The sequence below is a fragment of the Prosopis cineraria genome, unplaced genomic scaffold, assembly GCF_029017545.1.
Source record: "Prosopis cineraria cultivar Desert tree isolate PC_DT_omini unplaced genomic scaffold, ASM2901754v1 PC13, whole genome shotgun sequence".
Lineage (NCBI taxonomy): Eukaryota > Viridiplantae > Streptophyta > Magnoliopsida > Fabales > Fabaceae > Prosopis > Prosopis cineraria.
The window spans coordinates 285,561-404,512 of record NW_026555344.1 but is presented as its reverse complement, the minus strand read 5'-3'; the positions used below and the strand labels follow the sequence as shown (position 1 = coordinate 404,512).

At 32.6% G+C, this 118,952-nt stretch overlaps 8 protein-coding genes, 1 long non-coding RNA gene and 1 pseudogene across 18 annotated transcripts; 3 read left to right on the top strand and 7 right to left on the bottom strand.

The window, feature by feature from the left end:
- Positions 1 to 8,590: 8,590 nt before the first annotated feature.
- Positions 8,591 to 20,959, bottom strand: LOC129290791 (lysophospholipid acyltransferase LPEAT2). Its single transcript, XM_054927795.1, has 14 exons — positions 20,353 to 20,959; positions 19,571 to 19,751; positions 19,191 to 19,250; positions 18,231 to 18,394; positions 18,079 to 18,142; positions 17,848 to 17,916; positions 17,304 to 17,399; positions 16,408 to 16,452; positions 14,731 to 14,801; positions 13,877 to 13,943; positions 9,723 to 9,773; positions 9,438 to 9,548; positions 9,301 to 9,348; positions 8,591 to 9,196 (listed from the first exon to the last, which is right to left on the bottom strand). The coding sequence occupies exons 1-14, from the start codon at positions 20,832 to 20,834 to the stop codon at positions 9,029 to 9,031; spliced, it is 1,677 nt and encodes a 558-aa protein (XP_054783770.1). The 5' UTR covers positions 20,835 to 20,959; the 3' UTR covers positions 8,591 to 9,028.
- A 6,428-nt stretch (positions 20,960 to 27,387) lies between these two features.
- Positions 27,388 to 32,103, bottom strand: LOC129291617 (CRS2-associated factor 1, mitochondrial-like). The gene is given in 6 exon segments (XM_054929076.1): positions 27,388 to 28,321; positions 29,940 to 30,067; positions 30,147 to 30,372; positions 30,649 to 30,776; positions 31,375 to 31,635; positions 31,638 to 32,103. Coding segments are annotated over 6 exon segments (1,245 nt in total). The 5' UTR covers positions 31,954 to 32,103; the 3' UTR covers positions 27,388 to 28,135.
- A 744-nt stretch (positions 32,104 to 32,847) lies between these two features.
- On the bottom strand, positions 32,848 to 42,669 carry LOC129290889 (phospholipase D beta 1-like; annotated as a pseudogene).
- Positions 42,670 to 46,923: 4,254 nt separating this feature from the next.
- On the top strand, positions 46,924 to 49,765 carry LOC129291094 (AP-2 complex subunit sigma). 4 transcript variants are annotated; one of them, XM_054928238.1, is made up of 7 exons: positions 46,924 to 47,063; positions 47,295 to 47,356; positions 47,466 to 47,564; positions 47,675 to 47,725; positions 48,155 to 48,328; positions 49,014 to 49,073; positions 49,266 to 49,765. In XM_054928238.1, exons 2-7 carry the CDS (start codon positions 47,354 to 47,356, stop codon positions 49,305 to 49,307), a joined length of 429 nt encoding a protein of 142 aa, XP_054784213.1. In that variant the 5' UTR covers positions 46,924 to 47,063; positions 47,295 to 47,353; the 3' UTR covers positions 49,308 to 49,765. The 4 variants fall into 4 exon arrangements, with proteins under 4 accessions (XP_054784213.1, XP_054784210.1, XP_054784212.1 ...); XM_054928235.1 differs by having other exon boundaries at positions 47,287 to 47,356; XM_054928237.1 differs by having other exon boundaries at positions 46,924 to 47,075.
- A 2,980-nt stretch (positions 49,766 to 52,745) lies between these two features.
- Positions 52,746 to 53,481, top strand: LOC129291891 (uncharacterized). The gene is made up of 2 exons (XR_008588790.1): positions 52,746 to 52,998; positions 53,073 to 53,481. It is a non-coding gene; the product is annotated as an uncharacterized LOC129291891 (long non-coding RNA).
- Positions 53,482 to 56,678: 3,197 nt separating this feature from the next.
- Positions 56,679 to 60,098, bottom strand: LOC129290783 (peroxisome biogenesis protein 16). Its single transcript, XM_054927772.1, has 8 exons — positions 59,643 to 60,098; positions 59,157 to 59,214; positions 58,442 to 58,658; positions 58,031 to 58,335; positions 57,673 to 57,935; positions 57,433 to 57,500; positions 57,292 to 57,353; positions 56,679 to 57,159 (listed from the first exon to the last, which is right to left on the bottom strand). The coding sequence occupies exons 1-8, from the start codon at positions 59,709 to 59,711 to the stop codon at positions 57,098 to 57,100; spliced, it is 1,104 nt and encodes a 367-aa protein (XP_054783747.1). The 5' UTR covers positions 59,712 to 60,098; the 3' UTR covers positions 56,679 to 57,097.
- A 149-nt stretch (positions 60,099 to 60,247) lies between these two features.
- LOC129290784 (ubiquitin-related modifier 1 homolog 2-like) lies at positions 60,248 to 62,618 on the top strand. The gene is made up of 5 exons (XM_054927773.1): positions 60,248 to 60,391; positions 60,785 to 60,866; positions 61,795 to 61,870; positions 61,957 to 62,039; positions 62,279 to 62,618. The coding sequence occupies exons 2-5, from the start codon at positions 60,844 to 60,846 to the stop codon at positions 62,394 to 62,396; spliced, it is 300 nt and encodes a 99-aa protein (XP_054783748.1). The 5' UTR covers positions 60,248 to 60,391; positions 60,785 to 60,843; the 3' UTR covers positions 62,397 to 62,618.
- A 6,151-nt stretch (positions 62,619 to 68,769) lies between these two features.
- LOC129291595 (ATPase GET3A) lies at positions 68,770 to 77,085 on the bottom strand. The gene is made up of 7 exons (XM_054929049.1): positions 76,701 to 77,085; positions 76,057 to 76,181; positions 74,916 to 75,066; positions 74,237 to 74,347; positions 70,565 to 70,703; positions 70,353 to 70,468; positions 68,770 to 69,372 (listed from the first exon to the last, which is right to left on the bottom strand). Exons 1-7 carry the CDS (start codon positions 76,959 to 76,961, stop codon positions 69,208 to 69,210), a joined length of 1,068 nt encoding a protein of 355 aa, XP_054785024.1. The 5' UTR covers positions 76,962 to 77,085; the 3' UTR covers positions 68,770 to 69,207.
- A 5,855-nt stretch (positions 77,086 to 82,940) lies between these two features.
- Positions 82,941 to 90,409, bottom strand: LOC129291539 (SPX domain-containing membrane protein At4g22990-like). Of its 2 annotated transcripts, none has more exons than XM_054928954.1 (12): positions 90,256 to 90,409; positions 89,400 to 89,503; positions 89,224 to 89,291; positions 88,456 to 88,576; positions 87,430 to 87,741; positions 87,155 to 87,268; positions 86,599 to 87,059; positions 85,718 to 86,019; positions 85,083 to 85,240; positions 84,272 to 84,462; positions 84,020 to 84,153; positions 82,941 to 83,362 (listed from the first exon to the last, which is right to left on the bottom strand). In XM_054928954.1, the coding sequence occupies exons 3-12, from the start codon at positions 89,274 to 89,276 to the stop codon at positions 83,124 to 83,126; spliced, it is 2,085 nt and encodes a 694-aa protein (XP_054784929.1). In that variant the 5' UTR covers positions 89,277 to 89,291; positions 89,400 to 89,503; positions 90,256 to 90,409; the 3' UTR covers positions 82,941 to 83,123. The 2 variants fall into 2 exon arrangements, with proteins under 2 accessions (XP_054784929.1, XP_054784928.1); XM_054928953.1 differs by having other exon boundaries at positions 85,083 to 85,247; positions 85,719 to 86,019.
- A 15,405-nt stretch (positions 90,410 to 105,814) lies between these two features.
- Positions 105,815 to 115,514, bottom strand: LOC129290776 (uncharacterized). Of its 6 annotated transcripts, none has more exons than XM_054927760.1 (14): positions 115,070 to 115,329; positions 113,958 to 114,083; positions 113,591 to 113,629; positions 113,361 to 113,453; positions 113,165 to 113,281; positions 112,113 to 112,208; positions 111,694 to 111,807; positions 111,289 to 111,342; positions 111,046 to 111,093; positions 110,112 to 110,262; positions 109,386 to 109,551; positions 108,524 to 108,593; positions 107,849 to 108,124; positions 105,815 to 106,848 (listed from the first exon to the last, which is right to left on the bottom strand). In XM_054927760.1, exons 2-13 carry the CDS (start codon positions 114,021 to 114,023, stop codon positions 107,876 to 107,878), a joined length of 1,263 nt encoding a protein of 420 aa, XP_054783735.1. In that variant the 5' UTR covers positions 114,024 to 114,083; positions 115,070 to 115,329; the 3' UTR covers positions 105,815 to 106,848; positions 107,849 to 107,875. The 6 variants fall into 6 exon arrangements, 5 of the variants coding, with proteins under 5 accessions (XP_054783735.1, XP_054783736.1, XP_054783734.1 ...); XM_054927761.1 differs by having other exon boundaries at positions 105,815 to 106,815; XM_054927759.1 differs by lacking the exon at positions 105,815 to 106,848 and adding an exon at positions 115,367 to 115,514 and having other exon boundaries at positions 107,561 to 108,124; positions 115,070 to 115,189.
- Positions 115,515 to 118,952: the final 3,438 nt, after the last annotated feature.

The following is a 118,952-nucleotide window of genomic DNA, read 5'->3' as shown; positions in this document are numbered from 1 at the left end:
TCTAGGTTGATAGGTCATGGGTAGTAAAGTGATAACTATTCATTTAGGTAAACTAAAAAATAATTGAAAAAGAGGGGGTTTCTATGTTAGGCATGAAACCAAAGGAAAACGCACCAATCATATGTTAACCAAGCTCTAGTAAGCATGTGATTCCAGATTTGTCAAGTCAAAAGCATACTAAAGTCGGATTAGAGCTCAGACCAGTAGCAAAATGACATAGTCCAAATCTTGGATAAGGATTTCATTCCTTATATTGAATGCTTTAGTTTCCTCAAGCTTTAAATATTGCTACAAATGTTTTGCTAAATCATTACAATTTGTAGTGAATGAAAGAGCAACATCTTTCATCATTATCAAAATTCAAATCTATAATTGAAAGAGGCCTTAAAATCCAATGGCAAGCTTTTTGAAGGAAGTATTGCATAAAGTCGAGTGTCTTGTAAGGTGCAATTTTTTCAAACACATGTTATTAAAAACATTGTGAAGGGATACAACATACATCAACAACTAAACATCGAAACAATGTGAGAATGATGAATTATTGATGAAAAAGAAAATCAATGTCAAAGGGAAAAGCAGCTGTTGCACTAGTTAAGACATAGAGAGGCATAGGAATGAAAGGTGAAGCACCACTATTGACTCCAATAAGTGGTGCTGCTAGCTGTAGCTGTAACACCACCATTATTACCCCCAACACATAACTAAAACCTCCATAGTAATATAAGATTAACCCATATTAACTATCATTTCATAATCAAATGCTTTAACTTTAATTATAAAAGGACTAATTATAGTGGAAAGGAAAAGATCAATTCAAACATATACTATGATTAAAATGTTTAAAGCCAAAAAATTATCACACAAATACTCACTCTGTAGTAGAATAGTTCAAAATTAAGTTATTTAAACTCAATACAAACTTAAATGATCAAGTTAATTAAGTTCAATTTAGAGATAATAGTAACAAATGGGGTCCCAACTTTAAATAATTTAAAAACTTTAAATCTAAGTAAAAAAATAGATTAAATTAAAGTTACGAGACCTATGAAAGCATAAGATACCAATTTGACTTGAAAACATTTACAAAGAAGGTCAAAAATAATATTTCCACACAAAATGAGTCATCCATTGTGGCCAAGGGACAACGCATTGTGACCAACAATTGTTTATGCTATGCACTGCAGTGCATTGCATAAAATATGGCAACATTCTACTGTCACACGATAGATCCAAGGCCAAACTTCCACCTGTCCTAAATCTCTGTTCGACATCTAATTGAAGTAATTTAAGTACCTTATTAAATAAACTCGAACTAGTCATATTTTTACATTCATAGTTAGAGTGTCCAAAACTTAAATTAAATGTTAAAAGCTCAACCTAACATCTAGACCACACTTAAGGGACTTAAGACAACATGTGTAACACATCATAACATTTAATTTAAATATCACATATAATACAATTTTAACCCTCAACTGCTTGATTTTTAAAAACAATAAGGGAAGAATTTCAATATTAAATAATATCAATGTAATCAACTATGATCATCTATAAAATTATAACCATACTTGCACTAATATATTGGCTTGATTATATAACTCAATCACATAACACATACCTTGAAGCCTAAAATACAACCTTTCAACTACTAATGCATGTGGTGCAAGTACATAATAAAAGATGAAATTCTAGTTGACAATATCAAATTAAATTACACATATTTTAAGCTCCAAATATTAGATGCCTATAATAAGAAACAAGATTTTTAAGCCTTTAGTGCTTTCCCTTTGTAGCCCAGAGCTCTAATGTTTATAAAATGTTAAATAGAGGAATGAGTACAATTGATCAGTAATCAAGGTAGTCTATCTAGGCACATGCAATCCAATCAATCATAGTAATGCAAAGTGGAAATTTACAACCTATATATTTACATTTCTAAATCACATAACCATATCCATTCATGTGTTTACTTTTCAACTATGTGTAACATTGTCTAATCACATGCTTAACAATCAAGGTGGAGATAAGCTAAGTTTGAGTTTCTTAACAAATAATAGGATAGTCTCGTTATAAAATAGTGAGGCTAGGGCTAGCCATCAAATACAAAATGATGGCTATACTATATAGATTTATAATTAAACTATTGTTCTAAGGTAAACTCTTACTAATCATGATCATGCAATAAACACATGCTTAACATGCATAGCATGCCATTAATCATTACATCATGCTTAAGGTATTTAACATGCCACATACCTCAGTCACATCATCACATAATCTCATTGCAAATTCATTATATTCAAAAATCAATAAAATTCTTGTTTCCACAACACATTGCCCATTATCACTTAATAGACATATCCATTTTCACAAAATCACATTTATTTCTACAATATTCAAAATTCTCATCATATTGATCTTTGTTGCTCTACTGTAAATCACTTGCGTAAGGATCTACAAGATTAGAATAAACAACAAGACAACATATGAAAACTTTAAAGCCTTAAACACTACAATAAAACTATATATACAGGATGCCTCATAGAGGACGATTGTTAATACAATTGTCCTATATAAGGAGGTGAAAGAATGAGTGCTCTTGAGTAATGTTATAACACATATAGCATGATTATACAAGGAATTGTCTTATATGTGGGTTTTTGGAATTTAAAAAATTCATTTTTTAAATATAAGCACACATAGGATAATTGTATAAGAGAACTATCCTCTATATGTTTAGTATATAGGATGGTTCTCTTTTAAAACCTTCATATATACTCTTTAAAAATTAAAATCCCTTTTCCTTTTTAGTTTGCAAACAAAGTGCAAAGCTTCTTTATCCATTGCATTCTCTCATTTTTGCCATTGATTGGAATGTAATACAAATATATTTATCATCAATTACTCAATTACTTTCATTTTCTACTTCAACAACATATATTTGTCATTTTCTTTATGCAACACCCTTGACAAATGGACAACAACCATGATTGTAGGTGTGATAAAGTATGTTAAAGACATTATCACTCATAGGTAGCTTGCAATCCCCACACAGTATATATCATTTAGTATAAATTTTCATGTTTTAATAAATTTTAATTTTGCTATCAACTAACTTCATTGTCATCTATATTGCAGTACTATCCATGTTGTGTCACACCTTATTTCGAGGATCTGCATATTAATGAAGTCCTTGAAAACTAGAGCGAATTTGCATGTGACAAATAGGAGACAATCAATATGGGGATATTAAGTTAGTTTAGGAATAGTCAAGTTGAATTGTGAAAGAGTGAAGATATTCAACATTGGTAACATTCAACATTCAATCTATGAATAGTTTATGAATTTTTTAGGAATTGTAAGTTAATTATTTTTTAGGACTTATGAATAGTGCACATACATTAATGTAGTTTTGATTATTTTGAATGTAGTTTGATGATTTTATATTGTTCTAGGTATATTTATGTTTTGTATTGTAGGGAGGTTGTTGGGAAAGAAGCCCTATATTTTTTCCAAAAAAAAAACTGGCCATATAAGACAATTGCGGCCATAATTGTCTTATATGGTGTTAAAGATTTCAAATTTGGTTGAATCTAGAAGCTCATATAGGAGAATTTGTTTACAAAATTCTTATATTTTGAATCATATAGGATAGTTCTATAACTGTCATAAATTTATTTTTGCAATAGAGGATGATACGATAAATGACGATTGTCAATGATCCTCTATGGAGTAAAACAACTATCCTTTATAGCCTAATCTATTATAGTGAAAGAAGTTGAAGTGAGCATAATGAGAGGATAACGAAGAAAACAAATGAAGAGCATAGGAAATGAAAATGAACTTGGAAAGCAAAACGGTAGAGAATTGAAAAGGCAAAGGGAGTAGAATTGAAAAGTGAGATGAAAGCGGGAAAGAAAAAGTGGTCCAAGTTAGGAGGAGAAAGTCAACGAAAAAAGAGAAACTGAAATTCATATCTTATAATTGCAAGCATTTAAATGGTGTAATTACAAGTGTAATAAGTTCTGTAAGTATGAAAGATTTTTGGAGGGGAGAGATGGTAATGGAGGACGGAGGGCTCTGCACCAGCACCAACAAATCAAATCCTACCTTGTTTAGATGGTTATTAAACTTAGAAATTTGCACAAATATGACCTCGAAGAAGCTACTTTAGCAACCATATCCTATGACAATGAATGATCCTCCTTTTACACAAAAGTTTTATTGAGGAATTTAAATTTTCAAGTTGTCCAATTATAGATAGAGAGCTTATAGAGGCAATTTATATAGATTTAGAAGGGCAAGTGGATCTATCTCTTGTTTCTAAGATCTCTTTATCCAAAAATTAAAGGAAAGAAAGAGAAAGAAAGAAGACTGATGAAAAGAGTAACAATTGAGACAAAGGGAGAGTACATGTGTAAAATTTCTAGTTAACACATAATTTAATGGTCAAATGTTAGTTTGATTAAGGGTGTGACAAAATTGCATTCTTTTTGAAAGTTTTGGGGAGACATTACTTCAAAAAAAAGAGAGATAATGATTATAATTAAAAAACAGACAATTACAAGATAAACATTGCACCTTTTTTGAAAGTTCTAGCATAATAAAAGATCATTCAAAAAGAGAAAGAAGAAATTTGGAAAAATGAAAATAAAATTTATATAAATGATATTTTAATCTCTTGAAATACCATAATTTCATTGAAATCCTTAAAATTTTATTTTGACATTAATAAATTTATATAAATGATTAAATTGTCCTTGTTGTAAATGACCAAATACCATATTAGGAATTTGACATGCGAACTTATGATTTACTGTTGCATTATTGTAAATATAAGAAGAAAAATTATGATTATTTAAACAAAACTTGTAATTAGCACTTGTTATTTTTAACATTTGTAGCAATATTAAAAATTTGACAAACGAACTTGTAATTTGTTATTGACTTGTTACGAATATAAGAAATAAAATTGTGATTATTTAAACAAAATTTGTGATTGACACTTGTTATTTTCAACACTTGTAGCAATATCAAGAATTTGACATGCAAAATTAAGATTTGCTATTGTATTATTGTAAATATAAAAAAAGTTATAATTATTTAAATAAAATTTGTGATAATTACTTATTATTTCCAACACAATATTAATGACAATTTAGTCATTTATATAAATTCATTAATTAAAAAAATTTTAAGAGACTTTTTAAAATTATGACATTTTAAAAGATCAGATTATCATTTATATAATTTAGAAGTATTTTATTATTATTTTTCAAGAAATTTTGCCAAAAATTTTTTATGTAAGAAAAAGAAGACGATTGTTTGGATTTTTGAGCCAGCCTAACAAGCCTAATAATCAGAAAATGTTTGGTGGTTTGGGAGCAAAGCTGCAATATGATTGGACTAGAAGGTTAAGGGCACCATCAATCCAAGTCACTAATTAACAGTTAAGCATTAAGCAGTATAATTAAACAAAATGGTAATGGTGAATAAATACTACAATTAAGAGAGGAGGTGGGGGATGTTGGGGTGGGGCCCAGAATGTGGGAGTCACGTGTCAGGAAAAGGGACAAGTCGGGAGGATGCCATTTATGTCAACGTACTAAGGTTTGGTTTGATTGCCATATCTTGTTGGGTTGCCGACTGCCTCCCGTTATTTTATTTTCATTTTCATTTTCAGGTGCGGGGGGGACCCCCAAGCATGCGGTGCTCCATTCTTCTGCGCCATCTCATCCAACGGCCCTAAACTCATCATGGGGAAGCGTGATACTGTGAGATTATTTGCAGCTTTCCTCACTCGATTTAAATTTGATAATTGTATTTAATACATGTATTGAAATGTCTTTGTTATATGAACCGTTAAAATTTAAATCAATAATTATGAATTTATATTTGGATTAATGAATAAGTGAATTTATCTGAACCGTTGGTTTGAATTTTAATAATTCAGATGGTACAAACACTCAACACATACACTAAGTATAATCATCGAATTCAAATCCTTTCTCACTTCCCTTTTTCCTGAATTTTTGTGCAAATCTTTGAGATTAGGAATTCTGGTTCACTTTTTTTAAAATTTCACTCCTCATTTAAACATACAACACATTTTTAGTTGAATTACATCTTTCAATTAATTATTTTTAAATTAATATTTTTTTTTTTTGGTTAAGTTCTGTTTGGATTAAAAATTGCTATGAGGCATCACCCGAGAGCAAGGAATGGCCGGGCCAACATAGGATTCCTATAATATTAGCCCAACTCAAGCGACCAAGAAGAGGAGTGAGAGGGTCCAAAGGCAAAATTTGAAGCACGAATGGTTGCAGTTATGGTAGGCAGGTGGAATTCGAATTCCTATTAAAATGTCATTTGCTTACTCGTAACTGGAAGTTTCTTTGACCTTCCCAAAACCAGACTGCATCGGTCAGCTTAATTGATGCTGTGTCAAACCCAAATTAGCCCAATGCAACCTCTTATTTCCAATTAACATCCTCCAGATTTCTTACTTTGCTTTCCCTTCCGATCATCCGAGTGCTCTCTTTGTACTCATGGTTACAAAATGTAGTATCATTTCTTCTCGTGTACTTACGTTCTCTAGACTCTAATTCATTTAGGCACTTCAAAAAATTGTGATAGAGAATATTGGAAATTTATAATTGCTAATCGCAGAACTCATTTAAAAACATAGCCCATTTGGCACGCCTGACAAATTCAAAGGAGCACAATGCCCTGAAAGGGGTTAGACAGGTTCCTTCCCAATATATACATGCCTGAGAATTATTTATTTCACCTCTATTTTTTATTCTAAAAATAGAGATATACATTCATTAAATTTTTTTTCCTGACTTGTTTTTATACACACACTATTTGTATTGATATTAAATCCCAAGATTCATTGTTGACCCAAGGAATGCTTGAGATGTCTTTTTAACACCCAATGATCTTGCAGCTCTCATCAGGCCCTGTCTTTCTTATAAGCTTTCTTCGTCCTCTGTTGATTCTGGCCCACGCTTGCTTTCTTTCTTTTATCATTTTAAATGTATTTTAATCTGACAACCACACTTTTAACTATAAACCAAACATACCTTATTCCTAATCAGTTTTCTAAATTAGAAAACGCGGAAACATACTATATATGCATGAGTTGATTGAGTAAATTTTTATGTCAACTTATTAAATTTATCTTAAAATTCAAAAATTTCTAACTTTGTTCCCATTAAATTGAGTGAGAAACAAAACATTCGAAAACAAATATAAAAGCACTAGCTTATAATTATTATTTTTTTAATAATTTGCTAGGAGTAATATTAAAAAATGTTAATTAATACATACTCTGTAACTTTTGTCAACGCCGTGGACACTCCTTACTATCGTTTTGGATGAAAAATACTATGCCTTTGTCAAGTTGAATATCATCCCTGTTTTCTTCTTTCGCTAGTTATAATAAGTCGCTTTTAGTCCAAATGTGGCACAAATATGAGAAATTTTAAGATAATGTGAGAGGAAGGGTGGGGGCGATCAAACCAGCGGAAGAATTTGCATAATTACATTGTGGCTATGCGATTTCTTCCACTGCTTTGCCAACAGAAATGTTACAAAATGCTCTTGGATTTTTCCTGGTTGAATCCTGATAGCTCCTCCCTCTTCTTGGAAAATAACCAAATAAATAAATTATGCTGATAAACTAATTTATTTATTGCACATATATGATTAAAGAGGTACAAGATCCTGGTTAGGATTAGAAGATAATGTTATTACTCCATATATTTGGATGTCTAAGAAAAATTACAAAGGAAAAAAAAATGGAACAAATATTACAACGACCATGATATCCATGTGTCAATGCATATTTTGTTTCTTATAGTTATCTCAATAAAAATAAATTGAAGGCAAGAATAATATTAAAATTAACATCATCAAAATACTTTAAAATTAAATATTTGGTAAGAATATATTTTCATGTGTTTATTTTTTAAAATAAATATTTTGGAAAATTTTTTTATATTTCTTTTTAAATATTAAATATAATAACTTGAACAAAATAAATTATACAAAATAAGAAATTATAAATCAAAATAAATTCATTGCAATCTTTCATTTTTCTCGTAACAAAAAAATGGTGTAACAAATGAGGGAAAAAATCGATGCAATGGTGCGAGGGAGGCTCAGTATGCCCAAGTGAATGAAGAAGTCAAAAGAATTATCAATTAAATCGCAAGAACATGGGGGAAAGGGGAAGAATAAAAAAAGAAGGGAAAGCCACTTACTCCGTGTCTCTCTGGTCTACTCCCATGCTCTTAAATCGCAAGACACGAGTTCGAACTGGCATCCAGGGCAAAAAAAAAAAAAAAAATGAGGAAGACGAGGTGATTTAACATTTCGAACGTGGAGACAGAAGAACGCACAAAGATGAGAGGATGTAGAAGACATGGAAGAGAGCAGGAATGGACAATTTTATTTCCAAAGTTTCTCCATATGGAGAAAGAATTTTTATCCTCCACTAAATCATGAAACCCCGAGAACCGCATCATATCAAGCCAAAAAATGGACGCATAATCTAAGAAAAAAAGTTAAACAAAAGTTAAAATCATTAATTCAATAGGATTCTCTATCCATGTATTCTATCATCAATTTTTCATAATTTTCATCATGTCGGCATCTTCATTATGTTACAAACATAGAATTTACAAGTCATTTCAGAATACAACAAAATAACCTTACATGAATCATGAAAATCCTAATCCAAGATGCTTAGATCAGATCAGTATGATCAAAAAGCCTAGACAAAACAGAAACTCAGTTAAACTGACCCACCAAAGAAAATCATAGGAACAAAATAATGGGGACTTTTAGTACTTCATCAGGGCAAGGTTATAAAAAAAGAAGCCCTTGAACCCCCGTTTTAGACAATTACCAGAAACTCCCTACCCTAGTCCCTTTTGAAGACACCTAAAACAAAAGAAAGAAAGAAAGAAAAAGCCAGAAGTATTTGGGTGCCTTGGTACCACCTAATGATACCCGTTGCCCATCATATTATCTCCTCTTGTTCGTCAGTACAGCTTAATAAGTTTTTATGTTGCAGATGAGGTATAAAAAGAGCTATGAGCAGAGGATTTATTTTGAGGCACGAATGAAAATCGCTTTTGCTTACTCTCCCATCGTTGTCAGTATCAAATACGACAAACAGATTATGAACCTGCAAATAACCATAACCAGTTATCATAAATCAAACCAAATGAATAGCTAGACGAATGTGAACTATTTCGTCCTGGGAAAAAAGATAACACAAGTGTAAGTTACCTCGTCCTCCTCCAAGTTAGGGATAGCAGGTCGGATGATATCTAGTAACTGGTTTTAAAAAGGAAAAGGGAAAGCAAGCAAGTATTATTTTAACATTTACTTCAAAGCGAACTGAATAAAAGGAAGAAGTAGGATACTTGTTGTTCTGTGATGTAGTCGCTATTGCCGCCCCCACATTGAGCAAAAGCTGATTGACATGCTTGGTGAAATAATGCCTGCTTCATGACATGGGCGGATTTAAACAAGAACTGGCAGAAAATTAGAAACAAGTTAATGTCACTATGAGCTGAATATTACAAGCAACAATGTTAAATCAAACCTAAAGTTACGGTTAGAAACCTTCTGTCAGTGCCAATGTCACCCAGTGTGATACCATCTCTGTCATATTCTAACTAGCAAAATAAGGTAGATTAGTGAATTACCTGTTTAAACGTAATTGTGCCATTCTTCTCCACATCAATGAATGAAAAAATCTGCAATCCAATATGATCATCTTCAGAAAAGAAAAGCAGGAAAAAGAAATATTAAATCATGCAAGAAGAAGAGTTTAAAGCAGCTGAGGAAAGAAACTTGGCAACCCAAACTGCAACGGATGAATTGGCTAGCATATAAAAGGGGAGAGGAAAGAAAGAGAGAAGTGAATATAAGATATGCAACTATCCTTTCTTTTAAGTTTATATATACCACTGCAGCTTTCTAATACTCCTTCTATCATGAATTTTGCATCAATCTTGTTGAGAAACCCAATTAAAGTGGACCTCTCAAAAGATTATCTGTGTCATGTTCTTATAGATTATTATTGTTTAGAATCTTGGCTATCATTTATCATTATCTATAAGGAGGCATTTGATACAATGATTTTTTTTTTTCAATACTCTACGCAATTCAAGGACTAGAATAATAAATTCTCATGTTTGCTACGCAAGTAAAAATAAATCCAGGAATCCCCACAAATTCAAACATTTTTGTTCCCAACTAGGGGGCAGGGGCGAGAATACTATTCCAGTAACCAGAAACTATTATCGTCTATAGATAAAAAGACTAATTTACACACTCATCATTACTTTCAACTTCTAAATTGCTGCGGCTACTGCTACCACCTTTGTGAAAAAAATCAATGAAACTGATGATTTCATTCAATGACTCTGTAGCTGAGAGCATAGTTGTATTTATGTATGTAAAAATGCACACATTGAGGATCAGATATAACTTAACTCACCTAACCATATCATAACAACTAACATAACTTAATCGTTACTTACTCTCTCTGCACCTCTGTAAGAAACAAATAATCAATGCACACGGACCAAAGTATACAGTGAAGATCAATAAACATGTTTGAGATTTTTTTTTCCCAGAAAAAATCCATATTTGATTGTTTGAAATGATGGCTGTGTATTTAATGATGCTAGCATAACACAGGTAAAAAGAATAAATTTTTAATAAATGCACAAGACAATGGGTAGCTGTTCCTTATATTTGTACCCCCAAAAGGCTCTTATTGTCTCTAAGGAGGTACAGAGGGAGTATATAACAACCCTTACACTTTGGTAACTCATTATTGCCAACACCGCTGCCCTTATTGCCTCCATCTTTGCCATTGCTATTGCTACCTTCGACTCCATTAGCTTTGTCATCATCTTCCCCTTCATCACTTCCATATCCACCCTCACCTCAACCTCTACCCCCCAAACCAAAAAACCACCGCCAGCACTATTAACGTTATTAACTTTCTTATGAAAATAATGTTGATTCATAAGTAATTATAATTTCTTTGAATTAAAGATCATCATTGATATCTAAGAATAGTTTTCTATGGTTTTAAGGAATACTATGACTGACACAGAGACATGAATTTAACATGCTATCGAATGCATGGTTAGACCTAGTAATTATTATTATAAATATTAAATGTAAATATTCCTTATTGATATTCAGTTTTTCTAAGGGATTGGGTAGAATCTGATTGAATGAGATTTTATCTCATAGGATTGTTGACTGATTCTGGTCCTTGATTTACGAAGAGAATATTGCTCTCACTCTTGTATATATGCATACAATACCTGAATGATCAATAAGTAGACTGCTTATTCACTACATGGTATTAGAGCTGGTCACTTCTCAAGTGAATTCTGACGCCGAGCAGTCCAATTCAGAGAGCATCGTAGACAAATCTTCTCCAATTACAAAGAGTGATGGGTCCTCGCTGTATGATCTACACAAGGTTGGTGGTCCCTTTAGGTTGACTACTAACCACGATGGATCCTTGAGATCGTGACTATGAAATTGACTGGCGCAAACTATCGAACATGGGCACAAGCCGTGAAACTTGCTGCTGGAGGCAAGAGTAAGATGGGCTTCCTTGATGGCTCATCAAAAATCCCAAATGAATTCAAAGTTGAAGAAAGGCAACGATGGTGCCTCAACAATTCTCTAGTTTCATCATGGCTCATTAACACAGTGATAAAGGAGGTTTAGCAAAGTTTTATGTTCTTACCTTCCACGCACGAGATTTGGGTGGCTATGCGAGATTTTTATTCGGATGGAAAGGACTTAACACACCTTTATGAACTCAAAACAAAGGCATGGGCCATTCAACAAGGTGAACGAGACATTGCTGCCTTTTGTTTAGAGCTCCGTACGTTGTGGCAAGTGCTTGATCTCATGACTAAGGTGGAATGGTCAAGTGCTAGTCCTGCTAGTATTCCTAATCATACTCATACAAAATGATTTGTTACTTTTATTGACGATCACACTAGGTTGTGTTGGGTTTACTTGCTACAAAATAAATCTACAATTCCATTTGTTTTTTCTGAATTACACACCATGATCAAAACTTAGTTTGACACCACCATCTAGGTACTCCACACTGATAATGAAACTTAATATTGTAATAAGTCAATGGAAGCGTTTTTGAAAACCCATGGCATTATTCATAAGAGTACATGTCCAAACACCCTGCAACAAAATGGTATTGCTAAAAGGAAAAAAAAAAACCAATTGGAAGTGGCTCGTGCTCTAAACTTTTCTAGGGCGATGCAATCTTTATCGCCACTTACTTAATATATCGGATGCCCAGCCGTGTTCTGTCTCATGTTACGCCACTTGATAAATTGAAAGAATCTCATTCTATCACTCATCTTGATACCAATCTTCCACTTAAAATCTTCAGTTGTACAGCTTTTGTTAATTCTCAATAGAAGTTCACGCTAATGCTGAATGGGGAGGAACCTACAAGGATAAAAGATCAACTTCAGGTTACTGTTCATTTGTGTGGGGAAACCTTGACACCAAGAAAAGTCAGAAGCACAAGGTTGTTTCTAACATGAGTCCAGAAGATCAATTGGTGGTTACTTCACCTTTGTATGGAGTAACCTAGTAACATGGAAAAGTAAGAAGCAAACTGTTGTATCCAAAAGTAGTGTAGAAGCTAAACTTAAGAGCTGTGGCTAATGGAGTATGTGAAAGGATGTGGATAATATGTGTTCTGAAGGCTTGAGAATTGAGGTTGGATCACCCTTAAAAATGTGGTGTGATACTATGGCAGCACGTCAAATGATTCAGAATCCAGTTCATCATGACATAACTAAATATGTGGATATTGACCGGCATTTCATAAAAGAAAAGATGGAATCAAGGGTGATTGACTTGTCCCAAATACGTTCTAGCTGTCAAGTTGCTGATGTTCTTACCAAACCATTAGACAGAGGCAAATTCGAATACTTTAGAAGCAGGCTAGGCATGGAAGATATCTACTTGCCAGCTTGAGGGGGAGTGTTAGTGTGGCACACCTATTGGGCCTTGGGCCTAAAACCCTGAATCAATAACTAGGTTAATTAACCTAGGAATTAGCGCCATCTATGAGTCTATAGGGATCAGATTTGATTTTTAATTTTCTGTTTCATCTAATCCCTAGAATCTCAGCCAAATCCTCTCTATTGATTGAGGGTTTCTTGAATCTATTTATTTAAATGTTTCTATAATAAAGTAATACATTACGGCATCACAAAATCATTCAGAAGTAGACTGCTAATTCACTACAGAATGTCAAAATATTTTTGAGAATATTGAGGTTTGAGCAAACACAAGATTATTTCTATCTTCAGAGTGTCGTAAAGAAAAAGAGGACATGCCACAAGTGAATTCCATTAGTGCAAGCCCTGTTCACCATACTTCTTATCTTGGATTTTATGAAGCTCTTGTGGACTTGAAACATATTGATCAGAACTTAACATAAGCAATGTGACAAATAGTTCCATGGAACAGTGAATGGATTGTGGGATAAAAATGAGGAAAAGAAGAGAAGTAACAAGGGAGAAGGGGCTGAGGGATTAAAAGTAATAATTGCTTAGGATGGGTTTCTACTTTGGAATTAAAAAGGAGATTGCACTTAATCAAGTAATAGCTTTGATAACATAATAGCAAAATGCCTAACCACATAAAGCAAAGAGCTGCTATGTTGCTGGTTTAAAACATTCTATCCCTACTTTACAAGGCATAACAACACACAACAAAACTATAATGGATCCAAACAACTAGTATTGTTGAGAAAGAAAGCAGTCATTTGTTAACTAACCTCATCGGCTAGAAGGCAAGCTTTAAGTCCTAAAACCCTCAAGAAGTCAGGATACTGAACACGACCACTGCAAGTAGAATAAAAATTTTATCATTAAACCCATAAATGCATGGAACAGTTCCACCAACATATGACTTCATGTAGATCACTGATAAGTACCTAAAAGAGGGGACAGAGCACGAAGGAACACTAACAGGGATGCTATGATCATATGGAGTGCGTGCGTAATGTGAAAACAAGTGAACTAGAGTAGCACAGAAATTATATAAAATCATATATACTGTATTATCACCCACAATACGTATATGGACAGGGGTTCAATTCACTCTACCACGTCTCATATCAGATCAATGGAAGAATTTCATGCCAGTATAAAAGTTCCATTGATGCTATGCTTAAAGCTTAGATCCTCAATCCTCGAAGCTTCAGGTTAAGGGAAAAAATTCCAAAAGGAAATAATTATATTCCAGAACTAGTTAGGCTTAAAAACTTCAGGTCAAGGGGCAGAAATATTAATATGTTGACCACCCAAGAGAAATCTTTCATACAATTATGAAATACTTCAATCTTTCACACACCCCCCCCCCCAACCAAAACCCCAAAAAGAAAACACAAAAAAGAACCCAAATTTATTAACAGATTCAACTGAGAAAAAGATACCAACTATTACCAATAAACAGAGCTTTACTGCAGAATTTATTTTTCCCTAAAAAGAAAATAATGAGTGTCTATAATGACTGAATAGTCAATTGCTTACCATCAAAATACAGAATCAATTATTAACAAATATTGTTTCCCTCGTACACGTACAAGAAAAGTTTTACGTGTTGATTACAAGTATGCTCTAATAGTACCTGGGATCAGGATTCATGGAAAGGAATTTATCCAGGAATTCCACAGCTTCCATGCTACTTACACGGATGAACTGTAAAGAAACACAACTTTACTTTATCTTTCAAACAAATGCAGCAAGTAATATGGTCTAATTTAAAAAATACAGACTAGATTATCTTAAATCAAACTGGAGTATGGGAAACAACCAAAGTTTGAGAATCTCAGACTACAAATACGAAGATATAGGTGGGTGGTGATCAAAGACACATAGGTGTCATACAGGCCCATATCACTGACGGAAAAAATGAACAAGAATTTGGCTTGTTGCATATTTTCAGTACTACATATTGAAAGAGTAATCAAACTTGTCATTATGAAGGACCACCTCAACTCAACAGATTAAACTATTAAGTATTAAGTAAAGGATCATTAATAAAATCATAATCTCTGATACATCCTTCCTTATGAAAGCCCTTTGAGTTCAGGTGTGAGCAAAGCACTGCAGTACTCGCGATGAGACTGCAAATATCAGATTTCTAATCAGCAACCACTTGGTCATGGAGATGTTGGTACTAGTTGTTTACAACAATAACAACAAGTCTTATTTCACTAAGTGGGATCGGCTATATGGATTGCAAGATGCTATTATACTCTATCGTTATCAAACTTTTAAAAATATTGTTAATTAAGAGGGCTTGATCCACAACTTCCAAAAGTGTTCTCTTTGACTTTCCTCTACCCTTTTGATAGGACTTAAAGTTATCTGTTCCACTGTCCTCACAAATGCCTCTCGTGGTCTTTTTTGTGCATGTCCAAACTCCAAACCATCTCAAATAATTTTCCGCCCATTTTCCTTCAATAAGTATGATGCTACTTTTTTCTTGTATATGGTTATTTCGGATTTTATCTTTACGTGTATGTCCGCACATCCATCTCAACATTCTCATCTCTACTACTCCAACTTTATACTCTTACTATCTCGTTAAAACAAAACATTCACTACCATATAATATTATTGGTCTTATAGCAATTCAATAAAACTTCCCTTTAAGTTTATTAGGTATGTTAATATTACAAATAACTCCATCAATTTCCCATTAAGTTGAATAATAGCTCTCAAATATCTAAATTTTTTCACTTGAGGTATAATCTAATAACCAAATTTTCCTTTAAGTTTATTGGTACTAATTGTTTAATAATGAAATAATCTATAACATTTTACCTTTTCTTGACAAAAAATAAATTATTGATGAGAAGAGAGAGAATAAGAAAAACCTAAACAGAGGACAAGAAAGCAATATAACACAACAAACAAGAAAAGGAAAAGAAATAATGACAGAAAGAAACAAAAAACAAAGGGAGAGCAATGTTATTTCCAAATTCATCAAGCAACTACAGAGGATTGCTCCTGGGAACAATTAAATTTAAGATGCCCTTCAATTTGTGGGCCCATGAGGGTCAAATGTCAATTGCATGAGTTGCATACAGCCGTAAACTGAGTAATACTGTTGGACATGCAATTTGAAAGGGAAAAGAGAAAGGCAGGATTTTGTTTAGACGCCTATAAATCTGTTACTGGCTGAAAGAAATAATTTACCAGGTAACATGACCACATCATCAAAGAACAGAATATAAGAACAGAAGATGGTTCTATTTTGGCATAAACAATTAAAGTGCATTAATTTTTAAGGACTCACTGATTCCATTCTAGCCAATTCAACCATATAAACTGAAGGGTTCTCCTGAAAAGTCCAACAAGGTGAAATATAAGCAGAAAAGACAGGATTGTAAAGGTGCACAAATAACAAGTGTAGCACTTCACTTGCTAAAAAGAAACTTCATGCTATGATGAGGAAATATTTAACACTACTCTATATCCTAAGATGACCACTTGATCATTGCAACACTATTTCCAGTGCGTTGTTTTCAAGAAAAAAATACTTTATCAATTTCATTCAGAAAAATATTTTAAAAAAAAGGAATATGAAGATAGGAGTAGAATTTGCATTGGGAAAGTGAATAATAAATTAAAATCTTTACCCATGATACAGATTGAGGATTTAGAAGTGGATTTAGGGTTTCAAAGAGTAAGATATGATTAGAATAGCGTTTTGGGATTTTGATGTTAACTTTGGAATATCAAAGGTCATTTTAGGGTAATGGCTCAAGTTTCGGATTCTTTTATTTCCCCCAAAAAATGGACATGTAACTTGAATAGAAAACCCAAAAAAGGCACATTTGCTATATTGTCAACTGCTCCACCTTGGTGGTTTCTCAATGATTCGTGTAGCCCTCCCTATATGCTATACCTTCAACTTTGTAGAAGGTGCACAAATAGAACTTATTGTAATTTTTTTTGGCCTGAAGAAAAAATATATTGATTTTAGATTTGAGTTTATGGGTAATGATAAAAAAAATTATTTGCTAATGGCTAATAACATAAAATGCAACAAGTGATAAGATTAATGCAGATTAACATAATGCACTATCAAAGAGAATAAAGAGTCATTTATAAAAATGTACAAAACAAATTTTAAGATCTCAAGCAACTAGGCTGAAGATAAATTGCTGAAAGAAGTATTAAGAAATGCACCTGTTTCGCCTCCTGTGCTTTCATAAAAAGCATCAAGTCCCCAAAAGAATGTCCTGTTTGCACAGTATTTAATGAATTTGCCATAACACGACTGGTCTGCACATGTCCATGTTTATTAGTTATCAATTACCCACACAAGTTATGAAAGATGGAAAAACAGCATGAGAAATAACCTAAATTCAGACATCAAAGTGAACACAATAATAGTCCAATCCAAACTCAGAAGAGATAACATAATTTTAAAAAAATGTAAAATAAATGAATTTATAAGTTATGCACCATGAAAGGCGTGATGCAATGGATAAAAGTAAATAAAATTCATTCTTAAACGAGAACATGCTTGAATTTAGAGAATAATTGTTTTTCAAAAACAAGCTTTCTCTTCCTCAACTCAATTCTAATTATAAAATAATCAGATTAAGAAAGTTTAAAGCATAGAAGTTCTCATCTCGTGATTGTTTTCTAAATTATGCAGCCAAAGAATAAGTTTCAAAACAAAAAAAGGGGGAAACAAGAATTGAATGGTGCAGGGGGATAAACTCACCCGCTCAGCAAATTGTGAAGCGGTCTCCTTTTTATCATCCAGAGCTGAAATGACTGGAAGGTACTCTACCTGTGTCATTTAAGAATGTTTTAAATTACTTTGGGAACAAGCGTACCAAACTAGGCAGCACACAACCCAAGCTGCAGGCCCAGTTAAAAAACAGAGAGAAAGCGAGGAGGGGGGGGGGGAAGAAAACCACCTCCAAAGAAACAAATCCTCAGGGGAGTATACCTCAAAAAAATTATGGAACTGAGTGAACATCCTGAACATGAGCCTTGCTAAAGAAACATTACCCCTATGAAAAATTGCGTGCCAAAAAAAAAAAGTGATCAGACACCAGTTGAAACAACAAAATGATGGTATAATCATAAAGAATTTCCTACCATGACTGGTCAAAGTGTACATGAGGATAGCGAACTATTGCAGGCTGAATTGGGTAACCAGGAATAAATGCACCAAGTTGAAAGGAAATAAGATTTCGGCCATTAGTTGTGGTTCCCTCTGGAAACAAAAGTACTCGAGGAAATCTATCGCTAGAAGCCCTTCTCTGTTATTCACATCCTTGAAAGCAGATTTCTGTATCAGATAGCTTATAAATTGATAACATGATAACATATATGAAACAAAATCATACACAAAACATAGTAATCAAATTATATGATTCACAATGTGAATCTTACAGCTTTCAATGAGTCACAAAGATAGTTTATAAGTCCACACAGTGCTGTATTGTTGTTCAATGTTGTCTGTGCCTTTAATAAAAAACAAAGACATCAACCGAAATTATTTCAAAAAAAATTAGTTACTTACAAATTTATGATTAATGAGCTTCTCAGTTATCAGCTTAGATTTAAGTACTTTCTTCACTATGGAAACAGATTTGTTATACCTCTACACATACCGTATGGATATCAATATGCAATATTTTATAATTCAAGCTATATTTTACTTGCTGCTAAACCAAGATTCAAAAGGTTTTTACAATTCAGATTCAGAAATAAGCTTCCAAATTCATGATATGCGCAATAACAATTTACTAACTACAACCCAAACTAATCTATTACTTGGTCTTTACAAGTTCTAAGGATTCATTCATCTTTCTGTTGAGTTCCAAACTTTGAAAATCTGAAACTTTTGAAGTTGAACAGCATGCATTATTCTTAATTGAACTTTAATGTGGCACACTATCCTTTAAATTGCAAAATCAGTATCATTTTCTTGCATCAACTGATACCGAGCCTCTGAAAACACAGCAGTGACAATAATAAAAATACAGAGAATTTTTTTCTTTTTAAAGGATTACTGATCAAATGAGGACAAGGAAACTAATAGAAAACTTCTACCTTTATTTCTTGGACAGCCTGCTTCCTTGATGACGGTGAGAACCTATTGACATATACTACCTAAAAACATGAAAGGGAGAGGAAATATCAAATTTCATAAAATTGCACTTGTCATCATACCAAGTGGAAGGTGGGTTTTAAGGTTTCATAGTTCAACAATGCTCAAAACGGGTCTCTCTCTCTCTCTATCTGTGTAGTCTATATACACGTACAGTTTTTCTCTAAATTGATTTTGAAGGACAAACCATGTGACAGGCTAACAGCAAACCCATTCCCAGTTTGAACAGTCAATTCTCAAAAGAATAGAAAAATGCAAACCACTGCATGTTATCTTAAATATGAAACAGAGCACACAAAATGTAGATAGAAAAACAAATTACCTGCATTGCTCTAATAATGGTGCCAACAAAAGGTATAGAGTCATGGGACTCTGATGCCACAATGGTAGGAAATAATTCATAGAAGAAAAAGATGGGCTCAATGTAAGATACATGATTAGATACAATTATTGGAGCAGTTTCCCTTGGTGCAGGTCTTCCCTTCCGTCTTATCCAATGATAACTGCAATGGACAAAAGAATGCAACATCAGAGAAGGTTTAGTTCTAGAACGCAGAACCTAATTAGTGGGCAAGTTGTAGTTAGTGGGCAGTCAGTCAATTAAAAGTTCATATACTCCACACTTCCTCAATTTATTTACGGCGTATATATTTCATACGGAAAAGTGAAGTTGAAAGCCTGTAAATGCGGGAGGCTATTATATGATGATGTGTAACTTGTATGATTAGTTGAACGCCAGTGAAATTGAGGAGGCTACTATATTTCATATTCAAAAATGAGGCTCCATTAAGAATTTACGTATGACTGTATGAGGTCTTTCTTTTCTATAATCGTAATTCCCGTATGATAAGTAAACCAAAAAATTGAAAAGTAAAAATTTTGATGGATCAGTAAATCAGATTTTTAGCATAACATTGCAGTTTGAAATAACAAGAAAGTTACATGCTTCATTTTCGCAAGCAATAAGTCATGTCCTTACGCTTTTCTCTCCACTCAATAACTTCAACGCTTTTCAGCCCAGGCTAGATGAATTAAATAAGTGAATTCGCATCCTCACTAGCTAATTTTGCTTGAGAAAAAAAATATTGGCAAAATCCAACATACCCAAAAGAAAAAAGTATGCAGCGGCTGCACATTCTGGTGACCCACATAAGCCTGCATCTCCATCTCGGCATCGGATTCTGCTTATCCTTCCATCCCTCAAGGGCCAATCTCGTGGCGACATACCCGATCGACAAAGCGAGTCCAAAGAGAACGAGACGGACCAAGGCAATCGGCAAACAAACGACGATCTTCAACCACTCGTAGACGCCCTCAATGTGCGGCGTGTTGTTGCGGAACGGATCCACTGTAGTTGGCAGAGACACGTACAAGTCCTCGCACCCGAGAGATCGAAACGGATTGCAAGAAGCCACTACGGTTTCGCCGTTCGACCGATGGTCGTGACGATGCTGGAAATTGCTGTTGTCACTTCCACTGTGGGATTGAGTCGATGAGCGTTCAGAGTCATCATCGCGCATCGTCAAAACCACCTGATCGGAGGGTTGGGAAGGAAGGAGAGGGGAGGTAATGCCATGGTCCACCATTGTTAGTTTCTATGAGAACGGTAGGAAGAGAGGAAGACGCAGAAGCAGCAAGAAGCTGCTATACAAAGGGGAAAACCAGAGAAGGGAAAGGTAGGTGGAAACTGGAAATCCAATATTACCGCGGAACAAGATAATGACACCAACACATGCATATATAGTATCGTACCACTGCTTAGTTTGGGGAAAAGAAGTCAAAACATTACGAATGCCTTGTCCTTTTTAATTTTTTTTTAATTAAAAGGGATTATGCAAATGACAAATCAAAACAGATTACATCATATAAGAGTTCCTAGTCGCTTTTATCATAAACCTGTTTCAGGAGAAAAGGTGTAATGCCTTGTCTTCTAGGCCGGTAATTGGACCAAGTGAGATGACAGGCATTAATAAGTTCAAAAAAATTTAAACTAATTTATTTTAAATAACAATAGCCATTCTAATTTTTAAATCTATATGCTCTTCTAAGATTAAACTTCTTAAAACACAAACCTCCTATTTATTTTTTAAAACTTTATTTCTATTTATTCAATTTGTAATTGATTGTTAAATCATGTGTATTGAATTCAAGTTTTTTTCTTTAAATATAAATATTGTCTAAAAATCATTCAAGATACCAGAAAAAATTTAATGTATATATATTTTAGATTTTTTTAATTATATTTTAAACTTTTAATTTTGCAAATTTATTTAGTTATTAATTTTTAAAAATATATAAATATATAAGTTGTCTGAAATAAATAAATAATGATTCAAACATGTGTATACAAAGAAAAATGTTAATAAAACTAACTAAAGTTATCATGGGTGATAAAAACTTTTAAAACTTAAACAAGCAAGTAGGAGTTTGAATCTCAACCCTTGTGCATGTAGTGATTTAGTTGGAAGAGATAAGGTATTCAAAATCAAACTGATCATTGAATCAATCAAACCAACGGGTTACGGGTTAGTGGTTCAACCAAGATTGAATCGAGGGTCAACTCAGAGGAAAAATCGATCGTGATTAAAATAATATAAGTTAAATAAAAAGACATCAATCATGAAAACATTCAATCAAATTCAATATTAATCTCTAATACAAGATGCAAATAGAGCAATAATTATAAAATTATAACCACACAAAACTCTAATAATAATAAAAAAAATACAACTTTTTAAATATTCGTTCTTACAATTACAATTTACAACCCTTCAATTATCAAAAAGTCTAAAACTAATAATCACTAACACTAAAATTATCAACAATGATAATCATAATTCATAAATACTGAGCAACAATTAGACAAATGAACAACAACAAATAATGAAAGATTAAAACAACTAAGACACAATTAACTTAGAAGAATACTGAAACTTTTAAGTTCAAACTTACAATTAAGGCTCTCTATTTAAAATTTGAACCAAGATGATAAAATGTAGTTTAATTGTCTTGCCCTCTGTTGCCTTGCTTTTTTAATTTTAAAGCTGAATTTTTTATTTTTTATTTAGTTTTTACAATTAAAAAAACAAAAAAAGTAAACTGGCTAATCTAAGAACCCAATCAAGTTAGCCGGATTATTTGGGTTGACCTTAGGTTACATCGGGTCAGTGGCTGACTAGTTTAGGTAGAAACCTAGGCCAAAAAAGAAATTGAATCACTGGTTGACAAATTGAACTGCCCGATTCAGTCCAGGTTTCTATACAATAAGAGGAGGTCTGGCATTTTTCTTTCAATATCTTTGAGGAAATAATCTCTACTATTAGAGGAGTCTACTCTCTACACTATAAAAAAAATTAATAAAATAGGGATGTAATATATAATAACAAATAATTAGTCAATATAATGTATGTTTATATTTTATTATTAATTTGTGCAAAATATTTTTAAATTATTTATTTAAATATTGATACTTAATTATTTAAATTTCCTTAAATTGAGAGGAGAGGTGGCGGACAATTAAATTTTGAAAACAAATTAATAAATTTAAGTTTTGTAGCACAATTAAAAATGAAAATAAAAATAAAAATATTTTAGAATCCTTAATGGAATGTGATAGTATAAAAAATTGGATTAAAGTGTACTCCCTCTGTTAAGAAATATAAGGCATTTTTAACTGAATCTAGCCCCTAATAAAGTAGTTACTTATTTTTAAACTAACCTTATCTTTTCATATTTACCTCTATTAAATACTATATAATAAATATAAATTATTATCAATTAGAGTACTTTAAAAAAATGATTATACCTCAAAAGACTAAAAATGTCTTATATTTTTTAATATTCAACTCCTCAAAAAATACATTACTTTTTTGAATGGAGGGAGTAAGTTTTAAAAATAGATGAGGGGTATTTTTAATTTAATTAAAATGGAAGGATTTTAATTGTATTTTACTCTTTTTACATTCTCATAAATTTATATGTGTAATATCCTACCATGGGGGAAGGGAAGTACATTTTGTATGAAAAAATTTTATTTTATACATAATGCCATTTAAAGGAATTGGATTGTGAATTTTTGGTTTGAGTCACATAGGGTTGTTTGTTTTCTATTTTTAAAACTTTTTTTATTTTTAAAAACACAAAAATTTAAAAATTCCTTTTTCTAAATATTTTGAATTTAATTGTTTTCAAAAATAATTCCTTTTTTTGTTTTCAAAAGAAAAAAATAGAAATAACTTTAAAATATTTTTTTACTTTTTATTTTTAAAATGTATTACTTTTGATTATTGAAAATTACATTTATCTTGACAAATTTCTATCACAAAGAGCCACTATTACTTGCTTATAACCATCACTATTAATTTATTTTTTAATTTTAATTTTTTAAAATTAACATAACCAAACAAATTTTTATTTTGTTTTTTTTGGAAAATAATTTTAAAAACTATATTACAAAATAGTTTTTAAAAACAAACAAAATGAGAATAGAAGCCAAACAAAACCATAGCTTATTGTTGTTATTTTTATTTTCAAAATTTCAGAATGTTAATAAGACTCTTTATTAACTAAAATATAGAATTTTAAGACATGAATTTTATTTTTTATTTTATTTTTTTATTCTTTAATATACTCCCTCCTGTAAAAAATATAATGCAATTTTTTAAAAAGTTAGATGTTAAAACGTGTAAGACATTTTAGTCTTTTAAGGTATAATTATTATTTTAAAGTATCTTTATTAAATAAATTACTTTATATTTATTTTAAAGGTGAAATACCTTATTGAATAGAGGTAAATATAAAAATATAGGGTTAACTTGAAGATAATTAATTATTTTATTGAGGGTGAGATTTGATTAAAAATATGTTACACTTTTAAACGGAGGGAGTAACTTTTTTACAATATTGCACATGGTAATTTATTTATTGTTTATTATTAAAAATTAGATTCTTTAGTTTAGGAAAGTCTTTAGAATAAAAATAGGAAGAATTTCATTAAAGGATCATTGAAATGAAAATAATATGAAATATCACTGTAAAATTTTTGCCTTAATTGAGATTAAATTATAAATTAAAATGATCAAAATAACCTTCTTCAATTAGAATAAGGCACGTGAATAAAATTAACAAGTAATGTTGTGAGTCTAACTAGTTAATTAGTTACTTAAAAAATAACTTGACAAATAATGATTTATTATATGTTAGATATTTAACATGTAATATAATGGATTTAACAAGCAATGATAGGGAATTAATGAGTACATTATGTGTCTAATAAGTTAAACATTATGGAATAAGTAACTTAAGTAATGTATTTATTATAGGCTAGATGTTAAACAAGTAACATAATGAACTTAACAAATAATATTATTTTGAACATCTAACCAATGATAAATCATTACTTCTTAATTTATTTTTTATTTAATGTAATTGACTTCTCAAACTCATAATATTACTTGTTAATCATTTGTCATTATTTGTTAAATCCATCATTTGTCTTGTTCAATTAAACTCAAGAATGATATTGTAGTCATTTGGCTGTACAATTTAATTTCAATTTAGATCCAAAATCTTGTAGTGATGTTCTAGATTGTTTTTGAATCTCATTTGTAAATAAATCACATTGGTGATCCTTTAAATGAAATTATCAACAAAAAAATGAGATATTATAGTATACTCTTTTTGATTTTATTTATAGGGTACTTTTTAAAAATAAATTTTAGTTCAAGATGTAGAATATATTGTACTCCCTCTATTAAAAAATATAAGATATTTTTTAAAGAGTTGAATGTTAAAAAATACAAGACATTTTTAGTTTTTTAAGGTATAATCATTACTTTTTTTTAAAAGTGTCTCTATTGATAGTGATTTTATATTTATTATTAGATATTTATTAAGAGTAAATATAAAATATAGGGTTAATTTGAAAGTAGACAACTATTTTATTGGAGAGTGAAATTCAGTTAAAAATGTTTTATATTTTTTAATAAAAAAATAATAATTAAATGACTTTTTAATTTTATTATTTCTTAATTAACATAAAAATATTTAATATAATTTTATTATTATTTAAGATTAAAGATAAAAATAAAATATATTTTATTTTTATAATATAAAAATACTAACTATTTTTAAAATATATAAATGATTGAAAATTTTTTATAATAAAAATTGGAGAGAATATACTTCATGTGAAAACTTGATGTGTACATTTTCAAGAAAGAAAAGCAGTTCATTTATTTTCCGCGTATGATCCCTTTTTCCGCCGCTTGTCGCACGATGGGTTATATCATTAATTAAACATCATAAAGTTGCCAGCCACGTGCTCCAGATGGAGCCTGCCCACTTGTTTGGTCACTTTTTTTTTTGCCCCTTGATTTGTATCTTTGATTTATTTGTTTTAAAATGGAACAAGACCCTAATACGATTGGGTCAAGATCTTACAAAATTGTTGACCCTGATTTGATGTTTAATGAAACATATTCAATATTAATATCCCCACACACACAAAATGGCCTTAAAGAATTTAAATGACAAAATTATTTCCTCTCATTTGACATTATTTGAATCACTTTAAATACCTATTTAGTTATTAAAAAAAAATAGAATGGAATGAATTGATAAAAAATAAAGTAAATTAAAATCATTAATTGATAGAGGGATGGAATATACAAAGAGGAGAGCCATTGAATAATAGAAAAATGGGGATAGGAATTGATACAAATGAGGTCATTAATTCCCACTTTCATCCATGGATCATACAATAACTCTTCTCTTATTATAATTTCTATCCCTCTATCAATTCAAGACCCCAATTTAATTTATTTTATTATCTGCAACTCACTCCAATTCTTTCTAAGAACCAAATGCGCCTAGAGTAATACTCACATTCAAATTCAACTCTATAAATTTATGCCCCTAACGTTATTATTTTGATTTGGTCTCACCGGTGAGAGTAACTTTTTTTTTTTGGGAGAAAATGGGAAATTATATTCAATCAAAGGAATCCGGTAGCGTGCTTGTGGTGATGCAAAGGAGGATTGTGATCAAGGACATCACGATATTTAAACAGAAATTGATTGATATGAGATTGTTGTTTAGTGGGTTTTCAGAAGATAAGTTTAATTAGTATGATTTGTAGATCTGGACCTTTCTGCAGAATATACAATTAGAATTTTAGAAGGAATAACAACGCGGATTAGCTTGCAGTAGATATATATACACAAGATGGATAATGCATATTTGGATTGTCAAACGAGTATGAAGACAATACGGAGAAAATTAGCATGCCTCCATCCAGTGATGACATGCATAGCTCAAGAAATGGTTCAGTTTCTGTTTTTTGTTTTGTTTTGTTTTTGGAGGATAACTATGAAATGTTCAAGGATTGAAATTTGAAAGGAAAGCTAGAGAGTTGGAGATAATATGAAATTACTAAGATGAGAGTAGATAATATGAAATTACAGTTTGGGTGGATGAGAAGAGAACCTGATGCCGGGGCATGTGGCTTTGATGGAAGCAACATGAATTTACAAGTCATGAGATAACTAAAACTAATTAGTAACTACCGTGTGCCAGCGTTCATGACCCTGACGTCACATGATGACAACTTTAAATCCGGCTCATTAAAAATTCAGCTAAAATATGTCAAAAAACACACCAAAGGAATGAAAAATTCATTACCCCCAAAAAGGTCACAGGATTCATGACTACAGATAGATAGCACAGCCCGCTAAAGAATAAAAAATATTTGTCCTCAAAATCATAAATAATAGAAAATTACTTTACCTTCGTAACGAACAAATTACATATATAAAACATTCAATTTGGTAAAATATTTTGTCCAAAACAAGTTTTGCAAAATGTTAATTAAATTAAATGATGGGGAAAAAATGTGAAATATCACCTTCTGTCCAAGTCTCACAGATGAAAATTATTTTGACGAGACGATAGAATTCAGATTCCATTTTCCAGCTACTTCGCTGCAATAATCCGAAAATGCTAGTGCAAAACAATAAATTTAGACTAGTTTAGATATGAAAATTTTAGAGTATTTTGAATTTTAATTTTAATATTTCTACTCCAGAAAAAACATGACACAGAAGAAAAATATTTTTTTAAAAAAAATACTTTGGAATAAAATAAAAAATAAAGAGAAAACCATAATTGTTCAAATTTAAATCTGAATACTATAGCAGCATGCCCAGCAGGAGGAATTGACTAGAGTAATAAATCACAAATGGTCCATGGAGATTTGAGGCGCGTGGAATGCCAACATGTTTGGTAAGGACGAGCACTCAGAACCACATCAAGGAATATACCCTTCGAATTTTAAGCTCCCTTTCTTTTGTTCTTGATAACAATACGTACTCTTTCGTCGCTGAGAATCACGGTGTAAGCTAGACCGTTCAACCTCTTAGTTAGGATCCAAATTCCTGCAGGACCACAAACACACTTGATAACAATTTCAGCTCTTTCCGTAGAAAGTGTAGCTCTCCACATCATGCGACTTTGCATATCATAAAATAATACACCAAGACTTGTCAAAATAATACACCACCACCACAAGAAGAAGAGCATATTCCAGAGCATCTGTAGAATAATCCGAATGTCAGCTGTAGCTAATTTACTGCTTTATAGTATCTTCCAGATTGCATGTCAACCACTAGCAGGAAGGACCAAATCGATCAGGAGCAGAAATACAAGTTTGGGCAAATAGAAGCATCAACGCAGCTTTCTTGGAAGTTCCTCTCTCTCTCTCTCTCTCTCTCTCTGACTTTTTTCTTTTCGATAATACTCCAATCCAATCTTAAAGGAACTTCTCATTCACGGCTGCTATTTGCATCAAGAAAATGGAACCTCATCACCAATGCAAACATCAGTATTAATCTCATAAGCTGCTGCTATCATCAAACTTATCATGCGCATCCTCTCCAGAGACTAAGTTATCGTCAGAATCATTAAACAATTCTCGATGCGAAAATGAGTATCCATCCTCAGGGTGTTTGTAATCGGCTCCCCTCCAAACCACAATCTGTTCTTTGTCAAATGTCACCAGAATACAAGGCACCAGGTCCTGCATTTATAACATAAGATACTCGACAATGAACAACTTAACACCCAGAGCTCAAGGGAACGAAACTTGACAGCCGGAAAGTAAATCTTCTATGCAAACAGTTTGAAACGCAGGGGAAAGAAGCTGTTACTGTAATTAAATAATTAAATGACTTCACCCTCTGGAAAATAAAGAAAAAACTAAAAAAAAAAAAACTCCCATTTAAGGAATATATTCATTGAAGAAGTTGACTGAGACTACTTAGTTAACAATATTTCTAAAAGCTTGATAAATGATAAAGTACAATGACATCGTACAATCCATATAGCCAACCCCACTTAGTAAGATAAGACTTGTTGTTGCTGTTGTAAGGAATGTATTCATCAAAACCTTCCTCTCCTGCATTTATTCCCAATAGCAAAGAGCCTGGAATGAAGTTTAACGGGCACAGACCCGTAGTAACTTATGAACGTAAGAAGCAGCAAAGGAATATGGGACAATGGTCCATATTAACAACCCAGTGATTCTCCAGCTAGGACAAATGGAGGCAAATGAGATAATGAGGTCATCAAGCTACCTCAGGTAGTTAGAGGAGATAGAAAAGGAAGTGATTGAGAGGACCATTGGAATATAGAGGGTGGGTCACATGGTAGAAGGCAAGGAAGAACAACCATAGTGAGGAGAATCTAGCCTCTTGAACAACTTATTTCGTTTTTGGCCTAAAAAAACTTATTCCATGCTTTCCGGTGGTTAAAAAATTCCACAAACTGACCAGATATCCATATTAACCAGGTTAAAGCAAGCAACCAGTGCATATATTGTGGAAGGAATTTGTTAATATAAAAGCTTCCCTCCAAGTAGTGTTCCAAAAAAGTATATATATGTTAACAATGATAGTGGTGACATCACCGCCTGGTTTTATACACTTCAAAAGAAGACTGTCGTTGCAAGGTATGGTGATCAAATGTAAATAAGAAAAACTTGGTGTTGTCCACATTTTTAGGCAATTGAATAATTTAGTAATATTAGTATATTAAATCCCAAACTCCTGAAGATTAATCTAAGCTCAAAAAAGTTTTGTATTTCAGTCATGCAGCACAAGACATGGTTGCCAACAAAATCCACCATGGCTCCACTCTGCCATAGCATTGATGCATGGATGAAATTTAAAGAAAACACAAGGTACTTTCATGATGAGCAACTTCACATGGTATTTACTTCAGAATAGTGATCTCCATGGATGAGGTCCAACATGGTGGAATATAGAAATTTAACACAGGACTAATGGTTTCTATCAAGTAACTGTTGGTCTTCCCAAGCCTGAATATAGGTTGCTTATTGGTATGGCTTCTTAGTTCAAGTGATGACATATTTGGTCAAAAAATTTCTTACAATGACTGTTTTCCTCAGATCTTCAATTCTATTTCCACTCATTATTATATAATAATTTTTTTAAAAGGTTGCCGCGTTCATACATGGAGGCAGCCACATCATCCACTATGGTGGCAAGGTGAATTTTGGCTTACTGCTATTTAGTGCCCTATGCCATTGACAAGCTAACACAAGATAAGAAATATCAAAAAGAGAACATCACATATAGCTCACCTAAAATAGAACACTAAAAATAACTTGTCTTTACCCGAAGTTTGCAGCCAATTTTCTTGTAATCACTCTTCTCAAGGCCTTGGCAGTCTATCCGAACCAACTCACATGAGAGAAAAGCATCTCTCACCATGGGTATCAAACTACCATAATAACCATTTTTGGCTGCAATTAACTTCAGAGTCAGCAAACTGTGCGAGCACAAATCAGCAACTGCAAAATAGAAAATACAACTAGAACATACCAAGCTTTGTTAAAGCAGGGACAGCTAATCCTTTCTTCCTCATTTCCTTTGTCTCCTCAATACTTAAGCCTTCAATTGTTGTCTTGATCAGTCTTGGATAGACGGGTTCATGGGGTCTCCACAACATGAGAGGTATTACAGGCCTCTTTTTGGGATTATAATTCCTGCCTCTATATAATACAAGGGTACCCCCATGCCTATGAATAATCTTTCCGAATGTTTTATCCTGTGAAAAGAAAATGAAATTCGCTTCAATTTGCATAATCAGCTGAATTAGAAGATAAGAATTATAACAGTATCTAACATACACTTCTGCCACCAAAATAAAAGCCCGGGAATATAATAATCCCTCAGAAGTCAGAAACAACAAAGCATCATAGAAGCTTCAAGCTGAACAGAAGAGGATATATTCAATTTCAATTACAACCTTCATCAGAATTAAAAAATCCCACATGCAACATTACTAGAACAAGAATACAAATTTCTTTAAAGAGATGTATACCTCCAGCTGGGTGCAAACATTTTTCATGTCCACAGTAGGTACACCCATACATTTAATCCTAACTGCTTCTGCATGCTTCCAATGATTATGAATATCGTTCAACATATTGTGAGTTAAACCATCCCTCCCTGCAACCCAAAAAGAAACAAAAGCACATGCAGAGGTTATTGAACTGACAGAGAAAGAGATAAAAGAGCGCAAAATAGAGTTCAAAGTGTTGTTTAATTTATTTAGCTATTGTCTTTTGGCCAAAATAAAATAAAATAATTTAAATAGTCTCCTGTAACATTCTACTAACATGGAAAAAATGGGCAATTAAACATAGTTCAAATCCCCATTGGACGAGACATCCATATTTATTATTATTCAATATCGTCTCTGTGCTCTCTCTCTCTCTCTCTCTCTCTCTCTTCCCCCTCCCCGTTTATCTTTTTTATTTATAATATGGCTTAGTTTTAATCTACCATTGTTCATTTCTAATCAAGGAACTACAGACCCACAATTTTAAGGGCACATAACTAAAGCTTCATACTCAACCCCACTAGAATTTCTAGTTTATAATACAAAACTGAAATTCAATTTATGATCTGTTGCTCAGCAATGTGAAGAACTCCCGACTTGTCACCAGACAGAAACTATAATCCACGCTATAGCAATTACATTACCTTCAAAAACTATAACAAAACCACGAACGCCAAAAGGAAAAAAACCAAAACCAGCACTTACCCAAGTTGATTTGCCTCTTAGTTTTGCTCCTTTCACACTTCAAAACCAGTACCTTCCTCTCAGCTGCACTAAGTGGCTTACCTTGAATTAACTCTCTCTTTTTCATCCTCTGTTCCATCAAGTTCGGATCCTCCTCTCCCTCCAAGTTCTTCAACATTGGGTCCACCGCCGGAGCACAAACACCTGTCCATAGCCGATCAAGCCTGCCAGGTCCAAACGGCGAGTACTTGGGTTCTCTAAGCCCAATCGGCCTCACTGTGGGCTGCTTTCCGTGTAGCTGTATCGGAAATCAAAGGGCAAATCAGACTGTACTGGCTTTCGCCCAGTTCGATCAAGCGATGAAGGGGGGCGGTATTGGGGTTTTTGTTTTTTCTTCGGTTTGACGATTGTATCAGGGGGGTTTTGGGATGCGGGGAAAAGCGATGCAGGAGGTTCAAATGAGTAGCGATCATGGAGTTTGGAAGGAGTGGGGGAAGGGGTGGTGGACGGGTTGGCCGAGGACAGGTGGCGCGCGAGGAGCGTGAATACAAGCGACAAGGTAGATGAATTTTGGCGGGTGAGTGGGGCTATGAGGGACATTAGGGTTTAAGTTGGTTGTATTAGAGGGAAATATTGAACCAGATTTGGCTCTAACGTCGCAGCCGCCGCGCCCCCGCAGCGCCGCATGCCTTTTCTCGTTCAGAAGTGACACAAACGGCCAAGCCATCGAAGACATGGACCTGGAGGCCGGAAGGGACGAGGGATTTTGGGGTTAGAAGGCATTGGACGGTTGAGATTAGCTAACAACATTGAACGGTTCAGATTTGAGTGCATTAATGAAATGGTGTGTTGCACGGATAAGGAGCAGTGAGGACACGAGCAGACATTGTCAAAAAAAAAAAAAATCAATTCATACGTATATATTTTTTGCCCACTACTCAATTCATATTCCGTCTAAAACAGTACTCAATTTATTTTCACGTGTTACTGGAAAACATTATTAGAAAAGGGTTTGGTTGTGCATTATAGTACTTATCACTGATGAAATCTGAATCATCCAAAACTAATTTTAATAGTTTATATTTAGAATTTTTAACCTATAATTTTTTGGGTCAAAGTGACATTTAAAAAATTATTTTTATTTTAAATTCTGTACTTATTAAAAATATGAATAAAATTTTATCTAATATGAATAATCCAAATTGGAAATGCTCGTTGTTGCTCCCAAATCCCATGATTTATTAGTTCAAAAAATAAAACAACCAAAGAGACTATGACTGCACATTGCATTGTGTTTCTTTTAGTATAGTCCATTTCAAAATTGTAACCCTTCTACAGAATAATGTACGTGCATCTTATCCTAAAGGACGAAACAAAAAGTGCATGCAATGAACAAATATTTCAATATCAATGTGAGTGTAAAAATAAAATTCATTACAAACTGTCTATTTACATGCAGTATGGTTTATTACTCTTTAGATTCTTTGTAATCAGTCAAATGATTAGATTCTCTTGAATGGCAAGGAATGATCCAACTATTCTCCCTCCCACATCAGGGAATTCTTTATGACCCGGAAGGGGTCTAACCTTACCATTTCAATCAACATCAACTGGGTATTTGAGAAGGTGCCCTCTCATCTATGTAATTTCATTTGCTGCGAATTGCATCTAGTTAATTTCACCCATTGTTCTAATCCTTCTTACACATCCAAGGCTCTTTGGCCTTAAGAAGCAGTCTTCAAGTTTTCCTGTATGTTCACCCCAAATGACATCCTATATCCATGGACCTACAGAGCATAGTTTTGCAAACGTAAATATAGGTCAAATAATAAGAAAACTACACCAATATATCCTTAAAATTTGTCTAGTTATTTAGCCCAATTTTACCAAATACCCTAGGAATTATGTTAAAAAATTTGTACATGATGGTCTTGTGATAGGTGTATACTATGCGAATAAGCATTTCTAAGTACAATAACTTAAATTTCTAAGTGGTCCTTGACCTGCGATGACAAGGAAACCTTACCTCGCCACGTGGATAAGAACGTTGCCTTGCCCAGGTATAATGAGGTTAGGAGGCTCCCATTGCAATCTCAGTGTCCCTTGTTCCTTCCATAGAGCGTTGATTGATGTTTGCAGACCCTAATATTACATATTCATCATCGACTATCATGCCTTTTGAATGGGCATAAATCATGAAATGATGGCTATTGTGACTAAATGCCTGTGAATATAATACTAATAGACAAGAAATGTGCATGTTCATGGTGATTGCATGCCATTAAGAACATTATAACATTGTTAAGTGCTAAAACTCTTATTCAAGTCTTTTGGCATAGGTTGAAGGAATTAAAAAACGCAAGATAACTATTAAAATATGACAACAAGGATAGAGTATTATCAGATTATAACAATTTGATATTCGATGAATGCAAAATTTACTTACTAACAAGAGAAACATCAACTAGCAAACATTTCTTTTCTACCATTGATATTATAATTCTGGATTTTGACAATTACCTTTGCATTAGCAGGTTCTTTAAAATTAACAATAATGTTTGGACAAAACACAAATCAAGTACCTTAGATGTTTGCAATCAGGTTGTCCAATAAAAATATACCATAAAGAATTTCCGTAACCCAACCTTACACAGTTGACTCTCTTTAAAATGTTGCTCCGCATTTTTTAGTGTAAACAGTTTATGTTAATTTATTGGAGAATGTGATTGTAAATTGAATTTTGTTTCTAAAATTTATGACAGAATGATGTATCTGAGAGGCAGGAGAGGGAAGAGGAGGAAAGAGAGAATGATACTTGAGGACTATTTACTAGAGGAGGAGTTCCAAGCATACTACTATAATCATACATGTCTATGATTTCGTGATTTCTAAGACAAAAAAGTTTAAATAATCCAGCGAGGAGAATGCTGCTTCTAGCCCAACCTCAACTAAAGCCTTTGAAACTGTCATACATCATTTGCATTATTTTTTGCTGCGCTAATCAAATAAAAAAATCCAGATTAACAAATTCCATAACTAAGTGCAGATAGGTGTACTAACTTTTTTCTTGACATATACTCATATAGAAACTAGGAGTTCTAAACATTTAACCCTTTTGGCAGGCTATTTTGGTCTTAAGTTAGAGAATTCTTACATAGCTGTTACTGTTTTTTTTCCTAGGCCAGAGAATAGTTGCTACTCATTTTGCCACCAAAATTCAATAGTCAAAATAATTAACCAATAAAAAATTTATTTTTTCCTTTCACTTAATCATAATTATCGTAATCCTAGACATTTCTCACATGAAAAGTGCCATAATAGTAGCTTTCTAAGGAAAATTAAAAGTGCAGTAGAATATATTCCAACAGTCAATTTTTTAAACCGAAGTATATAACAGACTTTAAAGTTCTCAAACATGCATGAAAATAAAAAAAGGTGATTGAGCTCTAGCATGTGAGAAGGAAAGGCCAATATCATGGCCTTGGTAATAGTTGCAGAAAAAATTATTGTTAAAGTATATCATTTGAATTGGAAGAATAAAATTTGGTTATATTTTTATTTTCCTATTCTTTTTTGCTTTAATATGTCCTAGAAACTATAAATTATGATCTTGTTAACAAAACAAGTCACTCTTCCTATAGCTGAAAGGTATGTGAGGTAAGCCAATAAATAAGGGTTGTAATATTGGATGCTAGAGCTGAAACATCTATTAAGGAATGAATCCATCTTGAGTTCTTGGAATGGAAGCATTATGCACTTTCACTTGAATATTAAGACAAGTGGGGAATGAGAACCTCATAGGTTGACCTAGAGGAAACAAATGAAATCCTTACCCTTTAAACTCCAGATTAATGCTTGCTAAGAGAATTTTTGAGTAGCAATGATTGAAAATTGCTATAAAATGTCTTTGGTGAGGCAAATAGAGATGCTGATAATTGCCAAGGTTTTGAATGTTGAAAATGAGTTGATGTTAAAAGGTTCACTTAGTGTTATTGTACTTATATCTTGAAAATCAAGTAACTCAAATGAGCAAGAATAGTTGGCCTTTAAAAAAAAGAATGAGCAAGAATCAGTACTTGGTGTTAAGAAGAACAATTCTAAAAAGACTTTGCCTCAATGAATTTATGAAGGTTTATTATTAAAGAGTTAATTAGTGAATTGAGGATGAACCTGAGATTCAATTAACTTAATGGCCAATCCAATTTGCATAACATTGAAGTCAAGTAGAGATGATTAATATATACACCCCAAAATGAAAGGGAGTATTGGTCATTACTCATTAGCTGTTCTAGTTGTTGAAAATTTTCAGGCTATTAGGATTAACCTAGATTCTACTCTTACTATATATGATTATGCAAGTGACCTTTAATCCAAAATCCTATGGACTTGGGTTTATACTTTATAAACTTTTTTCAATGACTTGCTTTATTGCCTTTTATTTTCCCTTTATTTTCTTTCCTTTTAAGGCTTCCTGCATCTCAAGATTCTAGTTGTTTCTTCATGGCTATGGTCCTTATAAATTGTCCTCCTTTGTATATGAATAAAGTTGAAGAATTAATATTCATTTTCTCTAAATATTCATCTTTTGAATTTTATTGGTTATATGGAATTTGATTGAGACATTTGTCTCATTTCCCACTCTTATATGCATAAGCTTTCTCCTCTAATAAATTCTAGTCAGAGCATTGTCGTTGACTCTTAAAGTCCACAAATAATTTTGAAGGTAAATACATCTCACTAGCTGACTTAATTACTTAGCAATACAAATAGCTAACAGAAGTCTAACTTTTAATTTATTTCCAAAGTCTAGTTATCAAGCAGAATTCCCATCAGAAACATTTGAACAAGTAATCATATACTATATGAATACAATATTTGTCCTCTTTGTCTTTAAGTATACCTGCCAAAATAGAATCCTCTAAGTGGTAGCCCCAGAAGGAACACCTTTTGGCCACATTGGTATAATAATATACACTACAAATCTCTCATTTGCCTTTATCTTTGCAGCAATATTAAGGGCAATTTCCATTAGAATTAAGTTATTAACACCTATAGAGTCAAGGAAAGTAAGTTTTAACTTATCTGATAGATCATGGTAGCATTTACTCAATCAAATTAGTTGGACATGGATTCTCCATGTTTTATGCCTACAAAAGCTTTTCTAATACATCTTGTTCATTTATGTTCTTGCAAATCCTAAAAGATGCTATCAAATACTCATATGATGAAATTCTTGAAGATCGCTACGTAAAAAGGAGTTCCCCATAACTAGGTCTTTATATTGAATCTAATTGTACAAAGACCTAATGAAATATTGATTCTCTATATAAATGTAATGCTGTGCAATGCGAATGGCCTTCGCATATGCTATATGTATGCTCATGTCAATCAATACATTCTTTCCACATACCAGGTCTTGTAGAAGTCATAGTAAAATTCAAGCTTTATGTCATAGTAAAATTCAAGCTTTATGTTGTCCCACGAAACATGGTTTTAGTTGATGAATTGAAATGAAGCATAAAAAATTAAAAAAATGACAAAACTAGCATTCACCTTCTTTATTGCATTTTTTGGATCTTTTGGAAATCCCTTAATAGAATTTGAATCAATTGACCAAGATATCTGCACCCCAAAGTAAATAGAATGAATAGTTTCCTTTATGTGGGTTTGATTAAACATAAATATATTAAATATTGACTAGCTGATTGCCTGAACATGCCAAGCATCGGGATCATTATCATATACAATCATATCAGCCAGGCTAACAATGTCTGGAAGTCTTTCCAGCTTAAGCAAAGCATTATCATAAGAAACTTTTAACTTTTTAATCCCTTGAGGTTTTGTAGCTTTTAACCACCGCTCCTCAAAGTTGGTCAGAACATTATAAGCCGCTAGACCATCAATTTCAGAATGCAAGTCATGCCATGGCTCCCGTGGACAACCACCAGTGTTACCCTATCATGTGACAACTCATGTCATAGGAATAAATTGTCTACTACAATCATATGTTACTATTATTCAATTTTAGCTTCCTCTTTCATTGCTAGAAACTTCACCATGATTTTAAATTGCTGACACCAAAAACTTGAATAAAAAACATATCCAACATAAATGCATGGGTTTCACTGAAAAACCTTAAGAATAGAATGGTAATGAAAGGAGGGAAGAGGAAAATGCAAGAAAAAATGATACAAATAGCTAATATTCAACTGGAATTAAATGAGAAATTAATATATATTGCTTTTAAGCTATTTATAGGGAGCCCAATATATAAGAAAAGAAAATAGATAGTACAATAAGAAATACAAATAGTCAAAAAATATATAGAATTAAAATATCACTATGATCTATTATAAAAAAATATCATCATGATATGATAGTCAGATATTTATGTATATTGCTGTGCTAGCTTCATCTTTCATGTCATGATCTTTAGACCTTTTTCTTCAGTAACTTGAAATCTAACTAAATCTTTCAACTTTTTGGCCATTACATGATTTCCTTAAACTGGTGGTCAACATTTTTTCTATCTACTCTACACCCTTCTTTGAGGCTGTTCAGGCTATTATGGATATTTTGAATATTTAACTCCACTACAAGATCCAAAACAATAAGGTTTTCTAGAAAGATTTTTACCATATCAATTTAGTGAACCAATTTGAAGAAATGACCCTAAAATACTCTTGAATGATGATTATCTTAATCAAGTTGAATGCAATGAAAAACAGGATGAAAAATGAACTTTGGTACATATAAAGCTCATATATTAGATTGTCGGGTGCATGAAGATGCCTCTACAGACAATTTTTAGGGAGACGCTAATTCTGATGACATACTTTTAATGGTGATGTCATTTGGTTAATTTTGTGTCTGGATGCATTTCTTGGAATAGATAGGACTAGGACTCATCTGAGCAAAGATAGTTTTTTGCAAAATTCCAATAAACTTTTAGTGACAAAAACATGAACGGAATAGGAGAACCTAAATTTGAAGCGAGAAATCTTAAAAATCAAATTATATTTTTATTATTTTTTCAAGTAATGCCACACGAGTCATTTTATATCCTCAAAATTATAGTTATCTTTAATTATATCTAGCCTAAGACGTTATCATCCTATTCTCCTTCACAAACTGTTTCAGAAATGATAAATTCCACATATTCAAAGGCCAAATAGGAGGAAGCAAGACTAGAACTGATACTCTTGCTAGTTTTCACTACACATCAATATAGGTTTAGCTAATCAGTGTTAATTGCCAAACCTTATTGCAGTTTAGAGGATGTTGCACTAAAAACTCACGCATGTATGCCCAATCTTGAATGTCATATGTTAATCCTGTGACCATTAGGGTGGTAGAGACAAGAGATTATCATAAAAGTGGGGTTTGATAGTCATCCTTATGCAGTGAATAACGAGTCCTAAAGAGGGGATGGTGGGGGGAATCATATTGCTCGTCACACAAATCAAGCCCACTAACGAATGCTATAAGTTTTTCTTGTTATTTCCCACATCAAAATCCACAACAATAGTTTTTTGATGATGTGTGTATATGGTTCTAACTTCCTAATAAATCAGTATAAGAATTTTAATGTGCGAATCAGAAACTAAATTGTAAAAGTAAATTATAATAATGTATTACCAAGAAAAGTAGACAATTATAAGATACTAAAATTGAAACTTTTCAAGAATCCACACTGTTAAGAGAGAAAAAGAAGATAGATGAGAAGAGACTAATTCATTTCACAAAAACTTCCTAAGGAGGTTGGGTAAGGCATATACCATGAAACCATGTGCAATAAGAGGTAAGGTCCTACATTATCAATAACTACCTAGAATTCAACAACATAAAGAAGACAATAACAGCATAACACATAAAGACAATAAAGCCCCTAATAAAGCAGTAACTAACACAGACCAACATGAAATTGAAACTTCATGCAAAGGGACCCTGGGGTTCTTAAGAAGTAGGATAAAATACCAGATTTCACAAGAGGTTACCCAATATAATGGCATTTGAGGATATATTGATGCTAATTTAAAATTGTAGCAAGTCGTTTTCCTTTAAAACTAACATTTTGCTTGTCTTAGCTATGCTGTTTTCTTGTAATACGAGGACAAAGCAACACTTTTATAGAAGAGTTTGTGAAAAATCTATGAGTTTCCTCACCATGCGTTGCCATTATAGCATCCTGAATGTCAAAAAGAATATCCTTAAATAACTAAAACTAAACGAGATAATCAGACATACAAGCACCGATTCAAAAATCTTAATATTTCTTGAAATAAAGTAAAATACATGACAAAAAATAGTTTTGCTAGGTCACATGTGTTGTTTGCTTTGCCATGTAGACCAAAAAAATAGCAAATTAAGCTGACGTGTTTACTTGCCTTGAAAGTTTCTAGCAGAGAATCCTAATTATGAGATGTCACATAGTTAATAAATAAAATGCCCATGTGCTAGTTTTCAACAAAGGCAAATTTGATTTTAGTTGCTAAATATTTAGGCTACTACTGCATAATCAAATTTAAACCTATAGCATGCAACAAGAAATCCAGAAACTATATATGTGAAGAAATTTTGATCTCCTATTTCCTAAGGTCCATCCCTTGTTACACCGCCTACTTTCTCATTGTCCTTGCATGAATGTCATGTGAGTTCTGAATATTTACAACTTATGCAGAAGACGACATCTAATATTTCTCATTTTCATGGTTCAAAAGTAGACAAAATTAATTTAATGAGGTTCCATAATTTTAGGCATAATGATGACAACAACACAGCTACAATGTAAGCATGTAGACAATTGTAAGGGAAGCTTTACTTGCCATGACAAACACTAGTAGCAAAAGTAGTATCACCCACCGTTTTATATCTTAAAATTTTCCTTGACGTAAGGTCATCCCAAATAAGAAGAAGCACTCTCACTCCTTCCTGTGACTTTGACCTCAGAAGATCACCCAGGGTGTAATCTGATTGATAAGCGGCATCCCTTACTAATCTAACTTTATGCCAAACTGATCACCCTGTAATATAAATCAAACGTCAGGCTTACTGTATGGTGTTAAAGATATGAACCCAAATTTTCCATGAACATGATACTTGCCCCGATTAAGCATTATAAAAGGTAGTAAACTATTTGGAACATGGGCATCTTGGTATAAATTAATGCATCCACCTTTCCTAAGAGGGAAATATGTACCAGGAACTCTAGTATAGTCAGACTCTACAACAACTCCTTGATATTGATGGCTTAGTTCCTTAATTGAAATGTACTGAATGGATAGGGTCAAGGTAGTACCCTGCTTGTAAGGCCTTCCATAAGAATTTAGGATAAGGTAAGTACCTTCTACTTTTGCACCTGAGTAAATTTGTTCCACTGGAATTGCCATATCACTTATAATTTGCGAGCCTATAATACAACTATCTTTAATAAGAAAGTGTACTTTAACAGCATAATGTGCAACGAGTACATTAAAATGTTGCATCCAAATAAGATTTTCACAGTTGTTAATCACAAATGTCCTTCCAATTATTGTATTTGATATCGAAATTATCACGTAAGGATCACTAGTAATCTTTCCCTCTACATTCCCAGGGAAGTTAGATAACATCCCTGTAAATGTCTTATAGAAGTAATCCATATTTAGAAGACGCCTCACTTCATAAACCCATATATCCAAATTCCCATATAGCAAGATTTTCAAGGGCCCTAAAGTTGAGGCAAGAACATCATCAAGATTTTGAGTCTGCATAATTTCAAGTGACGACCCAAAATGATCTTAAAATTTAGAAGAATGAGAATCCAACCGATTGCCATGGTTAGATCCCCAGCTTGAGAATGTCAGATTATGGCTAAAAAACTCCCCTTCAAGCTTTTGAATTGAAATTGAGTTTGAATGTCTGAATGGCAGCTGGACAGAGGATTTGATATAAGAAGATTGCCTATTATTAGGAAATCGAGCATTGATCATGATACCATCTATAGATGGTGGGTATACTGACTTAAAAGAATTATTGGAAGAATCATTAGTTTGCAAAGATGATACCCCACGTCCTGGAAAGCTCTTGTATGATAACTCATACGGACCAAAGTAGGAGTGGGCTCGTGAATGACTTTTAATCTCTTCTTCAAGAGGTGAATGTACTTCAACTATAGGAAAATAATAGTAACTAGGTAAATTACTAGGAGGAAAAACAGAACTAGATTGAGATATTATAGGCAATTTGAATAACTTGATAGTGAGGGTAAGGGTGAGGAGGAAGACCATAATAGCTGATTGGAGGTGATAGTCGAATATAGTCTACCAAACTAGAAGGAGGAGACGATGGTTGTGGTGAATAGGGAGCATTAAGGGAATGAGGAGGAGGGCGGTGACGGTAGGCACAACCAAAAGGTTATGAGGGAAGATTGAATGGATATGCATACCAAAGAGGATGTGGATACAGATATGAGCCTAGACGTGGGTGGTATAAAGGGTATGGAGAATGGTTGGAATATCGACAGGAAGTTAAAGAGACATAGTTATCCATATAGAAACTTAGAAGAATTTCCAGCCTTTCACGATTAATCCTTCAAGTCTAGTATGTTAACATGCCTTAAATATTGAAATGAATTTAGTTGAAGAAGAACCATGGCGATCAAGCTTGCATTAAATTCAAAAGAAAAGGATAAGAAGTTGTTTCTTTCTTGTAATTGGAAGGATTATATATGATTGTCATTCAATGTAACAATGAAAAAATAATGGACATTTCTAGAAGATGGATATGAATTTCTGAAAGGTGGTTGAAGTAAGAGAACTGGGGAGAAATGGCCTGAAATAGCATTCATAAACCAGTTGAAGAGGCGGAAGAAGCATGTAACGTGAGTATCAGTATTTGTGGTAATTTCAGCATAAATTTGAGAAAAAATTATTAAAAAGATATGAAAAGGGTAAAAAAAGAGTATATTTATTCTTATAAATATAAGAATAAAATTTAATATTACAATCTGATTCCCCTAAAGACCCCCTTTCCGATTCCCTTCCTCACTCCTTTTAAGACCTTCCCTATCCTTGACCTATGCCCAAAATTCTCTAATCCAGCTTTATCAGACTTGATAACATCAGATTGACTCTCCCTAAACTTGCTTAGAAGCTCACAGGTCTTCATAAAATTCTTATGATGACCTATCCACATAGAACACCTAAACTCATCCCTAGGTGAGGCCTGTCCTTTATCCAACATGAACCTAACATTTAAGTTCTCAAGCTCCTTTAAACCCATAAACTTGGCAGCCCTATCAAACATACCAATCTCCTCGTCCGAAACGTAGGGCATGTGAGTCGTGTAGGTAGGCATATTTGAGATTTTAAATTGCCTCTAAATATTGCATCCTAATGCATTTATCGTCATAAACTTCACATGTATAGATTCTCATGTCGGGCACATGGACAGCATGGAACGACAGGTGGATCCACTTGGACATCTCAATGGAGATGGAGTCAAGGTGGGAACTAAAGAGAAGAGAGGGATCATAGCTAGGCTAAATGAGAAAAAGGGGCTTTCCAGGAGAGAACTCTAGAACTTGATATTAGATACCAATGAGATGTGTTTGAGATGTGAGGAGACAACTAAAGATTAATTGGGTTTTAGGTATATGGTCTTAATTCTAAGGTATCATCAGAATTGAGTGATGGTGCAAGTGTTGAAATTGCAAAGAGGGATAATGACGTCAAGAAAAATAATGTAACAAGGAATAGACTGCATAGTTCAAGTTTCTTTCTTCCATAAAATGGCAAAGCTCTCTTCTACTTCATTCCCCATTTCTCATGTCTTCCCCTTCTCTATTTTTAATGCCATCATGCACTCCCTAACGTTGGGAAAGAAAGGCGAATGACAATGAGAGTTAGTTGAGGCTGTGCCTTCTCTCATATTAGGAGGAGGAAGGGAATGGGTAGAACCAAAAATATGGATTAGATTATATGAGTTAGCTTGAATAATTAGTTATAAGGGTCGGGTCGGGTTGAAAAAAAATTAACCCAAATAAAAACAAGTTTTTTCTGACTCGGATTATATAACTTGTGAATCATGTGAGTTAACCTTAATAAGTTAGAATTGGCCTGTTTAGCCCCAATTATTTGTTAAAAAAGTTTAAAAATTGAAAAAAGGAGAAAATTTTGTAGATATAAACTATATTATGCATGATTTATTTAGTTGTATCAATTTATATATTTTGTACAAATATTATAAATTAATATTTTGGTGTATTTAGAATGAATTATGAAAAATATCAAATTCAAATTATTATTTATGCATACTTTAAAAAATTTATAAAAAATAAAAAATAAAAAATGGGTTGGTGAGTTGGCCCATTTAATCCGCCAACCCTCTAAAATTGGGTTGGGTTGGGTTGAAATTTTTTCAACTCATATAAAAATCAATCGAACCCAACATGACCTATATTTTTCTCAACCCATATAAGTCAGGTTAGCCCATATTCCTACCTCTAAAAATGGAAGAGTGAGTGAGCATGTGCGTTTGGGTAAATTCACAAAAAAAAGTTTATTTACAAGTAAATCCTTAGACAATGGACCTATAGTTATTTATGCTTTTAGTGGGAATTATTGAGTAATGAAAATGCTTACAGGAAACTTTATTGTGATTTTTTCAATTGTTTTCATTCACCTGGACCAAACCTCAAGATTGTAATATTTGGGGGGTTAATTTTTTTTTAGGAGGGGGGTAGTATATAAAGAGGGATGGAAAGGCTTTTCCAACTTAAGGGTTAAATGACATTTCTATTCCTTTACTATTTGTAATGGTTTAAAGAGGAATGAAAAGGATTGAGGTTAGTTTTCTATTTGATTGATATAGAACTTCACTTGTGTACGTATACTTTCCTAAACTAATCAAAACATTGATACCATTTAAAACTGCATGAGAGAAATTTCAAGATTAATTTTTTTATATTTTACAAGTCATTTAAAAAATAGTAATAGTAATTAAAAAAGAAACATACTAATTAAAACATGAAAAACCATTAATTTAAACATAAAGAAAAAACATTATCCCAATAGTCATTTGTGTTTACAGAGTAAATTAAAAATGGTTGTGCTTTAATAAGCATTTGATATTTTGAATTAAGAAAAACTTATATACTTAATCTTATATACTTATAATATTTAGATTAATAAAAACTTGAATTTGAACTAAATTTTTTGTTTGGATATACAAAAACTTATGAATTTAGATTTAGTTAATCCAAATCCACTTAAAAATTAAAATTATAATTTTTTTGTAATTTTAATTTTCATTTATTTAGTAATCATTTGAAATTTTAATAACTTCAAATGAGTCTCATATTTTTTTATCTATTGTTGGCTAAAAAAATACAAATAAAATCATCATTTTCAATTTTATATTTTCATTTTTTTGACCAAATTTTATATTTTCATTTTGAATCTTAGTTTATTTATCTTCTTCATTTGAAATTTTTTAAACTTTCAAAATAAATTTTTTTAAATATATAGATTTTAAATGTGAGATTCCAAATCCAAATCCATCAATCCTATCATTACCTTAAAGTATTTATTTTTAATTAAGTCAAGACATGTGATCTTCTATAAGTTATTCACTTAACAATACACTATTATTATTGATATTATTAACATATTAAAGTTTACTTATTTTAATTTGATTAGATAAATTTTATTAAATATATAAGACTAAGCATATAAGTATTTTAAATTACTCCTTCCGATCTTCATATAGGGCGCATTATAGAAAGATTTTTTAATCATTAATAGAAGACACTTGATGGAATATTAATTTTTTTCTCGATATTATTCCTATTTAAACTCATCAAATATAAAAGAAAATGTAATGTAAATTTAATTTTTTTCATTTAAATAGGGTGAGATTGAAAACTTATTATATTTTTAGATAAATTAATAATTAATTATCTTTTCAATGGTATTAAAGTAAATAAATGTGTCTTGCAATAAAAAGAGGTGGGTGTATATGTTATTTTGTAGAAGTTGATAAGTAATTAGTGCTTTCATTTAAAAATACTCCTCACAATTAAAAAAAATTACTTGAAATATTTTTTGTAGCGAAATTAGACATTAAAAAATCAATAGTATTTAATAAATGATATATTTAAAATAAAAAGGTTTTAAAGATATGAATTTTCTATATCTTCTTGAAGTGGTTAAAAATTATATATGAGATATAAGCAGGCTCTAACTCTTAAGGGTGGAGATAGGAATAAGGTTTAGGCTTGTTGGGCCGCCTGTTTAAACCTATTTTCATAAAAATTGATGTTTGAAAAAAATAACATTTTTTAGAAAAACTAAAATTTGAAACCCAACCCTGATAGATCTAGAAAAAGGGGCTTGGATATGGGTAGCCCTTTTAAACTTTTTTTTATTTTATCTCTTAAAAATAAAATATTTTTAATTTTAAATTAATTAAAACATTAAAATATATGTTCATATTTTAAAATTAAATTTTTTATTATTTATTTTTATTTTTTAACATTGTAATTTTGATTTTAAAAATATGAAATATTATAATTAAATTTTTTAATTTTAAAAAATCCAAATAAAAATAATAATAATAATAATGAGCATATGGGTTTGGCTCTAAACTATTTAAATAAGAGTCAAGTTAGAAATTAGCCATGTTTAAAAAAACTGAACTTAAAGCTTGAATCTATATGGGTCAAGCTTGCCCATTGTCCACCTTTATTTAAGGACTCAGGTTTTTGAACTCAATTTTTTAAAAAATGATTGGTTTTTGAAGTTAGACCTTTATTTAAAAGGTTTAGAATTAGGCCAGTAAGTCTATTTTATTTATTAAAAAAATTTTAAAAATAAATAATAATAAAATAAATAAATACGAATTTAAATATAAAATCTTGATCAAGCTTTAAGTTAAAAATAAAAATTTTCAATACAAATCAATCTTATCAAATTTGATAAATACAAAAACTTTTGTATCATCGAAACAAAAAAATAGACCTTTTAAAATAATTGTGTTTAGGAAATTGGTAAAAAATCTGTCAACATTGTATTAAAATAAATGATAAAAAAATCAACATCAATTATTTTGATAACACAATACTTAAACCCACATCAATCTTTTAAAGAATATGGCTTGGAGAGCCGCATGTCCAACTTCTTTTTAAAGGCCCATTAGGATCGGGTCTCAAAACATAATTTCCTTAAAAATCCAAAATTTTTAATCATAAACCCTTATTTAAATAAAATTTTTAAATTTGTCTCTTATTTCTAACTCTATTGAAAAAAGTTCATAAAATAAAGTTTAAATTTCTTTTAAAAAATGTGTTCATATTTAATATTCAATTATACTTTAAATTAAGTATGTAGAAAAATAATAAGATGTACTTATCTTTTCTTTAACAAATAACTCACATTATAAATTAAAGTGAGTATAATTATAAGAATTATTATGACTTATAATTTATTTTTCTTAATAAAATAACAAAATAAATATTTAATTTTTTAAATTTAAATTAAAAAAAACTTAACATTTTGGCAATATTAAGATTATTCGAATTTGGATTCAATGGTCAGTTGTAGGCAAAATCAAAATATTTGGGAACAAGAGAATTGCAGGAAAAGTGAGGGGGGAGTTTGATTTTTGGGTCCAGCGAAAGAGGTGTATCTTGAATCCTGCCTTGCTGGTACTCCGTTTTGCGTTCAGGAAAGGTGGCTTCGCTGGTCAATTCCTCCTTTCCATTCCCTTTCCCTAACTTGTTGATTTCGGTCCGAATATGTTATGTGTAGTTTCTGATTTTCGTTATGATGAATATGCTCGTCAGCCCTGGTGCTTTTGACCCCTTTCGGTTTCGATGGAATTTTTGAGTTCATTCTGTTCGTTTTTTGTTCAAATGATGGCTCCATATAATTTGACACGTTCTTTTCTTTAAAGTTTTTCAGTGATCGCTGGATTCAAACTACGATTGGTAAATCGATTTGTGGGCTGTATTTCGCTGGAAATGGTGATCAATCCATATTATTTAACACTATATATATTATATATATATATATATATTTTTAGATTCCAAGATTTCGTGTTTTATATGTTTTTTGTAAACTTCGAATTTCCAGATCCGGTTCATACTCTTGCAGAACAGACAGGGGAAGACCCGTCTGGCTAAATACTATGTTCCTCTCGAGGAGTCGGAGAAGCACAAAGTTGAATACGAGGTGGGATCATTTTTAAGTTTCCTCAAAGACTAAAATTGTCGCTAGGCAGACTTTTGTTTTTGGGTCTTCCTCGGATCTTGTTTTATGGTTTGTATATGGTCATTTTGCAGGTTCATCGACTGGTGGTAAACAGAGACCCCAAATTTACGAATTTCGTTGAGGTAAAATCTTCCTAGACGGTTGTCTTGTATCTACTTTTTGAACTTCGTGTTCTGAGTCAATATATGAGGAAAAATCATATTGTGTTTATTCTCCATAAATGTTCTGCGCCACATCTCTAGTCTGAACAATTCATGGTGATGAGATAATTATTTTTTCGTACAAAATAGATTATGGTTTTTTGGCTTTCCATTTCTTTATCTTTTAATGGGATATTATTATGTTAAAACGCATCTGGAAAATTTTCTGAGAATTGAGTTATACTGAAATGAGATTTTGATGGTTTTTCATTTTTAACTTTACTGGCAGGCAGGTGTTTTTCCCCTTCTGACTTTAACTGTCTGCCTGACTATTAATTTGTTCAAGACTAGTTATAACTTCTGGTATATGCTGATTATCTTCTGACTATGTGCTCGTAACATTTCTTTCAGTTTCGTACACACAAAATAATCTACAGGCGATATGCTGGACTCTTTTTCTCACTCTGTGTGGACATCACTGATAATGAGCTGGCATACTTAGAGTGCATTCATTTATTTGTGGAAATACTGGATCATTTTTTCAGCAATGTTTGTGAACTGGATTTGGTTTTTAACTTCCACAAGGTCTGTTTATTTACCATATTTTCTCCAATACAATAAATGTATACCTTCTTTCATGAAGGAGATCTATGTTGGTGGTGATATTTGTTCTTTGTCATCCTCCTCCTCCTCCTCCTCTTCTGTATAACTTTGGTTGGCACCAAGCAACAAGGAAAGCTATGCTTATGTTTATGCAAATCTTTATGACTAAAATGATGGCCTTTGATTGTGGATGTAGATATCTGTATTTGCGAAGTCTCTGTTTATTATAGTTTTCAAAATTTTGGATTTGGATTGTGCAGCATTTGCTTTTGAACTTGTGTGAAAATATCATAATATTGGCTAGACGTGTTGCCCTGAATGATCAAATTGGTATGTCATTTATTTTGCTATAACATCCTGGTGGTATTTAATGCCAATCTCAATGTGATTAATTTGTTAGCTTTGTTTCCGGACTTTCTTTAATAGTATCCGGCCTGCATAGTATACTTAAAACGTCCAGCTGTACTTGTATTCATGTTTATAAGATATGAATTAAACATCCACCCGTGCATGTATTTTTTTTTAATGCCAATTCTCGTTGTGACCGAATCTACTTGGTTAGTTTTGTGGCTGAGATGTTTAGCTATTATTACTCATCAGTGTTGAATGTATCCTTAAGATCAGTTTTTATTACGTTCTTATATATATTTGCTTATCTGTCTTTAAGGTCTATCTTATACTTGACGAATTCATTCTAGCGGGTGAACTGCAAGAAACAAGCAAGAGGGTAAGTTTTCTTTTGGAATTGCTTTTTATGATATCATATCCAAACTTGGTTGCATGCTATCTGTTATGTACTTTAAGCCATGAGCTACCAAATGATTTCAAGCCTTTAGCTGCTCCAGTTCTTCTAGCAACTTGTGGTGCAATAACAATCCTTTACCTCGGTGTAAATTTGTACCTATTTTTGTGCTTGCAGGCAATCATTGAGAGAATGGGGGAGCTGGAAAAACTTGAGTAAAACATAACTGTTAAGAGAGAATGGGGGAGCCGAAGATTCTTTTCGGGTGCTTCTTCCAGCTCTTGTAATTGTGATTTTAGAATTTTGGAATATATTTCTGGGCTTATCATTAGTTGTGTGATGATAAATGAATTTCACAAGGCTCAACCTGTGATGTATCATTTAAGCCTTTTTTTTGTTTGACAGGCTTATGTCTCTATTTCTGATAGGGTTCATGGATTGTCGTTTATGTATTTGTGTCTTTGTTCTCGGCGGTACTTACCGTCCTTCCGTTTCCCAAGGTCAGTCTTAGGAAGAAAGAGAATTAGTCGAATGGCGTGATTTGGGTATCGTTTTTGACCACTGTGGCATATAGGGATTAGGGGGCTTGGTGCCGTGGGCATTTCACGTTCCTTTTTTTTTTTTTACCATCACATTTGACGTTCTAATTGAAATTTTGGTCATTTGACTTTGCCCAACTTCTAAGTGCGTTTTTGGTTTTTTGTTATTCTAAAGTCAATTTATTAAAAATTAATTTGATAAAAGTTAATTTAGTGAAGGTGAGTTATTGTAATTCAACTTTATATTTGGATGTGTGTGTGTGTATCCCCCCCCCCCCCCCCTCAATGAAAAGGCAATCAATAGCTAGGGAAGGAAGATACACGAATGAGCTAAAAACAAAACATAAACTTAATACATGATCGTCCTATCATTCCAAAGGAGTGGGGCATAGGCAGGTGGAATTATCAGGAGCACGCATAGTCCTTGAACGCTTTCGTGAGCTGCACGAGCTAAATAATTAACACATTGAATCTCCTGTCTCGCAGGATATAAAATCTAAATCTCCCAATGATTATACAACACTTCTCTTATCATGGAAATATCCTCTTTCAGTGGGTGATCATCTGGAGTATCCCTCATTAACAGGTTAATAGCATCTAGTGAATCGGTATGTAATTGTGTCTGAGGAAATTCCATGTTTTTACGTACTTCCAGACCTGTTCAAATAGCTAGGAGTTTAGCGGCAGTTGATCCTTGGCATCCCAGATTTTTCATAAAACCCATGAGCCAATCTCCGTGCGTATTCCTAAAAAGTCCTCTGTAAGCTGCTTGTCCTTGTTGCCAAACAGATCCATCCACATCGATTCTGACAGTACCTGGCGAGGAGAGATTGTGTTTCCGCGTGTCATTGCAAGGTCTTTAGAAAGATGATGCAAACAGCAATGGCTAATCTCCTCGGTCGACTTGCTATACCCTTCAAAGAGCTGTCGGCATCTAGCGTCCATATCAGCTGGCAACCATAACTAAAAATCTTTGTCCATGGCCACTTTCTCAAGAAACGTCTTCTCGGGTTACGCTTGGAATTCCATAAAAGCCAATCTTGTAAATTTAAAGAGAAAAACAATCAAAAGCATTAGGTTCCAACATGCTTTTCCACACTTCTCTTGCTATTTTGCACTCAGGAAGGATATGTAAGATACTCTCCTCATACTGGCACTCAAAAGGACAATAACTGTTCATGGACAATCTTCTTTTAGTTCTAAGTGAATTTGTGACTTATCTTTTATGGTTGACTTGTCACATGAACATCTTTACTTTTTCAGGCACTTTTCACTTCTAGATTTGGTTCTAAATACTAATAGAATGATGGTTATCTGGTTAAGTTAGGAACTTATAGGCAACTTTGACCGAAAAGTAACTATTTGATGATGGTCTCCAAATCCAAGTATCATCTCGCCCATTAGTAGATGTCTTGATTTTTTTTTTAACAAGTCAACTACTTGTGATGGGAAAAAACTGTTCCATGCAGCTAAATTCCACCCTCCATTCGCCAAGACAAAATCCTTAACCATATTTTGGTGATTAATCAGATCTATGTTCCTCTCAGCAAGAAGAATAACAGATTGGTCAAAGGAGGTCCATTTGTCCCACCAAAATCTAGTAGTATTTCCATTATTCACCTTTTCCCCGAACCACTGGTAAATTTTTCTTGTGATAGCCCTCTAAACTAAAGAAGAATTCCTCTTTCTCACAATAGAAGGTGTAGCATTTTCTCCACATCAGTATTTCATTTTTAAACATTTGACCCACAAGGCATTTTCTCCACATTGGATATATTTTTTTAAAAGTCATTTTAGTAAATTAAAATTTATTTGAATTATGATAATGAAATATATTTTTAAATGTACATTTACCAAAAAAATATTGATTTTTAATTATTTATAATTTTTATTATACAAATGTAATATATTTAAAATGTTTAAAAAATATGATAAAAATTTTAAATAACATAAATTTTGATATGTTTAATAATAAGAATATAAAATATAAAATTTGATGTATTAAAAAAAATATATAACAAATAGTTCAATATATATTAATATTTAAAATTCACATGATTCAAAAAAATATATATGGTAAATTTTTTATTAAAAAAATTTAATCAACTAGACAAATCTTTTTTATTAATAAAAATTATAAATAAGATAAAATTTGATATATTGGACAAAAATTATATGAGTAGTTGAATATACATCAATGTTAAAAATCAATATGATTAATTATTAAATTTATAATGCTAAAAATTTATTCTCCAATAATTATTAGTACTTAAAGAGAAAAACAAACTTTTAATCCTAATAGTTTCAGTTCTTTGTCAATTTGATCCTTAGGATTTTAGGGTCCGTTGGGTTTTTCAACTTTTAATATTTGAAAAGGACTTTCATAAATATTGGGAAGTCAAAGTTGTTTGGTGTTTTGATTTTTTTTTTTCAAAGCACATTTCAAAAGTCGATTTAAAAAGCTTTTAAAAATCCATTTTCTCAACGTAAATGGGAGTAGCTTTTGTATTTGAAGAAGTCAATTAGAACTTACAGTATTTTAAATAATTTTTTCTATACCATGATGCCCTCCTCTCTCTAGGTACCATAAAAGCCTCTCCATTCAGAATAATTTACTTACCATGTTACTTATACTATTTTTATTATATATATTATTCAACAAAAAAATTATATTATTTATGCATCCTTTTATTTTATAAATTATTTAACCTATCAAATTTTATATTATTTAGAATTTTTATCATGCATTTTTAAATATTTTTATTAATTTGCATCTATATAACAAAAATTATAAATTATTATAAATAAATATTTTTTTATAATTATATATTCAAAAGCATATATCACTATATATAATTTAAATAATTTTTAATTTATCAAATTGACTTTTAAAAATATATATCTAAATATAAATTTTATTATAATAATTAATTTTTATTAAATTAACTTTTGTCAAATTAATTTTTAACAAACTAACTTTTCGGCTGACAAAAAACCATAGACGCACTTGATTTTTTCATTCACTCCTTATAATTACAATAATTAAAAGCATTAGTCCTTAAACCGTCAATTCCCCCCAGATGACATGACACTGCTAAAATTTAGATTACGTGTTTTAACAGAGGCCAGGTCAGTAGACACTTGCATTAAAAATTTGCTGCCTAATCCTTTTTTTTTTTTTTTGAAAAAAAAAGAAAAAAACCAGCATCGGAAAACGTAGTTAGATCTCTTCTACATCCTGGAGCATGCGTTTCTCTTCGTCTCTCTTTAGCCTTCGCTAGCAATCATCTCCTTCTTGAAATATGATTTCCGTATCTCTTTGGCTGCAATCTCCCTTTGTCTCTTCGCCGATCCACGCACAACAACAAAAGGTATTTGTTTATTTTTCTTCTCTCTTTGGCAATCTTTCATCTGCAAAGCATGAAAGATTGGGACCTTGAAGCAGTGGCTATATTGGAGTCAAGGCCGAGAATCAAAAATTGCCATTGCTCAGTGGTCGATAGGGGTTAAAGATGGTAGGTGAATGGTGGATGACGGTGCCGACTATGAATTTGTCCATGGACTTCAGCGACAATACAGAACGAGTGAAATTCCATGGTTCCTCCCATTTTAACTTGATTTCGTGTTGGGCTAATCTCATTAAGACTTTTGATTTTTTTTCTTCATCTATTGTAATTTGATCACTATTTTAATAGGAAGAAGAATCAAAACTTTTCTAATGGCTTGTGATTTCTTGTTGATGGTAGATCCCCATTGCTGGAAATAGTTTTCTAGGAGTATAATTGGACTTGACTTTGCTGGATTTATCATTTAAGTTTAAGATGCTGCAACGATTATTGGATGGCTTAATGTGATATTAGCTTTGTTAATTTGGGTTGTAAAACTTAAATATCATGATTTAAGTTTAAGATGCTACAACAATATTTTTTAAAGTCTCAATTTTGGCCGATATTTTGGACTTTTTAAAGTCTTTGGGAGTTTTAGGCGCGTTAAGGCATGAATTTTGATGGAGATTGAGCTTAGATTTAAAAATTGAAAGAAATTTTAGCTTCATATCTTCATTGTTCTTCTCCATTCCTCTTCCTTTCCTTTGGTTCAATGTTTATGTTGATATATTTGTATTTTTTCATAATTTTTATGAACATTAGTAGTTAAACTCTTGATTTTAGATTATTTTAAATCCTTTGTATGGATTAAATACTCATTTTTTCTTTGTATTTGTGATTAATGATGTGGTTATGTTGATTTTACTTTATACTTAATGCTTCTAGTTAATTGACTATCAATTAAATTGTTCGGTTCATTTGATTGATACTTGAGAGAGTTAAATTGTATGACAACTTGAAATTTACAAGTTGAATGGATGATTTTGTTAATGAAATAGAGATACACTCATCAATCTTACATAGTCACATAAAATTTGAAAGGAAAATTGAAGTTTAATTAGTTAATCAAGATATTAAGAGATTAATTAAACTAAATACCTATTTGGAGATTTGAGAGAGCACTTGTGAGTTATTTAGTATTTTTGATTAGCATAATTCATCATTAAGAATAAATTATATTGGGAGTTGATTGAATATTCTTGAAGCATAAAGGAGGATAAATAATCCTAGGCTTAATTACTTTCAAAAAGTTTTGAATCATTCTCTTTTCTTTTATTTTCTAGTGTTAATTTAGTTTGTAAAATTAACTTTATCTAATTATGTTTTGCTCAACTTAATTAAATTTATAATATCTTTTATTGGACCATGTTTTTAAACAAATTTCTATGTGAATGATGTTCTACTTGCTCTGTATTACTTATTATGACCCATATACTTGTAGAGCACAACAATGATTAGATCATGTGAAATGTGATTTACCCAAAGACACCTTACATCTAAATCACTCTAAGAAGCACTTTTTAGAAGTATATTTTCCCACCCATTTGATACCCAAATAACTTTTTTCATTTTAGAAGTTAAGAATGTAAAATGTTATTTACCCAACTACACCCGAAAATTTAGGAATCCCTTGCATCAGATGTTCTTAGTCCAAGTGTTCTTCGTCTGCGGATTACGTTCAGGTTGAGGAATTAACGGTCAACGCAAAGGTATGATATAACAAGGTAAAAGAAAGCACGATATAAGAAACATAAAATTATTGGCTTGGATTTGACTGAGGACCTACACTATCACTACCATTACCATTATCCAGTAACCAATCGATTTCAACATATATATATATATATATATATATATATATGCTAAAAGTTTTTTTTTTTGCCAGTAGCTAAAAGGTGAAATACACATTGTGAGATGAATTGGTTCTAACAAGGCCTTGGATTGAATGTTTTATAAAGAGTTAGAAGAGCCTGGAAACTGTAAACGCAACTCGTTCTGATCTAGTTATGTTAGGTTATATTTGTTTTAATATGTCTCAGTATTGGAGGTTATTTTTAAAGGAGAATTACAATCAGATCTTACATAAAAAAATTAATTATTATAAATTCTATTGATAACTGAATTAAATTGTATTAACAAATTCAGTTATTAATGAATCTTGTAGTAATTAATTTTCTTGTATGAAATTTTAATATAATTCTTTCAATTTTTTTTTTCTTATACGTTTGCATAACATTTGTTACTTTATAGCCAATTCGAAGACATCCTGTTTGATTGGAGCTATGTTATGATTTATTTGAATTACGACGGGGAGCAAGTTGTAATATTCATTTTTTTTTTATTTGGTCACGCGCTTCGGTTTAAGAATCAAAACAAAGTGTATGTTTTGTAACAAGAAAAATTATATAATTTACTAAATTACATTTATAAATAATCAAATGAAATAATGCCGATTAACTGGACTAGGTTATTAAAAACTCAGTAATTTTGACAAATAATATCCAAATAATGTCAAGGTTTTTTTTTTTAAAAATACTTTTGAAATAAATGTGTCCATACCTAAAATATGGTTTGTTTCCAAACACACAAGGTTATGGAACTTTATATTTGGCCAAAATCTGCCGGAGTTTTTTTTTTCTTTGTTTTTCGTTTTTTTACTGAAAGGCAATATAGCTTTTTCATTATTTAATACAACAATTAAGGGAAACATATTCTCTTTTTCTTGCATAAAAATAGACATCTAAACTATTTATTATAAATTTCTATTGTTATTAAACAAGAAGCAATAGTTGCTCATATCTACTACTTTTCATATCAATATCAAAAGATGGGCCATGCATTACCCTTACCACATAGACATGCACTTTCACGGTGGTGCCTCATAGTCACAGCGCCAGGCCCCAGCATAGACGCATCGTTTATTTAAAAACTATCTAACCACGTACTTTTCGTGCTTTGTTAGGAGGTTGACGGGCAGAAGCTTTTGTAATTCCAGTCATAGTTTGAGATTGTCTTCTTTCTTGAGCCTCTCATGGTCTTCTGTTATATTTGATTTTCATTTTGGTTTTTGCCCAGAAAACATCGAGTGGCATGAACATGATTTCATCATCCTCAATTTAGTGTCTTCGTTTAATTGGAAAAAGATTAGCCAAATAAGAATTAAGATAAAATATATTCCAAATTCATCTAATCGTGTGCTTCAGTTACATTGATTATTCTTCCACTTGAACTCTTTCATAAGCAACTTTGTGTGATTGAACATTAAAGCTTGCTTGTAAGTATTTACGTATTTAATTAACTATCGTATCTCAAGAAACATTTTTTATGATACAAGTAGGGTGAATATAATTGAAAGCACAAGTGAAAACGCAGCAAATAACTCAGCCAACTCGATCGCATCAAGTTTAGTCAAACCAATTCCCCCCCCCCCCCAAATGTCAGGCTAATCATAGCGATTAGATCTTTCTTGATCTGATTTATGGTTAAGAACAAATGATAAAAATTCACATGAAAAGTTTGTTACATTTGAGGACCAAGAAATAATTTTCCCATTGACTTCCGCCAAATTAAACTGAAGCATAACTCTTTGACCCCAAAAGGGGGGAAAGGAAAAAAAAAGCTAAAGCAAAACTGAACCTATGAACACTACCGATTGGAAGCCAAAGTAAAAATGTGAAAGGTGTAGCCACAAATCACTTTTAAAGCATTAAGATTCCTTCCTATTCTATAGCATTCGTATTTTCTGAGATACAGTATTTTGAGCTAAAGAATCACAACATGACACTCAGAAGTCAGAACTACATGTGTAATTCTACCTCCAACCACAGATGTAGTGGCTAGGAACAATAGCTCTCAAGAGACATCCATTGACCCAAAAAAAAAAATCCCACACCTGATTCACGACTTCCATGTCCGGGTCTGCTGAGCTCAAAAAAAGGGGGGGTGGTGGAGGAGCTGAAACTTTCGGTTTATTGATATTCAATATATGAAATCAATACATCTCCTCCGTATAAGTTTGGAACAAGGAGTCTGGAATAGACATCTGAACCTTCGAAGATAGGAACTTTAACTTTTGGCCACAACTTCATGACCCTGATGTGTAAGTGTGTCGTGTTTGAGCTCCAATCATAAGTTCAACGACTTTTTCTGAGAGCATATAAAGAACCAAAGGATCAGATGCTTGCACTTTGCAGGAGTATTAGGAGTTTGATGATGTTAAGACATCTTGAAACAGAAAGAGGGGAATCAAGGAGAAAAACGAAAAACCATCAAGCATACCTGTAAGAAATCCGATAATGGGTATTGGTTCCAGGATTTTCTCAGTGCTCTCCAGTTTTCGCCTGAGATAAGGAAAGTAAGAAAATTGCAAAATATTTTAAACCGAAGACATGAGAAAAGAAAATGTGAAATCAATTCTACCTGGTATACTTGCTGAAGAATGGATCTCTCATCAGGTAAAGAGCAAACAACAGCTTACGTCTTCTAGCCTGAAGTATAGCTATCCCAGCATCAATGATTTTTTATATCTTAACCGATATTACTGGCATGTAAGACACTTATAATGAACTTAAAGACTCATGCAAAGGAGTGAAGACTGAAGAATGATATGCCCAATGCACCGTACATGTCAACTTCACATATCTATAAAGAAACTCTAACCTCATCCTTCTCAGAGGCTGAAAGATGAAACGCATGGTCCTTCCCTCCAACCACGGATGTAGTGACTAGTGAAAGGATAATCGTCCCTATGCAGTCAATAGCTAATGACATGAACCAAGGGGTCCATGATCGAATACCATACTTCCGAACACATAGAACATAAATAAGAGGTCTAGTGATAAATAAAACTTCTCCGACTAGAAACATAACCCCCCGAAGACCCTTCTTGGACATTACAGTTAGAAGGGTAGGTCTCTCTACAACTGAACATGTAAAAGAAACAGTGGCAAGTATGAGCTCATTCAGTAGCGAATGATAATCAATTAAAGTATTGCTAGAAGTAACTAAGACAGATTACCTGGAGGCTTCATAATTTCATGCTGGTGTTTAACATGATGCAGCGATGCTGGATCTGACAACACCCTAGCATTTTCTCCAAATCTACTTAAAGCAGAGAGTGCTTTTCCTTCAATATTCCATGGGCTTTGAATAAGATTGTTATTCATGTAACCAGACCCTACATGCCCTCTAGGTTGCGGCAAACGGCCTACTTGATGTTGAGAAGTCAAATAATCTGAATTCTTCTCATCATTAGGCGTCTCCCCTCCCTGTAGCAGCATCTTATATCCACTCTTCCGAAACAAAGTTAACCGGACCAGCACTCTGAGTTGGATTGATGCAAGGTAAGAACATGGATCAATGGTTAACTAGCTATGCCAGGCTATGGATAATGTGAAAGCACATGTACTATAATACACTATGTGCTTACTTGGTTGCTTCTGTAAAAGCAAGGAAATTCCATTTCTTATCGTCACCATAGTATTGTTGTGCCACAACTTCAACTAGTGTTTCCAAATCCTTTATTGCAGATAAGCATAAAGGATAAGGAAATGAATTAGGCTCAACTGAGCCTGTAATAGTTTGGGTACGTTCTGTATCAATTATGTGTTCGTTTATAGCTGTGATGATTCCCAAAATGGTTGTTACTGCATATAGTTAAAGATTCGACAGTAAGTTACTACAGCATATGCAACAAGAAGAAGAAGATGCCTTATCCCATTAGGTGGGGTAATTTATATGGATTACATGATGTCATTGTCCTCTATCATCGATTAAGTTTTTAGGAATATTATTAACTAAAAGGTCTCGTTACAACTAAACATGATAGAAACAAAGCAGGCAAAATAACAACAACAACAACAACAATAAAGAAAATAAAGAGCAAATCAGAAACCTTTCAAATTCAAAGAAAACGAATGTAGCTACATAAAATTAATGTGACTCCAAGAATTTTCAGAATCCACAAGACATGAATATATATATATATATATGCTATAGGAGATAGAAGCTTCTACTTTTTGCCTAAACTTATTTGTTTCAAATATGCCGTCTGCAGAGCATTTACGTCCTTGAAGTGAGAGAGAAAGAATCACATATAATCAGACACTCAAAAGTAGCCAAATGTTACCAAAATTTCACAAAACCTGCTTCTGGTCCAATCTCTGAATCCGAGAACCGTTCCGGAAGAAGCCACGTCATCCCCTGACCACAATAAAGAAACGATACTCTTTCAACACAATATCCTTGTTTGAATTGTACCCCGTAGCTAAGCCCAAATACTGCTCAAATATATCGAATGGATAACAGCATGTACGTTTTGTACATTTAGAAAGTGAATAGACTTGAAACTTCCAAAAACAAGAGCATCAAAACATAGAGCAGTTTAAAGTAAATTATCAACCATAGAATCCCTTCCTCTCCCTTTCCCAACCCAAAGAATAAATAATGAAGAAGAGCCATAAACCTGTAGTCTAACAACCGCAAGTTATAGCATCAAACCTCATATCATATCAATCTCACCCATTTTGAGCCAATTTCATTGCATGATTACCTCAGAAAGTTACATTAATGGATGAATTTGTAAGGGCGGCATGATGAAAAGACAAATTTGTAACCAAATGATAGCTTACATTGGCCAAAGACTCCAAAGAGTGCACAAACTCTTTGTTTTGCCTGACCCATCTTTTGTAAGCCTCCATAGCTTCAGTGATTCGCCTTCGTCAAGCACCTACTCCTACAAAAACCCTAACTTCATATCCAATGTTTGAGCTGTGCCTATTGCAGACGACCCCAGATGGGAGGAACGCAAATTTGGAGACAAATTGCGTAATTTACAATATGACAGTGGAAACTGGAAAGTGGAAAGCAAGATCAGTGGAGTGATGAGGTGTGGCCATTGTCGTTTCGTAAATGACGGATCTGATCCCGATCGTCGGTTACTTTACCTCAAGCTAGACCAGTTTAACTGTTTAAGCAGCGGATTGACGGGAGTGCCGGGGTGGGACCTCTGGATGTAATTTTAGTTTTACAGCGTGTTTACCGTTTACGATTACATTAGACAATGAAATATGTCTGGTCTGGTTAATGCAGACCCAAGTTTACACAAGGGATGCTCAGGAACCCGAATGATCGCAATAACTGGAGCGGGGAAACGGTAGGAAAACCCGGCCCGTAATCGTCCAGAAAACCCGGATTGGCCCGGTCCTTCAGTTATTATTTTATTTTAGAATAAAGTGCTACCATCGCCTCTGCGTTGCGATTTAACCCCTCCTCGCCCTTTGCATAGCCTCTCTGGCTCTCGAACTGTGAAGCTTGACTCCTCGTGCCCGGTGCAAGCTCCAAACCGACGTCTTGAAGATCGCCGTCGTTCATCGCCGGTGTAAGCATCCGTCGTTTCCTTTCGGCTATTTGATGGAGTGGTTTTGTTTAATATTAAACCCAGCTTTCAGTTTCTTAACTAGTGAAATGTATCGGCTATCAACTCTGGTTCGGATTGGCTTTATTTATTGTAAATTAGGGAAAGAGAGGGATTCTTAACTAGTGACGATATTTATTTATTGTTTATCACGGTGACATATTTTTAAAGGTCAAGAATTTGGTACTTTCTTAGATTACTTATTTTTTAAAGAAAGGGATAGCATATCCCTGTGGTTATTTTTTAAAAAAGAAATAAAGAAAGAAAGATGCATATTATTCGGGTTTCTTTTAAGGGAAAATGAACGCCGATGTAGCGCATAGGAATAAAATTTGAAGCTGTTTTGTTTTTTCCCAGTCTCTCTTCTAGTTAGATTGTCTCTCTCCAGTGTTTTGGGCTTCTGAGAAAGCAATATAATGCAGCTGACATTAGAATTCGGGTATGTTTACGTTATCCTTCTAAATTCTCAATCAATTTCTTTGATCGTCATGGTTTCTCGCTGTAGTTGTTTGTTCGTTTGTAAAAACTGTGAATACTGTTTGGTTGATTTCCTCTTACCGTAGAATCTAAAGTCCTCATGAACCAGTTTGTTCCCCTTATGTTGTCTTCTTCTCTTGCTGCGTTTGAATTGTTATGAACTGTTAAGGCTATTTGGTAAGAAATTATGGGTAATTTGTTGTAGTTAAACATTTTTAGAAGTTCATCCTGAAGTTTTGTGAACAATTACGAACTCACAAGAAACCCTCAAACTGTACAAAACCCTCTTTATAATCCAACCATGAATACAACCAATTATACAGGATGAAGTCTACCGTGTTTGAATTTTCTTTTGGAATCTGAAGAATTCTCTTCTCCTATTTCATACAAACGCTGTGTTGAACAGCATTCTCTTTTGGAAGTTAGTTTCTTGGTTGGTGTATGGTTGGGAGCTTTATTGTAATTGGCATATCCCTTCAAGGTTCGGAGCTTTTTCTTGGGAAGCCAGAAGAATAAATTGCCACCAGTATCGAGTCACATAAACAATTTTGTAGGATGTTTGAGTTCATGAAACACAGAACAAGCTGAATACTGAAAGGAACTCCGGAAATATGCTATTCTAGTTTATCTTGATGTCCAATATTAGCATTTGGAAATTTGTAATGGAAAGCTCTGAACTCTGAAGTGAGGTTCTATCAGGCATCTCTATTGGTCCCTAATTGATGCTCAAGATATTGGCAGTTGTGTTGTTTTCAATTTTCTTGCCGCAAGTTGTTCTGAATTTTCTAATGTTACACTTGTGGCTTCTGGTTAGAACTGAGAACCCTATAATCTTGTATGGCTTTATAAGTGCTTGTTATAACGGCTGGAATGTTGATGGTTCAACGCAGTGGGGGATTGGAGCTTCTTTGTGAGTCCAAGAAAATTCATAATGTCAATCTTGAGCCACAAAATGGATCGGATAAGGTAGTCTATGACTTAAAAATTTATTGAATTTGATCATTCTTTTGTTATGCCTAACAATCTCGCAATATTTTCATCTTGCTTCTCAGTTAATTATGAAAGATTTGCTTTCTTGGGTGCGGACAAACTTGATCAGGGAGAGGCCTGAAATGTTCATGAAGGGGGACACTGTGTAAGTTGTGTTGTTGATCTTTTCAACTTAAGCTTGAATATGAGAGGCAAATACTACTTCTGGATTTTGTAATGGCTATTATAAGTCAGGTTTTTCAACAACTAAAAGTTACTCTGTGGGATGATGGATAACTAGGTAAGGGACATGGGATTGAGGCTTAAGCTGAAAGTAGAATGCAGGAAGAGTCATCTCATCATAATGTGCACTAGTTGTTTGGTTTCTCATGGTTTGTGTTGCAGGAGACCTGGGGTTCTAGTCCTTGTGAATGATTGTGATTGGGAGCTGAGTGGCCAACTGAACACATCATTAGAAGAGAAGGATGTGGTGGTTTTTATTTCAACGTTGCATGGTGGTTAGTTTGTAGTTGGAACAAATATGACTTGTAGATTGATTATGAGTGCTCTATTACATTGAAGAATCAATGTTGACAATGTGCGCTATGGCTGGTATTAAAATTATGTATCATTCATGGCTGTTGTACAAGGCTCGGCTTGGCTTGACAAGTCAGAGGGGATTGGCTTTAGTTTGTTGATCAGATGGATTATGAAAAGCTGATAAATTGTTGTATTTGTTCCAAAACATATTTCCAATTACACTCTTATTAGTCCAAGGGAACTTCAACATGCTCGCCCAGATAGAAGGCGTCATGGAGACTAAAGAAAGGAAATTAAAGGACGATAGACGAAGTATGGCTCTTGAGTCTTGATAAAATTTCCAAGTAACTAACAACAAAGGGCGACTGCCTTATTGGGTAATTATGTGGTGATTACTATGGTTTGATAACCTCAAGTAAGCCCTGTGCACTTGTATGTCTCAAAAAGACATAAATCAAAAATGTGGAAACCGGCACCACTCCATTGCGAAACAGGTCCGTTCCGATCAACGGTTGTGCGAACATAGATACTCGGAAAAGCAATGCATCTCTTGGATTCCGTCACCACGGGATATGCAGATTGCGTCATACTTTGGAGGGACGTTAGTGTCATTTTACTATTTTTTTTATATTTCCTTTTTCTTTGGTGATTACCTTTATCGTTTTTCATCTATAATTCAATACTAAGCATGCATTGGATGAGGAAATTTTCATTATCAAAAAAAGCTTTGTTCTCATTTCCTTCCTCATTCTTGTGTTAGCGTCGCTGATTTTAAAAAAAAAAAAAAGGCGTCTTAAACTAAAAATAATTTCTTCTAGTGGCATTACCGATTCATCTAGATTAAAAAAAAGTTATTTTCTTTCCAAAAAATACTGCCATGCATGTTTTGTTTTGGGGCTGTATGTCAGCAAATGGCAATCACGTCTGACAACGTTAGGAGCCCCAAGCGTGTCGTTGGATTGGGCTTACGAAGCTTGATTTGATGGATGCCATAAAAAAATAAAAACAATATCAAAATTAAAACATCTTGTTGAGATTGGTTTTGAACCCACGCCGTTTCGGACCAGATCCTTAATCTGGCACCTTAGACCAATTCGGCCATCTCAACAATGGTGAGACAGCAGTTTTACGTATATATTATTAGGAATAAGCACCCAACAAATATCCCCAACACATATCTACTACTACTAATAATAACAATAGACATATAAATTTTTTACATACTATTTATTCTATAATAAATTATTATTATTATTAATATTATTAACATATTAAAATTCATTTGTCATGATTTAATTGGATATAAATATATTAAGTATATACTAAGTCTTACCCTTCTAAATAAATAAACTTGTTAACCAATTAATCTAATAATTGAATTGATCTTGTATCAATTTTGATTCACCATCAATATGACCTGTTTTGAATTGACATACTGTATGTTGCTAAGTAGCTCATCTTTTTAAAAAGGAATGAGCCTTCACATTCTAATTTTGTAATATAAAATATGAAGTCTGTAGTTCAGTCCTAGTTGACACATGTAGTTCAGTCCCGATCGAAGCTAGCAACCTTGGTCCTAGTTGGCAATAGCAATTTGATCCTAATCAAAGTCAACGGTTTGGTCTTGATATGAGTCAGCAGTTTGGTTTTAAACAACATACAAGAGGGGTCTCGATCGCTAAATACTGTCGGTGCTGTTAGTGGAGATCCAATCACATTCAACTTTAGTAGTTTGTTCTTGATCAACTATGATAGTTCAATCATGGATGGTAAGCGGCAGATCGACACTGGGTGGTCACGAAGGGTATTTGAAAGTGAGTTGAAATTTAAAATTTTTAGTTTATAGAAAAAATTTGAAATTATAAAGAAATTATATTTAAGTATAGATTTGGATTTGGACCAAACCTAAATCTATAAATTCTCATAGATCCAAATAATGAATTTGGTTCAAATTCAAATTCATTCAAACATAATATTACTTTATTATTGAAAAGTTCTAACCTCACTTAGAAATAGGTCAATAGTTTTATAGTTATAAGTCAATTTTTAAATGAGGTTAGAACTTTTCAATTGAGAAATTATAAACACTCATATTCATACTAATTTTAAGCATTCTCAATAATCAGATTTTTAGTTACCAAAAATTTAATACAAATATAAAATAAGAAAAATTAATTATTTGGTCTAATTTGACCAAATTATAACTTAATATCTAAACTTTAACTCATTATAATTTGATTCTTATAGTTTTAATTTAGTTGCAACTTAATACTTAAACTTTAATTCTTACAACTCAACTTCTATATTTTTAACTATTTAAATATTGATCCCTATATTTTAAAATATAAAATTATAACGATTAAAATCATTTTAAAATGTAGAACTAATATTTTAAATCACTAAACCCTTTTTATCTTTATGAAGATTATAAAGGTTAAAACTATAAATAGTTTTCACCTTTTACAATTTTATTTTTTAAAATATAAGGATCAATATTTAAATGATTAAACATATAAAAATTGAGTTACAAGAGTCAAAGTTTACAAAATTAAATTAAAATTGAGTTAAAACTATAAAGACCGAATCACAATGAATTAAAATTTAAAAGATTGAATTAATTAAAAATCTAAAGATTAAATGATTAATATTTTATAAAATAATTCAATTCTCAGCCAAGGTTTTTAAATATTAGAGGTTAAGAAATTTCACAACCATCTTAGGTGCTGACAGGTTTTTGGGCGGCCAGCGGGTGGCTCTTAACTCTCAAGCTATTTTTGGTAAAGGGAATTTTTTTTAGTTCAGTTAAGGATTACAATTTTTTTATTAAAATTTCAATAATTTGATGAATCTAATTATAATAAATGCTTTTACAAGGTCTTTAACTATCATTCTCCCAAGTGAAAATCAATGGCTCATGGAAATTCCCAATAAAAGCATAACACAACATAGATTACAACAACAACAACAACAACAACAAGCCTTTATCCCACTAGGTGGGGTCGGCTACCTGGATTGCAAGACGCCATTGTGCTCTATCATTTATTAAGCTTTTAGAAATATTATTAATTAAGAGATCACGTTCAACAACTTCCAAGAGTGTTCTCTTAGGCCTTCCTCTACCTCTCTTAATCGGACTCAAAGTTATATGTTCCACTCTTCTCACCGGTGCCTCCCTTGGTCTTCTTTGTACATGCCCAAACCATCTCAACCGATTTTCTACCATTTTTTCCTCAATAGGTGCCACCCTCACTTTTTCACGTATGTGCTCATTTCGAATTTTATCTTTACGTGTATGTCCGCACATCCATCGTAACATTCTCATCTCTGCTACTCCAACTTTATGCTCTTGCTGTCCCGTTAGAGCCCAACATTCACTACTATATAACATTGCCGGTCTGATAGCAGTACGATAAAACTTTCCTTTAAGTTTATTAGGCACCTTACGGTCACAAATAACTCCTTTAGCTTTTCTCCAATTAAACCACCCAGCTTGAATTCTATGTGAAATATCTCCACTGATTTCGCCATCATTTTGGATAATGGCTCCCAAATATCTAAACTTTTCCACTTGAGGTATAATTTGATCTCCCAATTTCACTTCCAAATTATTTTCGAATAGTCCTTTATCAAATTTACAATATAAATATTCCGTCTTACTTCTACTCAGACGAAAACCTTTCGACTCCAATGTCCTCCTCCATAACTCAAGTTTGCAATTAACCTCTTCTCTTGTCTCTGCTATAAGAACTATATCATCCGCGAAGAGCATACATTTCGGGATTTCCTCTTGAATATGTTCCGTCAAAACATTTAAAATCAAGTTGAACAAATAAGGACTCAGAGATGATCCCTGATGTAGCCCAATCTTTATAGGAAAATCCTTTGTTTGACCACTAGGCGTTCTTATACTAGTTTTTACCCCCTCATACATATCTTGTATGGCTTTAATATAAGCAATCCGTACTCCCTTTTTTTCCAACGCTTTCCAAAGCACTTCTCTTGGTATACGGTCATAAGCTTTTTCCAAATCAATAAAAACCATGTGTAGATCTTTATTTTTACAACGATACTTTTCCATTAATCCCCTTAGTAGATAAATCGCCTCTGTAGTTGATCTACCTGGCATAAAACCAAATTGATTCTCAGAAATACTTGTCTCCAATCTCAACCTGTGCTCAATTACTTTCTCCCACAATTTCATTGTGTGGCTCATGAGTTTAATCCCTCTATAGTTAGTACAATTCTGAATATCTCCTTTATTTTTATAAATAGGAATTAATGTACTTCTCCTCCACTCATCAGGCATTTTCTTGGACCGTAAAATCACATTAAATAACTTAGTTAACCATCTCACCCCTTCTTCACCTAAACATTTCCACGCTTCGATAGATATACAATCAGGTCCGTTAGCTCTACCATTTGCCATTTTCTTAAGAGCTTCCTTTACCTCCTTATCACGTATTTTTCGATAGAATGACAAATTTTGTTCTCCTTCACCAGTTACTAAATCCTCCAAGTTACTAGATGAATCCTCTCCATTATTGAAAAGTTTAGAAAAATAAGTCTCCCATCTATTTTTAATTTCATCATCTGTAACTAAAATTCTTCCCTCTTCATCCTTAATACACCTTACCTGTTCTAGATCTCTTGATTTTCTTTCCCTACTCTTGGCAATCTTATAAATATTTTGCTCTCCTTCCTTCGTCTCAAGGTTCTTATAAAATTCTTCAAAAGCTTTAGAACGAGCTTCACCCACAGCTCTCTTAGTTTCCTTCTTAGCCATACGGTACCTCTCCCAATTTTCCTCATTGTTACACAAATGTATGGCTTTAAAACAGTTCTTCTTATACTTGATTTTGTCCTGTACACTATTATTCCACCACCAAGACTCCTTATCTCTCGGACCAGGACCTTTCGATTCTCCCAAAACTACTTTTGCAACCTCCCGTATCTTTTTAGCCATATCTTCCCATATGATGTTAGCACTTCCCTGAGAATCCCAAATTCCTTTATCCAAAAGATTTCGCTTGAAAATATCTTGCTTCTCACCTTTTAATTGCCACCACCTAATCCTTGGTGTTACTACTTGTCGACGTTTTTGGATTTTACTCATAATACACACATCAAGGACTAGGACCCTATGTTGTGTCGTTACAGCATCTCCAGGGATCACCTTACAATTTTTACAAAGTTTTCTATCTGTGTTCCTAACCAAAAGAAAATCAATCTGCGACCTTGAGGCTCCACTTTTGTAGGTGATGAGATGCTCATCTCTCTTCTTGAAACAAGTGTTGGCAATCTTAAAATCATACGCCAATGAGAAATCAAGAAGAGTTTGCCCTTCATTGTTTAGCTCTCCAAAACCAAAACCACCATGCACCCTCGCATACTGACCAGCTTCCCTCCCGACATGCCCATTAAAGTCTCCTCCAATAAAAATCTTTTCACTCTGTGGTATGTGTCGAATCAACCCCTCCAGATCCTCCCAAAATAATTCCTTAAGACTGGCTTCTATCCCGACTTGCGGCGCATAAGCGCTAACAATATTAACAGTCTCACGTCCAATTATCATTTTTAAAGAAATAATTCTGTCTCCAATTCTGCTAACTTCTACAACGTTCTTCTTCCACTCCTTATCTATAATGATGCCTACTCCATTGCGTGCACTTACTTTTCCTGTATACCAAAGTTTGAAACCTTGAATATCCTTAGCTTCTTCTCCACGCCATTTTGTTTCTTGCAAGCAAAGGATATTGATTTTCCTTTGAATCATAACCCCTACAACCTCTACAGATTTACAATTTAATGTCCCAACATTCCAAGTACCAAATCTAATTTTGCTCTTATGGACTAACTTCTTTAGCCGCGTGCGTCCAAAATGACGCGGTAGCCCTTGCTCATTTAACACTACATCCGGGCGCCGATGCAGCGGCTCTAACTCACTTATCACTGTACTCGAGCCATGCAGCGCGTTACTTACGGGCAACGACCTAGCATTAACATTATAACGTCTATTGTCCATGTTCATGATAGATTCAACAAATTTTTACATTGGCTGTTGATGGCCTAACACAACCCTCCTCCTTTACCCGGGCTTGGGACCGGCTATAAACATAGGCGGAGTTATAACACAACATAGATTATCAAAAAATAAAAAAAAATCATAATACAACATATAGAAAACCTCTTTTGAAAAGTAATCATGTAATGATGAACAGTGAAAATCCATCGCACAAGGGTTTATCCTTCCAAGAATTCAAACATTCCCAAGTCACCGAATATATGAAAATCAGAAACTCATGTAGATTCAACTTATAGAAGATAAATAGAACTGTCATCAGACATTGCACTCGATAAATCAGAAACTCTCACGTAGATTCAACTTACAGGAGATAAATAGAACAGAGTCGTGGATTTACCAAGCAAGCATACATTATGCTTATTCATAATAGACTTGGGAGTATCTAAGAATAAATCCTCAATTAGCATATTAAGATGTGTTCTACCATCTTGGAAAAAGCAAGTTATCCCATTCATTGTAATCTGGAAATTACAAGGTCACGAAACTACGAATACTCCCCAAAACAAAAAAACAAATTAGGCTAACCTCAACATTTTCCATTTGGACTTGCTCCTTTTCTTTTTTCTTTTGTGGAGAGGGAACCCGATTTAAAATAAAGAGGCAAAAAAGAGGATTAACCTTACATTGGCAGCCCAATCCAGAATATATGCTTTATCTGATAATAAATTGGAAAAAATGGGAACCAAAAATGGCAATATCGACCAAAGCACAATCAGCTAGCTTTGAGTCTCTCCAGTTCTGCTTCAGCCTCATTTAACTGCTGCCTCAATGTTGATATTCTGCGCTCTAGCCGTTCTACTGGGTCTCCACTTGATGCAGGTTGATATGGTGTCAAGAAATGGGATGAAAATGCTTTCAGAGCTTCAACCCCAGTAACCTATCATATTTGCGATGGCTAAAAAATAAGCAAATAATAATAACTGATAATTTTTTTCTTTTTAAAATCACTTTGGTGCAAGAATGCAGATTTTTATTTTTGGTGTTGAGGCCAATAAATTGGCAACCATGTTAGAAAGAAAACCAGGAACAACTAGATCCAATGGTTCAACGTAAGAATAGGGGAAGATCCCAGCTGGAATTGCCGGAACCATTGATTTTCAATCCCTTCTGGATGAATCACAATTCAAACAAAGATCTGAAGCCGCTAACACCAACGGCAAAGCAGTCATGCCTATAGTGCAAACCAAGCCAAAAAGCCAAAATTTCAGAACCATCAACAAACTCTTCCAATTTAGGAAACCAAAAGATACAATCCAGGGGTGACAGGTGTTGATAGTTCAAGCGATATTAGGTTCAATTGGTGACTGGCAATATACTGGTATAGCAGAGATATACAAATTCATGAGGATCGTTAGGAAAAAGCAATCAACCACAACATATATCCATCTGCAAAATAATTCTGGAGGAAGATGGAAGGCTTGGTGCAAGAAAATGCAAAATCATGCATATACAGATGCCTTTTGCATCATTTGAAGATCCCATATAATATAATAATGTACAGTGTTATAGTAGAAAGGCATGATGTGACTTCAGTATTGTTAAAGTTACAGAACTCTCAGCTTTTCAGATCCTACACAAAAATCTGCACATGTTCCAATCAAAAACTCGTAAAAATTCAAGGGAGGTGCATGCAGCATTTCATGAGTCCGTGCAGGGTTTTTTAACGTTTTACTGGAAGGTCATATATGTTTTCAAAATATTGAGAAGTTGTGCATGAAAATCAGGAAAATGCAGAGGCAGCTGGTTAAAGTTTGTGATACAATATACTATGGAGTATTTTGCTCTATTTTTAAGCGATTATTCATCAATACGTTATGATATGATTTATAGTTTGTGGTTTCAAATGCAATAGCTTACCTCTTCTGGGAGCAATGGCAGCTTGGTAATGTTGAAGTCATCATACAGCATGTAAAACTGGTCTAGGTACTTCTGTTGCATTTTCATTCTTGCTTTAAGTAACTTGGATTCGACATCTGTAAGTATTAGTAGATCAATAAATAACATTGATAAGACAAGGAAAAACAATGTGTGTTGTGTGTGTAATATAAAGGACATGATAGACATGCTACCTTCATCATCATAGAGAACTTGATTGATGATGATATTATGCGTGTCAATCTCAAATTTTGTCAGTTCCTGAACCAATCTCTCTGTTTCATATAGAGAGAGGAACTCCGGAATGCAGACACAGACAAAAGTAGTCATGTCCTGAAAACGAAGGTACCCAAGCACATTTAAGTGACTAAAAGGAAATTGGCATAATTTAACCACCCGAGCATCAGCTAAGGTAACCAAATCATAGCAAGGATTAATGACTGAGTAAACGGTCTTCTAGGATAATTCAATGTAGAAATTATAACATTCAAATTGTTTCTACTGGTTAAAACAAATCCTTCTCAATTTTCAGTTAATTCTGATTGCCATCATACCAACAAATTTAACAGAGTTTCCAGCTTGTGAACACCCCATTTTGTCCAGGCCCCCACAAAAATAAAGGAATAAAATAAAAAATTGAAGAGCTTTTTTTTAATAAAATGATAAAAAACGAAATTAATAAATAAGAATTAAATGAAAAATTCTCAAATTTGTGCCTTAATATGAGTCTTCAATTAGGGAAAGTCAAATGGACCAAAATTGTGCCTTGATTTAAAATAAAATCAAATAAAATTAATCACAAATTGTGATTTGATGGGATTCAACCATTACAGTGGGAAGTCCTAATTTTCTTCTATAAAAGGGTGGTGATCAAGGCAAAAGGGGAGGAGGAAAAAAGAGCAGGCAACAAATAAAGGAGCTTGAGAGAGTTTGTTGAAAAGGTAGAGAATATTTGTTCTCTTGCATCATCTCCACTCATTATAACATGATATTAGGATTGGGTAGGGATGTTCGAGATAAGATAATACCAATTGCTCAATATTCTAATACCCTAAGAAAAGCCAATCCTCTCATTTGAGATTACATGTATAATCTTTAAAAATGTTAAAGACTGAAGGGTGTATGATTATATATTGATTTAGATCATCCTTTTGATTTCCACTTCTCCCTTCTCGAAAATTCTTGTGTGCTGCGCGCATGCGCGCTTTTATGGACGTGATGTGTCTGACGGGTTCATTTCCCCTATCGCTTGTTTTTTTTTTTAAATTTGTTTTGTTCCTCCCCGTCTCAATCTGAATGTGATTTCACAAGGATATCTTTTTTTTTTTTTTTTGGTTTTATGCTCCTGTACGTGCATGCTTCTTTCCCTAGATGTGTGTACATGTGTATGTTGTCCATTCCTCTCTCCTTTCAAATTTAAGTCAACATGGCTTTCTTTGTGTAGGTAGTGTGTGTATGTGTGTGATTTTGTTCTAACAAGCATACATGAGCACATACACACAAGCATATGTGTTGGTTGGTTATTTCTTTTGTTATAAGATAGAGATGATTATTCTAATCATCTAAGTTGCAACAAGTGGTAAAGCCCCAAAGGTTTGATCTCTTATTTGGTTTTTTTTACAAGCCATTTATATTATTATACCATTCTCTAGCACACACTACACCATATGATTTGAGACTTTTGTGTTTGTATTGTATTTTTTTAATTTATATATACCGTGTGAGATTTTTAGAGTTTTCGCAAGTAACTAGTTTATTAGTATGTCATGTGTGGCAATGGGCCATCACAGGCACACTAATCATGATTCTCAATTGATTTGTTTTCTTCTCTTTCTTTAAAACAAAAAAAGAGCCTTTCTTTTTCCATAAGTATAGATAGGTCGAAACATAATTTCTATGCCGTGTGAGATCTTAAAATCTCCGTAGGCATAAAATAAATTAATTTCCATTTGAGATTTTTGTGAATCTTCGTAGGAATTTCAATCTATTTTATTTATAAAAAAAAATCCTTTATCAAATAAGGGAATAATTTTTTTTTCTTTAATTAAAAGATACCAATCTAATTAAAATTTTTTTAAGATGAAAAATTATTTTTCTAAAGAAATATTAACAAACTGACACGTATTTTTACCCTTGAACTTCGTGGGCTTTGATCCCTCTAAAGGATACGTAGGCCCTAGGGTTTTATCCTAGGTCAAATCCAACTTATAAATAAATATTTTTTAATTATAATTTTCTTCTTTTTTCCTTTTTCATTAATTAAGGGTAATTTAAGCTCATATTAATTTTGTTTAGTCAACTTAGGGTAACCGTTCTTACGGACGGGTGATATGAGGTGCCTAACACCTTCCCCATGCACAACTGACTGCTGAACCCTATTCTGATTATTATAGAACATTTTTATTTTTTAAAAGGTTTTCAAAATTATCCTTTTAAAATTTTGATGGCAACTCCTACATTTATTGATCTTCTTTTCTTGGGAGATCATGATACGGGCGCGACACAGCTCATCTTCATTTTATCAATCCACAAAACTATTTGAATCAAGGAGACACAAATCATGAATATTAAAAGAAACTAGTCCATAAATATCCGTCGCAGATATTCTGTTCAGATTCAAAACTTCAGGCTCACAACTGATGATAGGCTACTAAAAATCAATTTAACTTCTAGTTCAAAAAGTCGGCTATAACTTCCATCTAACAATTTAAATGGAGTAAAAACTGTAACAAAACACATACATGACGAAAGTTTCAATCTTAAGGGAAAATCATCAAATAGTTAACATCTGAAGCATAGGATATGGTTTAGAGCATAAAAAGATAAGGCATGTAGAAAGAGATGACAAATTGAGAATATCAATACAATTTAGGAATCTCCACAAAAAAATTCCAACTTAGAAACATCTAGCAGACAAGTGATTAACCCTGTGGGATGATTATATATTTACTTTACTCGAGCCTGCACACCCATATACTCCTTCCATTCCTTTTTATAAATTAAGAAAGTTTGTTAATGTTTGTTAAATGTCTTAATTTTTTTTCAAAAATAATGTTGACATTTCAAAACTGTTCTTCTATCAATATTGGGGAGAGAAAAATATTTGCACAGTGAAATGATGAAGGACTACTGCTGTCCTTCTCGCCATCCTCTGCAACTGACGCTGCTATAGCAACTGTACGAATCTGATTTCTATCCACCTCTGTGACACTCACTCTTTGTTCTGTTCTTTTAGGTTCTATTTGTTCCTCAGTAATTCAAAACTCACGACTAATGGATAATACTTCATTTCTCTATAATTTGCTTTAGAGATAATTGAATAGCCAGTGTCACATTACATCTGAAATTCAAATTGGGATTCTTGTTATGGCTTCAATTTCCTTTTTTTTCCCTCATGCTTTCTGTTGGCCTGCCGACTTTTGATCATTGTCATTTCTGATGTAGTTAAAAACTTGCCCACTAATCATATCATAATCTAATCTTCTAGCATAATAGCCATTCGTTTCTTCAATTCTTTCCATGCCTTTTCTCATGATATTATCAAAACCCAATCTTCTTTGGATTTGAATATTAACTTATGGAATTAATTATTATAGAATTTTATTATTTTTACTTAAAATTTTATATGATAATTATTTTTATATAATAATATAGTAATTTAATTTCAACTAATTCCACCATGGTTTGACCCTAATTCAACCAATGAACCTTGAACCAGTGCCTCAAAAATCCAATGCTTGATCTGGGTTTAATTATCCAGATTTTATAATATCTAAGAACACAAGTTATAATTCAGAGGAAGATGACAATCAATTGACAGCTTCAAAACTAAACGGAAAAGAAATTAAGAAAGCTTCTTGGCTTACTGGATCCTTGAATTGCATGTTAACTCTTTCAATTACATCTTTCATGCCTTCAAGCCTCCCAAGTAATGCATCCTCACCAAAATCATCACCCATGCCAAACATACTTGACATCTGCAATGAGAGTAGAAAACTTTTTCCTATTACATTACACCACAGATAATGAAGCAAACACACATCACCTGATCAATTAAGTTTGAGAGCAAGGAAATAGATTAAACAAAACTGCAAGAAAATTGCACAGGGAAGATATGGTTCTGATTTCCCAAAAATGTATTTAGAAAGATGTGTGATGAATAGTAACACACAATGTAGTTTAGAAGCCATCAAAGTATGCTACTTTAATGCAAACATCATGAAGACACCCATATTTCGGCACACCACAAAGATGTTCTGCGATTCAACTCTAAAATGATTAAACATCACAGATTCATGCAAGCATTCCATCTTGAAAAGCATAATGCACGGATATGTAATATTTTAAGAGTAGGATCAACACACTGCAGAGAACAGCATACATCCTGTCCTGTGACAAAGAAAAACATGCTCAATTGCATTGATCTCATATCCTCTATGAGGAAGATATGTAAAATAAGGATTATGGATTTTTTAAACATTGCAATATAATAATTATTCAAAACAGTGAGCCTCTTTCACTTACAAACTAAGAAAGAAAGTATACCTGATTAAACAAACCACCGAATTTATTTTTCAAAGACATCACTTTTGCAAGACCCTTCTCTAAAATTGATGGAAATTGCAGAAGTCTGAGTGTATGACCAGTTGGAGCAGTATCAAATACTATAATAGAATAATCCATTGTTTGCACCAATCTGTAGAAATTGTCAAATTAAACCAAAAATCAGTTCACATATTTTAGATGAATTTATCAAGAATAAATTCTGCAGATCAAAGACTTGGAATGGAAAAACAACTTCCACATGCCCTCACATCACTATAGAAATGAATAAATTGCAAAACATGCATCCAAATTCAGATTTCGAAATCATCATAAACAGATTTGGTTAGTGTATATGAGCCTAGTCCAGCACTTGTCTAAACCGAAAAACTGATCTTCTCTATTGGTCCAACAGGTCTGAAGACATGTTAAACAGATAGGCAACGTGTCCAAGTAGCATTGAAGTCTCACATGGGTGAAAATATATTCTGGTGCATTATAGGTCACATACCAAACATGGTAATCTTATTTCCAATAGTATTAATTTCCCAGATATACTTTTCTTCAAAAACATTTTAAGATTTCCAAAATTCCTGCATAATGTTTACATCAAACACATTGAATTTTCTTCTCTTCCTTCAGCTGGACATTTGAAGGACTCCTGTTCTCATAAACCCTGAAAGTTGAAATCAGTCTAGTCTGTAATGTTTTAACTGCTAATTTGTTCAAGGTTAAGAGATGAATCTCAAATGAACATCTGGGAGAGTGCCAGAGACCACATTGACAACCCCACAGAACCCACCACCTCTGGACGGCGCAACCTAGTGATCACCATAGAGTAAAGCCACAAAGGTCATAGGCTCTTCAACAGCAGTGACATAATGGAGTCCCACATTGGATAAAGATAAGTTGAAAACAAACATTTGGGTGCGAGAAATTCCTTACATGATTTACTTTCCATTATCACCTTTCTTCTTTTCACCCAAAATTTTACCCAATTTAATATTTTTTATCCAAGAAAGTGAAGTCCAACTAAAGTTATAAACGTAACAGTCCTCAAACTACTTCAAAACATAGGTAAAAAAATATTCAGCAAAATTTCAAGTCACTGTTGAATCACAAGGACATTTTTTTCCCCCCTTACTTCAGCATCTCAGCAAAGCTCATTGCCTCATCAATCCCAGGTATAGCACCAGCTAGTTCTGAAAACATACTATCCATTCCATCGGTACCACTGATATCTTCACGTTCAACAGTAGGATCCACCTCCTGTTAAGCATTATAATATAAATTGAGGACAAATACAGCGCAAACTATGTACATTAAAACAAAAACTGGACCTAGACTACAAACTACTATGAAGATAATTGAAATGTGAAGGACACAGGAAATAGCTCTGCAGAAATAGATGCAACAACCAATGCTAGAAAGTTTTAAAACCTATTTTTTTTTATGTAAACAATTGAAATGAAGTCAACACATATAGATGGTTCCAGATAAATCTTGCACTCATGTAAGCCAATACCAATTCCTCAAAAAGCGTCCTGGCAATATAAAAACTGAAAATGTGTGTGCGCGCGCGCGCGCAGCAAACTGAGATTCTAATACTCATAGAGCATCAACGTTTTCCGTCGCTGTTGACCATAGAGCATGACAATTGAGAACATGATGATGCTCAGATTCTTCATAGAAACATAATTACAAATCTGAAACACAAGCCTCTTCCAAGAGGGAAAACGATAAGGACAACAAAAAAGACAAATGAAAATCCAGGAAATGAAATTTTACCATGGCATAAAGATTTGTAAAGCCATTAACCAAAGTGGGGGTCTTAGTGAAGCGTTGCTGAAAAGCATCACTGAGATTGTGAGCGGGGTCGGTGGAGATGATTAGAACAGAGCTTCGAACCCTGGAGAGAAGGATCGAAAGAATGGAACTGCATGTGGTCTTCCCAACACCGCCTTTGCCCCCAACGAAGACCCACTTCAGAGACTCTTGATCCAATAAGTTCTGCACCGTTCCCTCAGGCAAGTCTTGTTGATCCGCCATGGCCACAGTCTCTTTCTCTCCCCCCCTATCTTTCTCTCTCCTCTGCTTGGATTGTCAATCGACCCGGTGACTCGCGAGTCCAGAATGACGGAGAGAATCAGAAGACCGTTTTCCCTACGATAGCTGGAAATGAATAAACGAGAAAAAAAAAAAAAAAAAGATATCGTGAAATGTTTTGTTAGGTTGAAACTTGAGGCAATTTTGTCAATATTTTATAATTTTAACTATCCGAAGGCCGGGAACCATACCATCCATAATCCATAATTTATATAATTTTTTTATTTTATTTATAAATTATTTTTAATATTTTTATTAGAATAAAAATTTAATTTAATTTACTCTATTTAAAAAATTAATAAATTTTTAATTTTACCTTTATTAAATATACCTATTTTAAAAATAAAATGCTCCAATATTTAATGAGCTTCCTAACTTTAACAAGGACAAAATAGTAAAAATAAATATAATAATGATTTAAAGTGATCTATAAATAAGATTAATATAAACAAACTCTCTCTACCTTATAAATAAGATCAGATGAATAAGTTAAAAATTTTCTGTATATTTTAAAAAATATTATAAACATCAAAATTATTAAAATTAATTAATAATTGATGATTGATATACTTACATCGATAATAAGTTCATAGAAAATTTAATGATATGATATTTGTCAAGGACTTAGTAGAAATGAGGTCTTATTTATAGAATAAAAAGAGAAATTTTTTTATTATATTTATAAATTACATTATTAAATTCTTACAACAAATTTTTCTTTTTACCTCCATTAAATATTGAAGAAGAAAAATATATTATTAATTATTAATGTGTGTGTGTGTGTATACATACATATATATTTGATAAGATTATAGTTGAGAATTTGTAAAACTTCTAAACAAAATTAATGAATTTTAGTTTTTTTTGTTGTTGAAGTAAAACGCATTAAAAGTGATTAGTAAATAAAGAGTGGGAGTATTAAGAGACAAATGTTGGCGGGCTTGTTTTCAAGAACACAGCGCAGAGCCTTCAATCGCTGGCCCAAAACAATGCAGAGCCTTCAATTGGAATGTCAAAATCTTTACCCTTAAAAAAAAAATGGCATGCCAAATTTGAACATATTTCTAATCAATATGCTAACTAAACTTACTGCAACCACTTAGATGTTTATTTTTTACGTTTATTTTACCCATTTGATATAAGGAAAGGGTTTCGTGATTTTAAAAGATTTAATAGGGCATTGCTAGCTAAGACAGCTTGGAGAATGTTTTAAAGTCCTGATGATACTTGGTGTAGGATTTTGAAGGGGTTATATTTTCCTAAAGAAGATTTTTTTAATGCTAAAAGAGGTAGTAAATGCTCTTGGGGATGGTCAAGTATATTAGAAGGAAGGGATCTCTTGTTAAGAGATCTTTGCTGGAGGATTAATAAGGGGGATAAGGTGAGTTTGTTTGAGGGGAGATGGTTACCTGAAGGGGTTGATTTTTCATTACAGAGGCGTGCTGTAAATGAAGAAATGAGGAGTTTGAAAGTGTGTGACATCATTAATGAGGGGAGGTGGGACTTTGGAATGATTCCTGGTTTACTCATTGACATAGATAAGGAGTTGATTTTGAAAGTGAGGTTGCCAGTGGTAGAAGGGGATGCTAGGTTGGTATGGATGAAGAGCAGGGATGGTATATTCACTGTCAAATTGGGGTACAAGGCCGCTGGGGAGTATGAGGAAAAACAGAAGCAAGCTGTACCTAGCGGATCTTATAAAGCTTCAAATAAATTCTGGAATGAAGTTTGGAAAATTAAATGTCCTCCTAAGGTGAATCAGTTTATGTGGAGGGCTATAAATAATGCTTTGGCAACAAGAGAGGCATTATTCAAACACAAATGTGCCTCGGACCCAAAGCGTGAGATTTGTAAAGTGCAAGTTGAATCTGTGGAACTTGTTTTGTGGTGGAGGGGAGGGATGTTGATGCTGTGGACTATCTAGCAAAAGCAATCCGACTGGTTCGTGATTTTAAGGATGCAAATTTGATAAAGCCAATGTCGAAGTCTAGACAGCAGATACTGATCTCTGACATCTGGTTGGCACCTGCTATTGGTAAGTTGAAAATTAATTTTGATGATGCATTTTGTTACAGTAATAATCGTGCTTCTGTTGGGGTGATTGTGAGGGATGGGAATGGAAATTTTGTTAGTGGTTTAGGATGTTTTGTTACTGCTGAGTCACCATTTATGGCTAAATGTATGGGATTGTGGAAAGCTTTGGAAGTAAGGGATAAGTTTGCTGGAACAGGATTGATTTTTGAAACAGATTGCCAAGTTTTATTCAATGGAATGGTGAATCAAGAGATTAAAGGGTGTGAGTGGGGTTGCGTTGATATTATGCAGAAATGCCTTTTGCTTTGGAGATCCTTTAATGACTGTGATCTATCCTTGGTGAAATGTAAGGGTAATAATGCTGCAGATTGTTTGGCAGCTTTGGTTATGAGGGGTGTGGTATCGGAAGGATGGCTTTTAGAGCCACCACCCTCTCTGTTGCTGTCTCTGTCGAAGGATCTTTATGGTTTAAGGCATGATGATTGTGATTTGGCTTTATGTGGATTGGTGCGTGTTGGTATTGGTTAATTCTTTAAATCTTGGGTTGGGTAGGTTATTTGTTTGATCTGACTTTATTGTTTGTTTTGGCTTACAAGTGTTTTAGTGTGTGTAATACTCTTTTTTGGTGATTAATAATATGGACTCTTTTGCTCAAAAAAAAAAAAAAAAGATATAAGGAAAGGGTTGTCTTTCCCCCAAATGTATCCCCGCTGCCAGCAACTAGGAGACTATTACCTCGAGGAATTTTAGCTTTATGTAAGGGGTGCGTATTTTTAAGAATTATACTCTGAACTAATCCTTAAGGGCCTAAATCACTATCATTTGTGTCACACCCACTTAGTCTAAGAGAAGAGTTCTTGATAAAAGTAAAAGTGAAAAGAAAAAGTGAAAGTGATATAAAAAAAATTGTCTAATATGGTGATAAAAGTGAGATAAAATTTTTATAAGCAAGAAGGATGGAATTGAGCTCTCATGAGACTATGATAGAAATAAGAGTTGGAAATTGCATCTTAAAACTAATCATTATATTATAAACATTTTTATTTAATGAATTTCTTTTTTATTATCATATTAATTATATGTTTATTATGATAAATGTATCCTTAGACAAACTATAGTAATTATCTTAAATGTCCCTGATCAGTCATTTATGAGAGATCATAGATAAAACAAGATTAGTATAATTTTAATTAATTATAGATATATAAATTAAAGGCATAGGCACTTGAAAGGGTTCAAGTTGCTAGACCAACCTGCTATGAAAAAGCTGTATAGTACTAGTCATAAGCTTATTTCATATGTAACAATATCATTAAACCTTTTGACATGAAATTGTCATGGATTCTTACATGATGACCACTAAACTTTGGTCTAGTCAAAAGTTACTTTGACCAGGTAATTATAAAGACTTTTATTAAGTTTAGTATATTCATGTAGAGAAATATGAGTGGTTAAATGGAATTTGTCCCTCATGTTAATTGAGAGATATTATTGGGCCCTTGATGAATAAGATTGAAAAAATGTATGGCCATATTACAATGAAAAGGATTTTTTTTATATTATTATGGTTAGTCTGCTCAAAAATTTAAAAAGTAATGGTCAGGCAAAGGAAAATAACAATTTCATATTTCACGCTTGACCAAAATATCATATTACAAAAGGGATGTGACACAGTTATGTGATAGGTTATATCGATCATTGATTCTATATGAATTGGATAGTTGCAATGCCTTGCTAGAGGTCACTTGTGACTTGTGTTAGTAGGGTAATTAACCTACTACCAACTTCCTATGGGCCCTACGGAGTCATATGCAAAGACGGCCCAACTCGAGTTAAAATGTTCAAGTTTATTGAATTTAAAATGTGTCCAGAAATTTAATGCTTTATCTAAGGTGAATGAATTGTGTGTGTGTGTGTATTTAAATATTATAAAATATAAAATATAAAATATAATTATTTATATATTCATGTGTGTGTATATATACTAATATATATATATATATGATATATAAAATTCAATATATATATATATATTCGAAATATATATATATATATATATATATGTTCGTGTACATACATATTTATATAATATGTATATCTTATATATTATGTTAGTTTTAAATTTAATTTTATATAATAGATTAAATTTAATAACTAACATGATATGATAGAATATCATATGAGTTCAATAATTTGAATTTATAAGATAAATTTAAATTAAATATGATATTATATATTTTATTTATAAGATAAATTTAATCTAAATTTTCATTGGCTCTTTAAGAGAAAGTCAAAAACCCTAATCTATGTATGTTATAGAATGGCGACATGCTTCATTAGTTTTTGAGTGTTAAAAAAAAAAGTTTTAACAGCAAAACATAGTGAAAGCCATGAAAACACCTTAGAGAAAAGTAACGTTCGACATTTAAGAAAATGGACGGACGTTTCAAGCTCTAGCACGCCATTCAAGTTAGAGATTTATTCTTGTGGATATTAATAGAGGGAGTTAGCTCCTAAGATCCAATTTTTAAAAAATAACGCGTGAGAAGTTCTAAATAAAAAGGTAACTCTTCTATCCACCTTGATTTAAATGAGTTCGATCAGTTTGCAATTGTGGTTGAGGGTTTATTTAAAATTTTATTCTTCTGCTATGCCCCCAATCCAACAATAAGTTTCATAATTTTTTGTGGCATTGGATTCTTGCACACTAAATAAGCAAATTTTAGACTTAGATAGGCAAAATATATAATTCGTTTTAATGATCTTCTCTACATTTATGTGGTTTCTTGTTATTTCTGTAAATGTTCACTCAAGTTAAAGAATAAAATTGAAAAAATATTTTATTTTTTGTTTAGCACTTTATAATGAAGATAACTTTTTTACTTTTATAAAATACTTTATAAATAGAACTTGCATATTAATTTCTTAAATGTTTATATTTTATATTGTTTATTCTTCTATGCTTACTCTTCAGTATTTAAAAATTTCTTATAATTATCTTAAATTGTTCCATTTAAGTCTCTCAATCTATTCCTTTTTATTAAATTTATTTTCAATCTTTTATTTTAAAAAATATAATTAGAAAGTTCTTCTTTCCTAACACCATTAGTCTATTAGACAAAAAATGCACACATGAGGTTTGAATTCTCATTGAAAGTGGTGCTTATATTTATTACTCGATTGTGCCTCAAATCAAATTATTTTCAATAGAATGATACCTATAAATAATAAAAAAGTGTATATATGGAATTACGAAAATATTTTATTACATTAATTATAGATGGATTTATTTAATTCCGTGTGAGCATTTTTTGTTAAGAAAATTAACAATGAGATAAGAGGAAGTTTTTGATTATGTTTTGCGAGTTGAAGTGAGAGGAAAAAACTAGATACTTAATAAGTTTTTTTTATCCAAACATATGCCTAATATTGACATAAATTTAAATCTTGATTCACTATGTGGTGAAGGATTAACTCCTTTCATTATAACTTATTGGTCATATTGGAATTGAAACTTAGTACAATTTGTCCATTTTTTTTCCTAGGTTCCATGACAAAATTGTTATTCATGATTTATCCAAGCAGTCTGTTTGCCTCTTCTTCCCTATGAAGTTCATCAAAGTTTTCAACATAAAAAGTACATTATTAGCGACTGAGTAATGGATCTAACATTTGATATTGTTGTTTATGACAAACATTTGATACTGTTTGGATCTTTTAGGTCAATTTTCTGACTTTACCTGTGTTGACAACGTGGCATGTTCTGTTCCTGTTGGCCCTCGGAGGTTCTTATGACAAGTTCTGGATCATGTTTCTTTTGAATTTTGACATTAAGGGGTTGCATTTTTTGGGATTAAAACGGCACAAGAAACGAGGAAAAGAGGCCTGTCTGAGAATGAACCATTTTGTCCGAAACATCAAAACTTCAGGTTGCCAGGCCACCTAATATTCACATCTCTACAGAGGAAACTGGCTAATGCAGGTCTTTTTTCTACTGATTAAATACAAGTTTATACGCGCATACACAGCCCCTATTGTGGGGAGGGAACCAGAGAAAAGTCTACAGACTAACTAGTACATTGAGTTGTAGGTGTAGCAGGTTGCAACAATGGATGAGCTGCAGATGAGGAGAGCTGGAAGTAAGGTTGCGTTCAAGAGATTGCTCTCACCCAAATACCCTGACATTGTTATTGTTGCATCTGCAACTACTCGGGCTAGAGTTCCAGCTTCGGTTGATAGCAATCCACCGTTGAATGTTCCCCTCGAAAGCCTCGATGACATCATCCTTGATAGAAGTGTGAGGTTCACTCCTGAACTTGATCATGTTAAAAGGATATAAGCCACGTTCAAGGCACAAATTTCAACTTCTGAAGCAGGCATGAGATGTGACGTAACATAAATGTCATGTCATCCCAACCAGCTTGTTATCTAACAAAGAATATGATGTGACCTTTTGGATAATTATATCCAAGAGCTAGCTCATTAAGGTAAAAAATATCCTCAAGTTCAATCTCAGTTTGAAATCGGATAATCTACATTGACATATATATACATGCCACCATAGAATGTGATTTTGTGGGATCCATATCTATCATCATATATTTTCTCTTAATCTCTTTTCGCATGCATTATTCATATTCACAAAAGTGAACGTGGAATATCTTGATTTGCAGGACTCAATTTCCATACTTCGCAATCAGGACCAAAAGGTGGCAAACAAATGCATCAAGAACATTTATAATGGGAAATGAAAGCTCCGCCCTGAATTTTAAGGCAGTCACACAATTCATATGGATTTTGTACTTGCCTATAATCAGATTTGGAAAGGAATAAAACAAAATCAGTCACCAATAGTCCAAGCAGGGGCAATCAGAATCTGATGAGGCAAACTTTCAGTCAATTTACGTGTGACTTTAGTTCTTTCTAAACTACAAACGTTTTGGTCGCATGGAATGAAAGCGAATTACCTTCAAGAACTTCAGCAGATACAAACGTAACAAGGGCTGAGCCAACATATTGCAGCACTGAGTAAGGGATGAAAATATGGAAGCTTAGGAGCAGTCCAATGCAAACCATAATTTCTGATGCCAGTAGAACTTGCCTGCAAGTAAAAGCCAACCAGAAAAGGAAAAATTAAAGAAAGGAGGGAAGATTCTTCAGATTGAGATAGCAGCCTTCAAATGCATCGTTACAGAACACTATGACAACTGAAGGGTCACCTTTCTTCAAATATATTGCTGATGTAGCTTCCAACAACTATATTTACGGGAAGTACAGTAAGACCAAGGCATGCAAGGAAAATGGCAACACTGCTGGTTGACCAAAGGAAGTAGTAACCCGTGATAACGCTTGATTCAGCTAGTACTATCTCCATTGCATATTTGAGCATAAAATAGACAAATAGTTGAACCTGATAATAAATTTCACAGTTGGGGAAAAAGACAAATTGTCTGAGTTCATTTTGATATAGCTGAGATGAACAACATTTGGGAACAAGATAAAAAGTGGAAGAATACAAGTGAAAAGACACATTATAATTAAATTTTCTTCTATCACCAGAACGATTTAGACATATCTGGACAAGTTACTGGAGTGTATACGTCACTGAAAGAGGCATGTACTAGAACCCAAGCTCGTTTAATTTGCATTTTATCTGCTTGAATAATTGGTTCACACTTCTTTGTGGAATACTTGGAATTTTAACTATGATTTATGAGCATTAAGTCTAAGCAATCTATTTTAAAGTCGTAGCTGGAAGGACATCATGTACAAGCGAACCATACTATAGAATTCTTAGGGCATATAAAAGTCAAATGCAGACTCTATTTCAAGATGAAAGGAGTCGTGATAATTTTAAGCAACTTTACAATAAGCAAATACGAAAGTAGAATCTATTAGGATTTCCTTAAAAAAAAAAAAAACACTGTCATGCTTAGTGATTAGGCCTAGTAAAATAAATTAAAAAGCATATGTAAGAATGACACGATAGAAGTTATTTCATGGCAACGGAGGTCATCATTGGCTCCTCACCTTAACTGATGGTGTGAGTAACCTATACGCCGCCACAATAGAAGTGACGGGTTTCTGGACTTCAGAATTATCACCATCTTCTTCTTCTCTGACTTCATCTTGCTCCGTAATTTCTGAATTCGTTATTAATGGCTGTGTATCAACTGCAACATGTACTACTGGAACCGGGCCAATAGAAAGAATAGCGTAGAACCATTTCATGAATAATGAAAGATAAAATAATATAAAACACGAGCACTTTCATTGATGTATTTAACTAATGTTGGCCGCTGGCAAGATCAACCTTTCAATACTCAGAAATAGCTGCATATTTTCCAATGTAACCGATCATGCAGGGGCAAAAAATGACCAAAATGATAAGATTGTCAAGTATCAACATGAAGCTAGCAAACATAACAGTTACACAAATGAGGATCCCCTGAATCTTTCTATTGCTGAAGTTTCCTGAAGTATATATCTCACATAACAGAATTATTTTTCTTAATTGATTTTCTTAAATAATACAAGCACTTCATTTTTCATACAAACAACAGCACTTCAGAAATTTCACCAAAATGATACTTTAAGATATCCGTTTTGCACACTGCATTGATTTCGAAATAACAACGAAGAATATAACAAAGAAACTGAAATACCAGTATTTGCTTGATATGGCTCAAGGTTGCCTTTCTCATGGTGAGGAGGTTCCCTGAAACAAATCCACAACCACAGTAGATAGACAAGCCATGCAAGAGCCATAACCCATCCAGGTAGAGTCTCTTCGTTCATTGTGAACTTGTAAACGCTAAAATTAGTCTGTAATAAAGAGGCAAGAGCTGGACCACATGCCATTCCTAGAGCACTTGCACTAACAAAACCTGCAGATGCCGGCATCCTAAGTTTCGATGGTACACAATCACTGATATAGCGCCTGTTAACAGCTCTTGCAGAACCTAACCTGAGATGTCAATATGTTAACCACATTGATATGCTGAGACCAAAAATTTTTATCAAGTCATGTTCAAAAACCTATAATATGCATCTACATTTATTTTGCTACAAATGCATGGGTCCAAAATCAAGAACCTTGCCGTTTTCAAAACGATATATTGTGGTAAGAGAAATCTGTTTAAATGAAGAACTGCTTCCCGCGTTTAGCTAGGTGCATTTTAGAGCCTATTAATCAAGAGAGTCTGCTTGCTATGCACTGTGCGTCTGTGCTTCCGATCTAGGATTTAGCTACAAAGGTCGCATAAGCATAGATGGAAACGATTCTGCTCATACTCATAATATTAATTTCAAATATACAAGGGGTCTTGCTTCAAAGAACTACTTTGTTATTGAAGAGAATAATTTTAAGGTGAACTAGAGGAATGAATTTTTTAAGTCTACGCCATGGTTAAGCAATGATAAAAAAACAAAAAAAACAAAAAACAAAAACAAAAACAAAACAAAACAGAATCTCAACTGCCCAATGCTTCAAGGAAATTTTATACATTGCAGGTTTTGAAATATTTAGTGATAGAAAATAGCTTACCCACAGAAAAGACGTCCAATCAGAAGAACTGATATTGAATTAAGATCATAAGCCAATGCATACAAGATGTTTCCCAATAGAAGAACAATGCTACTTATCAAGAGTGGTCTCCGATATGATCTGTTAGACCACGCACTGAAATAAACAGAAGAAAACATCTGTGCCATAGCCATTGACCCAATGACAATACCACAGACGGTTGCTGCAGCTCCAAGGCTCAATGAGTAGTTGTCTGCTGTAGGGACAATTATGTATGTGTTGACCATATACAAAAATGTGTTCACCAAGTTTAGAAGCAGCGACATGAAGTGATATCTTTGACTCTCATCTTCCACATGTTCTTCATATGGTGATGGTAGCTCCTCTTGCATGATAAAAGCATGTCTTCCCAAAAACTGAAGGAAAGTTGTTGAGTTTGATAATCTTTCTACAGCCACTTTTATAGAATCAAGAACAGGATCCTACAGAATTCAAAAGGATGTTATGATTCAAAGGATAGATTCTTCAGTATTTCATAGTTAACAATAAAATGCATGTAATAGACATGAGAGAAAACCGGGTGAGAATAAGAAGGCTGATCATATATTGATATGTAGCGTCCTTGACATTGTTGTAAGTCCCGAAGGTCTGCAAGATTGTGGGATAAGACTCCAACTACAGCCCCCATACCCTGCAGAGAAGCTATTACATGAATGAAAGTGAAGCAAAAGGAAAAAAATAAAGGTTCTTTTTCACTTATTTTGACACAAAATGGAGTGGAGAAAATGGAACAACATTAACCACACTGAATTAAACTTAGAAAATATATATTTTAAGAGTTAAGATCATTACCACATGCCTGAAAACCTGTCGTAGTTGAGAGTAAGGATGATTTGCACGTGTCTTGACATAATAGTCAGTGAATTTATAGCCAAACCGCTTATCAAATTTTTTTAAGATCTTTCTCAAGCCGATAGCATTCATTTCCACGAAGAAGAGAAGCTTTAAAAGATCCCGTCCAACCTCTCTGTACAATTCTTGGAGGTGATATGTGTTCAAATTATTTTGCGGCTGTAGAAGAGCGTGATGCTGCTGTGCAATATCAGACAGCCTATGCGCAAGTAGGCCCTGTTGTTCAAGCAGAAATAGAACTATTTCTTCTATCTGAAATTTAAGAACAACGAAAGATGACTCAAAATTAGTTGTTATTCTGAAAAGGGAATTTTGAAGAACACACTTTGGTTTTGATAAGCTTTCCTTGACCCATCATAAAAACACTGTCTCTTCCCTGGCTTATTATAGAATCACGGTGGAGTTTAGTGATATCAGAATAGGTACAGCATATATTAATGGATATATTGCATTATTTTCCATGTTATATAAGAATGATAACAAGAAATGGCATGCTTGCTTACTCTACATCACCATAAGTAGCCAATGTGCAGTGAAGAATCACCTGAAGTTCATCTTATGTCTTTTGTGACAAACTGACAATTACCAAAAAAAGGCCAAAAAAAAAAAGCATCTACTTTGTGATGAGAATAATGACTGTGCACCTCAAATTCTACACAGGGAAAACACAATCATTGGTTTCTATAATGTTATCGGATTTTGCTCTTAATTCTTGTAGTTTTTTCCCCAATATTTTCAGTCCCTCAGATTGAAAACACTAAAACTCTAAGACCTGAACAACAAACTTCACTTAATCTTACTAAAATTATAGATATCGAAAATATTGACAAAAATTACAATGACTAAAAGCAAAACTTAATGAAACAATAGAGATTGATTATTGTGTTTTCTCTAAGCTAAGATCTATTTCCAGTTTTCCACACACTAGTCCTGCAAATGAGAGTGCTGTTAACCCAGAATAGTTGCCTGAGTGTCTAGCATCCTTGAGAAGTCTCTCAGAACATGATGGCGATTTTGTGCCCCAGCCTCAATTTGCTCCACGTATCCATTGACTTTCTTCTTCATCAACTTATAGTTGATATAATGTCTGAAAATAGTTGGAAGCATCTTATTAGAAAATAATTTTCAGCTTGGTATAAAAACTGCTACTATATTAACAATAGACAAACTGTAAAAACAACAACACGCTACAAAGAAATAAAGGTCATTAAGATCAAGAGTTTCATATATTTATAAAATATAGAAAAATCAATAGTGGCACCAATTCTATGCGTAATCCTTCTTTTAAGGGTTCAGACAAGTCGGTATTTTCGAATATATATATCACCAATAAATTCTGTTAATCTGGACCAAACTGATGTTAGAAGAATTACGAGTTTATTCGTTCCAAAAGTCACTGGCTAAAAGATAAGAATCTCTCAGACAAAAGTAATTGATAGTATGTTTTCAAGCCAATATTCTTATCGCATTGAAAATTTTTGACAATGAATCCAGTCAAGTTGACAACCCTAGAAGGACCACGTTGACATTTTAAAAGCAAGACCAAGAGAGTGTAAATTGACATGACAGTTCTCATGAACTCAGCATGTGGTCTTCCTAGCAAAAGAGAAGAAAATGAAACTTATTGGGATAAGGAATGCCGTCAATATGTTTAAACTCCTGGAGCCATGGAATGAAGTAGAAAAATAATACACACTATTCAGGGTATTCTAATTGCTTGTCTTATATGTATACCCCTTCCATTCTTGAATTTGTGATTCCCTCAGCTTCTTCCCGAAGGCAACCATATTCCGAAAGATGCTCTGTATCAAAGTGAAAAAAGAAAGGGAAGAGGTTTGCAGAAAAGTTACCGACAACTACCTCAAACTATTAATGAAGCTTTACATGTTTGTTAAAACAGAACGACAAACCTGCAGGTAACGATGGCCGTTTACTCTTCTTTGAAGTCAATGCTTCAATCGGCTGGCCAGAAAAGGAACGAAGATTTTCAACGCAACAATATCATGGATTACAGCTGAAACCAGAAGATTGATCTCAGTTAGGATATCTGTAACAATGAACAAAAAGCACTGTATTTTTTATCTAGTTTTTGGTGCCAAAAAATGACAACAACGAGCTGAAAAATGAGAAACGAAAAGAAGACCGCTGAAGAACACATATACTACCAAGTCTTTATTTTTGTAGAGTAATGTTTTATTTTCCTCGAAACCTGCCATGTTTCGCTTATTCAGGATGGAGAAAAAGCAAAGAAGTAATTGGTACGAAGCGTGTAAAACACGTACGCGTCTATGTTTAATACATTCCCAAAACGGCAGTCATAATGTCACGTAAAACTTACAGCCAAATCGCTTATGTCCACGAACAAATGATATAGTCATCATCGTGAGTAAGAAACATATAATAGGGTGGTGGAAGTTGCAGAGAGTTCAAGCTCATCGTCCCCGTGTATATTTATAAAACATGATTTTTTTCAACATTCTCAAGACGACGGCATGAACTTCCAAACATAAGAACTTAAACAACTCTAGCTCCAAAAAAAGAAACTCAAACTCTTCACAGACTAGCTCAACGCCATGAAAGGACAAGGCAAATCGAGAAATCAGGGCGAGGGGGGAGAGAGAGCAATACAGAAACCACTAGAATAGCAAGAGCAAATCCAGAAGCAAATACCGGTTTTGTAGTAAATGCAATATATAGATACAAATGAAAAGGGGATTCTCTACAATATATAAGACAGAGAATGAGATTGAAAGAAGAGGGCTATACGGGTGTTGATTGGTGATGTTTGTGAAGCAGGAAGAGCATCAGAGCTGATGAAGATGCAGAGAAGAAAAGAGAAGAGTGGTGGCATGGCATGAGAAACTAATTAAAGGTGAATAATGGCATTGGTCTCAATGTTTTAATGAGAGGAGAAGAGGAGTGAGAGTGGTGGAAGCGGAAGAACAAGGCGCAAGGAGGGTATATAAAAGGGCAACTGGCACGTGATGCACGGATGGCTTCGTAAGTTGCCGCGCGCGCACCCCCGTCCCTCCGGACAATTCCCTGCCGTTATGCTCTGTCTTTGTACAGTCACCATTTTCAATAAACTTGAGTCCTCATAATGTCGCGCATAATTATTACTATCAGATTAGAATTGATTCATGCAAACTGATAAAAGTTGGTTCAAATGATAAACATGAAAACCTTGTTGATAATAGGCAATATGTAAATACTAGATGCCTCTATTATAATTTTGAATCTGAATTAATGCCTTGAGTTCGCTTGGCAACTAAACTCTCACTCAAGAATTGGATCATGCAAATATATATTTATATATATCTCACAATAATCATATAATATAGTTAAAGAAACTAAAAGAAATAATAGAATGAGATGTAAAAAAAATACTTACGTGGATGCTTTAGACCAAGAAAAAAGTTAAACACTTTCTTCCTTTGTAATTGGATCTGAATGAATTATATTATTTATAATTTATGAAAACTATGTTTTATTATAAATTTTATATTTATAATTTATAATATCTTAGCTATCAAATTCCACGCTGAGAAATCCCACTTAATCTTTTGAAATTCAGAAAAGACATGTAATATAAAACATTTTTCTAAAAAATAAACATAATGAAACATAGTGAGTAAGTATGAAAATCCCATTAATTTTAAATATTCATTAAAAAAATTTTAAAAATGTCTTATATTTGCAAATATAGTATCTCCCTAAAAATATCTTATAATTTTGAACCACACAGGGGGTTAGACATTCTGATAAATATTAGCATGAAGAAGTGATATATGAGTGGCGGGTATCCGTTGATTTGAAATTTTGAATACAAACAAAGAAATAGCCAATTTGCTGTGAATTGCAATGATGGAGACATTTTTTTGTTTGACTCACTTTGGAAGAGATCATAATATACGCATTTGTGTTTATGGATGAGCGACATAGTAAGGATCACTAATTCTTCACATCACAAACTTGAGAGCAAAATAAGTGATGTAGAGGTCAGATTAACAGTTCCTTGGCTTTTAAAACGAGAAAAGGCCACACACACACACACACACCCATATCCAAAAACCATAATTTTATTTCTAATGATAACAATGTCATGGTAAACACCTTCATCATTTCTTTATGGAAACACTAAACCTTTTTGGGAAGTGGCGACCTTGGTTTGTCTAGTTTGATCCAACGCAATTTGGATGTGCTATATATATATCCAAAATGAATACTGTGCACATTTTTATTTCATTCATCTTCCACGAAGCACGCAAGATGCAAAATTATTGCACATTTATATATATCAATCTTCTAACTACTTAACTTAATTATAAAATAAATAATTAGCTAACTCAAGAATTCACAGAATAAATAATACAATCTAAAATGTCTATATTTTATCTGAATGGTGCATCCGCAAGTATAGCACCAAATTAAGGCTCGACAAAGCAAGGGAATTTTTTTATCCACTATGTCTATTTTAGATCTATGACTATTATGTAATCATTTATGTACTTCTTTTTTTACTTATTTTCAAAGTAAAGATACGAAAATTATTTTGTACTTTCAAGGCCATTTTGAAAAAAATTTGTGATTTATTTTTATTATGAGTGTGAAATAAATTAACTCTTGTATTTTCAGCATTATAGTTTTTTTTTTGAAGTTAAAATATCTCATTTTGGTAAATGTATACGTTTCGAAGTGTCTTCTTAGTAAGGCTGTGGAAAAGTTTGGTAGTCCTATCCAACTCAAGCAAACTCAATTCGATTCGACCATGTGGAAAAATTGACCCAAAGGATTGAAAGGACTAAAAAGATCAGATTCCATCCTTGGGTTGGACTAGATAAGGGACTAAGTGTAAGGTCTCCCTCACTAAACTACAATCAATTTCATGTTATAGGTAATCATCAAGGGATTATTCCCAAAAAAATTACCAAGTTTGTAAAATTTTAAGAGCGAGATCCCAAGTTTTCACAATTCAAAACATTCCAATTATAGACATATTTATCAAAAATTAGAGTAAAAAATCTTCACGAAAGCATGGGAATCTAAATAGTTTCGTAGCATTTGAAAAAAAAAAGTTTGGAAAACATCATTTTTAGCAAAATAGCATGATGCGCCGTGGCTTACGTGAAGATGGTTGAGCTCATAAACGTCAGCAAGATGTTTAATAGCATGAGCTCATTTTTAGCAAGATGTTTAAATTCCGTTACTACAGTTTAAAAGTTGAAATTCCAAGAAAACCCTTTTTGAAAAGATGGTTGAGCTCAAGCTGAAATCTAAAACACATAAAATGAAGTAACAGAAGCATAGAAGCATAAATTAAGTCATAAAATGATCAAAAGAGGGTAATTTGGGCACGAAGGGATCAGTTCCTCACTGCGTAATGTGCTACAGTGTAACCTTGCTGTCATGACAGCATTCTAGGTCTAACTTCTAGAGAGCAATGTTTTACCATTCAATGTTTGATTTGAGTAATTTAAGTGTCCACACGTAACTCTTTAAGCCACTTAACTATTGGTATCGATTTCACAACCAAACACTTTATCATTTAAAAGTTGGATACCCAACCCCAAAATTGCCCTTTTCTTTTTCAAAACAAGCTCAAGGGTGTTCAAATTCACCAACCAAGTGCCAATGACTTTAAGACCACTTAAACCAGCTCAATTGGATCATAATGCACCTAATAAAGCAAATATACAACATTACACACAATCTAAGCACAATATGACCATTAAAACCTCGATTTCTCAATAATTTAAGGGGTGGCAATAATTCAAATATAACAATCTCTTGGCCATTAAAGCACACAAGCACCACAATAACACACTTGCAATTATATCTTGACCTCTTACAATAATTTCATTACAATTGCATTCTTCTTAGGCTGAGATACCCACAAATCACAAATTCATATAAGTGTACCAAAACGATGCATAATTTTAAGTTGGCATAATTATAAATAGTTCATTATACCATGCACCAAAAGGAAATGAGCTATACAAATCCAATTTCTTTAGTTCTCGATAATGTCTTCATTCTCTTTGTCTCTATTGAAGCCTTCATCTATAAAATATAACCATGAGGATTGGTCAATAATTCAGTAACTAAATAATATAATCTATCCACAAGTACATAAGAATAGCATATGAGAGTGTAAAGTAGCAAATAAAACATTTATCGAATACATATCAAACACATGATATCATATTACAACACATACAATGCATGATCAATATTCTTCACCTTATAACCAAGTACTCCATGTGACTAGACCGGCCCAAGCTCACTAATCATGGGATGCAGCCTTGGCTAAAGGCACCTTCACCTATTATGGACCACAGATTCCCTCTGTCCTCAAATACCTAAAGTTTCATATGCCTAATTTTTCTCATATAGTACTTAGACTTTTAAACAAGAAGAAGACTAAGCATCAGGGCCTCTACGATGCCAATATACCATATGGATTCCAAACAAATATTCCCCCGATAACTCTGGGGTAAACTCCCATTCTTTTATAATGATTATGCTCATAACATCTTTGTCATATACATATCACTCATGAAGCATACTCATATATCAAGTACTTATATTTCACATTGTATCCACTTTTACAATCTTTCGTAAATAACATAAGAACGAGTTTTTAAGCATAGGCAATTATTTAATTCAGTACCATATCATATGAATTTCTAAAATATTAACCATGCAAATATAAATCATAATTTTCATAATAATATATATATATATATAGACATATACACTTTCACAAATTTCATAGAAATTCAAATACACAAGTAAAAGGATTAGATTATCCGATTACCTTAACTCTTTTGTCATAAACAAAGTTACCATGGCAATTTGATTACTCTACAATAATCTACTAGCTCAACAAGGCTCAATCAATGTTTAATCTACAAGATTAAACATTAATAATCAATTATAACTCTAATTAAACTCCTTTTTAGCCTAATCTTGGGTACCCACTATATTCAAATTCTCCCTTTTACACCATTAACACTTTTAATACACTTTAATAATTCCATTCAATATTTGAATACTTAGATAACATCAATTCTTCACCCACATTACTTCCAATTCTCACTTAAGGTTCATTTAAACCGTAACTAAAAATTCTAAATCACTATAAAATCCATAAACCTAAGTTTAGAAGTTTGATTTAACTCTCAAAGGCTCTAACTAAGCTAATGGATTCAGTCAAAAGCCAAGGGAAGAAGAAAATAACGTCTAAACCTAACCTACAACCTTAAAAATTTGAATATAAGGAAAGAGGGGGAAATGAAGCTTACCCAATGATGTCTCTAGCTTGTATTGCCCAAAAAAGCCCAGATAACAAAGCCCTAGCAGAGCCATAAGTCTCCTCCATTGCCTTTTCCATTTTCTTTCTTTGTATCCTTCTGGTTTCTAGTGTGTGTAAAACCAATAAGGCAATTTTTTGCATGTTCACCATGGCAGATGACACAGTAAGGCTCAAAATGATTTCGGGCCTTTCTTAGTGCCAATCCACACAAACTCCAAACTAGCCATCTTCTAAAGTTGTCCGATGACTCAAAAACCTCATTAATGGTCTTAAAATATTATTAATTCATTAGTCCATCAATTTTATTGTTCGCCCTCCCTCTTCTCAGAGTTTACCCCCTAAGTGTCCTTGGTAAAGTGGAGAGTAAAACCCTTTCAAGCCCAATTTACTCAGGACAGGATACACTGGTAGTACAACCATCCAAAAGCCTTCCCAATGATCGAATTACCTAAGGGCATGGCATATCGCCCACTCGCCTGGTTTGATCCCATAACCTCTCTTACAAAGTGAAGAAGTAGGCAGTATTGGTACCACTGAGCTGATCACATTTATTAATTTACCCCTTATTAGACACTAAAGATTTAAAGTTAAAAGCCAAGGATGTTACACATCGCAGCGCATTGCACAAATTTGACAACATCTTTGCTGTCATAAGATAACCTAAAGGTAAACTTTCGATGTGCCTCATTTCTCTATCCGATGTCCAATTAAGGTTATCTAAGTGTTTATAAAAAGCTTTCTCCTAGATTTAGCTAATGACATTGATTTCATAACCAAATTATTTTTCAATCAAAAGTTTGATGCCCATTTCAAAACTTACTTCTTTATCATAACAATACATAATTAGGGAGTCCATTTCATAATATAGGTATCAAAAGCCCACACCAACCCTTAGACCACATTTAATAGGCTATCATAGACTCATGCAACACACCATAGGCATTCAATCACATGTAATTCACATTTTCAACACGCAATCCTTTAAATCACAAAAATATAAAACGGAGCCAAATTCTCATAAATCAACATATAAATTACCATATTCATTTGTTTACATAATTCCCTATATGTACTAGTATTTTAGCCCAATTTAAACTTTATAATCATATAACATATAGCCCATGGCATAAAATACACGATCAAATCAAATTTTACAAGTACAAGTAGTTAAAAATCATATGAAAATCCTAGTTGGAAAATTATCGATACAAATACACATAAATATAACTATGAGGCCTAGTAGGATTTTCTCTAAATTGTAAGCCTCTGGTCATTTTTCTCATTCCTGATCCGATGAGCTAGGCCCTAAAATATTGAAGAATGGGGGATAAGTACAACCATTTAGTAACCAAGATCAATCTAGGTTATACAATTGTATATTAATTAATTATAAATGTAAATGACAATGAAAATTCTTTTAAAAATTTTATTTTCTTTTCAAAGATTATCACGACCATAATACTAACAACCATATGACTAGACGTAAGCTTAAATCATCTCACACCATGCATGAACAATAAAACACATATGGAGTCATAATACTAGCAACCATATGCCCCTATCAAATCACATCAAACCATAATAATAATAACCATGTGGCCGATAAATATAAAATGCACAATCAATCCCTCTTAATACTTCTGACATGAAATCTATGGCTATCTAAGGGCTACGTCTAAAAATTTGAACTAACCAAGCCTTTCGCTCGTGAGGAGCTACTTGGTCAAAGTTACCTTACTTGTGATATGCAATTTTCTCTAAAACTAACAATTATGGAGTGTCATACCCCTAATCTAGCTTCCTTATGAACCAGTGGAGGCTAATTATATTTAAGTCCCTCGAAGAATAAATAGGACAGTCCCTAGTAAACTAATGAACAATGACTACCTCTCAATTCTAACGATTGACAGTTTGGATAGCTTTCAATTCTAATGATTGATAGTTTGGGTAGCTTTCAATTTTAACCGTAAGCCGCCCATTACCATGTGGATTTAACCCTACTCCTCTCCCTAGGTGAACTCTCACAAAAAATGATCATGCCATGCATATATTGACACATAGTATATAAAACTAATGACAACTATTACATCATATCATATTTTTCACAAATCATCTCTATCATAATCCACACATCTCGATCAATTTTCAAGTACACATACATGCTTCCTCAAGCCTCATCATACATGTTTAATATACATTTCATTTGTATGTTTCAAGCATTTCACCCATCACATAACATGCAAAATTTTCATCAATGAGTTTACAAACACCTAATAAATTTCAGACAATTCAGTTTAACAAATAATTAATTAACACACAAAAGCATAAACCAAACTTTCCTTCAGTTATCTTAGACATTTAAAAGGTCAAAGGTTTACCCCTTAAAATACAAACTTTCAAAGCTTCAATTAGCTTGAATGGTGCTAAACTTAGTTAACCTACAATTTAACTACAAGGATAATCATTAATATCTTTATTTGGATAAATTTCAACACTTTATCTCATTGTTCTGCTCACCTAAAGTCACAACCTCTCACTATCAAACATAACCATTGAGTCCATTAGGTTCCCTTAATTCACATTGTCATTAATGAGACATTAAACTGTCATTGGTTATCGTTAAACACCTCCAACAACCTTCATTATAATCAATTTTCAAACATTAATGGCCCTTACCAATCAAATAGTTGTAAAACCATTAATATTAGATTTAAATAGCCTAAACAACTCATATTAACTCTATTTAAATCAATAGATTCAGACTCATAGCTATTGTAGATTGAAAATCACTATTTCAACTCAAACATTAACCCAACTCTTCAAGAAAATGAAGAAGAATGAAGGAAGAAAACATAGGAGACTTATTCTTAGTATTTAAAGGCTCCAAAACGTCCCCAAAGATCCTTAAACTTGAACCCTAGCAGATCTTAGTGAATGCTCTTTATTTTCTCCTTCATTTCCTTTTGATATTGCAAACTGATGCAAACTTATTTCTATAAATTTTTGATCAGGCACCACAGAGACGCCTCTCCTTCGTTGAAGGTTACATGTGCGCTATGGTAGATGTGCTGCATGCTGCAGCATAAAACCACTCCCTTCATATTTTCTCCCTTTTTAATGCTCGGGTGACCAGACTCATCTTCAAGCCCGAATTTAGGGCTAAAACCAAAACCAAACATACTCATTAGATCTCTCTAGCCATACACTACTCTAATTTACTTAATTACTCTCTTTTACTTAACTTAGTCTAATTCTTTAATTCTTGAGATATTACATTGAGCGTTCAAACCCCTTGGTGTAATCTGGTCCTATAAAATTGTTTAAATACAACTATAATTATTTTTATTTTTTAATATAGCTGAATGTGAAGCTTGAGACCACATTGTTGAACATAGTTCATTACCTTATTTCCTACCTCTCTTCTCTTCATTCACTTTATATGTGTGTATATAATTTATTTTTTTACGGATATAATAAGTGATATTGATGTTAGAGAAGATGATTACATAAAAATTGATTGAAGTTTGTTATTGACTTATTGTTGTAATATAGTTTAGACATGTTCAAGTTTGTTGAATATTGTCATGGATTGTAATTAAATTATTTGGTGTTATTGTGAAATATTGTTGTGGATTTATTATTATTAACTTTTAATGTTGTGATGAATTTTATATAGTTATAAATATTTTTATTATCTTAATTGAGTTTATCAAGTTGAAATAAATTGTTATTTCTTATAAAGGCAAAAGGAAAAAGAGAGAGAGATAGGGAGGTGATGGACTACCATGATTAGTCTTCCGATCTTGTAGACAAAGTTTGATTTTGTTCAACTTTGGACAAAACTTGGACAAGACTATATTACAAGTTATGTAAGCTAGTTCTTTCTATGAAAAAGATTAAATTTTGAATCAAATTAGAATAATTTCTTATTCATTCTTTATGTAGCCCTACTTCCTAGTTGTTATTAAAATGTTTCCCATAAATTAAAGCATCAAATCGTTGTGCAGGCATATATATATATATATATAATCAATGATTAATCCAACCAAGGCTGCACAGGAACTATCACCTCCCATATTACAAAGTTTCTTTTGGGAGTAGGTAAATTTTGGTTGATAAAAAATGCTGAATCACATTTAGCCCCCTACTTTTAAATAAAATTCTAATTATGGCCCTAGTATGAGGATTTCTAGATTCGCACCTATAATTTTCTTGCATCACATATTTTTAATGAAAGTTAAAATATTTTAAGAATTCCAGCCTCCCATTTATCTTCCAAATAGAGCCGGTAATTCGAGTGGGCCGAGCTTATTCGGATCGGGCTTAAAGCATCCTACCCCTTCTAAAAAGCCCATATAGTCAAGCCCGGCCCTAACACCTTCGGGCTTCGAGCTGGCCCGAATACCCGAAATTTTTTAAAAATATTTTTTCTGTATTTTTTGAACCAATTTTAATTTTTAAATAATTCTATTAATCGTAAAATATTATCTTAATTTTAAAAGAATAAAATAAAAAATAATTTATCAATTTGTATTTAAGTAGCTCTGTTATTATTTCGTTGTATTATGTATAATTTATTTATAAATGTTTCCTTTACTTGTAAATTAATGTCTTAATTGTTTAAATATTACTCTTATCATAGTCATATATAAATATTTTATATATTTTAATTAAATTATATTATTTTAATTATGATTAAGCTGATCCCAATTCAATCACAGTTAGACTACTAACTTAAAATTATTATTTCAATTAGTTCAAAGTTTTAAATAACTTTTAGGTAAATTATACTTTTCATTTTTATGAATATAAAAAAATTGTCATCATTATATTATATAAAAAATTATTTAATTATGAGTAAAATATTATTTTTTTTAAAATTATTTTTCTTTAACTTTTTATATTGTTTAACTCTTATATAAAAGGGATTCTTACTCTAGTTTACTCTTAATTTTTAACCAAATTTAGCATGGACAATAACCAAGTAATTATTCAAGAATATTATTCTATTTATTATGTTTATCTAGTAGTAGAGTCAGAAATTTGTACATGCCTAAATTTTATTTTTAAAATTATTTTCAATTTTATTTTTACTTTAAAATTAATTCTCTTAATTTATAAAAAATATAAAATTATTTTTTTACATGCAAATGATTTATAGGACTCAAAATTTTTTTTAACAAAAATTGGGTCTTAAAATATTAAAATCAATGTTAAAATATATTTTAAATATTATTTTGAGATATTTTATTGATTAAAAATAATAAAAATATGAAATATAACTATTTTAATTTTTTTTAAAAAAATAACTACATTAAAACATTTATATATATAGTATTTTGGTATAAAATGATATAAAATTTAAAAAATTAATTAATATTTATCATATTTTATATGTTTTTTTAAAAAATTATTTTTTTATTCGGGTATTCAAGCCAAGCCCGAACCCAATCGGGCTTGGCCCGAATTTCCTCGGGCCTATTCAGGCGGCCCGAATAGGCCCGAACAATAAAAAATAATTTTTTTGGGCTTGGCCCGAAATTTTTGGGCGGATTCGGGCTGGCCCGTCGGGCTCGGCCCAAATTACCGGCTCTACTTCCAAATATCTAATGTTTGCTTTTGCATGTCAACAAATGTTACTACTTCATTTTTATTTATAAAAAAAACTATCACTTATTACTTGTTTTTTATATAAGTAAAATCATATATTTTAATAAATATTTATTACATATTTTTTAAATTATTTCTTATAATTTATATTAACGAGAAATAATTAATGCACATTTATATTGATTAATATAAAATATTTTAGCTTAATTTTTTTATTTTTAAATATAATTATTATGATTAATTAATTTTTTTAAATCGTATGATATAATTTTTTTTTAGAAATAGAGGAATTATATCTCAAGATGAATAGAATTAGAAGATTCACATCTTATCTCAAATAAAAACATCGTACAACGTCGCCGTGATTACTGATTACAATGAAGAATGAACATCGAATCAACACAGTTGCTGCCCAAGCTCTAAAAACGGAAAAACCAAGAAGAGATTGCGATTCTTTCTTGTTAATGATTTGTCTCAAAATTAAAATTTGCTGAAAATTTCAAGAGTGGCATATTCCTTGTCTCAAAGAGAATATAATCAGTAACAAAACTTTTTTTTTTTATACATCAGTAATAAAACTTGATCTAATTAATAAATATTTAGATTATAATTGATAAAGTTATAAGATTAAAATCTATTATTGATCCAAAAAATTTATAAATGAATAATTTATAAATATTTTTGTAAGTATTTTTTTAAACATAATTTTAGTAAACTTTAAACTCAATTTAGCTAAACTTTAATTTAAAAAAAAAAAAAGAAAGGAAGGAAGAAAGAATATAGTAATCTACAGAGGACACCAATTATGATGAATCAGCATGCCTAGCTATCTCTGGAGGCTAGGTTTCATAGACAATGATGTAGAAGGCGATAAGCTAGTGCCAAAATCTTATGCATTGTTGCAGGTATCTTTTCATGTGCTCTATGATTTTTATTTTGAAATTGATTGAAAGTTTAACCTCTATAGTCTATTCACATTTCTATTATCTGAATTAGTCCCGTGTGATCTTTCTTATCCACCATGGGGCTTTTTCTTAAAAGTTGTAGCTTTTGTTTTTAAAGTTTGCACCAATAAATATATCGAAATTAGGATAGTTTAATTATTGTTTGTGATATTTTTATATCAGTAAGAACTTCTTGAATTAAATATATTTTTGGTCTAGGAGTATTTTCAAAGAAGCTGATTACTTTAAAAAATTATAGATTAATATAGCTCTTAATCTTTCAAAACAAGTGCAATGGTGTCCTAATTTAATAGTCAAAGTTAGGTAATTAAAAAAAAATTCTTGACCTATATAATAAATAATCGATTTAACACTTACTATTAAAAAGAGGTAACACTGCACCACTTTTAAAAATATTGCTGGGTAGCATTTTACCATGAATTTTGTTAGGAGACTCAACTGCTCCAAAAATACTTGAGCCAAAGTGCACCTTGACCTTTTTGATATTTTAAGATGTTAATTTATTCTTTTTATTGCCTAAAGAATTCAAATTTCCCTTTTAAAAGTTGGGAATATTGTGGCTTTATAATTTGTGTATTAAGTTTTGTGCAAAATAAAGAATCTCAAAATTTAATTATTTTATTTTATTTTATTTTATATAAAGTACCAACATTTTTTCAGTTTTCACTTGAGCGTAATGATCCAACGCGAATGAAAAGTGCCAAAAGTAAACATTTCGGTGTCAACACGTGAGAGGACACTTTCTTTAAAGGATTCTAATTCTGATTTACTAAAAGCAGCAAGATCCATTTTCATCTATCCATAAAATGATTATACTTTTTGCCTGGTCTACTTTATTCATGACAATTGACGATTTTTGGAAGTTTCGCTTTTCAGCGTTTAAGGTTGGCTCGTGATCCTACATTTTTTTTCCAACTTTTTAAATATAAAATTAATAAACGTACAAATATACTCTCTCTGTCTTTATTATAAGATACTTTACAAACACATTAAAAAAAGTTAATTTTTTATATCATAAAAAAATTATGTGTAATTTTATTTTTTACTTTTAATTTTAAATAATGATATAACTACATTAAATACATTCATACTAATCAAAAAAAGATAAAATTTAAAAAAGTAATTTAATTATTATAAAGTGTCATATATTTTAAATTAAAAATTACTTTAAGAAAGTGTTTTATAAATAGAATCAAAGAGTAATATGTAACTTATCATAATTTAAAGTCCAAGTTGTAATTCTTTAAAAGATAAATAATTCAAATTTTTTTCAGCATATAAACAATGAAAAAACATAATTATATTAAATAAATAATTTTTTTGGTAAATTGAATAAATAAAATTTATTCTCAAACAACATGACGAATCTACCGTCTGAGTTATAAATTTATACTATAGACTTTAATTTTTTTTTCGAAAAATTGAATTTATTTAGCATTAACATGGGAAAAAAGGCGGCTTATCCTAGCCTTTCAAAATTAAACTTTAATACGCCTAACCCATAAAAGCTTGAGTTTGTAATCGCTATTTATCATTTTTAAACACTAATTTTCAATCTGATCTTTAAAATATCTGTGTCGGGCCGCACACCAAATAACTGTCCCCCCTTCACTACCTATTATAACTAGAGTTGTTAATGATAGATAGCCCTTGGGAGAGTGGGCGCGGGTCCTAAAATCCTGATTTTCAATTTTTGACCAAATTTTAAAAACTCGATACCTTTTTTGAGGTCGAACTTAAAAACTTAATTTTAAAAAATTTAATATTATTTTTTAGAAAATAATGTAATTTAGCATTATAATGTAATTTTAAAACTTAACATAAAATAAATTAAGATCTAAAGTCATCTAAAAAATAAGTAAAATATTCAAAAGTCTAACTACATGTTAGTTGATGTTATTAAAATTCACAACAAAGTTTTAAAAACAAAATATAGAAAGGATATCGATATAAGCCTTACGAAATAAAATGAGAATCAAAATTTTCAAATTAAATTAAAATCTCAAAAATTCATAGCCTAAAAAAAAAAAGTCTATGTCAAAAGAGGAATTATATGATAGAAAGAGAACTAAAATGTCACAATAATAAAACACTAAGTTGAGAAACTAAGTCAAGAGATGAGTTATGGGACAAAGAGAACCAGAGGGTGAACATAGTGGTGAGAGGAAGAGGTGAGATGACTAAAGGAAAGACAAAGGTGATAGTGAAAAGTTGAGCCAAGAGACAAAGAGAGCTAGAAATTTAGAATGGTCGAATGCTAGGGTTTTTTTCATATTTGACAAATGGTGTGTTTCAAGGTAAAATAAAAAAAAATAGAACATAGCTTGGAAGGCCACCCAAATCCGAGCTTTTTTTCAAGGCTTATCAAGGTTCGAGTCCAAAAGTCTTATTACCTAAAAATTCCTCATTTTTTAAATTTGAATCTTTATTTAAATAAGATCTCAAGCTTGACTTTTATTCTTGACTTTAGATAATTTGAGATCATGACCATTAAGAACTCACTCATTAAAGACTTAAGTCATGAGCGCATATATTTTAAATTGATAATATTTTTAAAATTTGGGCCTCATTTGATAGGACTTATATTTTGGCTTAAGTTTGCATAGTTTTTTATTTTTCATTTAAATTTCTAATTACAGGTAGAAACACACAATTTAACAAATTATATCATTTTCATATATTAATTCAAAAATTAAAATAAAAAAATCAAACATATTGTTTTGCAATATATAATATTAGCAGTTGTATCAAATCAACTTTTTAACAATTTCAATCACATGTTAACTGAAAAAAAAGGAAAAATATAGAGTCTAAAAATGTTAACCCAAGCTTAGACCTGTCTTAAAAAGAATTATAAAATCGGGTCTAAAAACCTTTTTATTAAAAAAAAAATCTCCTGTTTTTTAGGCCTGACACTGAAATAGTATTGGGCATGAACGGGTTGTTTGAAGTAACTTGTCATTATTAACACCCTTATCTGTCCACATCAAATATTCAACTTTCTAGGCGAAGTTATCCGAATCTGAATTAATAAATAATTAAAATGCAAATGGTCACACTTTTTCCCACGATTTAGATTGTTCAAATAATCTTTGGAAGTGTTATATATATATATATATATATATATGGCCACTAAGCGGAGTCATGCTGCTTCGACGAGATTAGTGAACGAAAAAGTGTCACCAGAAAGAAAAAATAAGATGTAATCCAATTGTGTTCAGAAAGTTGGATTGTACTCTTCGATTTCATTTTCCGCCAAGTCGCACTTAACCTTTTGAATTTCTGGTTATGTTATGCGCAAGCAATCTTTTTAAATATGTAAAAATTGATAATGAATCTCCGAAAAATTTCAAGATTTATTCAAAATAATCATTTTGTTGTTAATTGATCCATTTTTACCAATAAAAATGTAATATGATGAAGAATTGACTTGAACTCTATGAAAGTTTCCTGCGCATGATTCAAATGGGGCTTATCAAATTTAAACTCAAAATGAAGATCGTGATAAATAAATATAATTATTTGATTGTTAAGTTCATTAAAAATAAATACATAATTAATACGGGGAAGATATTAACAAATATAAAAATTTCAATTAAGAAATTAATTCGCAAAAAAAAAGGTAAATTGGAAAGTGAAAGTCCCATCTATTTATGTATATTAAATTTACTGTATTTTCTTATCTTAAAATACCTACTTTAGACCATTTGGCACATAAACGTTAAGTATGACGAAGGATAAAAATTTGAACCTACCCTTGCTTTATTTATTTTGGAACGTTTTGCTTATTACTCTAAAAACACGCTGAGTCTCCTTTACTCGGTGGAACCCAACCATAGCATTAGAGTAATGTTTAAACGTGACTCTGGAAGTAGGAAGGTCCTCAATTGGAACCTAAATTAAGGCCTAATATTTGCCAAGAAGAAGACAAAATAAGACGAACTTTCAGGCCTAACTTTCACTGCTGGTTGTGTTTGAAGTTTAAACAATGAAAAGTCTGATTTGTTCCCAAGAGATTTACTCTCGAGGCATCCATTCAAATAGCATGTAAGTGGACTAGTGGCCTTCATTATAAAATCTCATCAAATCAGCTCAAATATGAAGATATTATGGGAGATTTCCTGAGATATTTTAACGCATCACCTAGTTACATCATACGCTTAAATGGTTAGAACCTGCAAATACATGTGCCACTGGATCAAGAGGCCACTGGAGTTGATCACATATTAAGGATATTAATATGAGCTTACGAGTTCTTGAATAAACCAAATATTAATCTTTATAACACAAGTTTTTAGAGCCAGCCTCTGTAATACAAGTTTATTGCATACAACAACAACAATAATAAGCTTTATTTTACTAAGTGAGGTCGGTTATATAGATTACACAATGCAAGTTTATTACATACAAGATGTCAAAAAATACAACCTGCTAGTATTTTGGATGATTTAAACTTCATATACTAAAATTGAAATTAAAAATATATTTTCACCAAAGTAACGCTCACTGGCAACAAAATTGATATCTAATTTATGATAACGAGCCTACATATATTATGTGTATGTTTGAATTACATTCTAACCTCAGTTAGAATGGGTGAAACTGAGGTTAAGATGCAAAATATTAAAAAAAAAAAATCTTATTTGAATTAGCATAATTTTTCAACCTCAGTTAGCATGTAAATGCGAGTTAATTAAGAAGCCCACTAATTCGGCTTTTCTCTCCTTAGCGTTAATGTTACTGCCCATTGGAAGCATTAAATTCATTTTAAATTTTGATGCTTTCTCTCTCTTGTCTTCTATCTACCTGAGCTATGCTTGCTTCTTGTGCATGTTGCTTTTATTATCCCATGACCTCCCAATCTAGTTCAAAACACACACCTCAGATCGAAACACACAACTCCCAATCTGTGTTGCGCATAACTCTCCACACCTCAGATTTGCTTCCTTTCATTAGTCATAGGCGACGATGTCTAGCAACCAATCTCCACCGTATTGAAGCACCAAGTAACCTCCGGCCAATCTCTTGCTCTCTACTATCCTTTCTAGTTTCCATCGCGTCCCTGCTCTGTTGTTCCTTCTTTGAAGATTATTTCTTCCTTGACTTGAATAATTGGTGATATGTGCTTGTTATTCTCTTCACTTGCCATCCCCTGTTTGTTTATTTTAGACTAGAGGAAGATATAATGCATGTACATTTGTTTACTATCCTGCTTGTTATATTTTTTACTTTCCATCCCCTATTCATCAGCCTTACCACCATGGCCTCCTTTTCCTTGGCTAGTCTCTGCCATGCTTCGCTTTCCATCTCTGCTTTTCTCAAGCAATCCTCTAGCTCTCTAGTTTTCTTTTTCGCCTGCATCAGATCATCCTCTTTTTGCCTCATCAAGCTCAGTGATTTTGAATCCAGAGCGCTCAGTAGGATTGCCACCTGCTCCTTTTTTTGATGTTGCAGGGCCTGCCTTAATATCTCATTTTGTTTTCAAGTACAATCAAATAATATGATCTTAGCCGAACAATTTTTTTTTTTAAAAAGGAAATCTTCTCACAATATATTAAAAAATATAATTGGGCAAAAAAACTGGTAGTTTCATCCTTGTGATAACTTGTGATAGAAGCATGTGATCAAGCTCGTGTCTCTATAATTCCAGCTGCGTATTTTAAGTATAAGAGAAAGACGTGGATGGGCATAGGCATGTCATGTTTTTAATGTACTGTATTAGATATTTATTTTTTTAATTTATTCTTTTAAAGTTTAAGGATTCCAAAATCTGTTTTTTAATGTTAGTCTGGTTTGATCTTGTAGATATAAGGAGGCAAATTATAAACATATTTGCCTCCTTAAAAGAAAATTCCCTCTATGAAAAATTTAAATATAAAGGCCTGAGATTTGCAAGTAAATTAACTTTGACATTCAAGAAGATACTAATATTGGTGAGGTAGCCTTGTCAAATCTACCCAAATCGTCAAGACAGATGCAGTATTTTTGTGATATAATTAGAGATTAACTTGTAAATCATATCAATTAAATATAAATTTATTTTATGTTTTCATGATTGAATATTTAAGATATTTTACTTATTAGTTGTGATTTTAAGTTTAATATTTTTTACTTATTAGTTAGTCAAAAAATATAAATAGGCTTATCCAAGATTTAATATTTAAGATAAAAAAATTCGTGCTTATTTCTGCCATTAAACATCTCAATTGGCTTTTGAATTAAATCATCCAAATGAATTTCAGTTTATTTAACTGACTTTTGAAAAAAAAAAACATCCAAACATAAATCATATTACATTAACTGATTTTTTTTCTAACTTCAATTTGTTAACCTTAGTTGAATCCTAACTTCAATTATAATTTTTTTAATGCAAACACATTATATCTCTACTCATCAAATCATGGGAGCCTCAAACGCTGGAGCCTAGAAGGAAAAAATGGGGTGGTGCTGTATCTAAGGAAAATGTTACCATGAAAATGCAGACAAAACGTGGAGCCTATACTTGATGATTGTCAGAGCCGAGCAACTTCTCCTCTTCCCTTGGGATTTCCGTAAGTTGAACACCGGATCGAGTCATCTTATTCCACTCATTTTCAACACGGAAAAACACCCATTGGAATCGCCGGAACATCTCCAGAGCAGTAACTGTAAACACTGTCAGGTAGTTGTGGCGGAGATGGGCAGACAGTTTATATGTCCAGGAGCAGCGCAGGAGGAAGTTGCTTCCAATTACCCAAAAGTATATCTGCAAGTTTGAAAAAAGACCTGCGAGAATGAGAGGGTGTCTCCTAGCCATACCAGATTGCAAGCCAGGTCAAACCCTACCAAACTTTTGATATGACTCTTAGTTAAGGAGTTAAGGAGTTCAGATTCTCTTCATCTAACATGACTCTTTTATCCAATTCTTGGTCCTACCATACTAGCCAATGCAAATGGACTAAATTTCTTCTTCCATTTAAAATAAAAATTATTCCAAATAGATATCAAGATCCCAGATCAACATGACGGTCAAAATATACCCAAAATGATAATAATGATTTTCCCACCTAAAATTGAGAGGGTCCATAGGCGGGTTCAAGCCAAGTTGGGCCAAATACACTCATGACCTTCTAATCCGTCGAAACTAAATGGATCTGATTCTTACCCATTTTCTCCCATAAAACAGGTTGGAAACCAGACTTGGTTTGTTGAACTTGAATATGCGAGAAAAGTTACTGTAAAACAAGGAAAATACTCTCTCAATATAGCTTGTGAACCAGAGTGAATTTTAACATGAAATGAAATGTGATATATTCAGGGGCAATTTTCAAGTGATTGCAATCTAGCCACTAGTTCGTCAATGGAATCATGGCACGTGGCAAAACCTTGTTCAAGGAATCAATAGGGCACACCTAAACATAAAACATGAATGTATTTTACATTTAAAAAAAAAAGAACTTAATATCAAGTATTAAAAGAACTTAATCTAAATCTTATACCATATTTTTCAAACCAACTTCCGGCATATAGCTTGGATAAGCCACCCTTCACTTCCTCAATGTAAGTTAAACGTAGATTGAAAACTAAGACAGAAACAACAATAACAACAAGAAGTCTTATCCCAGTAGTTGAGGTCAGTTACACAATGTTAATGTGCTCTACTAACAACCCACTCTCTAGATATACCAAGAGAAAAAATTCAAAGACTTGAGGAGTAGAGAAACAAGAACAGGAAAAATTAAGCAAATTAATTCAAAGCAAGGGTTTACAAACAGGGGGCTGGGCACCTAACCATCAGCTTCATTGGCTAACACACGTGTTATCTTGAAAGTCAAGAAAATTGAATTTGTTTGTTAGGTGTGGCATTTTTAAATCTTTTAGTCAGCTTTATTGGTGAACACGTGTTATCTTGAAAGTCAAGGAAATTGAATTTGTTTATTAGGTGTGCCGTTTATAAATCTTCGAGAATTGCAAGGTTTGCTGCTCTTAGCCTCTTAGTCTGAAAGTAAAGATTATATGTGAGGTACCTTAAATCCCAATCTCGAGTGATATCCCAGTAGAATGAATAGAGCGAATTAACAACACTCGAGAGAAGCCAAAGCGGCCGATAAAGAGATGCCCACTTCTCAGGGAACACATGATATTTAAGGGCTGAAAGAAAAATCACTGGGAATGCTGTTGAATATTTCAATGCTGAAAACACATTTTGTGGGAGTTAGAAGAATAGTATGATGGAAACACCAAAGTTACAACCATTGTTCTAAATGGAAACCAAAAGATTCAAGATCGAACTATGTGCTATTATTGCAGAAATAGATAAAAATGTGCAAGTAATAATAAAATTCTATACACAAAACAGTAGAGAATCTTATAAACGAGAAAAATACCTCACTCAATGAATATAAAATAAAGTTCCTTGTCCGGAAGACTTGGCAAGATGATATCCATAAAAAATCAGCATTAAACGCAGAAGTGAATACAAAATATACAAGGAGCCAAAAGGATAAGGGGAAGCCAAAAATGTTCCATTAAAAGCTAGTATACGCACCAATGAAAATTTTTATTTCATCTCGGAAAACATAGAGTTTTAAAAGCCAAGGAAGTCTTTACTCTTGCTTTGAACCAAATCTTTATAGCTTTAAAAAAATCCAAGGTAAATTGATAGAAGAAAGAAGAAGGGAAGAAAGCATAGCCAGGAAATATTATGCTAACGAGTTATGGGCACAAGGGAAAAGGTGATCAAGAGCTATTACCATTAAAAAGGCATGTTCTTTCCTTGGTATCTTTGAACTGTCGAAGACATTGCAATAAACGCCAGAGATAAGGGAGCACAAGTACCATCGGTATAGCAATTGAATGGCTACCACAAACAGAATCAGCTTCAAGCCATGCAATTGTAGCCACCTGAACATCAATAAAAAAAGTTCAAATTCGAGGAATCAAGTTCTTCTTTAGGGTAGAAATAACATCCCATAAACAGTACGATTTCAATAATGCTAACATCTAGAAAGAAATTGTGTGTCATTAGCAAACACTATATTTTGTATAGATTGCTGAAAGCAAATGAAGATCACAACCAGCGAGAAGAATTAAAAAATAAATAAATCAATTTTTAACTTTCAAACTCCACAATTAGTGTACCTTCCAAAATTTCCGACCACTCTTATCGGCTAATTTGCATTAGGCCCATAGCACTCAGGAGTTTCATGCTACGATAGTGGTTAACCACACTTTCAGTTCAAAAAGCTCTCCATTGAGCTAGTGCACTGTGTTTGATATTATAATAAAACCATCTAAAGGCCTTCACTAAATAGCTTAAGCTTTTGAGTTGAAATAGGTTTTTCATCAACAGTATGGTTGACAACTAATAATTATATATCACTCAGCTTGCCACTGATTATATCAGAGTTATAAATGCCAGTACGAAGAGAGGGAGGATAAATGATAAATAAAAAACACACATGTAAAATGTGCATTTTTGCTTGAAAATGATGTAATTAGTTGTGTTCAAATTTCAGACTACTGCAATCAAATAAAATGGTGGATATATCATAGATGATGTGTCACACATGTGGAATGGATACTGGGACTAACAACAGTAAATCAACCTAAAAGACAGATTCAACTCAAGAGACCACAAGAACAAACATAAAATAACTTATTCAGTTTAAAGCATATATTAATTACCTGTTTGTTAACCATTCTACAAAATGAGCGCTCCAAATCTGAAAATACCTGTAAGAAAATAAGGTTTTCCTCCCATTCATTAACATAAAAGGCATCAGGAGAGACCAAAAAAAAAGAAAGAAAGTAAATTTACAATCTCTAAGCACTTAAAATTGAAGTATGGTGACATTTGAGATATAGCACACATTGTGAACTGAAAAGGGAAAAGCACCAAGAAAGTAACTAATATGTTATTTATTATACCTTTGCCATGGAAGTGAAAATATCAGCCAAGAAAAAGTCAGGAAATGTTATTGGCTGCATGGAGAAATTGAAAAGATCATTATCTGTAAAGATATGCATTACAAAAATGAAATAAAGAATACATAAAATTAATTACAATGTAAGATATCAAACCCATTAAACAATGTATGGGTCATTTGAATGAGAACTTCACATTAAGAAACTAAGAAATCAGAAATCCAGCAAGGGATCTCGCAGACGCTTTATAAGAGGAACAAAGAGTAGATAAACACTCAAAATTCTGTATTCTACCAACATGGGCAAATGCAACGACCGACCATGAAAGTTTGTTACTTATTTGACAGGTAGGCTGTAACACAATCTAAGAACCTAACTGTAGAAGTAAAAATTAATACAAAAGCTTGCCTGTAGAGGGAAAGCAATCCGCCACATTGTCCTTAAGAAGAAGAAACGAGATGACAAATAAAAAATATCAAAGGGAAAGATCAACACTATTGCAACAAAGATGTAAAGAAGCACCTGCAAATGTGTATAAGAAAGTCAGAACATATCATAGGAAAATTACTTCTTGCTACTTCAAAAATTAACTAACACGTTTGATTTTTTTCAAAATAATAACTAATAAGTGCCCAAAATCAATATAAAAGTAAAGGAAAAAAAAAAGCATTTATATCTTATCATCTATGAGAAAGAAAGAAAATGCAGACTGACTGACTGAAACAGGCAAATAAATGCAATATCTAAGTAAAAATCTAATTCAATTTGCTGAGGGAGTAAAAGAGAGAAAGATACAAGCAAAACAAAAGACAGAGCAGATATTACACTGGTTGTGAAGCAGCCAATGATACTTCCCCATGAGAATATAGATAGAGATAAGCAGTCATGCTAGTCGGGACAATGATTGTCATCCATGTACTACACTGCAAGTAACATAAAGAGTAACAGCAAATGTCGAAACAAGATAATATTTCCATAGCACTAGCATTCTAACGGGGTTAAAAATAAATCATACTATTGGCATAACATCAGAATTTTAGTTATCTCTCTCTCTCTCTCATTTTAAAACACAATCATCAATCCCTATAGTTTTATCAAGTTTTACTTTTAATCCTTATAGTTTTTTTTTCAATGTTTTTAGTCCCTATAATTTCAGAAAGATTGAGTAATGTTTGTTTTTCAGGTCCTTATAGTTTCAGTTTTTTCACCATTTTTAGTTCTTATAAGGACTGAAAATAGTAGAAAAAAACTACAGGGACTAAAAGCAATACCCGATAAAACTATAGGGATCAAAGATTATGTTTTCTCCTTTTACTAACAATATTTCAAATAAAGATATCACTGCCGTTTGAAATTCATTTCAAGTATGTTACTTCTATAATGTTAATAACTCCTTAATCATAGTTTTAAAGCAATCAGCATGAAATAACTTTTAAGAAGCGGCCAAAACAATATTGTCAAATGATAGCTAAAAAAATATTGCTTATTGCTAAACCTAGAGACAAGCATTATATGGACTATGTATTAAACAAATTAAGATAAAAACCAAACGTTGGCATATGAATGAAAAGAGAGCAGAACGAACATGCAAAGAATAAATTTAAGGCTGTACTATCCCATTTATACACACATAACCATGAGGCAACATCAATCTATATGATATAGGATTGGCTTAGCATCTTGTTATGAAAAAGGATGCCTTTACTATTATTTTAAAGAAGATATAAGATTGAGCAATCAGTATGTGTCACAATTCACAAGGTAAATGCATATGCTATGGTGAAAATGGAACTTAAGAGAAGAATTATCTGATTTCTTAAAGTATTTGGCCTTGCATTGATATAATATATTCACAAGTGAGTAAGATGGTTGTGAGTACCTTCCATATTTCGTTGTGAGTAAGATGGTTTTGATCAAGATCAAAAACTTTTGCATAGGTTACACTGGACTGTGAAAAAATCCACAAGTTCACTCCCCAAAGCCAGACCATCATAGTCTGTAATAATAACAACTAAATTTATCAGGTCCAATATTTTGAATAAACAACATATACAGGACAATAAATTTCAACTCACCACAAGAAGAAGGGGGTTATAATACAAAAATGCCTCATATATAAAAAGATTTTGCAAATTTGTATCCATTCTCATGACAGAATCCCATCCAACCTGATGCAAAGGTAGAAACTAGATAAGTATTAGGCCATAAATAAGTATAGTAGTAATAGTGGAATTTTTCACAAGAGCAAATCATTGGCATCCATGGAGACCAATAATATTACAAAAGCAAAAAGGCATACTCTAACCTTGCAACAAATAAAGCCCCACATTAGAAAGAGTAGCACCTGAGAAAATCAATCAGCAAGGTTTAGAAACCATAGGAGTTAGAAAACTACAATTTTTTTAAAGCAAGGTATCCAATATCAACATACAAGTAAATAAAATCAATTTGACCAAAAAAAGTCAACAAATTAATATTAGTCCAAAAGTGAGTTGGTTATACTTCTCTTCCATAAGGTTGAGATTGAGCCCATCTAACATGACCAAGGAACACTGGAGTCAAGTATAGAGGTTGCAACAAATGCAAATTTGGAGATTAAATATAATGCAGAAAGTTCTTGGTATATAAGGCTTGAACAAAAGGCAGACAAATTAATGAGTACATTAACAAACCTTAAACCTCCATAGAAAAAGAGGAGATGGCATGGCACTTTCAATTGGTGAGATTAAACCCTTCATTCTGTGAGAACTCTGTTTTTCGACAGTCTTATTAGACAAATTTGTTGAGCTTGCTTGTTTCTGAAACAAAATGAACAGAAATTGAAATGCTTTAAAGCTCATCAAAGATTGTTTGAATACCAAATGATTGACAAGCATGAAGGATTATATTGTGCCCATAAATATAGCACAAGAACAATCACAAGAAAAGCTCACGTTTTTTAGCTAAACTTGAAGTAGACCAATGAAACTTACCAAAATCTTCCTTTAAATGTTACACTCAAAATCATTGGCTGTTCTCCTTGAGGGCAAAGAGGCAAGGATTACAATACATATGAGTGGAAGTTAATATGGAGACTGATGCGCTACAAGACAATCTGTGAACTCAAAGTTGTACTCACTGAGAAGACAAAAACTAGTGAATTCAAGAATGCTGGCTTCCCAAATGGGTAAGGAACGAAATTGTTCAATTTCCAAACTAAACCTCACAGAGTTCTAGGACTAAGGAGGGATCTTTATGATTCTTTTGTTGCTGCTCGGCACAACAAGTTGAGAGATACAAAGAAATCAAGATGGCTCGAACTTCTGAACATAGAAAAAGGTGAAGATTCCCTTCATATAACTTCATCAAGCGAGTTGCTTTACTTTACATTTCCTAGAAGTCCAGAACTCAAAAGAATGGAAACAGAGGACCCCTTAAGTAAAATCCAACAACCTCAACCCATTTTGTGTTCCCTCAACAGAATGTAAAACCCGAAAAAAGTTGAAATTTTGAAATGCCACGTCACATAATTGGAGCAACTTTATTGCCAATTCTTCAAAAATTTAAGCTTCACAGAAAATAAATCCACATGTAAATGAAAAAAAAAAATTCAGCCAACACAATTCCGGCACAAGGAACAACAACAGAAACATAAGAGCCCATGTATCAGATCAGAAGGCATCAAGATCCAAATTTTTCAATCACCCAACATGCAAATAGCTCTATCATCTCTTGAAATATCAACAACTGACAGCTGACAGGCAAGCACAGTGCATCAAGAACAATCCAGGAAAAGATAAGTTACCAAGGATCAACTCCCACAAGAGGAAGCAATGAAGCTAAAGTTCAGATCGATCACCACTTGGTGCGCTCAAATGATTGGAGACATGTGAGTATTTGCTGTGTCCTGCTCCTCAAGTCAGATCTGAGACCAGAATTATGGGAATTTAGTTGGGCGCGAAGGAGGCTTCATGATATTACTAGAAGGAGGGAATGTCAAAGGTAACGTTAATGACAAAGCATGTTGCTTGCATTGTCGTTAACGAGAAAATTGTGGTTCGAAGAAGACTCAAATTAGTTACCCGCTCCTTAAATTAGTTACCCGCTTCGCCGTCGTTTGTGTTAAAGAAGAATCACCATGGTCCAGAGCTTCGCAGGAATTGGAACATTCACGTTTTACTGCGGTGAGATTACTTTGCCCGTCATCTTCACTTCCTACTTCCCAGGGCATAGGGAGGGAATGGCTAGGACCTAGAAGACCCGAAAATAGGAGGAAAATCAGGGCGAATGCCATTTAAGACTCTCACAAAAACACAGTTATTACAACAAAAATTTATTAATTTTGCATCAAATACTGTTGTATAAAAAATAGATATATATTATTAAAAATTAAATTTTAACTTGTTAAATTTTTGGAAAAAATTCTAACAAAAAATATAAATTAAGGTTTAATTTTTAATAATAATATACATATGTTTTTAAAAATTAATATATGATGTAAAACTAATATACTCTTATTGTGTATTTGAGAGGACTTTAAATGTTATTATCCCATAAAACTGTGGAATCCATAACATGGCAATGTGTTGTTGGAGAATGACACTTAGGCAAGGATAAAATAGCTAAATTATTGCCCAAAAAAATAAAGAATAAATGTTATAAAATAATCGAAGAATGACAACTAAGTTTGAAAGGAACTAATTTATTCAACCCAAGTACTAAGTGGTGTCAGAATTTCAAATAGATTCATTGGTCTTTAAGTGACATTTTGATGTATTAAAAAAGGTTTAAAGCAACATTGGCACCTTAGGTGAAATTTTTTTCAATTTTATAATTTTATTATAATGAATTTATAATTTATTTTCTCAATTTTAATTTGGAACACAATTTGTAAGTTTATCTCCCAAGTTTACAATTTTCAATTGATGAATTTGTAACTTAATTTTTAAATTTTAAAAAGAAATACAGATGTTAATATTTAATGTTGGGAAGTATTAAGGTTATTATTTTAACAATTCTAAAAATTTGTAAGTTTGACTCTTAATTTTATAACTTTAAATAAATGAATTTACAATTTATTTTTAAAATTTTAAAAGGAAATACAAATATAAATACTTAAAGTTAAAAAGTAACAAAATCATTGTAACACCCTAAAATTTACAAACCGATTTTTCACAAATTATTAATTCAACAAATCATTTTTTTTATTGACCCCTTATCATACTCTTATCAGGGTAGAAAAATTTCTACCATAATACATCCAAGACAATATACCACAGGTCTTAAAATATCTCAAAAAGCAATTGGAACCATGAAGGACAGACAGGATCCTCATGGCATGATATTCAAATCAGGTCATGAATCAAGAGGGACAAACATAATCATCTTAGTCATATAAATGTATTTAATAAAAAGGATTAGAGTTTACATGTTGTCAAAATAAGATATGTCCTAGGTTGGCACAAGATACATTGCATAATACAAAATGAGAGGCAACGTAAAAGATGGTGTCTCATACACCAAAGTTACTCCTCTGGTGTTTTCTCGACCGAACTCGCTCCTGTAAAAATGTTAACCACAGGGAATGAGACTTAAAAGTCCCAGTAACCAAAAATTAATATGTAATGATGCATGCGGATGTAACTAATCATGCGATTACTAAGTAGGCACACAAAACATTTAACCGAACAATATTTTCAAACAAATCGAACAAGTATTTAATTGCATGACTGCACCTTATATCCTCCTTTTGCCATACTCGGACGCCAAATAACCCGGCCAAAGGTGAGTTGGACCAAGCGACACACCACTCGTTGGGTCCAATGAGGGCTTACCACATGGTAATAATTAACCGAACAAAAATTTCCATTAACACCATATATTAAGATACCCTGACAAGTCATGCATTATTCAAATATCCAAACAAGAATATATCCGAACAATAATATCTCATCATGATAAACAAAAATAAATTTTTGACCCACTTGGCAATAATTTCAAACAAGTATATAATAGTATTTATTTTCAATAATTCATAATTTTTCCAAACAACAAAACAACACATAACCATTCACAAAACACAATCATCACAACACATTAATAATGGTTACCTTATGTCTTGAATAACAAGTTCCCCTTCACAACTCTTCTTTCACCATTATCTTTGTCAACACAATCTACATGGTTATTTCATAATACTATATATTAATTTTATATTAAAATAAATAACTTTAATTTAAAGAGTTAGAAAGTTTTAGATCTATAATCCATATTGTAACACTTGCCCCGAGTGTTATCCAAAAATTACACAATTCAAATAAACTAAGTGTGGTTAAGGAGTTAATCCTAAAACCAACTTAGGAAACAAACCATTTAAATCACTAAGCAAATATACGATTGCAAAGTAAACATTTAAAACCTTAAAAAAAATTATAGGTTCTAACTATAGCGTACAGAAGCAAGTTAGACGAAAGAGAAATAAAAAGATACTGTCATGACAGCATTTAAATTGCTGTCATGACAACCCTCCCGAATCAACTTCTGGGAGGCGTCGTTCCGCCATCCGACCTCCGATCAAAGTGATTTTAAAGCTCACACATCACATTCAAAGGGTACTATAAGTATACCAAATTTCAAAAAGATCCAACGGTCGGATTTAAAATTAGACATGTTAAAAATTTGATTATTTTTGCTGTCATAACAGCTAAAAAGCTGTCATGACAGCACTTCTGGACCAACTTCCGGAGTGCACCATTTCATCATTTGACCTCCGATCGGAGTGATTCCAAAGCCCACATGTCACTTTTAAATAATACTATTAGCATACTAAATTTTGAAAAGATCCAACGGACAGATTGAATTTTATGCAGGTTATAAAATCAATACTGTAGCTGTCATGACAGCAATTTAATGCTGTCATGACAGCACCTCCAGACCAAATTCCGGAGCGCGTCGTTTCTCTGTCCGATATCCGATCGACGTGATTCCAAAGTCCACACGAAGCTTATAAAAGGTTTTACTTGTGACCCAAATTTTAGAGAAATCCAACGGTCGGATTAAGATTTGGACACCCGGATGCAAAAGTGCAGCTTTTTGGTAAAAACCATTTTCAAAATTGTCCAAATCTCATCCTAATGGTCACAAACCTGTTGAAACACTTTGGACACGTCAAATAAGATTAAAAACACTTGATAGAACATTCAAATGATGGAAAACCCCCATACATCAAAATTTGACCACCCGGGTGCCATTTTCCAAAATGGACCCTAAACCCCCAAAATGCACAAATCATACAAGAGTGGTCACAAATCAATCCAAATACCATGTATTTATATAAATACATATGCTAAACATTTTCACTTGGCTCAGAGCTCCTTGTGGGGCCCACGCACCTACTCTCTCTATCCAAGGTGTATGTTTGCCCATAGCACACCATTTGCAATGCAACCACTTTGCATTTGCTTATAAAATCACATATATATCAAAACAAAGATCTTCTTGTAATAGAAACTTGGTCTACTAAGTAAATCCATCAAAACCACACACCATAACCAAGTTTCCTAGCCACAAGTCTGCAAACAGACAAAAATTCATACACAAGCACACAATCCACACATATTCACACACACACGTAATCATATCCTACTGGCACCCTAATCTTAAATACATTACAATATATTTGCTCAAAA

What these genes read in the sequence shown, in the direction of transcription:
- LOC129290791 (XM_054927795.1), bottom strand. Translation starts at nt 20,834, where the DNA reads ATGGTGGACCATGGCATTACCTCCCCTCTCCTTCCTTCCCAACCCTCC. An exon ending in AGGCTGTCCAAGAAATAAAG is followed by an intron (nt 18,395 to 19,190) that starts GTAGAAGTTTTC and finishes TGTGAATAACAG; the next exon opens with AGAAGGGCTTCTAGCGATAG. An exon ending in AATTGGCTAGAATGGAATCA is followed by an intron (nt 14,802 to 16,407) that starts GTGAGTCCTTAA and finishes GTTTCTTTACAG; the next exon opens with TTCATCCGTGTAAGTAGCAT.
- LOC129291539 (XM_054928953.1), bottom strand. Translation starts at nt 89,276, where the DNA reads ATGGTTGCCTTCGGGAAGAAGCTGAGGGAATCACAAATTCAAGAATGG. An exon ending in ATTGGACGTCTTTTCTGTGG is followed by an intron (nt 86,020 to 86,598) that starts GTAAGCTATTTT and finishes TTGACATCTCAG; the next exon opens with GTTAGGTTCTGCAAGAGCTG. An exon ending in TACTCACACCATCAGTTAAG is followed by an intron (nt 84,463 to 85,082) that starts GTGAGGAGCCAA and finishes ATTTATTATCAG; the next exon opens with GTTCAACTATTTGTCTATTT.
- LOC129290776 (XM_054927759.1), bottom strand. Translation starts at nt 114,023, where the DNA reads ATGAAGGGTTTAATCTCACCAATTGAAAGTGCCATGCCATCTCCTCTT. An exon ending in TTTTTCTATGGAGGTTTAAG is followed by an intron (nt 113,630 to 113,957) that starts GTTTGTTAATGT and finishes TGATTTTCTCAG; the next exon opens with GTGCTACTCTTTCTAATGTG. An exon ending in ACTCGAGATTGGGATTTAAG is followed by an intron (nt 108,594 to 109,385) that starts GTACCTCACATA and finishes CTTGTTTTACAG; the next exon opens with TAACTTTTCTCGCATATTCA.
- LOC129290784 (XM_054927773.1), top strand. Translation starts at nt 60,844, where the DNA reads ATGCAGCTGACATTAGAATTCGG. An exon ending in CACAAAATGGATCGGATAAG is followed by an intron (nt 61,871 to 61,956) that starts GTAGTCTATGAC and finishes CTTGCTTCTCAG; the next exon opens with TTAATTATGAAAGATTTGCT. An exon ending in TTCATGAAGGGGGACACTGT is followed by an intron (nt 62,040 to 62,278) that starts GTAAGTTGTGTT and finishes TTTGTGTTGCAG; the next exon opens with GAGACCTGGGGTTCTAGTCC.
- LOC129291094 (XM_054928238.1), top strand. An exon ending in AGCACAAAGTTGAATACGAG is followed by an intron (nt 47,565 to 47,674) that starts GTGGGATCATTT and finishes GTCATTTTGCAG; the next exon opens with GTTCATCGACTGGTGGTAAA. An exon ending in TGCAAGAAACAAGCAAGAGG is followed by an intron (nt 49,074 to 49,265) that starts GTAAGTTTTCTT and finishes TTGTGCTTGCAG; the next exon opens with GCAATCATTGAGAGAATGGG.
- LOC129290783 (XM_054927772.1), bottom strand. Translation starts at nt 59,711, where the DNA reads ATGGAGGCTTACAAAAGATGGGTCAGGCAAAACAAAGAGTTTGTGCAC. An exon ending in AGAGATTGGACCAGAAGCAG is followed by an intron (nt 58,659 to 59,156) that starts GTTTTGTGAAAT and finishes AACTATATGCAG; the next exon opens with TAACAACCATTTTGGGAATC. An exon ending in TTCTTCAGCAAGTATACCAG is followed by an intron (nt 57,354 to 57,432) that starts GTAGAATTGATT and finishes TCCTTATCTCAG; the next exon opens with GCGAAAACTGGAGAGCACTG.
- LOC129291595 (XM_054929049.1), bottom strand. Translation starts at nt 76,961, where the DNA reads ATGGCGGATCAACAAGACTTGCCTGAGGGAACGGTGCAGAACTTATTG. An exon ending in TTACAAATCTTTATGCCATG is followed by an intron (nt 76,182 to 76,700) that starts GTAAAATTTCAT and finishes AATGCTTAACAG; the next exon opens with GAGGTGGATCCTACTGTTGA. An exon ending in TCGGTGGTTTGTTTAATCAG is followed by an intron (nt 74,348 to 74,915) that starts GTATACTTTCTT and finishes CTCTCATTGCAG; the next exon opens with ATGTCAAGTATGTTTGGCAT.